At 47.6% G+C, this 121,896-nt stretch overlaps 2 protein-coding genes across 13 annotated transcripts in view; one reads left to right on the top strand and one right to left on the bottom strand.

Moving 5' to 3' along the window:
- The first annotated feature begins 1,104 nt into the window (after positions 1–1,104).
- PRMT8 (protein arginine methyltransferase 8) lies at positions 1,105–93,783 on the top strand. Of its 2 annotated transcripts, none has more exons than XM_059681044.1 (10): positions 1,105–1,387; positions 32,704–32,889; positions 50,689–50,844; positions 52,979–53,042; positions 67,273–67,397; positions 68,013–68,100; positions 75,048–75,163; positions 81,561–81,711; positions 92,080–92,201; positions 92,939–93,783. In XM_059681044.1, exons 1-10 carry the CDS (start codon positions 1,313–1,315, stop codon positions 93,020–93,022), a joined length of 1,167 nt encoding a protein of 388 aa, XP_059537027.1. In that variant the 5' UTR covers positions 1,105–1,312; the 3' UTR covers positions 93,023–93,783. The 2 variants fall into 2 exon arrangements, with proteins under 2 accessions (XP_059537027.1, XP_059537026.1); XM_059681043.1 differs by having other exon boundaries at positions 67,255–67,397.
- Positions 93,784–115,235: 21,452 nt separating this feature from the next.
- Positions 115,236–121,896, bottom strand: part of CRACR2A (calcium release activated channel regulator 2A) — a 140,510-nt gene continuing 133,849 nt past the window's right edge. For all 11 annotated transcript variants that reach the window (XM_059683845.1, XM_059683846.1, XM_059683847.1 and 8 more), the window contains 3 exons: positions 120,246–120,347; positions 117,949–118,025; positions 115,236–116,220 (listed from right to left, as the gene is read on the bottom strand). In XM_059683845.1, coding sequence (XP_059539828.1) covers positions 116,136–116,220; positions 117,949–118,025; positions 120,246–120,347 — 264 coding nt within the window. In that variant the 3' untranslated portion in view covers positions 115,236–116,135. The remainder of the gene's footprint in view (positions 116,221–117,948; positions 118,026–120,245; positions 120,348–121,896) is intronic.

The raw sequence follows: 121,896 nt of genomic DNA, 5'->3' as shown, positions 1-121,896 counted from the left end.
CTTATTCTGTCTCCCACCAGTCGACAGATGGCCAGCAAGACGGGAGGGGGAAAAAAGCTCTCAAAGCGAAGACAGGAATGCATTGTATAAAAATTCACACCCCCTGCTGCCGCCCAAACTCCCTTTTAAAAGGATCAAGAGAATCCTAATGGGTATATGACACCTTCCTTCCCTCTCGCCATAAAAGGGACTTCAAAATCTGGTGACAATGGGGGAGGGGGGAGGAGGGAGAAGAGAAATGGGTTTGTGGGGGTGGGAGTCAGGGAAAATTAGGTTAGGGGGAACAGGACCTCAGGCTCTTCCATTTGACTTTCTCCCGCCCTCGTTCCCCAGCCACCTCTGTCTGAACCTTCGCCCCACCCTCTCAGCCTGAGGGAGGCTTGGAGCCCCAAGTGCCCTGGGTAGGGAGAGTGGGAGAAAAGGCGAGATCGTGATACCGTACTTAGTCTTAGAGTTGAAAGAGTTAAGGACCCTCCTTCATCCAGACACCTTCCCCATTCGCTTCCCAAGCCCTTCCACAAGGAAGAATCCAGGGATTGGCAGAGGAGAGGGAGAGTTGGGGTGGGGGCAAGGTAACTGTGGCCCAATCTTGCCCAGAGCTTGTCCTCGGTGGGAGGATGCACACGCGGGTCTAAGAACCTGCAAGAGTCCTGCTCCGGCGGCGGCTTTCTCCGAGCTTCCCGCGTGGCCCTGCAGCGTTCGCGCAGCCCTTGCCCCCCGTGCAAGCTGTCCGCAACGCCGGGGAGCGGAAGCGGTCAAGAGACCCTCGCAGCCGGTGGAGGGGGCGGCCGGGGGCTCTCAGTCTGCTCCCAGTCTGCTCCGCCGAACCTCCTACCCCGCCCCCACTCACCCAGCTCAGCCCCTAGGAGAGACGCGCAGGAAGCGTGTTGCTTCGCCCAGCGGATCCACAGAAGTTGAGAGGAGTTGGTGGCTGCCTCGGGCCGGCGGACTTTGCGAGCAGCCAGGGAGAGGGACGCCGCCGCCACCGCGGAGCCTTCGGGGCTGCCACCCTCCTGCTCAGCCGCAGCGCGCGGGCGGAGAGGGGCGGGGAGGGGGTCGGGTGCGCACGAAGAACTTGAAACTGTGTGAAGGAATCCGAAGCAGATGAGAAGGGAGGAAATAAAGTGGAGACTGCAGGAAAGACTCCACCGTGCTTGATTGTATCGGCTGACGCTCCGGCAGAGGGGCTGGGTTGGGCTTTTTAAAAATTTTTTTATTCCTCCCATTCTCTCGCTTTCTCTCTCTCGTTTAAAGCTATACCAGCTCTCTCTTTCTCTACTATCTGTGTGTCACCAAACCCTTGCTGGCTCTTATGGGCATGAAACACTCCTCCCGCTGCCTGCTCCTAAGGAGGAAAATGGCGGAGAACGCTGCCGAGAACGCCGAGGTAAGGAGGCGAGCGGCCGGGCGCCCCGCGACCCCGGCTGCCCACCCGGCCGCCAAGCCGCCGCGGTCGCTGCTGCCGCTGCCGCGGCCGCTCAACACCTAGAGCCAAACTTTCCCCAGTTCCATCTGCCGGCTGTGTGTGTGTGTGTGTGTGTGTGTGTGTGTGTGTGTTGGGGTGGGGGAGAGCCAGTGCATGTCTCAGGTCCCTCCTTTTGAAAATGCAAAAGAGTCGCTCTCACCCCATCTTTCTCTGCTACCACCCGCTGCTTGCTTCTCTTTTCCCCAATTCCCAATCCTGGGCAGCTGCGCTCCCCTGCCCTCTCCCCTGCTCCGTTAGGGCTTCCAAGTCCTGGCTTTGTGCAGAGCTGAGAGGGATAATCCTGGGGCCAGGTCTGCTCCCTGCAGTGCCTTGACCATCTCCAGTGCTGCTTCAGATTTACCCTTCAAGCTCGAGTCCCTGAGCTACCGGTCCCCGCAGCACCGCGGAGAGCTCCCAGCCGTAGGGGGCAAAGCTGGGTTGGCAGTGGGACTTGGGCACCGCCAGCAGACCGTCCGGCCCAGTTTGGGGACCTGGAGATGTCTGAAATCCTCTTATCTTAGAGCCATCTCTGGGGCACTAAACCCGGGAGGGAGCGAGGGCGCGACCACCTTCAGGACCAGGGACAGCGCCCGCTCCTGCCGCATCAGAGCCCGGGCCGCGGTGCTGGTGGTGGTTGCGCGCGCCCCCCGGGCTGCAGCGTCAAATGGGTCTGCAGTCACTCATCCCGCATCAGCTTTTGAATGTCGCTCTAGCTCCTCAAATTGCGCTTGTGCCCCCCCCCCCCGCGCCTTTGGCAGCCCAATAGCTGACCTTTCTCTACTCTCGAGTTGGCCCTGAGCCGCAAAGAGCCCTGCTGGGTTTTGCGCCCCAATACCGGCCGTTGTGTTCTCTGCCCTCGCACTGACCCTGCTGTCCTTACAACTGAACTAGTCCGTAGGTTCTGGGCACCTGTAGTCACGAAGGGGATCAGCGTGGGCAGTCCCCTTACCTTCCTGGAGAGCGGTGAGCCGAGGTGGGGGCGGAGTGGGGTAAGTGTGTGATCATTCCTTACTCGGTGGCAGGAGAAAGGCAGGGAGCGAACTCTCCAGGCTCTATTAATAGCCCGCTGTCTGGTGGGGCTGCCGTACAGTTCACATATGGTTACCCATATGCATCGTGGGGCAGGGATGGAGGTGTGGCGCGAGGATTGTCTCTCTGTCGTTCTGGGATGCAAAAAGGTGCAGAGACCCTTCCCCAGTCTTCTTCCCGAGAGGTCTGAACTGCAGCTAACCCCTGCCCCCACCGCGTAGGCAGCAAAGCTTTTAACAATTCCATTCTCTGAGAGACTAGAAGCAGCATGCATCTGGCAACTGTCGATTTGGAAACAAACACGCTCTGGGGCTTGAAAACAGTGGGGTGTTCAGTAGCTAATGCCCTCTCCCTGAGTTAGGGCAAAGCCAATAGAGTTCGATCCCCGGACACTTGCTCTCCCTCTCCCGCACCCTTCCCCACCAGAGAGCAGACATTTAGAATGATGTGGAGTGCAAGGCTCTTAGCCTCACAGTGGAGAGTTAGCCTTACCAATACCCTCGCTGTCCTCTCTCGGATCGCCCACCCGCGGAAGAGCTTTCTAAAAATAGCTCGGAGTCAAGGCTGCGCGCCTGTAAAGTGTTGGACTAGCAGCACGTAGCAGTCCGTGCTGCCAGGTGGCTGGAGCGCTGGAAGCTGGAAACAACCCCCCTCGCTCCCCCACCCTCCACCCCCACCCCCACCCTGTCCCTCTCAGTTCCTGAAAAAAAAAAAAGTTCTTTAGGGCCTGTAGCTCCCACACTGGCTGTTTGCTGGGGTCTGGGCGCAGACCCCCGCTGTGTTCCTCAGTGTGCAGCAGCCTCTGTTGAGCTCCCCACCTCAGCCAGGGTTAAAGGCGTCCATAGCAGGCATAGCAACACGCGCCAGGCTATTTTTACTGCTTCCTCCACGGTTCCGTGCTCCCCCTTCTCAGCAGTTGCACATGCCAGCTCTGCTCAAAGCATCAATGAAAATAGCAGTAGAGGCTCTGAGCTCCTGTTTGGGCAGGCGGGGGGTGGGTAGGGGAGGGGGGGAGGAAACAAACCCCCCAAAAAACGTTGCACACAGTGGCAGTGGGAGGGACAGACCAAAGGGGGCTCCTTAAAGGGGAGTGAGTCTGGGGTTCAGTTCTTAGCAACTTTCCTGAGGAGGGGAGGAATTCAGACCTACTTAATGTTCAAACATGCCCAATGAAGCCATCCAGGCAACGTGACAATCACTTGGGTTTTTTTCCAGGAAATGGCTGTTTGTGGAATAAGCCAGGACTAGAGCAATACTTCTAAAAGTGGGAAATTGTAGGTTTGCCTGCATGTATGGTGGGAGAGAGAGGCAAGGATGCCTCTGTGGTGTTTCTGTGTCTGTGCTGCTCTGACGGTGGTAGTGGTCTTTGTTCTTAACTGGACATGACTTTGTGAGCACTGACTGTATTAGGAACAATTAGGTACCCCAGAACTAAAGATGGAGACCACCGGGACCCTGTTCTCCAGGGAATCACAGTCTGGTGGATAGTGGTGCCAGATCATCAGATGATCCTGTATCACCTTTTCCTGCCCTTTGCTGGTGTTGTTGGCAAGCACTGTATCTCCCTTCATCCTCACAATAATCCTGTGAGATAAGCAAAGGTTAGTATTCACCCCCCCCCCATTCTGCAGTTGAGGAAACTGAGGCTGAGAGGTCCAGCAATTTCTGAAAGTCACCTGGCAGGCTAAGCCAGTCTTGGAATACAGTTTGATCCCACTTCTGATTCTTTGCCCTTTGCCCTACATTCGTGCTCCAAAGAAGATGCCACGCATGTATGAATGGGAGTGGGGAAGTGAGGATTACTTTAGAAGGCAGAGATGAAATATTGGAGGTAGACAAAGATGATGGGAGGTGTTCTTTTTTAAAATTTTTGTTGTGGTTAATCCTCACCTGAGGATATTTTTTCCCATTTATTTTTGGAGAGAGTAGAAAGGAGGGAAGGAGAGAGAGAGAGAGAGAGAGAGAGAGAGAGAGAGAGAGAGAGAGAGAGAGAGAGAGAGAGAAACATTGACTTGAGAGAGACACATCAATTGGTTGCCTCTTGAATGCACCTCCACCAGAACTGGGGATCAAACCTACAACCCAGGTATGTGCCATTGACTGGGAATCAGTGCGGGGACAATGCTCCAACCACGGAGAAACACCAGCCAGGCCAGTAGGTATTCTTTTACAAGGTAAAGATAGGGAAAGATATTCTAATTATTAGGCAAGGAGAAAGTGAAGAATAAGACTACTTATATTGTGAGCTGAACCTCTCTTAACAAAGTCTGGAGCTGTGGCAGTGGGGACTTCAAACTCCACAGTTTTGGAGGGCATGGTTGGCACTGGGTGGCCCTGAGTACACTCTTGAATCACTTTGGCCTCTGTTTCTTTAACTTGAGCTGATTCCCTTTGTGGACATAAGGAAATGCGGGGCCCCTGGCACATGTTAGTTCCATTTCTGCTTCTTCTGGCTCCCTCAAATATGCTTCTCCTCCTCAGCTGGGCTCACACACCGTGCCCACTCTCATCAGCCTCTTCTCCTCCCCTGTTCCCCACACATCACCAGAAACCTTCTGATGTGGTCTTCTGAAATGTCTGCAAAGCCTCCCATCTGCCTCTCCTTTCCAGTCCACTCTCTGTGCCCATGACAGGTCATCCTCACCTCTGCTCTGGCTTAGGCAGTAGCCTCTCAATTATTGCTCCTTTTTCCTAATCCAGCCACATTCTGATGCTCAATGGGCTTCCTGAAGCACAAATGTGCTCGTGATCAGACATCTCTTTTAAAGCTCACCATGTAGCAGCCCCATTGATTATAGGATACAGGATGGAGCCCAGTTTTCTTAGCATATGCCCTTTAATACCTGCCCCATGCAATTCTCTATATAGGCCACTGACATCATGCCTGAATACTTTTGTGCATACTGGTCCTTCTGCCTGGGTTGCTCTCCACCACTTCTCTCTGGGGAAAAAAGTCTTCCTCAACCTGCGAGACCCAAGTCAAAGGTCACTTCCTCTGGGCAGCCTTCTCAGATCTGCCACTTACCCTCCACTCCCACGGAGAGTGAGTGCTCCTTCTCCTTGTTCTTTACACCTGCCTCTCACTTTTCCTATTAAAGATCACTGGCTTCTTATATGTCTGTTTCCCCAGTTAGATAATGAACTTTTAAAAATTACCTTGTTCTTAACACTGTGCCTGACACACAGTAAATGATAAATGTTGATAAATGCCTTCTGAATTGATTCATGGAATTATGAATGAGTTCACGAGCCTCCTGGGTTTTTGGCACTCTGGGTTTCTGAAAACTGGGCTTCTTAGCTCCCACCCCTCTGCTATACTTACATTCCTGTGGATCTTTAACATTCAAAGTGAGTAAATATCCTGGGGATCAAGGTGCTGCAGCAACTGAAAGCATGGGCACCTTTTGGTTATTCATGTTTCTATTCAATACTGACTCTTACTATGTGGTGTTCTTCTGAATGGCAGATAAATGGATTAGTCACAATGCCCAGTTATGAACCAGGGGGACAATGGATCCTTGTGAACAGCTGTCTTGGAGAAAGTCTGATGCGTTGTTGATGGTGATGACACCTTGATTGGGGTTTTAGCACCTAAAGGAGGGCCGTAAAGGGTGAAAGAACAGTTTTTAGCAGAGGTGTCATTTTGGGGATTGTTATTTGAATGTTCTATGCCTTACTGACCAGGGAGAGAGAATAGTTATGGGTAGGGAAAGTCCTACATTAGGACAGAGGGATTAAGGGTCCCAGTAAGTGCTCCTGTGTGAGTTATGGGGAGACCTGAGCTGACCTCTGACATGGCATATGCTGGTGGTTTTAGCTACTGTTTGGCTCTCCCCAGGGAGTTCCTTTCAGCTAAAGGGTCAGGGAGTGAGGAGGAAGAGGGCCGGAGGAGGCAGGACTGAGGGCTACTTCTCTGAGGATGTTCTGCATCCATGTATCTTTCTTGAAAGGGACGGGGTGGGGGGGGGGGGGTGGGGGAGGGAGCTAACTAACTGTGTGTCCTCCAGCACCAGCTGCTTGGTTTAATCCAGCTCTGGGTTTAGATGTGTTATGTTGAACATGACTTAACCTCTTGAGGCCTCATAAGGTTGTTGTGATGATTAAATGAGTTAATTCATGCAAAGTGTTTAGAATATGGTGAGTGCTCAGTAACTGCTTATGATTATTATCCTGCTAGCTTTTGGAAATTTTGCCAAAAGAGTGAAAACTAGATGAACTCTCCCACTTTCTTGTTTCTCCACTGAATGACCCACATCAATTTTTTTCCTCCCCCAGCAAACACATATTTCAGTCCATAAATGCACCCAGGAGAATTAAGAAGATACCCATGTTTTTTTCCTTGGGAAATTTGGCTTTTCATAGAGTCCTAAATTGGTTTTCTGCTGAAACACAGTACTCCTGTCTCCAATTCAGGAGTGGGTTTCATTTCGTCCTCATTGCTAACTGCACTGTGAAGTGATTATCACACGCATACCAGTTGTGGAACATGCAAAAATATGTAAAAACAGTACTTGCACCTTGGAGTCTACTGTGCCAACAGGAAAAAAGTGGGCAACATGACGATATGTGAATTGCCGAGGTAACTGGAAGCGGAATGTTGCCGTGTAAAAAGCAGACATTGTGTTGTGAATGGACTCAGTGAGAGAACAGAGAGAGCACAGGCAAGAAGGGACCTCCAAAAGGGCACCGGCCATGCTTCTGTTGCACACTTACGTAATTAACCCAGATGCGCAGTTGGCAACTTGATAAAAAGCTTCAGAAGAGGTGATTTCCCCAAACTCCTTGTCAGGAAGTTCAATAGTTAGGAAGTTCTTCCTTAGGTCTCAGTTGTATCTTCTATTGCAACCAGAGTCACCTCTGTTCATCTTATTCTAAAATGAGACAAAACCTGGCCAGTAACCTTTGCATTTTCGGCTGTGTTAAGACTGTGCCACCTTTTTTTTTTTTTTTTTTTTTTTTACTAGTTTTTGTTCCAAGTGAGGCCAACCCCTTTCTCTGGGATTTTGGTAGTAGCCCTCTAATCGGAATAGCTGGGAGAGGGGTGTTTGATATTTGCCTCTCCAGTGTTATCCAGCCTATGGAGTATTTCACACATCAATTGGCTTTTCTACTTCACTTGTTATTAGAATTCCCTCAAGCATCACAGCTTTCCCAGACCTGTAATGGGTGACCCACGAGTAAAGATCTTTTTTTAAAATGTAATTTTATAAGAGGAAACAGCTTGATGTGCACATTTTCATAAAGTCATAGAATCTTAGAGCCGGATGAAAAGTCAAATCATTTTTAAACTAAGAGATGGAAAAACTTGCCCAATATCACAAAGCTCTTCAGTCTTGAGTAAACAAGTCAATACCATGCCTACCTCCTTTAAACGTAGCATCTGATTTATTTTTTCATTTTTTGTGTGCTAATTTTCTAACATATCCAGATATGTAATATCTAAAAACAGTGTTTCTCTGTATAAGGTCTAGAAATCATGCATAATCAGAGCTCTCTCCTTTTCATATGACACTTAAAATGCTTTGGCATATATCATAATGTTAATGCATGCCACCATAGTTGCACACAGACACATGTTACATAATGTACACCATGCATCGATACATAATACTATGAGTTACATAGTATCCCCATTGTACAGATGAAGAAACCCAAAACATAGAAAGTTGGTGTTACTTGCCTAAGATCCCATAGCTAGTAATGATGGAGCTGGAACTTAAACTCTGGTTTTCTAGCCACCAAGACTCATGTGTTTTTTTTCCAGTCTACTAGGCTGTGTAGACATTAGAGGGGCCAGAGTAGAAACTTAAAATATGAAGAGAAAGAATGGAGAAATAACTGGAGAAATAAGGAATGGTGGATTTGGAAGAAACAAAGAATAGGCCTTCATCCCCACCTTTCCTTTCCCAATCTTCTTTTCCTGCCTCCACTACTACCTTGCCATACCCACTTTCACTGTCCTCAATGCTAGTCCCTGAGGGTGGCAAGGACCTGCTATAATTTGTGGCTGGGATCATCATTCCACACCATCTACTCACCTAAGCTGTCGCCATGCTTGGGTTCCTAGCTGGTGGGCCAGGGGGAAACTCTTGTGTAACAAAGTGCACCTCTTTGGAAACTAGACCCAAGGGCATCCATATTAAGCCTGGACTCTCATCCAGCTTCTTTCTTGGGGTGAAATGAATCGCAGAAGCTTCAGAATAGGAACTTAAAAAAAATATCTCTGTGGTTTTATCACCTGTATTCTTTATCTAGGACTTCTATAACAAAGTACCACAAACTGGGTGGCTTAAGACAACAGAAATGTATTCTCTCACAGTTCTGGAAGCTAGAAGTCTGAAATAGAGGTGTCAGCAGGGTTGGTTCCTTTTGGAGATTCTTAGGAAGAATTTGTTGCTTGCCTCTTTCCTAGCTTCTAGTGGTTGTCAGCTACACTCAGCATTCTTTGGCCTGTACACACATCACTCTAATCCCTGTCTGTCTTCATAGGACCTTCTCCCCTGTGTGTGTCTGTACCTCTTAACCAGTCGTACTAGAGTAGAGGCCACCCTATCCAGTGTGACCTCATCTTCACTTGATTACACCTGTAAAGACCTTATTTCTAAATGAGGTCATATCTATGGGTAACAGGGGTTAGAACTTCAATACATCTTTATGGGGAAGTCGATTCAATCCCCAACATCATCCAACACAGTGCCCACATGTAGTAGGTCTGAGTAGACAATGGCCGAAAGGCTGAATGGATACATAGCAGGCTTTGGAATAGTTGCAAAGCCAGTGAAGGTAGTCACTCTCTTTTAAGTTCCTTTCCTACTGCTCCCTCAGCTGTCCACCATGCCCACTGGCTTCCCTTTATGAGACCTTCTTTCCTTGAGCAGTAGCAGTGATTACATAAGAGCTGCCATTTTACTGTCCACATTATGTGTGGGGCACAGTGTGCAGTCGCTTTCTAAGCACTGTCTGATTTAATTTACACCACAAGATTGCAAAAACAATTCTTAATATTCCTGTTTTGCAGTTGAAGAAATGGAAATTTGCAGTGGTTGATTAACTTGACCAATATTATAGCACTAATAAGTAGTGAGGCTGGGGTGCTCTCAGAGTTGGAATGTGTTCTGCTGTTGATTTGGGCCTCTTTCCCACTTTTCCCACATCCCCAGCCTCAAGCTGGACCTCACCTTTGCCCCACACCAGCTCCCACTCACTGGAAGATTTGGGAAGGAATTGATTAGCTTCCATGCATGGGAAGGGGCTCATGGCTGATTGGAGCTGTCAGCCTGTGACAGGCTCCGTGTGCTCCATCTCCTGAGCCTCCCAGGGGATTTGCTTTGTTGCTGCCAGAGGAATTATTTTAGAGGCAGAATTGTGAGCACATTACTAGCTTATTTGAAGGGCTATTTTGGAGGGCAGGAGGCATAAGGACTTTCTTGGCACCTTCCAAACAATTAATCCATGTAGACTTCTCGGTCTGAGGTAGTTTTGTGTGGAGGTTAAGGATGCAGCCTCTGGAATGAGTATGCCTGGATTCAGATCTCAGCCTGCTGCTTGCTAGCTTGCACAAGTTACTGCAGTCATCAGTGTCTTGGTTTCCTCATCTGGGATATGGTAACAGCACTTTATCCCCTTGAGTGACTGTCAGGATTACACGAGCTATTTCATGTAAAGCACAGATCTGGCACACAGTAAATGCTCAAGAAAGATTAGCTATTATTTGTAATCTGGGCTTGACAAGTGGTGTTTCTATGTGGGAGCAGATGAATAAAGGGCCTTTACTGATGACATTAACAAGTTAGTGGCAATAGCTGGAGCAGAAGAGCCAAGGGAGACATCTTTAATGCAGGTCATTGAATCACTGAATCATTGGTTCAATCACTCTCAGGTCAGCCAACCAGAGCCACAAAGACCGATGATGGCTCTTTATCATCCCCTGCCCAGGGGCCACTAGTCCCTATGTGAAGTTGCCCCAGGTACAGGAAGAATCGGGTTCTCTGTGAGCTGGCCTATCTGCCTCCCAGCTCACATTCAGCTCTGCGATCTAGAACTTAACATCCAGAGAATGAAACTGAAACCTCATTGAGTCCCTTCCAATGTGAGGGAAATGGGGGGTGGAGAGTAGCTGGATTGCAGCCCTCCTGAGGGAAAGCCAGGGTCCCAGTCTCCTCTGTGCCGCTCACAAGCCTGGCCCCTGGAAAGGGCACAGTTCCTATTTGTTGGTTACTGGATGGATTGGTGACCATTTCCCATGTTCCCACTGAGGGAAAGGGAGAGAGAGGCTCACATGGCCAAATAGATGTTTAATCACCCAGCTAAACACCCTGTCCACTTGGCTTTAAATCCAGTAGAATATATTCACTGTGTGTGAGGCCTGACCCGGGAGGGGGCGGGGGGTTACAGCTAAGACCAAATTGGGCTAGTGCCACTATAAAGAGAATGACTATTCACAAATTCATCAATTAGGGTCCCACTTGTAGCCCTGTTGTGAAAGATACACTCTTATTAGCTGAAGTAAAGAGAAGTGGTGGGCTCTCGAGACTGGGCCTGCCAGGAAATGAAAGACTGCCGTTCCCACAGACAGTTACACTCAAGGCCTTCGATACTCCCTGACGAGCAGTTATGACAGCAGGTCTCTAAGGAGCCCCTCAGAGAATCCCACACAAGCGATCACAGCCCATCATAGGTGTAGATAGGATGCCAATTAAGGAATGTTCTCTGTGAATGTGCATTAGTTCAACTGCTGATGAATATTTATTGAATGAATAAAAGGAAGTAAGCCTGTACATCAGACATATACTATGCCAACCTCCTTTTGTTAGAATCTTTCTAATCCTTAGACCTCTCTTCTGTGCCTGGACCCGCATGTCTGACTGCCTTCGGGACATGGCCACTCAGATGTCTCACAAGTACCTCAAACTCCTCTGCAATGTCATCCTTTCTCCCAATCCGCCCTTCTCTTGCATCCCACCTTGCTTAGTACCAAGTCTCCAAACTCACAAGCCCCCTCTCTCCTTTCTCCACAGTGAGACCTGATGATTCTACGTCTCAAGGGTTTCCCCCTTTGTTCTGAATTGATCTTTTCTTTTCAGTCTGACTTTTTTTTTCAATCCTCACCCAAGGATATTTTTCTTATTGATTTCTAGAGAGAGTGGAAGGGAGGGAGGAGGTGGGGGAGAGAGAGACACATCGATTGGTTGCCTCCCATATGCGCCTTTCCTGGGGCTGGAGAACCTGCAACCGAGGTATGTGCCCTTGACTGGGAATCAAACCCCGCAACCCTTCGGTCTGCAGGCCGACGCTCTAACCACTGAGTAAGCCGGCCAGGGCTGCCGTCCGACTTTTGTTGTCCTAGTTCACATCCTCCCATCTCTTGCTTGGATCTCTGCAGCACCCTCCAGGATGCTCTCCACAACCCTCCCTTTCCTTGCTTCGATTGATTCCCATGGCAGCTTGAAGGTGCATCTGAGGTGGAAATCTGGTTATACTAAGCCCTTCCTTAAAACCCTTCTGTGGCTTTTCCATTAGCACTAGGAGAAAGAGCCCCCTCCTTAGCATGGTGTAAAAGGCTCTGCCCAATCATACCCCCTGATCTGTTCTGCCCTCATTTCTTGTAAGTCCTTCCCATTTGCTCCAGCTATACTCAACTACTTACCTCCCCTCACCACCTGGTATTTTCCACCCTTCCTTCAGGTCTCAGCTTAGATGTCACCTCTTCTAGGAAGCTTTCCCTGATACCACCCCCTTATCCCAGTCTGGCTTAGTTCTTCTTCCTATGTGATCCTATAGTACCTGTGCATCCTCTGCCACAGCATGTATCGCGCTGCACTTTATTTGCTGATTTCCTTGTCTGTAAGTCTACCAGAAACTTTGTGAGAGCAGGGACTCTGTCTGTGTGCTTCATGTTGACTCCCAGAACCGACCACAGGGCCAGGTACTTCTTAGAGGTTTAAAACCACTTGTTCAATGAGTGACACTGCATGTATCTTTCCTGTATGAAAATGCCCTGTGAATGCTAGTGTTTAAATGAATATCTATTTATTGCTTCCTTTCTAATCCACTGCTTCAGACTGTGTCAGTCACATAGGATCCACTGTGAGAGGAAATCCCTGTGGTCATAATCATCATCCCCCTAACCCAGTGGTTGGCAAACCTTGGCTTGCGAGCCACATGCGGCTCTTTGGCCCCTTGAGTGTGGCTCTTCCACAAAATACCACGTGCGGGCGCGCACACACAGTGCGATTGAAACTTTGTGGCCCATGCGCAGAAGTCATTTTCGTCCTGGGCGAGTCTATTTTGAAGAAGTGGTGTTAGAAGAAGTGGGGGTACATTCGCTGAGGTTGACCCCTCAGATTGAGGACGTTTTTAGCAAAGGCCAGCTTAGGAGTACCCTAATTAAGTTAATAACAATGTACCTACCTATATAGTTTAAGTTTAAAAAATTTGGCTCTCAAAAGAAATTTCAATCGTTGTACTGTTGATATCTGGCTCTGTTGACTAATGAGTTTGTTGACCACTGCCCTAACCCAAAGCAAATAGTTAGGCTGTTCCAGTTAGAGGCTTGCTGCTAAGGGACAAAACCAAAACTGCAGAGAGAATGGTTATAGTCCGTGCACACTGGATAAGAGGAGACTTTTGGATAAACAACAGTATAAGTTTAATGCCCTCTTGAGCAGGCACAACATAAGTCTTAGAAAGGGCTGGGAGTCAGGGCTCTGCCTGGGGCAGCGGAGTTCCCTGCACTTTGGCAGTAGCAGGAGGTGGCCATGAGACTGTAGAGTCTCCTATGAAAACCCTGGCTTGAGGCAGGGGAGTTTTGGAGTTTGGATCATATTTTTTCCCACTGGGCCTGACACATCATCATGGACTGATCTGAGCAGGAGACATGGTGGGTGGTGCCCTCAGACAGGCGGCTGAGCAGCCCTGAGGCTCTGGCTCCGAACCACAGGCACTTCGGGCTCCAGGCTCCTGTTGTGGGCCAGGCGCTCTGCCCCTAGCTTCGCCCAGGCCTCCTTTATTCACAGTTGTCTTGGATCAGCGCTGCCATCCACTCTCCTGTTTATAAGGTTAAAAATAAAATGCTCTGTATTTCAGGACGTGAAGAAAACCAAACCAAGGGTTTGGGCTGCCAGTGCTGCAGGGCGCTAGGACTTTGTCTGCAGGCCAGGGCTGGTGGCTTTTCTTGGAGGTTTAACTGAAGCTCTGCCAAGCCTGCGCCCACCTCTCTTCCTTCTTCCAGTTCCGCTTCAGCGTTAGCAACCAGAGTCTCAGAGCTCCTTGGGTTCGTTCTCCCACCGCTGCAGGTGAGGACAGTTGGCCTCTATCCTGAGCCCCAAGGAGGAGCTGCTTCAAGTTGCCTTGATTATTCACTCCAGTTCCTCAGTGTAGAAAGTGCACAGAACCGAGAGGCAGAACCCAAGGCCCTGACTCTGTTGCCAGCTGCGCTCTATGACTCTCTGTTACCCTATGGAAACGGATGATGTGATCCCCAGGTGATGGTGGTGCCCTGAAATAACTGGAGTCAACGGGCATGGGGACGATTGAAAAGGGGGGAGGTACATGCGCGTCTTACATTTTGCTGTCACTCCCTCGCTGTCTCAAGCGCCTCCCAGAGCGACTCTGTGCCCGTTTCCTCTCAATGAGTTGTCAGTGGAGTTGGAAACAAGCTCATAGCCATCCTCCACATGACCTCCCATCCAGACACGCCCACATGTGCTGAATCTGTGCTGTTGAAGATGGGAGATGTTTCCCCCTTGGTGGCGAATGGCACAGAGAATGATGTTTGGGGTGAGCAGGAAGGTGGCACCAGTCTGGACGTCGGCTTCATGGGGAGCTGACCTTTTCTAGGGCCCGGACTTGAACAAAGGATGTAGGGTAGGCAGGTTACAGGCAAGTATTTATCTGGGAAAGACTCTTCCTCAGAAGCCACTTCCCCCTCCCCCTTTTGTTTTTCTCTCCCCCTGCTGGCTCAGGCTCTTCCTTTCATTCCCACTTTCCCAGGCATGGGCTTCTGTGCTACTAAGAGTCGTGGTTCTTTCTTTCTCAGGCAGGAAAGACTGTGAAGAGCTTACTATTCAGCTGCCAGGGGAGGCAGCCCCAGATTCATGGCTCTGGGCTCTGTGGGCCTGGATGTTGCATGTTGGAGAGAATTCAATCCCTGGCAGCCACTCCTTCAATGCCTGTTTGAGCAGGTGCTGACGCATAACCTCACTCAGGTGCTACGGGTCCAGCCTGTTCCAAACGTAGGCAGGGATAAAGGAAAAAGAAAGGGAAGATTTGAGTTTCAAATCTCTTAAAGCCACACTTCTTTGTCTTCCCCAGTGAGCATGCTGGACCATTCTTTCTCAAGTGCTGGGACCTGATGAATCTCCCAGGATACAGGACCATGCCAGGATGCTGTATTCCACTGGGTACTATGCCAGGTGCAGCAGCCTAGCTCCACACTGGTGCCGGGGTGGGGGAGGGGGGCTGGAGGGAGGGTGATTCTATGACTATCCTTGCAATGACCCTCTTCTGACATGCTCTGGCCATCAGCCTTGGAGACCCCTTATTCCCCATTGTGGTGGATTATCATCTCACCTGAGCAGCCAAAGGCATAGGACACTGCTGGGCATTGCGTTTTTCTTGAAACTCTCTCCTCTTTGGGATCCTAAGTCCTACTTTCTCCTGTTTCTCCCACATCTCTGATAACTGTTTCCTCTCAAGCTTTCATGTGGATCCTTCTTCCTGGACCACCTCTGAATGATGCTGCCTCCAGCTTACTCTTCCTGGATGATCTCATCCTCTTCAAGACTTCTGACACCCAGACTTGCACTTCTGGCTTGATTTCTCTTCCTCAGTGTTCTGCAGGCACTTCAAATTCCACAGGACCCACACTTGCTCATCTGTTCCTCTCCTTGTATGCCTGCCTACAATAAGGACATTGCCATTCTCTCCTTCACTCTAGACAGAAATCAGAAATCATACTAGAAGCCTCCCTTACTCTCACCTCTCCTATTCCAATCCCAGATAATTTATATCAAAATTCTGTGAATTCTACTTTCACAGCATCATTTGCTTTCCTTGCCTTCTCCTTATCCCCACAGCCTTAGGTCAGACCCTCATCATCTCTTGTCTGGGCCATGGAAGCTGGCTTCCCAGCTGCTGCTCTTGCGCACTGTCAGTCCATTCTCTACTGCAGCATGATGCTTGGGTTCCAGGAGGATTCAGTAGATGCTGGTTGAATGAATGAATGAATGAATGACTGAGTCGTGGGTAGCAATTACTTGCTCAGAGGAGAAATGCAGGGAGATTGTCTGCAGCTGGTTGTCATTGTGAGTTAACATTGGGATCACTATTCTCCACCTCATCTAGCCTTAGTGGAGATGCTTCAGTAATAAATACATTTAGAATACAGTTCATGGGATTTAGGAGACCTGTGTGATAGTCCAGGCTCTGCAACTTGCTTACTATGAGACAAGTCTTTTCTGAGGCTGAATTTGACCTTGAGAGCACTGCAAAAGCAAGAATGAAGGAGTTTGAGGTTCTCAGTTGCTCTGCACTTACCAAGCTGCATTACCCTTCATGAGAAAAAGGACAAAGATTATGATAGAGAGTCAACCAGGAGAAGTGTCTGAATCCACAAGGAGATGTCCTGGTAGTTCCTTATGGGACATTATTCAATCCCCCAGCATCACCCAGTCCTCCCAGAAATTCTAATGTGGGCTTCCATGCCCTGTTTCTTTGTCTGTCTCTAATGACACAATGGGCTTGGTCTTGGGGGTTCTGGAAGCCTCTTTGCAGATCTCTGACTCCTAAACCAAATATGGTATGTGCTATTGAACAGCTAACTCTTGTTTAATTTCTTTTATATCTTAGCTTTAGCAGGGGTTTTATATTTAAGTTGAGTAGCTGGCTGGGGTCCCCTAGTAAGTCCCGTAGACCTTTTGGGCCTGGTTAATAGCAGCTTACCTGAAGCCAGGGGACAGGACCATGTGACTCATTGAGGTCCCTTTTGGGTTTTCAGGTGTTAATTATACTGTTCCCATTGCAGGATTTAGTGAATATGATTGTACTCTGTAATAGAGTACATGTTATCTTCTTTTTCCATGATAAACTTGCCTCTCCCATGTTACTTTCCCCGTCAGTGTCAGGGAAATGCAGAGTATTGGTCACTTTAAGGGCTCTGGAAACAAGAGCCACTATCTGAGTAAAGAGGGCATCAAAAGTTAGTAGTCTTGGGAAAATGTTTACTAACAATTTTAGTTCCATCTGTTGTCTCAGCAGATCCATTCCTTACAGTATATTATTTTGCAGTACTTCATTCTGTCCAATTTTAGATAATGAATAATCAATTAAGTCAGGTATTGCTACATTGATTTTCTTCAAGTAGCCCTGTGTGACCTAGCACATCTTGGAATCTGTTTCCAGGCCCTAAATCCTTAATGATAAGGAGGTGCTGGATGGAGGAAGGGGGCAGGAACGATCACAACTGCCTTTTGGAGAGGGGAGCTCGGTGGAGAGATACTTTGTCAACATCAAAGAGTTGGCTTCAGGACCAAAGCCAGGCTCTCAGCCCTTATGGTCCTATGAGTCAGGTTGCTGTGTTTATTTTCCAGTCTCTGCTAAAGTCAGCCTGTTTTTTCTGCTCCCTGCAATATTGTCTTTGTCCCCTACAGAAACCCTAAAGTTCACTTTCCTCCAAGCTTGGTGCCTGGTTGGTTCAATGTCAGAATTCTGGCCGGGTCTGAAATCTGTGACCAGATTGGTGTTGGGATTTGACTGGTACATCAGGCTGTAAGATGTGGTTGGGAGAGGAGTTGCTCACCCAGACTCGGGGAGCCTTTCCGAATCCATCAGCTCTTTTATTGGAGATCACCAGTATAAGTTAGATTAGGCAACTCCGACCTCTCATGTTGGGGTGTAGATCAAATGATGTCTGAAGACCCTCTTCGTAGTGTTCTGGTATTCTACATATGATCTTCGAATCAGAAGATAACATGTTGCATGAGACATTGGCCACTGCTTAGAGCAGGTGCCTGTTCGCTACCTGCCACAGTCCCCCTGCTGCCCATGGTGGCTGTCATCACCTGTGGTCATTCACTCTACCAGTTCACGTCACCAGCTTGGTCCCTTTAGATATGACTGTTCAATCCATGGTATTGAATCCAGTCCATTCTCTTTCTGAGATGGGACTCAAAAGCCAAAGAAGGCCTAGGTGACTCAATGATACACAGTGAGGTCGTAGCAAAGTTGGGACCAGAATAAGAGCTCTGGGATCCAAGTATGGGTCTTTCCTCATCACATGGTCCCGGCTCTGAGGCCGAGGATCTGTATAGCCCTGAGCCTTTTCAGACTGCCCAATTAGAAACTTTCCTCTTCAAGGTCTTTTTTTTTTCAAGCCAAATAAAGGAAAGCTCTCGCCAGTTTGTACTGGGTGATTCAGGAGAGAGACAAATATTTGTGCCTAATTGTGAAAATGGTGATGTACTTAAGAGATAGTCCAGAATGCTACACCTTGGGGACTTTGATTGGGAACCATTTAGGGGGTGGTGTCTATCATTATTGGCTACCTACACCTCAGGATCTTGACCTTGGAGCAACATGAATCTGTGTTAAAATATAGTAGGCAGCTTCCTGTAGGCTTGATTTCATGTTCTTCCAATTTTTAATGCTATGACCTTGGACCAGTTACTTACTTTTTTTCTGAGGCTCATTATATATATATATATATATATATATATATATATATATATATATATATATATATATATATATATATATAATGGGAATCATGTATTTTTTCTTCAAAAGATTGGTATGAAGAGCAAATGAAATAATAATGAACTTACCGTAGAGCCTGGCCAACAAATGGTGCTGTTGTTTGGTTTGTGGTTGTGATGCTGACTAGGATTGCTAGATGCTCACCTGTCCTGGATGCATTCAGAAAAGTAGACCTTGTTTGCATATCAAAGTTAAGCCCTAAGGAAGCTGAGATGACACATGGACCCCCATCTTCTGGAAGATGCTTGGGGAGTGGAAGGAAAACTGGATTCTGAAGAGACATTCCAAGTTCTCAGCAATCCTGCCAAGGCCAACCCTGGCAGCATGGAAACCACAAGTTCTGTCATTTGCTGACATCAGGGACCTGTGGGGAAGCCGCTTAAACTCTTTGAGTCTCAGTCTCCTCTGCAGAGCTGTTGTCCATGCATCCATCTGTGCATTCACTCCGTCGTTCCTTCAGGAAGCATGAGAATGTACGATGTGTCACCCCCATGCCACGTATTAGGATAAGCCCTGGGAATGTGTCTGAGTAAGAAACAGTCCTTACTTTTGAGGAACTTATGCTTTGTTAGGGAGTGGAGAGTACACTGGCAGTTACAGGGGCATTGTGAAGACAATAGGAGGGTGCCAGGGAAGCACCTACAGAAGGCAGTTGTTGGGGAAAAAGACAAGACTAATAATTTAAAATAAGACTTCAGCATTTACTAAGAGCTGCAATGCAGGAAGACGAGAGGCAAAGGCCTTCTGAAGGTTGCGTGCTTCAATTCCCTCCATTTCTTAGCACATACAGGCTTTCTTTTATACTGAGATGAAACGTAAGCCCTCTTCTGAGAATTCCCTGGTGTGATGTATAGGAGGGGGAATTTCATGACACTTGGGTGGAAGGGACTGTGACACTCATCATGGAAAGGAAATCCCACGACACCTAGTAAGAGACTTGGGACCCTCTGATTAGCAACTTCAAAAGGCTGCCCTTAGAGAAGGGCCTGGCAAAGCACTGAGGTCCTGTCATTCTGGAGACATCTATCTTTCTGGAACGGGCAGATTACATGTTCTATGACTGATTTCTTCAACAGGGCATTTAACTTGGTGCAGGAAGGTGATCAAAGTGGACTTGCTGTAGGGAATGACATCTGAGCCTCGCTGAAGACTTACTGGAGTTATCCTCGTGTAGGCTTGGGCAGGTCGGTGGCAGGAGAGAGGGAGGAGCTGGTGATTCTAGGCAGAAGAACAGCAGGTACCAGTGCTGGGAGGAACAGGCACAGTGCAATGAGGGGACCCAGAGAAGGGCAGTAGGACTGGAGCAGCCTTTGAGGAGGGAACCTGAGGAGGGAGCAAGAGCCAGATCATGGTGGGGAGCAGACCATGGTAAGCCTTGCAAGTGACTTTGAACCTTATCTGTAAGGAATCTGGTAGCCCCAGCTTACACTTTGGCCAAATGGACAAAGTTAGCCCAGCTTTCCTGGACTCTGGAGTGCTCAGCCTCCCCAGAGAGACAGCAGGGTGGGGCAGGCCACTTGTTGTGCGGGGGGGGGGGGGGGGGGGGCGGCGGGGAGGTGAGCATCTTAGAGCCAGCACAGAGGGGGATCATCAAGTGTGGATAGCTGGGGAAATGCCCTGGGACGGAGCTGCCTGTTGTGGGACTGAGAGTGGGCCTCCAGGACTGACTGCCTGTGCTTCTCAGTCCCATTCTTTGCATGATTGCCCCAGGTACCATGTTAAGGAAGTCATTCATTTATTCATGTGCTCATTTATTCATACCCTCCACTGATTATTAAACTCCCACTCAGTGCCAGGTAGGTTCTAGAAGCTGGGATTATAGTAGAGCCTGATGCTGCCTACATTTATAGAGCTTTCATTTTAAGGGGAAGACAGATATGTAGAAATAAATGAATTAGTGTCAGGTACCGATAATAGTTCTAAAGAAAATTAAAGCAGGTAAGGGAATAGAAAGAGGTACAGGTGGTGGTATTTGCAGATAGAGTAATCTTGCGAGGCCACTCTGCAAAGGTGACATTTGAATAAAGAACTGAATGAGGTGAAAGAGTGAACCAGTCAAATACATAGGGAAACAGCTGTGCACAGTCCCTAGGTGGGAACAAATTTTGGGGGTGTACAAGGAACAGAATGAAGGCCAGAGACTGATTAGCAGGAGGGGGTTGGAGAGGTTGCAGGGCCTCGCAGGCATGTAGAAGATGCAGGAGTCAGGAACAACAGTTTAGAACCCCAGATCACTGAGGGGATGGCAGCTGGACTCTGGCCTTCCTACTTCTCTCTTTGGCACACGGCCTCCCTGGGCTTCCAGATATGACCTTTCTCAGGCTCCAGGACTCACAGGTATTCCCTGGGAATACAGCCTCTGGGTCTTGTCTTCTCCCTCTTTCCCATTATTATTGAAATTTAATTATTAAAATGAGAGGAGTACTTTCTTCCTCCTTTCGGGAGTGAAAGGGAGTGAAGGGCCCGGAGAATGAGTTCACACTAAGGGATTAATTTGACAAACAAATGCTTAGTGTGTTGTATTTACCAACCTTGCCCCAGTCTTTGATTTGGGAGTTCATTCGTGACATAGATCCAGATTTCCATCTGGTGTCATTTTCTTCTGCCCCAAGGATGACCTTTAACATCCCTTATAGTGAGGGCCTGTGGATAAGGAAAACTCTCAGCTTTGTTATCTCAAAAAAAATCTTTCCTTTGCCTTATTTCTTGAAGATATTTATGCTGTATATAGATTTCTAAGTTGACAGTTTCATTTTTTTCCTTTCAGTACTTTAAAGGTGTTGCTGCCCTGTCTTCTGACCTGTGTTGTTTCTTATAAGAAGTTGGCTGTCATTCTTATATTAGTTCCTCTGCATATAGCCTGTATTTATCCCTTCTCTGAATCCTTTTAAGATTTTCTGTTTATCAGAGGTTTGAAGCAATTTGATTGTGACATGAATGGTGTAGTTTTCTCCCCCCCATTTCTTTTCCTCAGAGTTTATTGAACTTTTTTGATCTGTAAGTTTATGGTTTTTATCAAGTTGGAAAATTTCAGCCATCATTCCAATATTTCTTTAGATATTTTTCTGTTTCCCCTACCTTTGGGTACTACAATTACAAGTGTACTAAGCCACTTGAGATTGTTGCTCAGCTCACTGATGTTCCATTTAACTTTTTTCCCCATGTGTTATTTTGGATAGATTTTTATTTTCTTGTGTGAAGTTCACTGATCTTTTCTTCTGTAATGTCTAACCTGCTGTTAATCTAATCCAATGTATCTTTCATCACATACAGTTTTTTTCTCTAGAAGTTCAGTTTGGGTCATTTTTATATCTTCCATATCTCCATTTACCATGATTAATCTTTCCTCTAGTTTCTTGGACATATGAAATCAAATTATAATAACAATTTTAATGACCCTGTCTTGTCTACTAATTTCATGATCTGTGTTTTCTCTGGGTTGATGTAGAGTGACTTTTTTTTCTCCTAAGAGGTGGTATTTTCCCACTTTTTTGGTAAGCCTGATAATTTTTGACTGAATGCCAGACATTGTGGAATCCAAACCTTGTTGGTGCTGGATATTTTTGGATATTTTGTATTTCTAAGCTTTGTTCTTGGATACAGTTAAATGATTTGGAGAGTTTAACTCTTCCAGGTCTTACTTTTAAGCTTCGTTTAGTGGAGTCAGAGAAGTTTTTAATCTAGGACTAATTTCCACAAGTGAAGGAAGAAAACACCTCTTCTGCGTTTTCCACTCTGGCTTGGGGGCACAAGAACCTTGTCAGGCCCTGTGTGGGTAGCACAGGCTAGTCCCTCTATCTTTTCAGGAGTGATCTTCCTGGCCTCGGGTAGTTTCTTCACATGCATGATTTGGTCAGTCTCAGATGGAGACTTGAAGGCCACTCTCTCCACTCTCTACAAAGCCCCTGTCTGTATAGGCTTCTGTACTCTGCCTTGCAAAGTCTAGTTGCCTTGGTGTCCTAATTCCTACCTCTGTCTCTTCCACCAAGAGATTTTCCTAGCTCTCTCTAGGTTCTTGCTCCCTACACCATTGCTCAGTACTCACACCAGGCAATAAACTGGGCCTTCATAGGGTTCACCTTATTTGTTTGTCACCTCTCAGGGACATGGGTTTTTGTTGCCTGATGTCTAATGTCTCAAACACTGTTATTTTGTATGCATTTTTTTTTCTTTTAAACAGATCACCCGAATTGCCTGGGAGAGCTTTTGACAAGCCATTTACCTAGAATATGCTGTTGGCTAATGTGAGGTCACCTTTGGAGTAGACCTGAATATTCCCAGATGGCTGACATTTCTTTCTACCTGGAGTGTCAGTATTTTCAGTGACTACTTACATCAGAATCTCTGATTAAAAGAGTCAGTCACTTCTGCTAAGAATCTGGGGTGGAAATCTATTTATCGGACTAAATAGACTTGCTAGAACTAGAAGGAAAGTGTCTGGAGGAGTCCATGGGAACCAGATGAGAACCTAGATTAAGCTGGTGCGGCTCTGGTCTTAGCCAACAACTTGTGATGTTCTTTCTTACTTGTAACGTAACATTATAGAATGTTTTTCTCCAGCCATTGGCTTAATGGACAGATGATAGGGTCAGAGACTGGGTCAGAGGGGTCAGCTCTTGGGTCCTGACCCGCTTTGCTGTATGGGTTAAGTCAGTCAGTCAGCTTCTCAGAGCCATGGAATCGTGAGCTGCAATTCTGGCCTTGCTTTATTTGGATGTGAAGAAATTGTTGGAAAAATGTCTAACAAATACCTTGAATCTGTACTTAAAGCCACCAGAAGTCTATATGGATGGAATTATGGGTGCTTAGTAAATATATTTGATATTTGCAAGATATTTTCTTCTTGTAGACATTCCAGAAATTTTACATCTGGGTAAAACCATTTGGAGTGCCATTGAACGCTTCATAGTGTTAAGTATTATTAGGATTCTGGTGGTGATTCTTCTCAGTTTTGTCTTTCTGACTGCCACCTCCCCACCCTCTCAGGGGATTGAAAGGTCTCTGAGTGCATGGCCTTCACTTCACTTTCATAGTGTATTTATAATGGGCAACATTGATTCAGCTGAAGAGTAAGGAAACTAATCAACATATCTTTATGAGCCCCAGCTCTGGGCCAAGTGTTGAGGGGGAAACAATGACACCTAAGGTCTAGTTACTGGTCTGAAGAATTTATTACTTCATTGTAGAAATAACACCTACAATTGTGAGTCAATTAGAATGAAAGCGTTTGCCAACAAAACAACACAAATTATAACCAATTGCAGAGGCCATAGGAGCAGGAAAGACCAGGTGTCAGAGAAAATGACTGACTTCCCATGACGGCCACATTCCTGAGATATTAATTGCATGACACTTAAAAGGCTCTGAGGAAGCGGGCCGGGGGGGGGGGGGACAGGGCCTAGAGAGTGGATGATGTGGAGGGTGAGGACCAGAGTCAAACAGTGAACAGAATAGAATGCTAAGGGCAGCCAAGGTCACTGTGTCTAGTGCCAGTAAAGGGCCAGAAAGCATCCAAAAATAGCATCAGGGCCTAGAGTCCCATTTCCAGAAATGAAAGTCTCATACTCCTGTACCACACTTCAAAATTTTCTCCAAATAGTTACACACTCAGTGTCTTTCAGTCATCACAGGAGGCCTGTGAAAGAGGCAGGGCACACATTTGTCATTTGACAAGAGGAAACTGAGGGTAGGAAAGGTTGGTTGGCTTTTGCATAGTGACCTGAATAGAGAAAGAAGGAACCCAGATCAGAATCCACAGGTGCTCTATCTGCCTGGCACCCTCCACTCTACCAATGACCCAGCCTGGGGTGGAGAGTCTTGAGCACAGCTCAGGTCCTCAGATTTAACTCAAATCTGGGACTAAAACTTGTCTGGCTCCAGGAGAAGTGCAGGTGGGTGGGGATTGGCCAGGTCTTTCTGCACACCTGCTGGAAAGGAAGGTGGAGAGGAAGTCAAGTGCTCTGTGACATCCTCCAAGTCAAAGGAGAGAAAGAGGCTCCTGTTGACTTGGGAGGGAAGTGGGAGGACAAGAGAGGAAGTCTGCTTTTAAGCCTATTAAGGAGGAAGAACCATGGGCCAAGTATCCAATTAACCTGACATCTCTTGAAGCCAAAATATCTGAGGATATAAGAGAATATAATATGTAGAGTCTTGGGAGAAAAGTGACGAATAGCTGGGAAATAGCCCCAGTTTATTTAAAAAATAGGTCAGGCCCAACAAATCCGGTAGATTCCTTCCTAACAATTCCTGATCCAGGAGCCAGAGGGAGGGCTGGGAGGATGTAATGCCATTTTGATTTGAGGCAGGCACTGCTGTTGTACCACAAAGAGACAGTCAGGGCTGATGGGAAGCACGGGGCACAATGCCCTTTGTGTTGAGCTGCATGGTGCCCTGGCAGTGACAGCATATTTGGGATTGGCCCAAGGTCACCCAGCCTGAAGGTGGCAGAGACTAAACCCAATCCCAGCTCATTGGTTGTGAGAACTAAGGTGCTTTCTGCAATGGGTGGCTGCCACTCTTCTAGGTGTCCTGGGCCCTGCTTCTCCCTCCAGGTGTCCTGGGCCCTGCCTCTCCCTCCAGGTGTCCTGGGCCCTGCTTCTCCCTCCTGGTGTCCTGGGCCCTGCTTCTCCCTCCTGGTGTCCTGGGCCCTGCCTCTCCCTCCAGGTGTCCTGGGCCCTGCCTCTCCCTCCTGGTGTCCTGGGCCCTGCCTCTCCCTCCTGGTGTCCTGGGCCCTGCCTCTCCCTCCAGGTGTCCTGGGCCCTGCCTCTCCCTCCAGGTGTCCTGGGCCCTGCCTCTCCCTCCTGGTGTCCTGGGCCCTGCTGGGACATTGTCTGGGATTCACAGTAGCACTGAGGCAGTGCCAGGCTTGCCTCTGAGGGCTGCAGCAGGGGTCAGAGAGGAACTGAGAAGGCACGTAGCTGTCCCCAGCTCTGTCTGGACCAGGGTTTCATCGGCAGCCCTGGGGGAGCTGGTTCAACATGCAGCCTGAGGGGTCTCACCCACACAGATTCTGATTTTGTTGGTCTGGTGTGGGGCCTGAGACCCACTTTAGGGAGATTGACACAGATTGTCATAGAGAAACACTGTCCTAAATTACTGTCCTAAATCCCCAGATGGTTCCCTCAGAACATTAATTTCTAGAGATGTTTATAGATCTCTCAGGAGAAAAGGGTGTCATAGCCATAAATTTGGTAAAACTATATACCCCAATTCCCCCTTGGAGATTCACAATTCATTTTAGCAAATTAAAGGCTTAAAATGATTACAATTAAGAAATCCCTTCTCTTTATATTTTGCAATATATACATATATCAAATTTTTACCTTGTACAACTTAAGCTTACACAATATTATATGTCAATTATACCTCAATAAAGCTAAAAAAAGAAAAGATATCTGTTTAGCTATTTGCCCAAACTCACTTCACCATAGAATCCACCACTGAGTACCACTCTGTGGAATACAATGTAGGAAAATGCAGCTCTAGCTTGGAGTTTCTCAAACTTTGTGATGCATCAGAATCACATGGAGAGCTTGCTGGAATACACTGCTGGGCCCCACCCAGAGATGGTGATGTGGGTGGTTTCTGTAAGGCCTGAAAATTTTCATTGTTCTTTTAAAAAAAATTTTTTTAATTGATTTTTACAAAGCGAGGAAGGGAGAGGGAGAGAGAGAGAGAAGCATCAATGAATGTGCCCTGACTGAGAATTGAACTGGTGACTTCTTGGTGTATGGGATGATGCTCAACCAACTGAGCTACAACAGCCAGGGAAAATTTGCATTTCTTACAAATTCCCAAGTGCTGCTGATGCTGGTGGTCTGGGGTTTACACTTTGCTAACCATTGCCCTAGACCCCTCTGTGAGCCCTGGCTCAGCCATGGTCCTGGCAGGTCTCCTGGCAGCATTCCCCAGTGGGAGGATGGGGACTGAGAATGGTGAGTGACAGGACCCAAGGGAAGTTGGATCCCAGGAGCACAACCTTGTTGGGGCTTGAGACTTATGGCAATAAAAAAGCATATGGAGATGGGCTCTGCCAAGTAGCCAGTTACAGTCAGGGACACTGTAAAACAGGAAGGTCTCAATGGGTGACAGTAGCTGACACTCTGTAACATGCATCGTGTCTGGCCTTGCCTGAGGGGAATCTGGTGTGTCTGTGCCTTTAAAAAGCCAATGCTAGTGAGACATGCAAGGATATCTGTTGACAAGTGAACAAGCCAGGGACCCTGGAGGGTGCGTGCATACAGACCACACCACCTTGCAGGACCAACAGCATCTAGACCCTTCTCCCCACACCCAAACTTGCAGACTTCCGACCCCTGATGAGCAGCAGGGAGCTAGGGCCATCTGCTCTAGCATAGCACTTCTTTCTGGGCAGGCTGACTTCAGTATTGCTTTGCTGGGTCCCATCTTTTAGTCCAGATGCTAGGACATGAAAGCAGGAGAGTAGATATGAGGATGGAACTAGAACCGTCTTTGGTCAAAGAAGACAGGAAAGCTATCTATACTAATAAAAGGGTAATATGCTAATTAGACTGGACATCCTTCCAGACAAAGCCACAGTGATGGGGGTCGAGGCAGAGGCGGTTAGGGGCATCAGGCTGGCAGGCAGAGGCGGTTAGGGGTGATCAGTCAGGCAGGCAGGCAGGCGAGCGGTTAGGAGCCAGCTGTCCTGGATTGTGAGAGGGATGTCTGACTGCCAGTCAGACAGACATCCCCTGAGGTGTCCAGGATTGGAGAGGGTTCAGGCCAGGCTGAGGAGCCCCCTCCCATGCACGAATTTCATGCATCGGGCCTCTAGTATATTTATAGGCAATAGGAGAGGTCCCAATGCCCAGCAGAGCCCTTGCTTGTCTCGCTGCTGCCTGACTTTCTGCCCTTGGAATGTCCCCCTTTCAGGTGAAGCTGAGGTCCATATCTAAAGGCAGACAGACAGTGCTTGAAGAGCTAACTCTATGTGATTATCAACGACACGGACCACAGTTTAAATCATATCTGGTAAGCACACGTGGGGAGGAAGAGAGCGATGCATATCTGGCTTCCTCCCCTGTGTGATTCCCAATATTTTGCTGAGTTCTCAGCCAACATATATGAGATTGGTTGATGTTTGAAGGTTGCCTTCACCCAGAGCCTCTGTTGCCCACTGAGGCTTATATAGGAGTCAGGACTTCAGACTTTACAGATGTGCCCACCATCATTCTTCAAGACCCAGCCCTTACATGAGTCTTGAGTCTTTGCAGGGCCATAGGAGGCCAGGCAGATGGGCCAAGACTGAGTTTTCAGAGCCCCTCCCAAGGGTCTTCCACTGTGGGTGAACCATCTTAAATGGCTTCCTGAGACATGTCTGGATTCCTATGGGTTCCTGTATGCCTACACGAGGACCTAGAGGGCCTGTACATCTGCTTCTCCCACAGGACCCGCACGGCGCCTCGCCACAACAGGTGCTCACTAGGTATTTGTGGGATGAAAAGCGCCACCCACGTAGCTGAATGCCCAGGCATCCTGGGCCACTGCTCCTTCCCACCCCACTCCCAGCCTCCTGGGACGGCACAGCTTTGAGCTCATGGGCAGAGCGCAAGTTCCCTCTGCAGGAGGCTGACAGCCTGTGACATCAGGGCCAGGGCCACAGTTACCATTTTGTTCCCATGACCTGTAGTTATTGAGCTGAATCTCCCTCCATATCTATTCATTTCCCCCCTCATGAATATGCACATGGTCGACACTTTATAAATTGGCTGCTGGGGAAAGAGTGTCAGGGAGCCCCATGGAAAAGGGGACCTTGGAATCAGAGTTGAATGGCAGATAAGGGGTGACCTGGAACCACACCTGCTGCCTGGACCAGCTGGAACTTTTTCTCTTCTTAATATATTTAAATAGAGTCAAGATTGGGGTCAGCTTCGTGCACAGAACCTTTTTCAGCTTTAGCTATGATTGCACAGCTTCCGGAGCATAGCATCCACGTGGATGTGCAACGCTAGACGTCAGTTGTCAATGTTTGGTGCCAGTGCCTGGTCACTGGAGTTCACTGTGAGGGTCGCATGTCCTCAGAGGAGGGACAGTCACAGAACTGGAGCAGAACTGGGTCCCTTGATGCTGCCAAGGTCCTCAAAGGATAATGTTTCAGCGTCTCTCCCTGGACCTTCCTCATCCCCCTATGCCTTCTTTTTTGGGGTATCTCCCCGACGTGAACCCCTCATCCCTCCCCTCCCCCGCCATCTAGTGCAGATGGTTTCCAAATCCAGAGTGCCAGCCTCAGCTTCCCTCCAGAGCTCTGGGATCGCACTGCCTTTCCTTTTCCACTATTACCATTTGCTATTTACAAAAGCAGTAGGTGTTAATGGCATAAATTTTAGGAAGTACAAACAAGCACAAGAAAGGAAAGAATGAGCTGCTGACAGTCCAACACCCCACGACAGTCCCCGAATCCCTCTTCATCACACATAAGCATGAATAGGTTTTAATTTTCAAAATGCAATCGCTCTATCTGTTCTACTCCCACGTGCTCTTCTCAACCCACAGCTTATCGTGGTAATATTCCTGTGTTGTTAAACACTCTTCCACAACATTTAAAAGGCTGTGTAGCCTGCACTCTGTCACTGTTCATGTAGTCACTTGTGCTTTGTGGAACCTCTAAGTCGAATCCTATTTTTTGCCATTAAATACTGCTTTCACAAAATTCTTATAGCTACACGCTTGTGATTATCCATGAATCTTTCCTTAGGATATCCTTAAAAAAAGGAATTATTGGGCTAACAGATTTCTGCTTTTCTTCACTTTTACTGAATTTTATCAAACTACCCTCCAAAAAGTTCTCACTAGAATTGTACGAAAGTACTTATTTTTTTTCCTGCAGCCATTAAAAATAGAGTTTTTAGCAGTTTTGGGGGGAGCTGAGCTTATTTGGTATTTAAGAATTACAACTTTTTTACTTTAATTTAAAGTTACCTGATTTCTAAACAGGTTAAATATTTTTGCCAGATGTCAACTTGCCATTTGTGCTTATTCTCATGTGAATTCGCTGTAAGCTCCTTGTCCAGTGTTAAATCGGGGATGTTCTTCTTTCTCTCGTTGGTTTGTAAGAGCGCTCTCCATATTAAGGATATTAACCTTGCCTGTCGGGGGTGGTAGAAAGGTACTCTCAGTTTACCACTTGCCTTTTAATTTGGTTTGTAATCTTTATTGACTGGGACTGCACTGCTGTCTGCTTGCTAGACATCTTCTCTTACATGATGCAATGGCATCGCACACTTCACATATTGAAATTGAAACTCATCATTTCCCTGGCCACCCTGCCCTTCCTGCCGGCTGGCTTGTTTCTGTTGATGCACCACCGTTTTCCCGGTCCCCCAGGCTGGAACTGTTGGAGGCACCTCTGGTTCCTGACATGCCATCAGTGGCCAGCTCCCAGAGCTTTTCTTTCTGTGGCTTCTCCGGCAGGCAGCCCTACTTACACAACAGTGCTTCAGATCCCCATTAGTTTTTGACTGAACTTTGCAAATAGTCTCGTAAGTTCATGCCTTGCTTCCCCAATGCCAGGGCTGCCACTCCCCCTTTCTCCTCCTTGCCCCTGTGGGACGCTGCCTCACATTCATCTTCCTAAAGTAGAGCTCGGACATAGAACTCCCTGCTTAAAGTGGCCAACAGCTCCCCACCGTCCTGTTTGTTTAATTACATCACAGCCTGGCCGTGATTTCCCTTCAGCCGAATCTCCCACTATCTCCGCCAAGTTGCTCCCCAAACAAGCTCACTGCTTTCCTTCCCCTTTACCTCTTTGCTCAAGCCATCCCCTCCTCCCAGAGTCTTCCCCACCACCTCCACCTACCAAAATTCATTCAGAAAGTTCCCCACCCACCTCACTGCTGCCATCCCAGGCTTTTCTGGCTCTTTAAATGGAAATGAATCTCTCTTCTTTGAGGCCCCAGAACAATTTACTTGAGCTTCTCTTGTAAAACAAACCTTATTCCATCGTCCAGTGGAGCCTCAAAGGTCTTATACTCCTGCTAGAAAGCAGAGTGCTTTGAGGGCACTGTCCTGTACATCTGCTTCTCCCACAGGACCCGCACGGCGCCTCGCCGCAACAGGTGCTCACTAGGTATCTGTGGGATGAAAAGCGCCACCCACGTAGCTGAATGCCCCGGCATCCTGGGCCACTGCTCCTTCCCACCCCACTCCCAGCCTCCTGGGATGGCACAGCTTTGAGCTCATGGGCAGAGCGCAAGACCCCTCTGCAGGAGGCTGACAGCCTGTAACACCAGTGACAGGGCCACAGTTACCATTTTGTTCCCATGACCTGTAGTTATTGAGCTGAATGACCCTCCATATTTACTCATTTCTTTCCCTCATGAATGTGATGGGTGCACGTGGTTGATGCTTTGTAAATTGGCTGCTGGGGAGTCTCAGGGACCCCACGGAAAAGGAGACCTTGGAATGAGTTGAATGGCAATTAATGGGTGCAAGAGGCAGGCCCCTTTGACCTTGACCACACGTGCTGCCTGGACCAACTAGGACTTTTTCTCTTAATATATTTAAATAGAGTCAAGATTGGGGTCAGCTTCGTGCACAGAGCATTTTTCAGCTTTAGAGGTGACTCTGCAGCCAGCACGGGAGTGTGCAATTGACAGTCTATTTTTAGCCTCCCTGAGACCGTGACCAACATCCCAAGCTGAGGGTGGGCACACCTGCTGCATTCTAATGAGGCAGCCTGACTGCCTGTGCCAGCCCGGGATCTCGCCGACCTGAAATCCGATGTTGCTAAACTGGGAAGCCTGCTTATTTCCCAGAGGCTGTAGCCTAGATACACCAGGAAAATGGGACCATCACATCCCCCTGCTGACTCCCCTCCAGCCCCTGGCGGTCTTGGGGTTGTGCCCACAGCATGATAAAGGGAAGAAGCCACTAGTTTTTTCTTTATCTTGCTCTGTCCTAGGAAAGGAGGTAGGAAGTCTGAGGTGACCCAGCTCACAGATGAGAAAAATGAGGCAGAGAACAGGGACATGTTTATGAAAACTGAATATTAATAATAATAACAATTAAACACTTATTATATGCTAGGCGGTGTTTTAATATCTTTACTCATATCAACTCATCCAAATTTCTGGACAGCTCCATCGGGTAGTTTTTATTTTGATCTCTGCTTACAGAGGAGGAAACTGAGGCACAGTGATGACAAAATGACTTCCCAAGGTCATTTGTCAGCCAAGTAGCAGGGCAGGGTTTGAAAGCCAGGCAGTGTGGCCCCAGGGTTTGCATTCTTGCACTGTGCTGTCTGCCTCTCAATGCCTTCTTTCATTTTACTAGAGTCCGGGTAGGATCTAGGAGCCCTGATTCTCAGCCCCGGACAACCAACCACTGCACACGACTCCCTCTGTTTTTAAAGATGCTTCCGCTCTGAGGCCTGTGCTGTGCTGTGCTGTGCACACCTGCATTTCCTCCCCTCCAGGGAGAGGAGGATCTTCCCCTGGCAGACTGTGCCTCTGTAGTGAGGCTTAAACTTCTGGGCCCAGAAGTTCTCCAAGCTTCTATCTCCTTCTCCCTCCTCCCCGTGGCCTGTGGGAGTGGCGGCAGTCAGTGCTGGGCAGCAGCAGTGGATGTGCAGCTGGGCCGGGTGTCAGGACTGGGAACCCAGAAAGAGCGGTGCTGGTGGTGCCCGGGCAGGTCACCGAGGTGTGGTCTTCACAGTTCAGACCAATTGCTGAAGTCCAGAGCAACCACGAACCAGAAGCCAGAGTGGGAGGCAGCAGGTGTGAGGCCCAGAACCCAGGAGACCTGCATTTTGGGGGCCAAGTGCTGCCTGTTGGGTGGAGAAAGGCCCGTGGGTGTGATCTTCCTAAGGGGGCAGGTGGGACTCATTTTAACTTAATAAGCACTCAGTGCGCCGGCCTTTTCTAAGCACTTTACAGACACCAACGTGTCGAATCCTCAGGACAACTCTAGGTGATGAGACCATTTTATTCCCTCTTTAGATGTGGGGAAACTGAGGCACCAAGAGGCTAATCACTTTGCTCAAGGTAATACGGCTAGTACGTGGCAGAGCAGGATTCATGTTCGGGGAGACTGGCCCTGGAATCTCCTCTCCAGCCACCATGCTGGACATCTTCCCCTTTATTGAATGTTTACTATTTGCCTCTGAAGAAAGGTATTGTCCTCATTTAATGGAGATGGGAACTGGGGCCTGGATGGGCTCAAGTCACCTGACTAGCAAGAGATGGAGCTGGATTAAACCAGATCTGTTTGGCTCCTGAGTAGCATGGCACCTCAGCCATCAGCGTGACTGCCAGAAAGCTGGAAGGCACCACATGCCTCAGGAGTGGCCGTGTGGATGACTGGCACCCACCCCTCAGCGGTGGCCGTGTGGATCACTGGAGTGGGCCTCAGGGACCAGGAAGGGAGGAAGGGAAAAATCTCAGAGGGCAGGGCCTCGCTGCCACTGTTCACACCAGGCTCCCTTTTTTCGCCCTCAGGTGAGCAGTACCCCCTCTCAGCCCCCTCAGCCTGTGGTCCCATCCAAGCCTGTGCAATGTGTCCATCATGTGTCCACTCAACCCAGCTGTCCAGGACGGGGCAAGATGTCCAAGCTGCTGAACCCAGAGGAGATGACCTCGAGAGATTATTACTTCGACTCCTATGCCCACTTTGGGATCCACGAGGTAAACCATCCTGAGCTGGTGGCCGAATGGGGCAAGCTTGGCCCTGCTGTTCCATCACTGTTCTCTGAGGCAGCATGTGCTCAACTCTCCACTGTCATGAAGTGAGTTCTCCCAGTGGTCCGAGGCCCCCGATTCTCTCTCCATCCACGAGTCTCCCTGGGAGGGGGTCAGGGCCAGGCCTGGAGCAGGTGAGTAGGTGAAAGTGTGTGTCTGTGTTGCTTGGCTGGTGAGCAAGGAGAGCTCAGGGCCTCCGTTTTACAGCCCGACACCTGTGTCTCTTCCCGGTCCTCAGTTCAGGTGGTCCAGGTGGACTGAACATCCTTGGTCCTCACTCCAGGTGCTCAGATGCTTTGCAGCTAGGGTCCTATAGCCAAAGGCCTTCTGGAGGTCATGGTGTTGGTCTTCAGGAAGGATGGACATGAGTCCTTAGGTTTGTCCTGGACCAATGAGTGCCTCCAGGGAAGAAATGCAGCAAGTGTCCATGGAAACCTGGCCCAGGTCTGGCACCCTGATTGATTCTCAGGAAATTCCTTTGTGTAAATGCTTGTCTTCATCCATAGCAGGGAAGACTTCTCTGAGCTGCAGCATAGAACAGAGCTTCCTGACAAAGGGCTTTCTGATACCTGTAACCCTGGCCCTGCCTTCATCGCCTTTTAACACTTTCAAGCCACTCCAAATAAACGACTATATTAACTGCGTGCTTACTCTTCTAAGCACAGTATATGTATCATTTCATTTATCCTTCCTAAGAACCTTAGGAAGAAAATATTTCTATTATCTCCTCATGGTCTGTATGTCTCAAAGCTCCGCCTTCCAATTAGATGCTTCTGTAAACCCTTCCTGTATCGAAAAGGCTGCACTGCCATTGCCAGGCACGTATTTAGTAATAATAACCAGCATTTTTCTTGAGTGCTTACAACAACCTGGCTGTTGTTCTGGGCATTTTATATTATTAGCTCATTTATTCCTCAGGCCAATCTTATAAGGTTGGTATTATTATCTGTCTCATTTTATAGATGAGGATAAAAGACCTTAAGCATCAGATCGACCTTCGTTCATCCTTGCTGGTTCCTTCGCACACAAGGTTATAGGCTAATACATGGCAAAGCTAGAAATTAAACCTTCACATTTGGGGCTCAGGGGTTTCATTCCTAACTACATAGCCATACAGCTTCTAAAACAGTTCACTCTTACCAGAAATGTTGACGTTGTTCCTGCTGGCTCCTTTGCAATTCCACGTGGTGGTAGAGAGTGGATGTGGGGTCCCTCAGTTACTATTAGACTTGCGCTCAGCCTGGGGAGGCACAAGGCTTGGCCCCCTGAGAACTCCTTTCCACATAAAAGCTCCGGCCTGGGGTGCGGGCCTGGCCCAGGGAGGCCTGGGCAGTCAAGCTTGCCTCTCTTGGTGGATCGAATGCCCTCTCAGGGCAGATGGGTGAGTTGTGCCTATTGTGATCCTCTTTCAGGGGGACCCAGGACTGGGATGGTGCATGTGCGGAGCCCTGTCCTGGGCCTGTGAGAGGCTCTGAGAGGCAGAAAGGACTCCTTCAAGAGCTCCGCTCCTCAAGGTCCCTCGGCGCTAATTAAAGGATGTGCCCTCCATGTGGTCAATTCTGACAGGCCCACGGCTCTGAGCACCTATATCAGGGCAGAAACTGCAGTCCCAGGGGCCCTGATGTGCTCCCCTTGGGGCTTTCCGAAATCCCTCCTGACGGAAACCAACCCTCCACGATGGGCATTCAACTCCCCACCCATCTTTAGGCTGCGACCCCCACGGAGCCTCCTCTGATTGACTTCTCCGACACCTCCCTCTGAATTGCTAAGTTCTTGCTGGGCAACACTTAGGCACCCAGGATGTGCTCTCCTGGGCTACTGTTAATCTCTGTAATTCTTCAGGTCTTGGTTCCTCAGCCTCTAACCAGTGTTTGGCACATCATCTGATTGGCAAAGGTTTATTGACGTGCCTGCTAGCTTCATCACTCAGGTAATGCCTGGCCAGCACCACGGTCAGGCATCCAGCAGGGTACGTTCTCCATTGAGAGGGGACACCAAAGGTCATCAAATAAATATTATAGCATGTCTCCTCAATTTCATCTATTGATAGAAAAATCAAATTTGTAAATGAACATATATAAACAATGTAGACTGAGCTAATTAAGTTGGAGTAAGGGATCTGCAGGTCATAGATAACATGTCTTTCCTTAATAACCTACCCTAGAATAGTTAGCAATCCTTCACATGAGAAAGTACTTCTGATCATCTAGCTTAAGTCCTTCATGCTGCTGCTGCTGTCCATCTCTAGATCCTGGCCTCAGGGAAACACAAAGGTCTATAATGCAGGGGTGGCTAGTTGGCCTTTCTTCCTAGTTGAAGCTTTCCCTCCACCCTGTTTTTGGTCTCTGGTAGGAAATGAGTGGATGGACTCTTTACATTGTTCTTCGCAGAAAGAGGGCCTGCTCATTTTTTGTTATCAAATGCCAGAGATCTCAGTTCTGTGGCAGACGGCTCACAGCGATGCCTTTGCCTCCTCAGTCTGGGCAAGACCCATATCTCACCATCCGGAGCAGAGCTGGCCGTTTGGCAGTCTTCTCCCATCATTAACAAGATGCTCACAGGGCAGGCAGCAGCACTGCCAGCTTGCTGATTAATAGTGATCAGTGAGTGTTTAGGAAACATGGTGCTTGGGTTTGATGAGTCGGCAAATACAAAGGAGAAGCGCTGGGTTTGGGGAAGGACACTGTTGGGGTCTAGAGAGCACAGTAGGAGGTGGTCTGGACACTTCTGTTCTTCCATCTCATGACTCCATCCAGAAAGGACTCTGTACTCAACCTTTAGAGGGTGGGAAGAGGGAGAGGGCCCTGTGGCCTTCCGTCACAGGGCCTCTCTGAGAAGAATGGAATCTTGAACAGGAACAGAAGTGACAGATGTCTGCCTACTGAGGCCTCTGCTCAGAGTGGAGAGGGCCAGCTCTGTGACCTCCCGCAGCCCTGCTCTGAATTCTCAGCATCTTTGACAGGCGCTGGGCGTGGTGCCTCAGCTGCCTGCCAGTGGGGCTGTGTTGCCAGCCTCTGCACCCTGGGCGCCCATCCCACTCCTGGCCAGCTCAGTTCTTTTGACAAGCTTGCTGCAGTTTCTTTTGAAACATTCTTCAAGACCTCATTTCTCAGCAATTAGTCAATGTGCTGTCACGTGTTTAACAGGCAAGAAAGCTGGGAGACAAAGTCATCCACAGCTGGAGCTGGGAATTGTTCTCACCAGAGTGGCATGCTCTGTCTGAAACGTTTGAGGCCTCTTTGGGTCGTTCTCTCCCAGGGATGACTAAAGCAGGGGTGGAGAAGGAAGAGCCCTTACTTTGGGCAGGCTGAGTGGAGGAAGATTTGCTAAGTCACAACTTTCCTTTTGTAAGAACTTGTATCTTCGAACCTAACTCCGGTGATCTGGAGCCTAAAGAAGGGAAGAAGGGACCAAAGAAGTGACAAAAGGCAATGAATTAAAGGGGAGGAGGCACTTGGGCAGCTCTGCTTCAGCAACAATAGGATCTGCAAAGGTATTGGGCCAATCTAATTCCATCAGGAAAGGCTGTGAGGATTTTTAATCATAACTGTGAGTGAGAGATTTCTGAAATATTTGCCTTTATTTTTGCTCCATTCTCTGCTCACCTCTAACAATTTTCTTTACAGGGATGAAAGGGGTTATCATCACACAAGGCCAGAGCTAACACTTATATAATACTTGCTATATTTGTTAAACTATCACAACAACCCTATGAAGTAGGCACTCTTATCTAATCTAATAAAAAACAAACATGCAAATTGACCATACCTTCACTACACCTTAAGCCACGCCCACCAGCCAATCAGAGCAACTATATGCAAATTAATCCAACCAAGATGGCAGCCGGCAGCCACGGAGCTGGAGCAAGCAGGAGGCTTGCTTGCCCCAGTAATGGAGGAAGCCAAGCTTCCCGCCTGCCGCGGCCTGCTCTGAGCTCCATTGAAGGCAACAAAGTTTCAATTAGAGAAGGTAAATAAATCTCAGAATAAAAAAGAAAAAAAGGAGAGGCTGGGAGCTTCTGTCGCTGGGGGCTTGGCCTGCCTAAAAATGGCCCTCAGCCCCTCACCCAGACTGGCCAGGCAACCCAGCAGGGACCTCCACCCTGATCCAGGACACCCTTCAGGGCAAACCAGCCAGCCCCCACCCATGCACCAGGCCTCTATCCTATCTAATAATAGACAAACATGGTAATTGACCATACCTTCGCTATGACTCCCATTGGCTAATCAGCACAATATGCAAATTAACCTCCAACAAAGATGGCAGCTAATTGCATACTGCAGGCAGGGTGGGACAGTGTGAGTGCGAGCTGCCATCCAGGCCCCCATGTGCGACCCCAGAAGCTGCCTGCCTGCCACCCGTGATGGATCTGATCCCGGGTCGCAGGCCGGCCCCAGAAGCCCCAGAAGCCACCTGATATGGCAGTAACTCTATCAGTAAGCACTCTGAAAGTCAGTGGCATAAATGCACCAATTAAAAGACAGATTATGAGGATGAATCAAAAACAAAACCCACTTTAGATATAAAGACACATATAGATTAAAAGTAAATGAATATATGCCTGTTTTTCTCAGTGGATAGAGCATTAGCCTGTGGACTGAAGGGTCCCAGGTTCGATTTCAGTCAAGGGCATGTACCTCAGTTGCTGGCTTGATCCCCAGTCCCTATCAGAGCATGTGCAGGAGGCAACCAATCAATGTGTCTCTCCCTTTCCCTTCACTCTCTCTAAAATTCAATGGAAAAATATCCTTGGGTGAAGATTAACAAAAACAAAGTAAATGGATTAGGTAACATTAAAGAGATTATAAGAAAAATATATTTCAAATTTTGTTAGTTGTATAATGGTTATGTTTAAATTATTAACACCTAAGAAATTGCATGAAGGGTACATATAATATGCTGTAGTATTTTATAGTTTTTTTACATGTATGAGATTATTTCAAATTAAAATATTAAAAATTAATAAAATATTAATTAAAATGTATCTGCATTACATGAAAAATCTCCTAATTGCTTCTAGCATAATTTATTAAATTGTGCTAAAATTTACAAGGGTTCAATTAAAAGATATCTTAATTCTAAATCAGGGTCCTCAAACTATGGCCCACGGGCCACATGCAGCCTGCCAAAAACATTTATCCGGCCCGCCGGGTGTTTTTGCTGCCGCTGCCTGTCCTGCTTAGCAGCCGACTCGTCCCGGGCCCACAGTGCACATGTGTGGAATGTTTGAGGGACAGTGAACTGGCCCCCTGTTTAAAAAGTTTGAGGACCTCTGTGCTAAATGATATAATAGCAAATATATAATAGTGCAATTATAAGCACTTATCTGAAAATAAAAATTTAAAGAAGTGAATTTAAAGAAGGAATTAGCCAAAGAAAATATATGCACAACCCATGGACACAGACAACAGTATGGTGATGGCCAGAGAGAAGTGGGGAACAAGAGCTGGGTAGAGGGGGCAAAAGGGGGGAAATAGGGACATCCTGTATAAAAATAATAAAAAGCTAATATGCAAATTGACTGAACAGCAGAATGACCAGTTGCTATGATGCGCACTGGCCACCAGTGGGCAGACGCTCAATGCAGGAGCTGCCCCCTGATGGTCAGTGCACTTCCATATGGGGAGTGCCACTCAGCCAGAAGCTGGCTCATGGCTGGCCAGCTCAGAGGTGGTGGCAGGAGCCCCTCCCACCTCCGTGGCAGCACTAAGAATGTCCAACTAACGGTTTAGACCCGATCCCTTAGGGGCCTAAGCCTTTAGTCAGAAATCCCCTGAGGGCTCCCTGGCTGCCAGAAGGATGTCTGACTGCAAGCTTAGGCCTGATTCCCCAGGGAGTGGGCCTAAGTCAACAGGTGGACATCCCCCAAGGGGTCCTGGACTGCAAATGGGCACAGGCCGGGCTGAGGGACCCCCGACACTCCTGAGTGCACAAATTTTTGTGCACCGGGCCTCTAGTCCTATATAATAAAAGGGTAATATGCAAACTGACCCTAACAGCAGAAGGACTGGGAATGACTGGTCACTATGACACACATTGACCACCAAGGGGCAGACGCTCAATGCAGGAGCTGCTCCCTGGTGGTCAGTGCGCTCCCACAGGGGGAGCTCTGCTCAGCCACAAGCCAGGCTGATGGCTGCCAGTACAGCGGTGGTGGTGGGAGCCTCTCCCGCCTCCTCAGCAGCACTAAGGATGTTAGACTACAGCTTAGGCCTGCTCCCCACTGGCAAGTGGACATCCCCCAAGGGCTCCCGGGCTTTCAGAGGGATGTCTGATTGCCAGCTTAGACCCAATCCCCCAGGGAGCGGGCCTAATCCAGCAGGTGGTCATCCCCAGAGGGTTCCCAGGCTGCAAGAGGGCACAGGTTGGGCTGAGGGATCCCCCCCCCCCCCAGTGCACAAATTTTTGTGCACCAGGCCTCTAGTTACCCCATATTCCAGATGGAGAAATTGAGATACAGAGGCTGAATGATGATCTGGATCAGAAAGCTCAAAAGCATTAGAGCTATGATTTGATTGTAGGAATTCTGGCTCCATTATACTCTACTGTATTCCTATTTATAGAGCATGGGCTATGCACCATGCCCTGTGCCTGGTTCTGGGGAAACCATCTGCAGTCTGTAGTCTCACTGTGAGGTCTTGCAGTTTTGATGTCTAGAAGTCTTGGAGTGTTTGGTCCCAGACATCTCTGGGAGGGAAGGGCTTGAGCTCACTTTCAAATAAGTTAAAGCCAAAAGTAAACTCAATCTAAGTAAACCCTTCCATACTCAAATTCTAGTATGATCAAATATATGAGCTCTGAGGCAACACAGGAAGTAGTGGCTCTGCTGAAAAGCAAATAGTACAAGATCTTTTAGTCCCTGTGATTAAATTCCCTAACAGAAGGATTAAAGCCACAAACCCATCCCAAACTTGCTCAACTCCTGATTGGATTGAACTGACTAGCCCATCACTCTAGCTGCCTAGTGAACAAAGGAAAAAACAGTACTTTTTGGAAAAGACAACAATAATAAAAACTAACAGCTGGTAGTGTTCCTTACACATTATCTACAGTATAAAATAATTATTATAAGATGTGCAGAAACAGGAGAATTTGGTTCATAGTCAAGAGGAAAATTAATCAATAGAAACAGACCTATAGACAGCCAAGGCCTTGGAATTACCAGAAAAAACACTTTAAAATAACTATAATACATATGATTTTTAAAAAATCTCCAAGAGAAGATGTATATAATAGATGAAATTCTACAATAAAAGTATAAGATCTAAACCAGATATTTATTGGATAAGATTAATAGCAAATAGGATACATAGAAAGAAAAGATCTATGAACTTGAGGACAGATCAGTAGAAATCATCCATAAAGAGAGAAAAAAATTGACAACAAGCTCAGTGATTTGTGGGACAGAAACAAGTGGTAAAACATGTGAGTTCCAGAGGAGAAGAAAAAGAATAGGAAAGAAAAATATTGGAAAAAGTATAGGCAGATAAATTTCAAAAAGTGATAAAAAAAACTTAGTTTGCTCAAGCAATGAAGCCACATCTGAAACAACTGGAATTACCACCTGATTATGTTTATGATAATCCCTGGTCATTCTCTAAGATCCATCTCTGTCTTCTGCATCGACCACATAGGCACACTGAATGGGGATGTGGGTCTCCGGGAATTCATCTCCTGGACTGATGGGCCTCATGGAAATAGTGTCAGTTCAGAGCCAGTGTCCAGTAATCCTCAAAACTCTGTCTTTTTCTTCTCCAATGTTATCACCCTAATAAATGGCTGCAAGCCTTCGTAGGGAAGGCTGGAGAATGATTAACAGCATCAGTTCTTGGCAGTGCAACAGGATTTCCCCCCAGGGGACATGGATTTTCTTTCATTCAAGGGGTTCTGTAAACTAACTCAAGTTTGGGAATCATGGAGGGACTCTGACTCTGGTGATTCAAACTAGACTTCTGCTCACCAGATCTACTAGTATAACTTTTCTGCTTAAACATATTAAGCAAGAATTTAGTATGATTCCCTTCTGAAATACTATAATCAAGAATTTAGTATGATTCTCTTCTGAAATACTATAATCAAGCAGTGAACATCAGAGATCTTTGCAATTCAAACTATTTTGAAAATCTTTGGCTCCCATATCCTTCATGGTAACCATGCCCACCTCATCTTTGGTGATTACGTGCTGCAATTTAACCCCCACTACCTCAGGATCTCAGTTTGATGTTATCCCCATAGTATTCAGGGATCTCAGTTCAGTGGTAGAATTCCTCCTGTAATTTCTGACTTATAGAGAAGAGCCACCACAGAGCTCTTCAAGGATGCTGGCCTCCTCTCACAAGTTTATTTCACACAGCTGTGGTGAAAGGTGTGCTCTCTGGTGTTGGTGAGTAGGTCTCACACGATAATTGCACACTAACCTTCTGATTTCCCTGAACCTCTGGGTACCCCCCTCTTTGGCATACTGAGAAAGTTCTGACATTTAAATTTCATTTAATGTAGGCTAATGTTGGGTCCATATTTCAGTCAACAAACCAAACGAATAGTTAGGAGCATTTCGAGCCCCTGAAGCTAAAATGGTGAACCCAGAATCTCTGGCTAGTGGTCCTATATCAATAAACTTGGCCCGTCCAGCTTTATTTTCCATTCATGTTGATCTCACACTCTTAATATACATTTCCAGCCCTGGTCAGTTTGTTCAGTGGTTAGAGTCTTAGCCCATGCACTGAAGGGTCACAGGTTCAATTCCAGGTCAAGGGCACAAACCTGGTTTGCAGGTTTGATCCCTGATCCCAGTCAGGCACGTGCAGGAGGTCACCAATCGATGTTTCTCTCACATCACTGTTTTTCTCTCTCTCTCTCCATCTCCCTCCCGGGCTTCCACTCTCTCTAAAAATCAATGGAAAAAATATCCTTGGTTGAAGATTAACAAAAAATAAAATACATTTCCATATATATTCCCTAGTTTTCAGTCTATATAAATAAAAATTATCATGCATTTCTTTTCGTGTGTATCACATCTCCCAATGAGTCACTCTTTATACCCTTTGGGGACTGCTTGGAGTTTAATATAATTGTAGGGGTAGCAGCCAATAAGGTTGGTGGGGGTAGGTCCTGGAAATCAGCAGTACCTTGCTAGCAAGTTCCTCAAGGGAGGCCAATGTGATTCTTCAGAAAAACAAAAAACAAACAAACAAAAAACCTCCCTCAGGCAGGGATAGAAGATGCTTCTACTGGCAAAGAAAACTCTGTCATTTAGGGACTTGAGGTTCAACTTCATTAGAATTTGACCATATGCTCCAATTCCAAAATTCAAGATCCCATTTCTTCCCAATAGAGGCCTCAACTTTAACAAAAGAGACTCTGCAGGGATGGGAATTCAATTTGTGTTATAATTTAGGCACTTGCAGGATTAGACTTCGGATTTGGTTTGCAGAAATCTTAGCCCTGCACCTACAGGAAATGCCACCGCTGCCCACTCACCCCCCGCCTCACCCCTCCACCCCCGCCCTGAGAACTTATAGAAGCTTCTAGGTGCTATATTCAGACCCTGAACTGGAAAATTTAAATCCTGTGCTCATGATTTGTTTTCTCCAAGATTTCTAGCAAAGTTAGTAGTAATCATCCAACTAACCCACTCCATTATATATATTTTTTAAAATATATTTTATTGATTTTTGACAGAGAGGAAGGGAGAGAGACAGAGAGTTAGAAACATCAATGAGAGAGAAACTTCGATCAGCTGCCTCTTGCACACCTCCTACTGGGGATGTGCCCGCAACCAAGGTACATGCCCTTGACCGGAATCGAACCTGGGACCTTTCAGTCCGCAGGCCGACGCTCTATCCACTGAGCCAAACCGGTTACGGCCACTCCATTATATTATTCCTCGTTTTGACCAAAATGTGCTAAGGTAGCAAATGCTCGGCCACCCAGTCTTGTCTTCTATAGATACTTTATTACAGGTATCTCAAGCTAAACTTGAGTAACTTCTTTGCCATTTCATGCCAGTGACTACCAGTACCCCCTTTACCAATGGCAATAGAGCTATTAGTGCCTTTAAAACTCAGAACTTATTCAGAGAACACAACTTCAGGTTCTGTTCCTTAGGAACTATTCTTGGTACCAATCTCTATATCAGTCAGGGTTCAACAATGGAAGCAGATCCAGTAGGATTTTTTATATATATCCATGTCTGGTGTTGGAGCTTTAAGTCTACAGAACAGGTAGCTAGAAAAGAAATTTGGATATAAAATAAGGGGAGATCAGGAGCAGCTAGAACCCATAAGCACAAGATTGAACCTTACAACAGGTTGAAACAAGTATTCATTCTATTGCCTTTGACCTTGGTGACAAGCATATCCTATAGAGCCTGGGGTGTTTCACCACGGAAATGCGCACCTGGCCCAGGAGTTAGAGAAGCTGATTTTGAAGGCAGAACAATTGTACATCTGCCAATGACATATGTGCATTATAAAATGGTTCCTGCCTCCTTTTTGCCTTCTAAATCTCACAAGAGTATTTCTTGTAACCTCTCCTAACTAGAAATATAATGGAAAGAGAATTCTGTAAAATGTAGTTCAGGTGGCCAAGGTGACATGTTACAAAGCCACTGAACATGTGTGCACAGAGCTTAAAAACATAAAGCAAAATCTACAGAACTAGGTGGAGAAAAATACAAATCCCCAACCAGAAGTAAAGATTTGTTTTAATGCTAGTTTATTGGTAATTGATAGAACAAATGTACCAAAAAAAAAAAAAATCAGTAAGGCTGGAGAAAATTTGAACAATCTTCTGATATTATCAAATAATCTGACCTAATTGGCATTTCTAGAACATTGCACCACCAATCTATAGAATACACATTTTTTTAAAGGGCAGATTGAAATATTCAGTAAGATAGATATGCTGGGCTACAAACAAATCTCAATGAATTTCAAAAGGTTGAAATTATGCACAGTATATATCTCTCTATATAAAACCCTAATATGCAAATAGACTGAACGGTGGAACAACCGAACAACTGGTTGCTATTATGTGCACTGACCACCAGGGGGCGTGCATGGAACATGGCGGGATGGTGGAGCAGGTGAGCAGGGGTGCCAGATCAAGGTGGGGTGCTGGTCGCTGTCATCGGGGTGAGCCTCTAGTGGTTACTGAAATTTCTTTGCTCCAATGTGCCACGGTCCTGCCCAGTGCTCATACCTGCTGCCAGCGCCAGCCCCACTCCCACCTGCAGCTGGCGCTGGAGCCACTGCTTGCACCTGCTGCCGGTGGCTGGTGCTGACCCTGATGGCTCGGTGCCGTCAGTGGGTGCGAGTGGTGGCTGCAAGCCACAATTGCCCCTGAAGGCTTCTTCACCTTCACCTGCTCCTGAGGGGTGATCAGGGCAGCAGCTGCCACTTGCACCTGCTGATGCCACCGGCTCTGCTCGCACCCACTGCTGGCGCCGGCCCCAATCACTCTGCGCTGTCAGTGGGTGTGAGTGGGGCCAGTGCTATCAGCATATGGGAGTGGTGGCAGCAGGAACAGGGCTGCAGGCAGACAGGGGACCAGGGCCACAGTGGGAGGGGCCAGGCATGGGCACAGAGGATGGGGCCGAGACCTGCCCCTGTGCCTACTACAACCTCACGGCCCACAGTTCCTTTCAAGGTGCACGAATTTGTGCACTGGGCCCCTAGTTTTTTCATAATAGAATTAAATTAGAAACCAGAAGCAATACATTTTCTAGAAAATCTCCAAATATTTGGAAATTAAGCAGCACTGAGAACAGGGTCAGGAAGAAATCACAGGAAGTTAGAAAATATTCCAAATGGAATGATAATGAAAACAATGCTGTGAAATGAATGTCCCCTCAGATTTCATATGTTAAAATCCTAACCCCCAGTATGATGATATTAGGAGGTGTGGCCTCTGGGAGGTAACTAGGGCATGAGGGCCAGCCCTCATGAATGGGATTAGTACCCTTCTTAGAAGACACATGTCTCGCTCTTCTGTCTGCCATGTGAGGACACAAGGAGCAGGCAACCACCTGCAAACCAGGTACCGGATCTGCAGCACCTTAATCTTGGATTTCCAAACCTCCAGAATGTGAGAAGTAAATGTTTGTTTTTTTAAGCCGCCCAGTCTAAGACATTCTGTTATAGCAGCCTGATCTAAGACAAACAACATATGAAAACTTGGAGGATGCAGTTAAAGAAATCTTTAGAGGAAAATGTATAGCTTAAATGCTTTTATTAGAAAGCAAAAGTATAAAATCCATAATCAAAGCTTCCACCTTATGAAGTAGAGAAAGAAGAGCAAATAAAATCCACATAAGTCAAAGGAAAGAAATAATAAAGATGAGAACAGAAATCAATGAAGTAGAAATAAAACATTAAAGAAAATCAACAGAGCCAAAAGTTGGTTTTTGAAAATACTAATTAAATCAATAACACCTAACTAGACTGATCAAGAAAAAAATCTTAGAAAACACAGATTATAAATAAATGAAGGCAAGGACATTACTACAGATCATAAAGACACCCAACAGTCATTACAGACTATTATAACAATACTAGTGGCCTGGTGCACGGATTTTTATACATTGAAAGGAAAATAATTAGAAGAAATATTTTAATATTGCTATTTGCCCCTTCTCTGTAATGAAAGTGTTAGAGCTGCTGCTGGTTGCCACCTGTGGGTGATCGGCAGGGCAATCAGGCCCCACTCCCACCCGCCTTGGCCTGGTGCTGCCCACTCATCTGCTCCACCATCCCGCCAGGCTTTCGTCGGGGTCCATTGGGGCAAGCAGTGCCTCCACTGTTGCCTGATGCCAGCACCATGTCACCAACGCCGGTCATGGTCCGTGCTGCCCTCTGGTGGTCAGCACACATCATAATGAACAGTCGAAGGGGACAATTTGCATATTAGGCTTTTATTACATAGGATTATGTCCATAAATTTGACATCTTAGCAGAAATGGATAAATTCTTTGGAAAAAAAACACCCTGCCAAAACTGATGTAAGAATGCATAGAAAATGAAAATAGCCTTCTATCTATTAAATAAATTGAATTCATAATTTAAAATCTCCCCACAAAAAAGACTCCAGGCCCAGATGTTTTTACTGGTGAATTATACAGACATTTAAAAAAGGAAAACATTGATCTCACTCAAACCTTTTCAGAAAATGTATAAAGAGATAACATTTCCTGACTTGAATGATTAGCTCAGCATACTAATCAGAGGAGATAAGAGAAAGTTATAATTCTATATCTCTCATAAATACAGATACAAAAATCTGCAACCAAATATTAGTAAATAAAGCCCAGCAATATTTAAGAAGGTAATACATCATGACAAAGAGTTGATGCAACATTTGAAACCAATCTTTAGAGTTCAATACATTAACACAATAAAGGAGAGAAGTGGTAATCATATCAAAAAATGTAGAAAAAGTATGTGACAAAATTCAACACCAATTTATGATAACAATTCTCAGAAAATTAGAAATAGAAGATAACTTGTCATTCCTTCTTGGCCTTTTGGCTAAGATCAAGTGTAGACGATAATCTTTCAGTCTGGTAGAAGACATTTATGGAGAGGCCACAGCTAAAATTATACTTAATGGTGACATTTGTATGTCACTAGAACAAAGGAAGGATGCCTAGCATATTACCGAATGGCCATCCTTGCCAGTGCAATATAGCAAGGGGAAAGAACAAGAAATAAAAGGCAAGATGGAACGGGGATGCAGGGATACACGCAGGGTCCAGGGCATAGCTGCTGTGGTCTCCGCTGTCCCTGTGGCTGCCAATGAGGGATGTGCATGTGGCAGGATTCCTTTTATTTGAAGTTCTTCAGTATCTATTGAACAATAATAGATACAGAGGCAGAGCTGCCTCAAACAGATTGTCAAACTGCAGCGGGAAGGCCGGGAAGGGTTGGGGGGCAGGAGGTAGGGGGGTAAGAGATCAACTAAAGGACTTGTATGCATGCATATAAGCATAACCAATGGACATAAAACACTGGGGGATAGGGGAGGCTAGGGGACTGTCTAGGGCGGGGGGGGGGGATAAAATGGACACATATGTAATACCCTTTGTAATACTTTAAGCAATAAATTAAAAAAAAAAAAAAAGAAACAAACAAAAAAAGTGATTTACTTTGCTTTCTGGCCTCTCATCACACCCCCCTCTGTTCAAGGCCTGACCCCCACACGTGGGCATTTGAAACCTTGTGTGGTTGGAGGACCAAGACAGACTCTCTGGTCAGGGTGTTTGAATGTCTTCAGGAAAAGAACTCTCATTGGGGGGTCTTGTTCATTTGGGAAATGGTATGATATTTATTGATTGTGTCTATTGCCAATGTTTATATCCAATTCTAAGGTTTCTGGAAACGATTCTTGTCTTTGCTGCTCAGAAAAAGTTTACTGAAGACACCAATTCACTGAAAGCACTGAAATGTGCAGTGTCTGTGCTGCGTGACAGTGCAGAGCCACTCCCTACTTTGGACTGCTAGGCCAGCTGGGAGCTGGAGTTGGCCTGGTTGAAGGCGGGCAAGGGGAGCAGATTCAGCATCGCTCACTAAGTTTGGGTAGGACTCTGATGATTTGTTCACTTTAATAAAGACAGATTTTGATTAAAAAAAAAAAGAAGGAAGAAATAAAAGGCATACTGATAGGATAAAAGAAGTGAAATTGTCTCTGTTCACAAATGACAAGATTTTTTTACGTAAAAAAACTAATGAATCTACCAAAATATCCTATTGGAATTAATATGTAAAGGAGCAAAGCTGCAAAGTACAAGGCCAATATATAAACTAACAATTGGAAAGTAAAAATTATAATATGTTGTATATAGTGCCATAAAATAGTTAAGAATAAATTTATTAGTAGTTTAAAAATATGAGACCTTTATACTGAAATCTATAAAATATTGCCAAGAGAAATTAAACAAGACCTAAATAAATGGAGAGCTGTATTTGTGTTCTTGGATTTTAAGACTCAATATTCCTAAGATATCAATTCTCCCCAAATTGCTCTACAGGAGTCAGTGCAGTCCCAACCAACTCCAGCAAGCTATTCTGTATGAATTAACAAACTGCTTCTAAAATCTATATGAAAATGCTGAAGTTCTAGAAAAAACAAAATAATCATGTTAAACAATACCTAAGCTGGAGAACTAACATTTATATTTCAAAGTTAATATAAATCTACGGTGATCAAGTGAGTGTTGAACTGGTATATTAATGGAACAAATCAGAGAAGACACACATATATAGTCAATTGACTTTTACAAAGGTGGCAGCATAATTGAAACAAAGAAAGGATTGTTCCAAAGGATCTCCTCCATGTAATTCAGTGGGGAAAATGAAGCCTGGTGCTCAAGCCATCTACTTGTATGAAGCAAATGAACTCACATCTCTAACTTACACTATGTGTAAAAATTAGTTTGACATAAATTTTAGCCTAAAAGTAAAAGCCATAACTATGAAACTTCTGGAAGAAAGCATAAGAGAATATCTTTGTGACCTTGGGGTAGACAAAGAATAGGCAGGGCACAAAAAATTCTAATCATAAAAGAAAAAACTAATGCTCTCCAGTTCCATACATGCTGAAGTAAAATACCACATGATCTCACTCATTTATGGATAATAAAGACCTTTATAAACTGATGAACAAAAATAGATACAGAGGCAGAGCAGCATGGAACAGACTGTCAAACTACAGTGGGAAGGCCAGGGAGGATTGCGGGGAGGGGGGGTGGTAAGAGATCAACTTAAGGACTTGTATGCATGCATATAAGCATAAGCAGTGGACATAAGACACTGGGGGGTAGGGGAAGCCAGAGGAAGGTCAAGGGGAAAAAAACAAAAGGAGACATATGTAATACTCTATGTAATACTTTAAGCAATAAAACAAAATTAAAGAAAGAAAAAACTAAAAAAAAAAAGGTCTTTATCAAAATTAAAAACTGCTTTTCAAATGACAACATTAAAATCAAAGATTTGGAGAAGACATTCACAATATGTACATCTGATAAAGGATTCATTTCCAGGATATATAAACTCCTATAATTCAATAAGGAAAAGCAAATAGCTCAAAAAAAAATGAAGACACTTCACAAAAGAAGGTATATATGAAGAGTCCATAAACACATGAAAAAAATTATCTACATCAATAGCCATCATGGAAATGCAATTAAAACTACAATGAGATACTAGTTTATATCCACTATAACAGCAATTTTCAACTGGTGTGCTGCCACAAGAATTTTTAAGCATGCAGTATCTGACCTCTGTTCCCTTAGATTGTCAAATAAAAAAAATGACAAGAGCCAACACAGCAATAGCTGTCCAGTGTCAATGAATCAAAATTACCTATTTTTTGTAAAATCAACAAAAAAATATTTTTGGGTGTTCCACGGAATTTTAGTAATTACTCTATGTGCACCATGAGATGAAAAAGGTTGAAAGTCACTGCACTATAATAACTAACATTAAAAAGACTGATAAGTCTAATTGGTCAGCATGTAAAGCAACTTGAGTTCTCATGTATTGCTGGTGGGATCATGAAATGGCACCACTATTTTGAAAAACTGTTAGGCAATTTTAACTATAATTAAACACCTACCCTAAGACCCAAAACCCCACTTCTAGGTATTTACTCAAAGGAAATAGAAACATGCATCTTCAAAAATGCTTATGTGAAAATGTAACACCTTTATTCATAACAATCCAAATACCCATCAACAAGTGAATGGATATGGTCATACAATGGAATACTAGACAACAACAAGAACAAGAATAAGAATGACAACCGTAGCAACAAGAAAAAAGGAACAAACCTTGGATACATGCAAGAAAATGAGTGAATCTCAAAATCTTTGAGCAAAAGAAACAGATACAAAAATGTACATATTGTATGATTCAATTTATATGAAGTTTTAAATTGGCAGAAGGAAGCTTTGGTGATGGAAATTAGATCATTGGTTGTCTGGAGTGGGAGTGAGGATTAATTGCAAACAGCCATGAAAGACTTTTTGGGGTGATGGAAATGTTCTGTATCTTAATTATGGTGTGCATTTGTAAAAACTCTTGCACTTAGTTATTCTTTTGAAATCCAGGCTTTTTATTGTACGCAGGTTATACTAAAAGCTATACTAAAATTATACCAAAAAATTACAGTTCTATTGGTGATGACTTAGAGTGTTTGCTGGTACCTAGAATACATGAAGACCCCTACCTCATCACCATACACAAATTAACCATGTTCTCCTTGGGCTGGAGGCAGCTGTAATGGGTAATCTAGTTTCTTCCTTACCACAAAGCAGTTAAATAAAGGAATATGTTTTCTTTTCCTAAAAACAAACAAAAATAATATACACACCAAAAGCCTCCTTTAACAACTTGTTCAATGACACAATTCTTACCATGGCAGAAAGTTCTGCTTCAGGCATAACTTGAGTCTTTCATGCTGCATCCTACTAGTGCTTTCTTTTGTTTCTTGGTAAATTGGAGTTTCCCCAGGTTTTGACATGAGTTTCTTCTTTGATAGTACAAAGCTATCTTGAGCAGAGTTTTAGGGCTGGAGTTGTTTGTAATGATGCAGGTAGCCATTGGTCTAGCTGTGCCACAGTACTCTTCTGTGGCATGCCTAGTGAAGATCCTTGAAGAATTTGGTGGGACAGTCCTGGGGCCCGTGACCCTGGCATACTCCCAAGTACCTTGAAAACATTGACACCAACTTTCCTTTCCTTCCATACAGGAAATGCTGAAGGACGAGGTGCGGACGCTCACTTACCGGAACTCCATGTACCACAACAAGCACGTGTTCAAGGACAAAGTGGTGCTGGACGTCGGGAGTGGTACCGGGATCCTTTCCATGTTTGCTGCCAAAGCAGGGGCCAAGAAGGTGTTTGGGGTGAGTATGCCACCCCTCATCCCCCTCGCGGTGGCCTCGGCCCTTCCTAGTAGTACAAACCCTACTCTACCTCTCTGCTGAGGTCACACACTCAAGGGAAAAATCAAGTGTGCCCCTCAGGAGGCAGGACAGTCTTCATGGCTCCCCGTCACCCGGGCATTGCTCCTTGCCCTGGCGACTACTGACAGTTGCAGAGGATTTTTGACTTTTCAGAAACCATTCAGTGTCATCAGTGCCTCACAATGCTTGAGATGCAGTGCAGCATGATTACACGTGTGAGCTCTGGCCTGAATCTCTGCTCTTCTACTCATGAGATGTGTGACCGTGGGCAATTCACTTCTCTGTACCTCAGTTTCCCCAATGTATAAAATGGAAATGAAAAGAGTGTCTTGCCCATGGGGTCATTGTGAGGCGTGAAAAGTTTAATACACAGGTAAGGAGCTTAGAACAGAACCGGCATAGGACAGACGCTCAGTGTTTATTAGGATAGTCGGGATAGGGCCCTAGGAGATAACAACAAGAAAACCTCCTGCTTTGTCCTTTAAAGGGCAACTTGGTAGATCTAAAGTCTGCTGCTCCGGCTGCTGCAGCCTCTCTGGCTAGAGGTGGAGGCTGACCCTCCGGGAGCCTCCTAGCATTCCTCTGTGAAAAAAAGGGATCCATGCTGCTGGCTGACATTGAAAAAATGCAGTGGGTCTAGAAGTGGAAAATCAGAATTAATCTTAATCGAAATTCAAGTTATAATAAAAAACTCACAGCCTATGCACAGGCGGCCCCTTTGCAGAGGCTCCCGGGCAGCTGGGCAGGTTTCAGTGGGGCCTGATTCTCTGTGCATTTCGCTGGGTCATGAAAGCCTGTCCGGAGAACCCCAGGCTCCTGGGTTGAGTAGGACCCTCCAAATCCCCTTGGCCAACCCCGTTCAGCAGGAACAGAATTCCTCCTTCATGCTTGGCCCAGAACGCACTTGGTCCTTAGCTGTAGAGGGTCTTTTGGAAACCTGGACCAGAAAAGCTATAATGCACTCAGCTGAGGCATGTGGTTAGGGTACGGGGCCAATCTGATGCCCAAGGTCAAGGCCTGTCGTCATCACAGGTACTGCCCTCCCCACCTTTCGGCTTCCCTTGACAAGGCCCCGCTCACCAGGTGGAGGCCTCCTGTCCGTGGCAGACTCCACTGCCAAGGAGCTCACACAGCCACAGAGTGGTGAGACTGCATGCTGACCCCGGAGCGCCTTCCTCACAGTGCTGAGTTAGGCCCTGATTCAGCCCCAGTCTCTGCTAGACACGGGGGAGCGGAGGGCTGCACAGGGAGAGGCAGGGCCACCTGTCACTGCCTTCCAAGTCGGCTGGGGCTTCCAAGTTGGCAGGGGCTCCGGCCAAGGAGCTGTCAGGAAGTTCCTACCAGGCGCCTTCCAGCTGTGGTGACTGGTCCCAACCTGGCTGCCTCCCGCACTTCTGCTATAACAGCTCTTTTATAAACAGCTCCGCCACAGTTAGCCGGGCTTCTTTTAGGCTGGCTCATTTCACAGTTCAGTTTCTCCTGTGCCAGGCTCCCCCTTCCACCCACAGCTCTTCTCCAGTAGGGAAGCTGGGATGGCAGGAGAGAGGGAAGAGAGAGAGGGAGAGAGATAGGGAGGGAGAGAGGAAATTGACAGAGACAGCAGATGTAGACAGTGAAACTGGGAGACAGATGTGAGAGAAATGGAGAGAGATACTGGCCCCAAGGCCCTGACTTGGCATTTTCCAGATATTCCCTATCCTGGAATTTTCCAAGTTTAACCAGTGAGGGCTGGGGGTTGGGGGTGGTGGGAAGATAACATCAAGGGAGGCTCACAGCACCTCTGGTTGGCCCTACATGCTCTCCCAGGAGGACAGTGGCTGTGCCACCTCATCCAACGCTTTCCTGGTCAGGAGAGTGAGGTCTGCCAGCGCCTCCCGAATCTCCCAACTTAGACACGGGCTTCATTGTCCCAATGAAGTTGGGAGGGCTGCATTATAGTTTTTAATCTGCCACAGGTTAGCAGTGACAGCTGCGGGCATGTTATTGCACCCCTGTAGGTCTCAGCTTCTCCGTTCCTTAACTTGGTGCTGGTTGTATTTTTGATGCATTGCTCCTTTGTTCTGTGCCTTTCTAGATTGAATGCTCCAGTATTTCTGACTACTCAGAGAAGATCATTAAGGCCAACCACTTGGACAACAGTAAGACATACCTCCATGTGTTTTCCCATGGATAGAGGGGGCTTTTATTTCCTCACTTGGGTGGCATAAGAGAAGAGTACAGAGCACTTGGCTTTGGGGAGAAGGAGCCCAGCTGTGGTCTCGGGGTTCTGAGGTTCCCAATCTCTGCCATGTCAGCCAAGGCACATTTGTCCCAGATCAACTTCTTATGAGCTCAGCTTGTGACTAAATTCTTGGTTGCCATGCCCTCTCTTGGCCCCAGCTATAGGCAGTCGATTGAATTTTGCAAAATGGCAGCTATTCCTCCTTCTCCTCTTCTCTCTCTACAACACCCAGCCCCCATCTCTCTCCATCACCCATCCAGTGGAGTGGATGTGGTCTTCTACTGCCACAGACCCTGCTGCTGATGGGGCTGCCTTAGCAATTTGTTGTCCATGGAAGCAGGACCTTCTCCAAGCTGGCGTCTGATTATAGAAGTGTATTCCTTTCCTTCCTTTCCCTACTCCTTTCCCATGCATCACAGCATTCTCCAGTCCCTTCCCTCTGGAGCACATCTTCTACACACTCATGCCCCAAAATGCCCCTGATTAGAAGGTGTCCTGTATCCTTTATCAGTTATCTGTCAGCAGAAGGAGATCTAGTTGCCAGGCCCCATGTTGAGTGGGGCAGATCATGTAGGGTTCACAAACTAGGAAAACAAGTTTCTAAGGATGATGGAGGCCTTTTGAGAATTTTAAACAAAGGAAAAGCATTTTCTATAGAAAATGGATTGGGAGTCCTCAGCATACAGATTTTATTTAAAGCTACACAATGAGGTCACTTAGGGATAGAGAAGGAAAGAAATGGGCCCAAGATAAGGCTCTTGGGCATTTCAACATTTGGAGATCAAGCAGAGAAGAAGAGAAGATACATTAGGTGAGGTTGGTGGACATTTAGGAAAGAGGAGTACCATGAAACCAAGGGAAAGAGGAAGTGGTCAACTGTCTCTTAGGGGATGCTAAGAGATCCAGTAAGATAGAACAGAGAAGTGGCCACTGAATTAGGCTACATGGAGGTTACTGGTGCTCTTGCAAGAGCAGACTAAGTGTAGGGATAAGGACCGAAGTCCACTTAGAGTAGGTTAGGGAGAGACTGTGAAGTGAGGACTACAAATAAGTCTTCTTGCTGTAATGGGGAACAGACAAATGGAACAGGAGCTACAAGGAAATGTGAGATCAAGGAAGTGAGTTGTTTTTTTAAGGACAGGAGATATGAAAACATGTGTATGATTAAATGGTCCAGTAGAAAGGGAGAACAAAATTGCAGACACAGGAAAAAGTAAATTCAGGAGCAAGGTCCTTGAGAAGGTAAGAGGGCCTGGGATGCAAAGCACGGATGGAGGGTTGACCTTTCTCTTGGAGTAGAGACAGTTTAACCACAGTAACAGAGGGAAAGGGGGGAGTGTGGGTCCAAATGGAAGTGGGCCAATGGTGGGAAACCTTTGCTTTGTTGCTTCTATTTTCTCAATGAAGAATGAGACAGTCATTGGTGGAAAAGAACAGAAGGGGAGAGGTGTTAAGTGTTTTGGGGAGATGAGAAGGAATAGAATGGTCTTTTAGAAGGAGGGAGGGAAAAGCAAACACCATGGGTAGTGGGGATGGCTGGGGGCCGGCAGCCTTGTTAGAGGTGTGTGGACATAGCTATGCAGTGAGCTCAGTGTTCCTGCTGTGCTCAGCAGCCTGGGTGCAGTGGAGGGGACAGCTGCTTGAGTGGGGCCCTGCTGGGAGGACACAGCAGAGGGAGGGAGGAGACAGAGTTACAACAATAATGAGCCTTGAAATCTGCGCTGGGTAAACAAGGAGGTGAGAAAGTGAATGGGGTACAGGTGGGTGACTGCTAGTGAAAAGGCTAGGGTTGGTGTGTGAGCAACACTTATGGGGCCATGAGCAGAGCCAACATCCAGAGGCCTCTTTCCAGCCTGAGTAGAGGAAGTGTTGCTCAGATAAACCGACCTAGGGCTTGCCATTCAATACCCCTGTCCTAGGGCTGGTCATTCAACCTGTCTTGGTTCAGTTAGGGGCCAGATCTCTTCTGTACACGCCTCAGGGAAGTACTTGAGCTGGGTAGCAAGGACAGAGGTGACCTCCCTACTGGCCTACTAAAGATGGCAAAAGGAAATGGTGAATTTTCTCTGCAAAGGTGACGCAACCTGCCATCCGCGTATTTTCACCTGACCTCCCTCTCCCCAGCTCTGTGAGTAGGACAGGTGGTTTCCCATTTGACAGATGTGGAGACTGAGGACAGGAAACGTGGGGCAGAGCCTTTGGTTTCAGCTCTCATTCTTGTACTCTTTCCTAAAGTCAATGTGGAAGCTCAATGAGTGCCTGCCAATTCTGAATATTAAAATTAAAATAGATGTAGAGGCGGATTTCCTGTCAGGGTTATTGAGTCTCAGCTCTGGGCTCTGAGGAACTTTCAAAGAACATTTAACAATTCCCCTACTCTGCCCAGGTTTCACTTGCACAGGGATTCTTGCCCTTTGAGGGCCTGCCCAGCCTCTTACTCTTCACCTGTCTCTATTGCCGCCACCTCTTGGAGTCTGAACTGCAGCCTCTGGGCTCACCTCCTTGCACTGGCTGGCAGAGGGCCACTGCCCTGCACCGTTGGTAGCAGAATGTGGGGTGGGAGCGACTAGAAGAAGCAGAGAGATCCCTCAACTTTGGGAGGAGAGCGGTCTGGCTCTGAAACTTGCCAGGAAAGGAACTGCTCATCTCCTAACCACCCCTTCTGATTCACACTTCATGGTCCCCACCTCCCTTCCCTGCCTCAGACTCCTATAACTTTTAAAATTCCCCTCCCCTTCCTTTTTCTCTTCTTTCTTGTAGCCTGCAAAACATTCCAATTGACAAAAGAGGTGCAAATACAACTGTGGGTTCTTTAGCCATTTGAGAGTAAGTTGTGACATGGTGCCCCATCACCCCTGAGCATATGAATGCACATGGCTACAAACAAGGACATCTACACTAATAAAAGAGAAAAATGGTAATTGGCGTACGACGATACCCTTTTCATTGGCTAATCAGGGCTATATGCAAATTAACTGCCAACTAAGATTGGGAGTTAACTGCCAACAAGATGGCGGTTAATTTGCATATGTAGGCACAATGCAGGGAGGCGAAAGGGAAAGCAGGAAGAAGCCCCCTGCCACTGACAGTGATCGGAAACCCAGGGCCGCCTTTGCCCTGCCCCCCAGCCATGATCGGAGAATCAGGTGCCTTTTCCGCCCTGGCCAGTGATAGCAGGAAGTAGGGGTGGAGCCAGCGATGGGAGCTGGGCACGGTCGAAGCTGGCAGTCCCGGGAGCTAGGGGTCCCTTGCCTGGGCCTAAAGCGGAGCCCACGATCGCGGGGCCGCTGCAGCTGCGGGTCCCCGCTGCCCTAGCCGGACGACTCAGCCAGAGGCGTTAGGCCTGGGCAGGGGCGGAGCCTGCAACCGCGGGGAGCTGGGGGTCCCCTGCCCAGGCCTGACACCTCTGCCGGAGGCTTCAGGCCTGGTCAAGGGGCCGATCTGGTGATTGGTGATCGGAGGGTGATGAGGGTCAACTCCTCTGGCCGAGGCATCAGGCCTGGGCGGGGGGCGGAGCCGGGGATTGGGGGGATATGATGGTCCCCTTGCCCAGGCCTGAAGCCTGGGTCAGAGGCATCAGGCTTGGGCGGGGGGTGGAGCAAGCGATCAGAGGGAGATGGGGGTCCCTTGCCCAGGCATGATTCCTGGGCCAGAGGCCTCAGGCCTGGGCGGGGGCCAGAGCCAGTGATCGGGGGGAGATGGGAGTCCCCTGTCCAAGCCTGACACCTCTGGCGGAGGCGTCAGGCCTGGGCAAGGGGCCGATCCCGCGATTGGAGGGTGATGGGGGTCAATGCCTGAGGGCTCCCAGTATGTGAGAGAGGGCAGGCTGGGCTGAGGGACACTCCCCCCCACACACACACCCAATGCACGAATTTCGTGCACCGGGCCCCTAGTTTTCTTATGTAAGCACAGGGCAATCATTGAAGTCAGAAGGGTAACGTGAATACCTTGTCATTATCCAGTGCTCAGATCCTCGTCACATCCTGCCGGTTGTTACCATCACACCCACAGCAAAAGGACTCAGTTCTGGGCACACGCTGCATTTGTCAGCGAGTCTCTCTTTACTCCAGGCTGGGACAGACTCTACTCCATCTAGTGGCCTTCGACCACAGGCCGTGTTCTGTGCATGCCCCTCGGTTGGGCTGTGTGTGTGGCTCTTCCTCGGCGACTCACCTGCGGGAGCAGCAGCCCACGCCGGTTCTCCTTGTGCACTGGCAGGAGCATGTGGTTTGGGGTTCCTGGTTCCTGACAGCATTGACTTTGACCATGTGGTTCAGGCGAAGTCTGCCACGCTTCTTCATGGTCAAGCTGCTCTTTCCCCCTTTGTAGTCAGTAAGATTTTCTGGGACAGGTACTTCGAAAACATGTAAATATTTCATTCCTCATCATTCATTTCCCATTTTATTCAATAGGCTGTATCTATTATTGTCAGTACTTACTTTGATTCTCAAATTGTCCCTGATTTGGTCACTGGAGCATCTTCAAGCTGGTTTCTAAATCCCTTTGACATGCCTCCTTCACTTCCTGTGAGCGTTCTCGTTTTCTGGCACCGATGTTTCAGGCTCACCTCGTACTTTCCACGCCTCTGTTCCAGAACCAGCCTTCTCTCCAAGCCTTGATTCCACTTAGTGGACAGTGGCATTTAGAAATGAGGACTCGGGGCGAGGTGTGCTTCCTGACTTCAGGGTGCGGATGCTCCCAGGCTGTCTCAGAAGAAAGAACTAGTGTGTGTGTGTGTGTGTGTGTGTGTGTGTGTGTGTGTGTGTGTACATACACCCTTACCGAACATGCATTTCTACATCTATCTGCACATATTGTCAAGCATGAGTCCACCTATCACTTCCACTTCTAATCCAGCACCACAGTGTCCAGCTTGTATTGCCCTTCCCGTTCCCATGCTTGTGCCTCATTTCTCTGAGGGTGAAAACTCTGGCTCCTGTTATTCTGCATGTGTTTATGTCCTGGATCAAACCCTTTTGTGTAAACAACCTCCCATTGTTAGCACCTCCTGCCCCTGCAGATCCTTCTGTCACCCAGTGCTGGACTCTGACACCCTGTGCCAGGCAGCTGCCCACGGGGCACCCTCCCTTCCCTGCTCAGGCTCCAGTTGGGGCCCTGCAGTCCCCCTCCCACACCAGAGTTCCCTGCTCACCCCACTCTGGCTCTGATATACTGTGCTGGCTGCCCTTTCTGCTCAAGCCTCAACACCTCACGCTGGACTGTTGTGGCATCTATACCCAACTCCTCCCGGGGCAGCACAGAGGTCTGATTCGCTCAGCCCCACGTGATGGCTTTAGGGTGGACTTGTTCCAGACTTCCTATGTTGATGGCTCACACTTGATTCTGTCATTGAGGCAAAGGCTAAGAAGGACAAACCATTGTCCTCAAGTGAATAGCTAGCCCTGTGCCCGGTGCCCCGTCCGTGTTCCTGCCCCTCACACACAGGGTCCTGTCAGCTGCACAGCTCGTCCAGCCGTGGCATGTGAACTAGAGAGAGGACAGCTTAACTGCACAAATGCTTCCATGGAAATGCTTTTGAAATGCTGTGTCAGCCAGCATTTGTGTGTGTCTCTGGAGTGTAGGTGTAAAGACATAAATAACAACACAGGACATAAAATACCTGCCACCCAGCATCAATCAATCTCGCTCCCTCTCCACCTCCGCACAGCTCCTCAGGATGGATTCTAAGCATGCAGCCACGCACCTCCACAAAGCTGTGCAGTGGCCATGCAGCCCTCACATGGCTGCTTCCACATGCGTGGCCCCCACACAAGCCCACAGCCTCCTCTCTGACTTGGGCTCTGACAACTATTATTTCCTCTCTTTCTCTGTCCAGGAAACCAGTGGGCTGCTGCCATGCTTAAAAAGGTAGAATCATTTGTGAATGTTGACTTGGGAGCTCAGGGATTGATACAATTTTTACAGTTCTAGAAACAAAATAAATAGACCCTTTTTATTTCTCAGAAAACTAAGGAAAGAAAGCGTATCTCTTCTTCCTCTTCTTCTACTGGTGCACGTCCTAAAACACACCTGTCATGGATGGAAGGGGCCTGAGTGTAGCATGACCAGAATGGCAATGGACAGAGAGGCCCTTGCTACATAATGTCAGGGGGGCGTTGGCACATTGCTTCACCTTTCTCCGCTTGCTCCATGTAGAGGAGATATGTCCATGAACAGCTTGCAGGGGTGTTGAGGGATTAGAGATATGGGGCTTTATGAGGAGTAGGGGATTAACAAAAATGAACTATAGGTGCTTTCAGGCTTAATGTTCTACACTTTGGTCTTGGTTGACCACATAGCTCCACGGCTTTTATAGATGCTGCCTGAATTTTCTGCTCTGCAGCGGGCCTCTGTGCTCTGCAGTCATCCAGTTGGGGATGATCCCTCAGACGGGGTCCTCACCCCGTCTTCTGAGAGCTGTGATTGTTAGAAAGCACTGCCTTCCACAGAGAGGCACTCTGCTCCCTGGGGGCTTCCCGGTGCTCCTTTGGAGCTAGATGGAGTGAGGAGGCTCCTTCACATGGTTGCTTTCCTCCCATATCTCTGAGTAACCCCCCTCCCCCAGTTCCTTTACCCTTGGTGCTGGTTTGAGTCACCTTTTCTTCTGCCCATGTCTCCGGTATTTCTCTCACACTTGGACAGTCAGGCTAAGAAGCACAGCCAGGCGCCTGGCCCAGATGCTGCACTTGGAACAATGTGGCTCCAGTTCCATTAGCAGTTACGGGAGAGGCCATGTCACACTGGTACAGAGTCGGAATCAACTACACTTGCCTACTGGCAAGCTGTAGCTCCCAACCTGTATCTGCTCCGTGGATGTTTTGAACCCAGACTGAGTCCCACTCTTATGTCTATTAAACATCACATTGTTAGATCTGGTCCTTCCTTACAGAGCATCACTCTCCTAAGGTCATTGTTCCCTGCTTGGTGTTACTCGTATATTGGATAGTGCCCAGGGGTGATGTGGATGCTTCTTCAGGCTGGTTCTCACTCAGCTCTTAATCTGAACCTTGGAATTCAGTCAGGTAGCCAGTTATGAACGCACACAATAATTTGTCACCTTTCTCATAAAGATATCATGGAGGTGGGAGCTGGTCAAACTCACTTTCTGTGTCTCTGTTTCTTCAACTGTGAAATGGGAATTATAGTGGCACATACCTGATAGGGTCATTGTGAGGGGCACAACGTCCCTGCATGTAAAACCGTGGTGTACTGGAGTGGGCTCTACAGGCTCCTAAGGACTGGTTGTTAAATTTTCAGTATTGTTAAATTTGTGGGATGAATGAAGTCACTTTGGTGTTTTGAAGTTGGCCACAGTGGGAGTATTTACACTAAGAAATCAGCAAATGCGAAAATCAGGGCTTCTTTCCTGGAGAGCCCGTTGTTAATTGTCTATGAGCATACCACTGTGTACAGTACAGCAGTATCCAGAGGGCAGTAAGCAGCCAATAAATGTGGAGTATTTTTATTATTACTTCATTTATTAACTTGACCAGTAACCCTGTCAACAGAAGATGAGATGAGTCAGCTGTGATGGTTTTTAATGAACTTGTACTAGTGCTCCTGGCAGTTGTGACTTCTTTTCCAAACTGCTCCAGAGGCCAGTTCACAGTCTTAGGACTGGGTTTCCTGCGCCCATCCCTTCCGGCATTAGTGTGCAAGTCTCCAGGTCCTGTGCCAGGCGAGGGGTGGGGGTAGGAGGGGTCAACACAAACAGGAGACACAAGATCTTTGCCCTCATGAAACTTAGAGTCTCACAGAGAAGGCAAACATCAAAGCAAGGGAACAAATTATATCACAACTAGGGGCCCGGTGCACGAAATTCGTGCACTGGGTGGGGGGGGGAGTGTCCCTCAGCCCAGCCTGCCCCCTCTCACATACTGGGAGCCCTCAGGCGTTGACCCCCGTCACCCTCCAATCGCAGGATCGGCCCCTTGCCCAGGCCTGACGCCTCTGACAGAGGTGTCAGGCCTGGGCAGGGGACCCTCATTTCCCCCCATCACTGGTTCTGCCCCCAGCCCAGGCCTGATGCCTCTGGCCCAGGCATCAGGCCTGGGCAGGGGACCCCCAGACCCCTCTGATTGCTGGCTCTGCCCCTTGCCCAGGCCTAACGCCTCTGGCTGAGGCGTCCGGCTCGGGCAGCGGGGACCCGCAGCTGCAGCGGCCCTGCGATCGTGGGCTCCGCTTTAGGCCCAGGCAAGGGACCCCTAGCTCCTGGGACTGCCAGCTTCGACCGTGCCCAGCTCCCATCGCTGGCTCCACCCCTACTTCCTGCTATCACTGGCCAGGGCGGCAAAGGCGCCTGATTCTCCGATCATGGCTGGGGGGCAGGGCAAAGGCGGCCCAGGGCCGCCTTTGCCCTGACCCCAGCTCTTAGCTCCCCCCTGGGTTTCCGATCACTGTCAGTGGCAGGGGGCTTCTTCCTGCTTTCCCTTTCGCCTCCCTGCATTGTGCCTACATATGCAAATTAACCGCCATCTTGTTGGTAGTTAACTGCCAATCTTAGTTGGCAGTTAACTGCCAATCATAGTTGGCAGTTAATTTGCATATAGCCCTGATTAGCCAATGAAAAGGGTATCGTCGTACGCCAATTACCATTTTTCTCTTTTATTAGTGTAGATAGAATTAAAATAGTGAAAGCACTTAGAAAGAAGCATGTTAGAGTTGTTGAGAAAAATGGGGCATCCACTTTCATTGGATGGTGGCAGTGGCTTACTGGAACCGCTCACCCCACCTTGTGAGCGATTCTGTGCCTCTCTTCCCAACCTGCCGTGAGGGACATTGTGGTGAGAGCTGAAATCAGCCATGGTGGAAGTATTTGCACCACAGACATCAGCAAACACTAAAAATCAGGGCTTTTCCCCTCTCACAGAGCCTGTTGTTAAACATGGAAAAGCACAGCACTGGAAAGAGGACCTTTTTCTGAGTAAGGAATTGAAGCTGAGACCCAAGAGATTAAGAGAGGTCAGCATGCTAAGAGTAGAGGGAAGAGTATTTACACAGAAGGATTGATGGTACAAATTCCCTGGGGTGGGAGACACGTTCTACCCGTCCCATGTATAATTAGTGAGTGAAAGCTGGCATGCTTTGCTGCCTTCTACATTCCCATTGATTTCAACCACTCCGTCTAGTTCCATTCCCTTCTTAATTTCCTCCACGTTGGCCCAGCCCACAAAATCATCTGCATGTGGCCAGTGTGTTAGGGATCTGCCCCAGCTGTATCATGCTAGGGGTTCTAAGTGGTCGATGATAACTTGGGGTCGATGAGTCCTGGCATGGGTTTGGTTACCCGAGTGTTAGTACAGCCAGTGCCTAGGGGAGCAGATGTGCCAAGCAGGAGCTCTGGCCAAAGCTGAGAGCTCCGGCTGAGCCGACTGGGCTCTCAGCCCTCAAGGGAGCCAGAGCAGGCTAGGACATGAAGCAGACAGATTATGTACCCGACAAGGCAGAAGCTCAAGCCCTATGTTCTTGTGTGAATAGAGGACTTGGGAAGGGAGAGGGGAACCATATTTAAGTTTCTACTATACTGAGTATACCTAGCACCTAGGCCTCATTGATGCCACTCCATTACGGGGTCTGTTTCCTGCAGGATATATCCCAAGTGCCATCAGATATTGAGGGTAATGATGTTGGTATTCTATTTCTTCCATCATCACTGGCTTACGAATATGGGTGGGTTTGACCTTGTAATGGGTTTATCCATGTAGCTGGACCCTGGAGAAGGTGAGGGTGGGAAGCCAAGGCGAGCTGATGGGTTCTATCTCTATGATGATTCCCCCTCTCCTCACCCTAGGAACCAGCCCCACCAGCCTTTAGGGGGAAAATGGGTTGTCCTTGGCCTTCTCTGATTTCTTGTGGCATGCACAGCAATCCCATGGTGAGTTGGATAGTCTGATCATTTGCAGATGAAGGAAGGGAATCTCAGGGAGGCTGGTGACTTGTACCTTTTGATTTCTGTAAACTCCAGTTCTCATTAGACAAATGGAACAATGAAATCAATCTCACAGGTTCCTGTGAGGATTATTGAGACAATGCATGTAAAATCACTGTGTAAGGTTCTATTCAAATACTGATAATTTTTTTGCTATCATAATTAGGACTAGTTTAAAGATCTTTTGTCTCTGAATTCAATACCCTTTTTTTCCCAAAGTTGCTTATTCATTCATTCATTTATTCATTCACTCACAAGCTTTGAATGTTTGTGAGAAGTCAAGTGCACTGCTAGATCCTGGAAATAGGAAGCTGAAATACTACTAAGAGGAGACCATAGGCTAGAGGTGAGTCAGGCCCTCAGAAGGAGCGAGGTAGGCAGTATGGTTGTTGCCAACATAGGTGTGTAAGGAGCATGGCAAGGGCATGGAGGGCAGCGGGTGGCTGTGCTGAGATGGGAGTGGCATTAGGGAGGCTCCACTGCCTCATCAGGTGCTCCCTGTCCTCCCGCTCAAGACCCTCATGCTCACTCTTCTGTGGGACAAGATCTGTTTTGGGAAACAGTAAGGAGTCTACAGTGGGGAGACCACTCAGATGGACCTTGGGGGGTCCACTGACTCTCATGAACATGCTGGAGGCCCAGATGAGATCAGGCTAGCCTGGCTTATAAAACAACAACAACAAAAGCATCACAAAACAATAACAACAACAAAATAAACCTAAACGGTTAAACCAATGACCGTGAATTAGAATGACTACATTTATGCAATAACCACTAAAGACAAAAGGAAAACATAATCTCACTAAAAACAACAACAACAAAAAAATTTGGATGCCTAATTTGTAAACTCGGAGTTGCAGGGGGGAAACCTCCCTATTGGAGTTTATTGCCTCCTGTTGTGCATCTAATTATGATTAATCATTCTAAACTTTACAAGCCAGGGTTCTGTCACAGCTAGTGGAACAAACTTTCCATCATCCTTACGGAATAAAGACACAGCTCTAGAGAGTGACCTCAAAGCAACCTTGAGTTGACACAGTGTTTGTGATGTGGGATCCAGATTAGGAGTGGGGCTCTGCAGCCCATTGCTGCTCCGAACCCTAATATCAGCGGCTAAGATCCCCTTTGAAAGGCTTGCCATGAAGCAGGACACCTGTAGCTGTGTGTACATGTACAGTTCTTTGAGTCAACCCCATACCATACACTGGCCAGTAACTCCTAATTAATTGCCATAGAGGGGTAGCATTTTGCAGATTGGGAAACTGAATCTAGTAGTTTAAGTAATTGTTGGGTGAGACTACCCCTGATGACACCAGTGGGCAATTGTATTTGGGTCCGTAGAAACAATGTGGCCTCTTTTTTAAAAAATCAGGCTTGAAATTGATGCAAATTGAAGTCAAACTGGACATTGCAGCCACTGGTTCTTTATTGATGTCAGTTATTCCCCAAACTCTCCGAATACCTTACACATACTCAACACATATTTGAAAAATCAAAGCATTTTGTAGCTGCAAAATATCAGGGATTTTTAGATTCAACCTTCCTCCTTCATTCATTAAGTCCATTCCATGGAGTCTAGTCCATGAAATAGTCCTGGGGAACCTTGCACTAGGCACCCAATGAGGAAATCAAGGCCCCCCCAAAGAGAAACTTTAATCAAGGTTGTCAGCTGGAACAAGAGCATAAATTGTCTGCCTCCAGGACTCAGTATAAGGTTGTGCAGGTTGGGCGCTGCACAAAAGCAACTGGGTGAGGGGATAACTGGGGTGTGAAATCTAGTCCACAGCTGGACTGAAGGGAGGTGTGTCTTTTTCCTTTCACAAAGGGACCATCCCCTCACTGCACCAAGTGGAGGCCGCGTCTGCTCTGAGAAATGTTTGGATGCAGAAGGGCAATGTTTAATGAACAGAGGCCCAGATTGCTGAGTGTTTTATGGGTTAATTGATTCCTTCTGCCTTTTTGTAAGCAGAAACAGAGTGCTTTTTGCTGTTCTGTGATCTACTGTCTCTTCGTATTTCTGCATCTTTGTATCTATTGGAGCAAATGGTTAAGAGGGCTAGTGCTGAGAACAGGGGCAGCATTCACTCACTCTGGGGGCACCCAAGGAATGTCCCATACATACCTATCTGTCGGAGTAAACTATAAGTCCTTGTCTATTTCTGCTGCTTGCAGTCCTGCTGGAGTCTAGTCCATGGAATAGTCCTGGAGAACCTTGCACTAGGTGGAGGTCATCGGACACCTCAGTCAGAAATCTTCCTGGGCCACTGGAAGACTATGATCTAACGCATTCACTTGTTCACTCACTCACTTATTCATTCATTCATTCATTCATTCATTCACAATCTTTGAATGTTTGTGCCCATGGACATGTGCAGACATAGTGAAGAATCTTCAAGAAATGTGCACAGAGAAAAGAAAGGGAGGCCATTGAAACACCTTAAAAATGTTTTAAAAAATAAGACCAGAGAGGCTTTGCACACAAATAACTAAGCAGGTGGATCAGGCATATTTGTTATTTTTTTTGTTTTTTAGAATAAGGAATAAATTAGGCACTCTATTTGCATTTTTCAAAAGCCCTTTACTTTGTCTTCTTGTGAATTCTCTTGGTGCTTCCTGGGCCCTTCCCTGGGCGGAGTTCCTGCTCATAGCTCCCAGAGCCCCCAGAGAAGCAGAATATTAATGCCTACTCCTTCCACCCCTTCTAACCTTTTGGAGAAGTCCTGCCCTTCCTGCTCTTACTTCTTAGGGGTAGGGCTTCTGAGCAGTAACCAGGAGGATCACATGAGCCTGAGCCCCACTTGAGAATGACCTGGGCCAGTGTACATCTGCCAGGTGTCTGATTCTTTATGGAGGAGGCCTTATCTGATTAGGCCTTAATTAAATACCAGATATTGGAAAGTAGAACATCATTAGACGTTGCTAATGGGCACTCCATCACCCACCTGCATTATCCACTGTCAAGACAGGAAATAAAACCAGTGACCTGTGTGCCCTTTGCCAGCTAGAAGCCTCCAAGCCAAATTAATTTTTGTGAAACTCAGATTCAGAACAGATGTGAGTCTGGATTTTGTTTTTATAACTCCCGAATACAGGTCATTGTTCAATGTTCACAGCAAAGCTCAGGCACTGTGTAATTTTTCAGAAGATGGTGCAGAAAGAGGGTTTCAGAGCATGAATATGGGTAACCTTCCAGAGGAAATGTTCAGATGGAACCAACCAACCGATACATCACCCTGTCAACTTCTCAGCGACATCTAAGAGAGCTTTTGCTTTGATCTTTATAACAATGAATGCAAAGAGACCCCAAAATTAGATGTATGTGTATGTCAAATGATCAAAAACCCAACTAAGAAGTTTCTCCTGCCACAAGTCTTGGAAAGTCTTGGAAGTGACTCATTAGCAAAAGCCTCTTAGAGCAGGGGCTTTGTCACGGCCCATCCCCTCCGCCTCTCTACGGACTGGTCAGCAAGGGGGAAATGTCAGAAAATGTCTACCTTCTGCTGGGGCCTGGCTCTGAGCCTGGCCTTCACACGTGTTATTTCATTTCATCAGTACAACCACTAAGTAGATGTTCTTTTGGGCTGTTCTTTGGGGAATTGGAGTTTGGTTTGGTCAAGTAACTTGTGGAAAGTAAAACAGCTAATAATGAGAATATCCAGGACTTACCAGTAAACCCAGGTTTTTCTGACTGCAGAGCTCATGTTCTTGTCAAAACACTATGTTGCCTCCCTCATGAACTGGTGAGGGGGTGAATCTGGTTGTGAACAGATGCAAGAGCAATAGAGGAGTCCCCCCAACCTTCTCTGGGTTTGAATCATCATGGAGTCTAACACAGGGTGGGGGTCATGAGAAGAGTGTTAGAGTCATGGCATATCAGACCTGGGCCCTATTTCCATGGCCACATGTAACTTCTCTAAGCCTCAATTTTCTTAGTTCTAAATAAGAATAAAGTGTTTACTTCATGGAGTTGTTGGGAGGATTACTAGTACATAATATGGTGCATGTCCTGGGCTTAGTCTACCACATAGTAACTGCTCAATACACTTTAGGGAGAAAATCTGCAAGTAGCTTTCAATTCACTTAGTATAAACTAGCATGGTGAAGGGTGAGGTATGTCCCACCCTAAACGTAGAATCAGAACCAGGCTAAAACCCATAGATTGAGCCCTGCAAAGTGTGGCCTTGGGGTTCATATTTTCCAGTCATCACCATATTTAAAGGTAAAGTGGAAGAGGTGGAGCTGCCTGTGGAGAAGGTAGACATCATCATCAGCGAGTGGATGGGCTACTGTCTCTTCTATGAGTCAATGCTCAACACGGTCATCTTTGCCAGGGACAAGTGGCTGGTAAGTGTCCTGCATGCTCTCCCCTTATTGGTCTCTGGCTATCTTGCCGTTCTAGCCCTGACCTACAGCCTAGAAGAATATGAGGACTTGGCCTTGAAGATAAGCTCTTCCAGTCACCCCTCTTTAAACCAGGTCTGCTTCAGGGGACAGAATGATGGTTCCTGGGCCCAATATGTCTAACTGTCACAATGTTCTTCTGTAGGTCTAACCTTGGCTTCTTTCACCACAATTGAAACCCATTTAGTGTTGTCAAGACAAAAGTCTATTCTAGTCAACAAATACTTAGGGTTGCAAGGCTGCCAGAGAGCCCAGACTGCTTCTGACCTTGGCTTCTCCAGGCTGAAAGGTCATACCATCTTCCACTGCTTCCCAGTGGACTTACCTTCTCCCACTTTATTTGCTCTATTGATTCCATCTGGGTCCCTCAGTTCTCCTTACTCCAAAATAAAAAGTGAGCATTGCCAGCTGAGCCCTAAATGGCCAAGGTGACAGTCTGCTGACTGAGAAGTGTTGGCAAGAGGCTGCCTGTCTGGTAACTCTATGTGCAGTTCAAAATGTGATGTCTTTGTCAGGTGAATAGATTACGACACCCATTTCCCCACAATTCATCAACAGAAACCTGGAGGGCTTATGTTTCCAGACCGGGCAGCTTTGTACGTGGTAGCAATTGAAGACAGACAGTACAAGGACTTCAAAATCCACTGTAAGTCTCCTTTCGTTCTCTGCTGGGCTTCCCCCCACCCCACCCCTCTACGTTTAGGGTGGGAGGCATATCAGGGGGCCTGAGATGAGCAGCTAGTTTATAAGCATACTGCTATTTGTGTGGAGTTCACCTGAGTCTTTCTGGATTCTTCTCTCTGTAATGTTTTCCTCTAGTCCCAAAGGTGGCAGGTCTGCAGAGAGAAAATAAACTATATGGCTGGTGTAAGATAAATGTCCTGGGGGAGAGAACAAATGCAATGTTACTGAAAAATAAGTTAAAACCATAGAAGCTGAGCTTTTGCAAAGAACAGAGGCCAAGTGGCTGGAAGTCAGTAGGTTAGTTATCCCCAAAGTCCACCACAGGGCTCAGAAATGCCAGATCTCTAGCCAGGCCAATCATCCTGACTCCTGCCGTCATACTACTCAAACTTACCAAAATGATATCCACTCTCTTTCATTAAGTACAATATGTATTCTCCTCTGAGGTTCTTTTGGGGAAGCAGTGGGGGTGGGAACAGATGGAGATTGCACGTGTGCACATGCATGCATGTGTGCCTGTGCGCATGTGTGTGTGTGTGTGTGTGTGTGTGTGTGGTGGGAGAGTCTCATATCCAAATCTGTGTTCATAATACTTTATCAGCTGAAAACTTGTTTTCTTAGATTTTAAAATAAAGCCAAAAAATACCTTCATTGTTTTATCTGGTCCAAAAAGGACTGTTTTGTTCTATTTAATTTAAAGGATAAAATTTCTCAGTGACACAATCCTGGTCCTCAATGAGGTTATACCAAACCTCCTAACCTTTCATAAGGTTAGAAATGGCCACATCTCCCCAACCAGAACTAAACACAACACCAGCAGCAAAGCACCCCTCATACAAGTAACACGCACATAATTCAGCCCAAAGCACGTGGCAGAAACTCCAGAAGTCCGACGAAGCCAGCAGTTCCTGCCCCTCCAGTGGTCCAGCCCTCTTTGGCAAGATGACTGTGGAGGGTCACAAACTGAGCAGAGGAGTAAATGCTTCCTGCCCTGAGAGGCTGAGACTCAATCGCTCGGCTAATTGATTCACAAAATGCCTTTAATAGCTGTTAGTGCTAAGACCACAGCTGGACTGTGCTATGGAATGTGTGTGTTCACACCCTTCTGGAAATATAACATCAAAGCGTGATGTTGAGATTCAGGAGAAGATAGAAATGGACGGTTGTTTGAGGCTCTGTGCCCTCTCTCTTCAGCCAGTCTGGCATCATTTCTAACATTTGACAGGATTCAGAGGTAGGGTGGCCTAGGTTAGATGGTTATGCTTTGAGGTCAGCCAGCCTTGGGTTCAAATCCTCCCTGGGTCACTTTGAACAAATTACCTAACATCCTTGAGCCCAAGTTGGAGAGAATATCACCAATCCCGTAGACCTGTCATGAGGATAAAGTGAGATGATGCATATTGAAGGACACAGCAGTTCTTGGTGCTCTGTGGCACCAGACTGGTCTAGTCTCTGAACTGTCGCTCACTAAGCCCCTTTCTGCTCCTGGCTCTGGCTGACTGCTAAGCTTTCTGGCCTCCAGTGGCTCAGAATCTGGGACAAATGTGCTCTCATGGTAGGTTGCAGAAGCAACTCAACAGTGAGTACTGATCAAATGTATGTCTAAATAGGGCACATTTTGCCCTGGAGCTGCATTATGACACTGCTCTTGGAGTTCTTGCTGTGTGACTGCACCGAACAGTGTTCTGAGGAGGACCCCCAGGGCAGTCTTCATTCTCACGTGCACTTAAGTATTTATTGACCTCCGACCCTGGGCACAGCTCTTTAAGGAACTTTCACGTGGTTTAAAAGCAAACATATCTTTTCCTCCTCCTTCGGTGGTGTTTGGGGACCTCTGGCATGTGCACCTTTTAATGAGCAAGTGGGGCCAAAAGAGGACCAGGCTGGCCCTGCGAGGTACTAGGGGCACTATGGCTACCCAGGTGCCAGCCCAGAACTGGAGATCATGTGATTGAGTTTTGCACTGTCTGTTGCAATTTTCATAGCTTCTGGGAAAGAAAAAAAAAAAACTCAGCCCCATTTTCTCTTGTGGAATGCTTGCTCTGGAGTATGAAGAAAAAAAACACAATACACACACACACACACACACACACACACAAAGCAGAAACAAAGATTAAACACACATTTAAAATCTATTTAAAATACAGTTAAGTTTTCTATTTAAATGTGCTTTTAAATGATATGCTTTTGTTTTTAGTAAAGCAGGCAAACCCATTTAGAAATCAGTTTCAAATAAATGAAGATTTTGGTTACTCTGAGTTCTAAATAAAAAGTAAAGCACAAAGGTTGCTGGTTGCTAAGGGAACAATTGTAAGCAAATTTCATTTGGCTTAAGAACCAGCTAAAAAAGAAAGATCTGAAGTGGGGCAGGAAAGTGAAACATGCCCAGTCCTTTCAGAAAATAAATTGTTAGGAAAACAGCTTCCTTTCCTCTCCCCTTCTCTCCCCACCTTGCCTTTCTTCCCCTCCCCTCCCCTCCCCTCCCCTCCCCTCCCCTCCCCTCCCCTCCCTTCCCTTCCCCTCCCCTCCTCTCTTCATCTTTCTCCTCTCGCCTTCTCCCCCCTCCTCCCCTCCCCTCCCCTCCTCCCCTCCCCTCCCCCCTCCCCTCCCCTCCCCCCTCCCCCCTCCCCTCCCCCTCCTCATCTTTCTCCTCTCGCCTTCTCCCCCCTCCTCCCCCCCTCCCCTCCTCCCCCTCCTTCCCTCCCCTCCCCTCCTCCCCTCCCCTCCCCCCTCCCCTCCCCTCCCCTCCCCTCCCCTCCCCTCCCCTCCCCTCCCCTCCCCTCCCCTCCCCTCCCCTCCCCTCCCCTCCTCTCCTCTCCTCTCCTCTCCTCTCCTCTCTTCTTCTTTCTCAACCACATGCAACATGGGAACACAAGAATGAGTAAAATATAGAACCTGCTCTCAGTTTGCTTACCAACTACTAGAGAAGATAGAAAGTGAGACAAATGACTGGCTTACAGCTTATACTAGGCTCACAATACATATTTTGTTGAGTGAATGAATGAGTAAACAAATGAAGGCATAAAAGTAAACCACAGAGGAATATGGAAGGCATACTGTTTAAACTTGAGAAAGGAGTGATTATTTTTTAAAAAATTCTACTATAATTTGGCAAAAGTAGAGTTATAGACTCTCAAATTTTGAAGGAACCGTGGTAAGTATTCTGTTTGAATTCTTACCCAGTACATGAATCCCAACCAATACATGAATCTACAAACTGCTGAGAGTCAGCGGGATGGATACTCGCTTCCTGGCTTATGAGAAAAGGATGAAAAGGAAGGCCTCCTGTTGAGCCAGTGGGGCCTGCAGCTGCAGGGGTGGAGGGCAGGACCTCTGGGAGGGCTCGGTTGCTGTGCATGGTTTCTCCTCCACTCTTACCTCCAAAATCCAGAGCTCTAGCCTCTGGCTCTGGCCTAATTTAAACAAGGAGTTGACTTTGTTCCTAAGAGCCTAAAATATATAAAACTATTGTAAACACCTTTTCTTCTGTCTAGAGAAGAAAGCTGTCAGTGCCACCTGGTGACATTTGCTTTGTTCTCTGAGGCGGTCCCATTAGCCCCAGCAGAGAAACTCAGATTGCTGGGCCAGAGTTGGGAGGGAGGATGGAGCTACAGCTCTTGCCAATGAAATGTGAAATTTGTTCTCCAGCACTTCACATTTCTTCTCCTCCAGCTGCTTTTGAGATTTTCCCTTTATTTTGATATTCATCAATTTGACTCTGATGTGCCTAGGTGTGCTTTTAGTTGTTTCTATTCGGGTTGGGGTTCCATGGAATTCTGGGATCTGTGGGCTGACGATTTCATTAGTTTAGGGAAAATTTCAGCTATTATCTCTACAAATATTTTTTTTTCTGACTGATTCTCTCTTTTCTTCAGGGACTCCAATTACACATATGTTAGAAGTTGTTAGGTATTGTTTCATTGATCTTGGGTGATCTATTTTTTGTTCATTTTCCAAAAGAATAGCAGAGATAGATGAATAATATGTATTCCCAGGAAAGAATAGATCTTTTTCTCCACTGAGTTACTAAAGTGGTGATTTGAGTCAACTTAGTATGTAGTTTTGGTAGGCCTGGGCTTCACTGCTGCTTCAGTTATACTCATGGCACCCTGGTGCAGCTCTTTTAAAGAGTTTGTTTCAATCCTTAAACAAAAGTTCACAGATCCTTCTGATGTTATTTTTTAAATCGCCAGAAAATTAATAGCAATATTTTCTGGTAGTAAATGGACCTTACTCCACATTCACTCATTTGGTAGATAAGATAGACTTGCAATAAAAATTAATCTGTTTGATTTGCATTATCTCCCATCCCTGCTCCACTTTGTTCAAGGAGGTTTTGGGAAATGAATGATCGGCAGAAAGGAGAGGGAAAAATCTAATGTCCTGGCTGATCTGCCTCCTGAATAACTGAAGGTAGTATAGTCTAGCTGTGGACATAAGACATGAACTAACCCCTGGGGGAAAACAAAACAAAACACCTAAAACATAGGATATTGTGAAGCAGTATGGACACTAAATATTTGGGAATGAAAGAGCATTATATGTGGGTCTGTATTGAGCCAGAAGCTACACAGTAAGTACTGAGGATACAGGAGGGTCCCATGGTGGGGAATGGCTGGAAAGGGTTTATTAAAGGCCGTGAGACTTCAAGCTCACCTTTGAAGGACTGGGAGAAATTTTAAAGGTTATCTAACACAAAGTTTCCACACTGTGGTTGGAATTGCCTGTATAGATTTGTAAAGTTACAGCTTTTGAGTCTGGAGGTTCTGAGTCAGTAGGTCTGGTTTGGGCCCAGGTATCTGTATTTTTAAAAGTGTCCCAGATGATTCTGGAACACAGAACTAGTGAACCAAACTCTTCATATTACAAACAAGCTCAAGGAAAAGCTTGATCTGCCCATGGTCACACAACTCTGATGGTGGCAAAGCCAACGCTCCAACCATATAGTGACAACCACCATCTGTCAACCTCTCTCTACAGGCACTACCTTACACTCTGTATGTTTATTATCATGTTTAATCCTCATAACAACTGAAGTCATCATCTTCATTTTAAAGAAGAAGAAAGCAGCTCTTTGAGAGGTTAAATTCTTGTGAAGGTTACACAGCAAATAAATGGCAGAGCCCAGATTTGAACTCCAAAGCCCAAGCCTTTTAACTATTGCATGCACAGACTCTCTCAGGCATTTGCCCAGCACTTGCACTAAATTCAACTTATGCCACAGCCGCGAGGGAGTAAGAGCAGGAGTGTGGCGCAGGCTCTTAAGGAAGGATTCTAGACAAAGGCAGTGTGTCTTGGTGAGAAAGTTTCATCTGGGGAGAGGATGGGTAGGTATTTCCAGATTCTAGAGGGGAGTCTGGCGCATGTCCTGTTGCCGACCGAGCAGCTTCCTTCCCAAATGCAGGTTTCAATTGGGAATTTGGCACCAGCCTCGGGTGATTTAATGGGGTTTGACCGGCATCTTATCCTCAAGCCAGACTTTCACAAGTGCTCACCCTCTGGGAGACGGTGATGTTCTCTGCCTCTTCTCCCTGTGGAAGGTCTTCATGTGCCTTAGAAAAGCATGAGTCAAAGGAACACAGCTCTCACTGGCTGTTCTTTGTTCCCTCCCCACACACCCCCTCCTCCAAACATATCTTAGGGACATAGTTCCCTAAGATACTATGTATTTAATGAACATTTTAAAAAATTTAATCCTGAAAGATTTTAGGAAAAAGCATCTCTCCTTCAATGCATTTCTAAGCCCGTCTGTAAACGGAGAGTTCAGCTGCCTAGTAACTGAGGCCTCTGCAGGCCACCCTCTGCACTGTGCGGAGGGGAAATTGTATTCCCAGTGCTGTCACATTGGCTCAGTGCAGCTGAACAGTCAGGGGACAAGCTGGGTTTGTCCCCTAGTGCCACTATCTCCCTGATGAGTGACACTGGGCCTGATACTGCATGTCAGCCAGATGCCAACTTCTTCCAGTCCTAATTCCTCATCTGACATATAGAAGTATCCATCCTCATGGGGTTTCCGGGGAGCTGAAGTGAAGAATCTGGCCTGGGCTTGGTGGTAATTCAATGATCACAATGATTATCATCATTTAAGGGTGGTCTTAGGCCATCAAACTTGCATTCATTTACTCACCAATCCTGAACCCTAAAACTTTCTTTCAAAGCATCTTATGAGCTGCCCAAGGGGCCACCGAGCACCACTGGGATGGTGTGTGCCCCACCTGGGGGGTATTTCTTATAGGAGAGCTCCTTAGTGAGAGCATAATGGCATGTGAGAGAGGTAGAGACTCTCATGGACAACCCCTCATTTTGCAGTTAAGAAAGCTGAGATTCAGGGACGTTAGGGAGTTTGCACAAGGCTTAACCAATAAGTGGTGGTGCTGAGATTCAAACTGTAGCCTCTTTCACTTTATACACCCATGTTTCTCTCTGCTGCATTGAAGGTTCAGTGAGTGGGGACTGGAGAAGGGAGAGAGATGGCCATCCTAGGTGTGTAGAGTGGCTGGAGCAAAGGCACTGACATAGAAATGTGGGTGCCAGTAAGAGAGTTCAAAGGAGACTCTGCTAGCTCAGAGATGGGGACAGGAAAGTAGGTGTAGGAAGACAGGTAATTTGGATTCTATTCTTAGGCCTGTAGCATTCTAGCTGTATGACCCTAGAGAACTTTCCCAGCCTCTCTGAGCTTTAGTTTTCCTAACCATAAAGCAGGACCTGTACATATACGATAGTGTGAATGAGCATTTGGCACATTGCAAAGCTCTCCACCCAGAGGAGCCATTCTGCTGCTATTCTGATGCAGGGGAGCACGGGCTGGCCCTCACCCTCTTGGGCATGCCGTGCTCTGGTACTCGGGAGGGTCTGGGAGACTTCTGGGGGTCCTGCTGCTGGCCCTCATGTGTTGCTCTGTTCCCTCAGGGTGGGAGAATGTCTATGGCTTTGACATGAGCTGCATCCGGGACGTTGCCATGAAGGAGCCCCTGGTGGACATCGTGGACCCAAAGCAAGTGGTGACCAATGCCTGTTTAATAAAGGTCTGCAGACTCATCTTTCATGGGCCTGGATATGCTGGAAACCCAGCTGTGCCACCCTGTGGGAATGCTGGGAACCCAGCTGTGCCACCCTGGAGAGTGGTGGGCCTGGAGTAAGGCATTGCCAGCTCCTGCTCGGCCCCGGCCTGGTGTCAAAAACACCTTAGTCAGAGCCTTTGGCATCACAAGATGACCAGTCAAAAAATCATATGGAGAGAAACTGGAGTCCACAGTGGCACAGCTGATTGGAAGGAGACAGTACTTGTCCCTTGGTGGTGTTGGGGGCAGGGGGTAATAGAGGAGAGGACATCCTGCAGGCAGGAGGGTCTGTTCAGGGTTGAATAAACTACTCTATTCAGAGGTGAATGGCCCTCTTACAAAAGAAATCTGGTACCGAAATCTGCTGCATAATTGTCATTACACTCCCACGTCCTAGCACACGTGGGACGTCCAGACAGCAATGCCCACCTGAGTGTTCTTGTTCATACATGATCTAACATTTCCCCCCCCAAAGCTTTCTTCAGTGCAGATGCAGTGGTCCCACCTCTGTAGTCCCACCTCTTCCTGAATGGGTCAGCATCCCCATTATATCAACCCCTAGTGTGTTCTCATTATCATTGAATATCCAAACAAGCCAAATTTGATAGAGTAAACCACAAAGCTCCCCTTGACCTCCCCTCCCTTCAAGCGCATGCTCCTCCTAGAGGGACCTCTATTCACACATTGGATTGAGCTTTCCAGTCCTTTTGCTAAGTCTTTGCATGCATATATGTTAATATATTATGTTGAGTCATATAAACTATTGATATGTGATTTTTTAAAAGCTAGGAAGACATTAATTTCATATGGTTCAAGCTGACTTTTTTATTTAAAAATCCGGATTCATTTATGTAAGTATTCATTAGCCCACTCAGCCCTAATCTTGCTAAAACATACTTGCCTGCTCTGTCCTGTACATATCACCTCTTTTCTGGAAATATTGGTGTGGAGGACTGGGACATTTACAGCGCATGAGGGGAAGGGGCCCAGGGCCTCTGGGGAAGAGAGGAAGTTTCTGAAGGACTAATGCTGATTTGGCAGATGAGAAATGTGCTTTGTCCCCAGACTCGGACTTCCTAATACCACAACCCTTGGTTCATAGCATCACTGTGGCATTTAGAACAACCTCTGGGAGCAAATAAAACGACATGAGCCTCACACAGGTCTCAACAGGCTCTGTCTCCCTCTCATAACATTCCATCTAAGAAGTCTGGCTTTGGGTCTAAGTCTCAGACTCTCCACTGATACAGTTCTCACTACTTTATGCGGCCAGTTCCAAGTCCAGGCAGGATTGATGTGGTCAAACGTGTCCTTTAACTTCTTCCTACCAGCCCCTCTGGCCCTGAAACCTCTCCCTTCGGGTGTCCCAAACAAGAACCAGGAAAGTATACTGTGAAACATGCTCACCATAGTGCAAAACATTTCTGAAACTACTGTGGAATAGATAGAAATCACTGTACAGCTACATTTGTCAAAATGACATGGGGCAGCTCTATTTGACCATTAGGCAGCTGTTTGGCATGTCTTGAGCTTGGTGATAAAATTCCTCAGTATGCTTGGGCCCCAGGTGGCTTTCTGTCCCTGACCTGCTGGTGTGACACTGTACATCTGCTGGTCACACTGTGGACTGGCCTGCTTCCATCTGTCCGGGTACCCAGGTTCCTTCCTCTGCCTCATTCCAATCAGGACCCAGCAAGGGACTTCCCTTTGATAGCAACTGAGTGCAGCCAGGGGACAGCAGCTAGGCTCAGTGAAGGAGGCATTACAGGCACCAGAAACACCAGAAAAGGTGCTATTGAACAGCCCCCTGAATTGAAGGAGGACTGTCCCCTCCTCGCTTCTTGTCAGTCTCATAGGAAAGAATTCAAATGAGCGACCCTGGACAGTTGTGTAGTAGTAAAGCGGGTAAATTAAAGAAACAAAGCAAGTAACTTTATTAAAGATTCAAGGCAAGCAAGTCTATCAAAATACCACTGGCTTACGAAGCACAGATGGCCCTCAGCTAATCTGAGGAGCCCCGCCTAGTAGAGGTTCGGCTTTTTGTGCTTTTCTGTCTACCGGTTTTTAAATTCCTCTGCTGGATATCTTGGTACAGACTAGTTTCAAGGGCTCCCTTTTTCTTTGTTTCCTAGAATTTATAAGAAACATTTGACAGTTTTATCTTGACAAGCCCGAGACTGCTGGCTTTGCAGGGGTAGGGAACATCCGGCCTGAGGGCCATATAAGGCCCCCAAAATCATTGGGTCTGGCCCTGCCAAGGCATTGGGGCTGAATTAATTAAATGTTTGACCCAATAGAGCAGGCTAATTTTTAAGTTGATAATTTTGAATGGCCCCTGAATGATGTTATAAATATCCAAATGACCCTTCACAGAAAAAAGGTTCCTTACCCCTGGTTTAAGGAGTGAGATAAAACTCCCCCTACGTTCCCCCTTCCCTGAGATGGCTGACTTCTTTGTTTGGTGGGTGAGATAAACTCTCCCTTCTTTCCTTTCCTTTTCCCCCTCCTGCCTTAGCACTTCCAGGTTGATTTAAGCTATGTATTCTCTGGTTAGAGAGGAGAGACATTAGTCATTTGTTCTCAAGCTCCTTGACTGGGAAAGATAAGATCTTGCTGCAAATTGTCTGTAAAGCTGTCCAAACTTATTTAATTTTCTTGTCTCAGTTTCCCTATTTCTCCGGCTCTGGAATTTTTCCTAGCTCCTTACCACCTTGTTACAGAGAGGCTGTGAGGAGGTGTCAGGACTGGAGCTCTGAGCTGCAGTCCTGTCCCTCCCCGCCCTGCTCCCTGACCTCTGGGAAGGCTGGGACTGGCTGTTGTTGCTTCCTCCACCAGGAGCACCCCTCCAGCAGCTATCTTGCTAATGTGCTAAGCAATGTCTTGCTGAGCCTGTTGGGAAAACACTTGCCCTTATTCACACACTTAATTGCTATTTTCATGCTATTAACGTTGCAGAGTGTGACACTTTATTATAATTAAGACTCTGTTTTGACCAGACTTCTGCTCTGAGACAACCATTTGTAACATTATTTAGTGGTGGGGATAGCAGCAACCAGGGGCTCTTCTGAGTAATTGATGCCTGCGGAGCCCTCCACTTAATGGGGTCACCTGAGGCCAAGCCATGGGATTTCCCAGGGGTCTCAGAGATGCTGTTGCTGCTGTGAAAAGAAAGCAACCTTCCAGCAAAGGGGTCTGAGTTTTGGGGGAGCCAGGATAACTGCGTTTGATTCTGTAGACTTGAGGTCTGAGAGAGTGGAGCTGAGCTCAGTGGGTGTCCGTGGCTCAGAAGCCCAGCCACAGCTGATCCCACTCTCACAGATGGCCCAACCCCCACTCCTAGAGACCCACTGCCTCCACTGGCATCATTTTAATGTATAGCTCCATTATTTCTGTTTCGGAGGCTTTTATTCCTTCGTAGGTCCCCATTAAGATGCAAATGTCTGCAGGACCTAGTGAACACTGTCAGCTAATACTGTTGATAGTTGACATTTGGTTGATGGACAGTTGAGAGCAAGACCCTATAGTGGTAGAATTCCTGATAGATGGGTGGTGTGTGTGTGAAGTGAGGGGAGTGACAAGGAAAAAGAGCCAAGTCTAGATGTGTCACAGAGCCCACTTTCCAGTTCTCCCCTCTTATGTTCAAGCCAATAGGTTTGGGTATTTTTAGCTAAGCCATGAGGACTCATGGGAGATTTTGGATGCAGGGAGCAGCACGGTCTGAATGGATCTGAGAGATTAGTCAGTTGGTATAAAGGAGAGAGACCTGGGAAAGGGAGGACAGTTGTCACATAGAAGGCCTGTCAGGTGCTATGTCACACAGCGAGGGTACACAGACCAGTAAGGTGTAGCCTCTGTCAGTACAGAGCTCCAGTCCAATGGCAGGGGCAAGACAAAGGTGGTGAGGCTGCTGGATGAGCCAGAAGTAGGGTAAAAAGACCAGGCTAGGCTCATGGCAGAGGGGACAGAGAAAAAATGCCACAGACCTTGGAAAGAGCCTGGAGCCTGGCTAGCTGGCCCTGATTAAGAAGGAGATGGAAAAGTCAGTGAGTGCAGGCACTGGGAACCTGGTGGACTGTGCTGATGCCATTAATACAAATACAGTCAGCACAGCTTGCTCTAAGAGTTGTTGAGCTGGTGGGAACCTGCGGACAACATGTGGCCAGGAAGGATAATGATCAACATGAAGGCTGACAGGCACTGGGTCTAAACAGACTTCCTGAATGGGGGTGATGGCCCGAACTAACAGAATGACATGTAATGGAGGGCCCCTGCACCTGGGCCCCAGGAAGAAAGGACAAAGGATTGTGAGAGGGATGAAGTTGGGGGAGGGGATTGGCCGACTAAATGTAGGAGGAGCCAGCAGTGTGCTCTTTGAGGTCAGAGGCTGGTGAAGTTGTCAGAAAGCATGACTTTGGAGAAGCAAATGGAAAAACAGAGGCAGTTGGGGAAGAAAAGGTTTTGGTGTGAGCTGGAACAAGCATCCAGCTTATTCTGTGGGTGGAGATTACAGACTGGTACCGATTGGAGGTGTTAGGAAATGGAATCGGTTGCCTGGTAGGTAGTGAATGCATCATCCCTGAGGTGTTCAAGCAAGCACCAGGTGCCACTTCCTGGGAATGCTTCCGAGGGGCTCTTGCATTGGATTCAGGGGACTGGCTTTCTACTTCTGCATGCCCGACCCAGGGCTCATCATTCCCTTAGTTCTGAGCCTTACTGGGGCTCCCACATTCCCTTAAACCTGTAGCACCTCTTCCCAACTAATAAGTCAGAGCTCAGCTCTCCTGGGGATGTTAGAGCTGCTCACCACAGACACCACAAGGCTCTGATGGCTGGCTCCCTTGACCACACCTCCTCCTCCTTGTCCCCTGGAGGCAGGACTTCTCTTTAAAGGTGCATAAATTCTGCTTTTCACTTATTTACCCTGGAAATATGTAGAGATAAGGGCATTTCTGCTACCATTACTTTGTCTCTTGCCTGCACTTGTTCCCCACCCTCAGACCCCTGTCCTAATGATTCCCAACAGGATTTGTCATTCCCAACACGTATTCCCAATGGCTCCTCTAGGAATCATCCCAGACACACGTGTCTGGCTCTTGCAGTCCTCAGGACAGAGATCCTTGCTACACACTCCGACCATGGGAAGTCCTCCCTTAGACCTCACTGAAAGCTGCCTGGATACCTTTTGGGCTTTTGAACAGTCTGCCTTGTCTCACTGGAGCCAGGAAACAACAGCCAGCATTCTTCACATAGAAAAGAACTGCACAGTACAAACTTTTATTACACTTGCTCCCCACACAAGATTGATTTTCAGCCACTTCCCAGCTGAAATTGTTAGAATTATTAGTTCTTCATTCTCCAGCCAGCACTGAAAATCTCTCACTTCTTATTTACCCTTTTCCCTTTATCTCTCTCTTTCTCTTTTTCCTTCCTTCCTTCCTTCCTTCCTTCCTTCCTTCCTTCCTTCCTTCCTTCCTTCCTTCCTTCCTTCCTTCCCTATCCAGACTTGTTATAAATGCTCAGCAGGACTTCCTTTAGCTCAGTCAGTGACTGTGGGGAGGCTCCGGTCCTCATTCTTGGATAATACTTGATGCCTCCTACTGCCAGGCACTTAAATATCAAACATCTGGGAAATGAGAGTCTGGTTCCCCCAGATTACTGGGAGGACGTGATAAAGCACAGATTGCTGTTCCAGTTAAGTAGGGCTAGGATGCCCTCCCCTCAAAATTTGTTCCCAGGTGATGCCCACACTTGTCATTCTGGGACCTCACTGTGAGAACCACTAGATCAGTGATGACGAACCTTTTGAGCTCGGCGTGTCAGCATTTTGAAAAACCCTAACTTAACTCTGGTGCCGTGTCACATATAGAAATTTTTTGATATTTGCAACCATAGTAAAACAAAGACTTATATTTATTTTATATATTTAAATGCCATTTAACAAAGAAAAATCAACCAAAAAATGAGTTTGCTTGTCACCTCTGACACGCGTGTCATAGGTTCGCCATCACTGCACTAGATGAACATACGATGCTGAGGTGGACCACTCTGAGGACATTCGGGTTGGGTTTAGGATTGCTCTGTCGATTGAAGCTTCTTTTCTCTCCCTCCCCCCCTCCACAGCCCACACCCCCAGCAGATTTACTCTTTTAATGTTGTTCCCCCTGGGTGCTGACTCATATCTGTTTGTATCATTGTTCCACCCTAGAAAGGATGGAGGGGGTCATAGGGAGGGTGGTGGGGTGGGCCTGGGGAGTCACTCTTAAGTAATGACGCCCTGGAGTGTGTATGGTAGGTAGTCCCCTGCAGAATGCAGCTGCCTTGGTGGTAGTGCTAAGTGTCTGGCCTTCTCTCTTCTCTGCAGGAGGTGGACATTTACACGGTCAAGACAGAAGAGCTGTCCTTCACGTCTGCCTTCTGCCTGCAGATCCAGCGCAATGACTACATCCACGCCCTGGTCACCTATTTTAATATTGAATTTACCAAGTGCCACAAGAAAATGGGGTTTTCCACAGGTGAGCCTTTTGTTGGCATTCCAGATCCTCCCTTCCCCCATACTGAGGCATTGTGGGGAGTGACACAGGGCTGGCCCCAACTTGGGGGAAGGACCTGGGCATTAGCCAGGGGCCCTTAGTTGGCATCTTTAAGCCTTCTGCAGCTGCGGAGTAATCTGAGAAAAATGCATGTCACCAAAATTTTGGCTGCCCAAGGAGAAGGTAAATAAAATTGTGGCTGCCATGGCCAGAGCTCTGAGAGAGCATTAAGTGAAGAGAGCAGGGGTTTGGGCCCCTTTTCAAGCGCACATTTGCTCATTCAGCATTTCTAGAGCATATTTTATGAGGGGGTAAGGAAACAGAGTGGAATTAGGTTTCTCGCCCCCTTCCATGCCTCACTACAGATTCAGTAGACTACAAGTGGCGTCTCTATGTGTCCTGCTTTCTTCACTATGTCCACCCAGTCCATCCTCAATAATTCCCTGGCAGTGGTCCCCAAAGACCACCACGTTCTCCCTCCCAGCCCTCCTGCAGAGGTGCCTCACTGCCTGTAGCAGATAAGCCCAAATGTCTTAGCCCGGTAAGTGGGGGTTCAGGGACTTGGCCCTAGCCCACTCCTCCAACCTCATATCTTGCCCTTCCTTAGCTTTGCCTTCTACCCCTATTCCATTCACACAAAGCACTTTGCAGTTCCCTGAACTCAGTGAGGCTTCTTAAGTCTCTGGGAATTGCCTCGCATACCCCAACTCAGTGTCCACCGCAGTGTGCCATGGGAGCAAGAGGGTCTTTACATTATGTCAGAAGCTCTTGTGATGTCCTTTCCTCCAGGTAGCTGCCTTCTCCCTGTGTCCTCACGTGGCCTGTCCTTTGTGTGCACACATCCTTGGTGTCTGTGTATGTTCTAATCTCCTTCTAAAAGGACATCAGCCAGGTTGGATTAGGGCCCACCATAAGGGCCTCATTTTAACTTAATTACCTCTTTATAGGCCCAGCTCCAAATATAGTCACATTATGAAGTATTGGGGTTAGGTATGTGAATTTGCGGGGGACACAATTTAGCCCATAACACCTCCCCTGTCCCCACCTTCTCACCTGGCCCACCCCATCAGAGGTCTCATCTCTCAGCTCGGTATTACTTGATCCCCTCCTTCCCTCTTGGGTCAAGCTTAGGTGTCCTCCTCAGGCTCCCTAACACCCTGGGCTTAGATCTGTCATGGCCATGTTTAAAGTGATGCTTATACACAATAGCAAAGAGGAACCAAAAGGTATAAAAAGTCCTTTCCCCATTCATCCCAATTTCACACCTCAGAGGCATATATTGTTAAGGATTTCTTTTGTATCCTTCCAAAAAATTTCAATGGTGCACAATGTTAGAAATAAGATGAGCCCCCCAAGTCAGGGGTCCTGGTAGAACACAAAACATACTCAGGAGCCAGGCAGCAAGGCAAACATCTTTACTTCTACGAAAAGGGTGTGCACACATGGTCTGGAAGCACGCACACCCTGAGCAGGCAGTCTGCTTGGCTTTATAATCCCTGACACACATGACCCGTCCCTCACTCTTGATTGGAGCTCAGGCGCACAGTCTTTCGCAATTGGCTAATTCAAAGGGAGGGGTTGGCCTTTGCTGTTTCAAGGTGGTGGCCCCCAGGGAGCTGCAAGGCATGCGGCCAACATGGTAGCTGCCAAGTCACGCAGTCCAAAATGGAGGCTGTCTACACTGTTCTTTGACAGAAAAGATGATTTGTTTATTCTCACAACAAACACATCCACATCTATATACACCTTTTTTTATTCTTTTTATTTGAAATAATTATAGACTCACAGGAAGTTGCAAACATAGCACATAGAGTTCTGTGGACCCTATGCCCAGCTCCCCACATTGGTGGCATCTTACATAACTAGAGTACAATATCAAACTACAGCATTTAAAAAAACACAGGTTGGCTCAGACCGTACACTACCTTCTGCTACCTTTTCTTTATTTAACAGTATGTGTTGGAGGTTCTTCCATAGCCTCACAGAGATACCTACTTTCTTTTTTTAAACAATGACACAGAAATTCAATGTAAGGCGTGTCATCATTTACTCAACATTTCCACTCATTCTTTTCAATCTTTGGTCTCCCAATGAGTCGGTATCACATCTCATTAGTCTCTGCTCTCCTGGCTTCTATGGCAGTGCTTGGATCATAGCAGATCCTAAACAAATCTCTATGAAAAAACAAATATCTATGGGGATGTATTCAGAGTCACCACTCACGTGGGGTCACCCTGGGACCTGGGAGCACGCAGTTGGGGTTAGTGTGCATGTGGCAGGAATTGGTGGGTTCTACCAGAATTCAAGGATGTGATTTATTCACTTCAGAAGACCTGGTGACAATGCTCCTCTCTTACTTGTTGTCAGAGAGAGCAAGCGACTTATCTAATCCCTCACAGAAGGGCTTTTCCCAGAGCCAGTGTCTCCCAACTGCCAATGCCAGGGTTTTCTCATCTCCATCAGCCAGGCCAGTGCTGGCACTCCCGCTCTGGTGAAACCAGAGGTCCAGTCTGGGATACAGCGGTTACCCTTCTAGGGGCAACCTGCAAGCTCATCTTCTTGGTGGGTAGGGACAGCCAGGATGGAGCAGGGAGGTTTTACCTAGACCCTGGCAAATTGAGAAAACTCAGTGAGGAGTGGGGGCAGTGAGAGGGATAAGGAGCCTGTGTGGGGACCAGGGCTGTGACTGGAGGCCAGGAGTGGAGTCACAGAGGGTGGCTCTGCCTCCTCCAAGACCAGGATGATGGCCTGCCCTGCTGCAGGTGCTGAGGAAGGGGCAGTCTGGGAAAATTCTGGCTTTTGAAAGCCTGGGCTCCAGCTGTGTAGGTCTTATCTGGGGTCCTTGAGGTCAAGCAGACAGCCTGGAGAAATGGCTCTCTGGCTCTGTGGTGTCAGGGACAACATTCCTGATGCCCCCCACAAGCAGGAGTCTTGGTTAAATTCAAGTTCAGAATCAAAGAAGTCAGCCCTGGGCTGCCTAGGAATTGGTGAGAATTTCAAGTGCTAAGTCTCCAACCACAGCTTCTTTCCTTCCTGTTCTTGGACACACCCACCATAGTCCCACACAAGCCCCTAGGAGAAAGAGGATAACGAGTATGTTTTATAAGCTCAAAGACCTTGGGTCCAGTTCAAGGTCTGAGCAGGCCTCTTTGTCTTTCACAGTCCTGGCATTATGTCCCCTCCCCTGTGCACAGAATCCCAGGAACTTAGGTTCTGAAAGGACATTTGGATTTCTTGTAGTCCTCCTTTCCTGTGTCTTGTAGTAGAAGCTCTCAAACTGTGGCCCATGGACCAGCAGCATCAGCATCACCTAGGAATGTTAGAAATGCAAATTCTCTGCCTCCCCCCCCCCCCCCGCCCAAACCTACTGAGTCAGTAATTCTGGGGTGGGGCCCTGGAATCTGTGCCTTAAGTTCTGCGGGTGATTGTGATGCATGATCAAAGTTGAAAACCACTGCCCTTGTGCAAGCCTGCCTCACCAGTGCTGACGTCCTCTGGAAAGGCAGTTCCATCTCCTGACTGTGGTATGCCTGCTGACTGCATGCCTGCTGGCTGACAGATCCCTCCTGCTGCAGCCTTTCCCCATGCATAGTGATCTGGGGAAATTAAATTGTTTAGCTGCTTTCTCAGACACCCTGAGATGTCAGCATGGGGTTTTGCTTCCCGTACATAGCAGATGTCCTTACCAGTTAGCAAGGGCTTGGCAGTGGGCTTTACACAGACCCTCTGCACTTTGACACCAAGGGGGATTTCCTTTCTGTTTCTAAGGATCCCAGATGCACAGAACTGGATCAAAATTAATTCTTGGTTTATGACATACTGTCATAGGTGGGTCATGCACAGTTCACTTTTTGCTTATTTATTTATTAACTAGAGGCCCAGTGCACAAAATTCGTGCAGAGAGGAAGGGGGGGGGGCGGTCCCTCAGCCCTGCCTGCACCCTCTGCAATTTGGGACCCCTACACCTTTTTCTTATCAAGCTAACCTCTTCACATTTAAAAAAATTAACTGAAATACCACCTACTCTAGGAAATCCTCTTTGAACAAATCTCTTTACAATCTGGTGAGTTAGCTCACCACCTAGCTTAGTATTAAGTATTTTCATAGTATATCATTCTTCTTCTTTAACAGCAACTTAGAGTGGATGCAATGTGCTTCTCATTCTTGCATCTGAATTTTTTCTTCTTGCTCTTGTAATAGCAAAGCTTATCCAATTTACATTTGCCTTTCAAGGGCTTATATTTGGTTCAGTTTCTAGTTGGCTCCATGCTTATTTTAAGCAATAAATTTGGGTTGTGATAGTAAGCCTCACTTGTAATCAAGCCTGTAGGTCTCCCTATCTGAATATTTCTATAATACCTATCATTTTAGCATACCAGAGATTGTGTTCTTTTATAGAAAATAACGATGTCACCTTATCATTTAATCTTCTAGTAATATTTTATAGCAAGATGTATTATTCTAGTAATTTAACTATTACAAAACTGAGGCATGCAGAAATGAATCACATTGAACAATAAAGAATGACTCAAATATCAAAGCATAGTATACTTAGGGCCTCCCTTGTCCTGTGCCTCAAATATCATAGCATAGTACACAGTTCACATGGAACTCAGCTTCCTTTAAAATAGGAAGGAATCCCATGCTCATGAAGCAGCTACTTCCACACATATTTTTTTTATTTAATTCACAGCACATAATCTTTGTACTAATTGTTGGAAAATCATTCTAGCAATTGCCTCTGTACCTCTCTGTATTGTTGCCTTACATTGTGATGTCATTACTGTGCTTTTATCATCCACTCACTCTAATAAGATTGTGAATTATTTAAGGGCAGAGATCATGACTTGAGTTTGTGTGTTCCCTGTCATGGTGCCTAGATAAATACTCAAATGCCATCCAGTCCAAATGACTGTGATGAGAGAGGCCCACCGTTGCTGGAGACCTCTGATTTTTATTTAAGGGGCCCCACTTGTTCTGTGCCTTTACAGAGGGGTGAGCAGCGGCTGAGGGAATTTGAGGAAACCCAGACAGAATTCTCCTCCTAAAATATTTTGCTAAGCAGGCGCCCAGGACCACCGGGCATTTGTCCAATTAAAACCCGGACACACAGCAATAACAAAGGCACTGGTCTCCTACTGCTAATGCCTAGGGTTCAAACCCCAACCTGCAGGAACTCACCCCCGCAGTCAGGACCAGGCAGCTGGGTGGACCTGGGCTGGTGCTCCTAACTCTGGGGAGAGGGAGACTTCCCGAGGCTGTAGGCTAGAGGCCCCAGACTCCGTGCCACCCACCGAACAGGTCCATAGCGCAGGCTGGTCAGCAGAGCAGCTTCTTCGCCTGGGATCACAGGGAGGCCTGGCCTGTTTGCCCTACGATGGGCGCCAGGCTGGGGGGCGTGGACCCGGGCCTCTGCTTGGCACGCGCGCACAAGCAAGCTGCCATGGGGCAGGAACATCCGCTTGATGCCTGCACCTGTAGGCCCAGAGTGGCCAGGGGCATTCTGGGACCCCAGCTGCTCAGGGCCTATGTGTGGGCCTACAGGCTAAGAGTGGCCTGTGTCCCAAGGATGTTCCTGGGACCCAGGCTGCTTGGTGCCTGCATATGCAAATTAACCTGCCATCTTTGTCGGGTTGAGTTGCATACTCTCCGTTTGGCTGGTGAGTGTAGCAGAGGGACAGTCAATTTACATGTTTCTCTTTTATTATATGGGAAATATCATGAATACCTGTGAGTTCACCACCTAACTCAGGAATGAGAATAAAATAAATAGTAACTAGAAATAAGACTATTATTGTTATTAGAATGTAATACATCAGCTAAGAAATAAATTATTAGAATATGAAATATTAACCAGAAACCCATTATTAATAAATATGGTTATAATCATAAGTGTAAGTAAATTAACTTATAGTCACATAATAAATCCATGTGAGCTCACTACCTAACTCATTCACGTAAATGCTACCAGTACCTTTCCATCCACTTGGATGCTCTACTATCCCTGCCCCACCCATATCGCCTCTAGGTGAACACTATCCTAAATTTTGTGCTCCTTATTGCTTTTCTCTTTTAGAAAAGTTTTATCACATGTGTGTGCAGGCCTCAACAACGTATTGTTTGGTCTCAGCTATTTTTGAACTTCTTGCAAAGTGCAGCCTGCTTATGTGGTCCCTCTTCACCAACCTCCAACCGTGCTTCCATCAGCAGCAGCTGACACTGGGGAGCCCACTCCAGAACACATTGAGTCTTGTGCAGCTTGAAAACAATCCCTGTTAATGGCCTGCCACCTCCTCTCTGCAGCTCCAGGCAGGAGCCCTAATGGGCACAGGCGCCCAGGTTTCCAGGCTGTGCTAGCCAACAGGCCTAGCTGCCCCATTCACCGCTTTGGCACATCCTGGGCAGGTACAGGGAGGAAAATGGACCTGGGGCCCCAGGGCTGCTGTGTAGTAGATATAAGAGCAGTAGGCTGAGTATGAGCAAGCCTGGATTTGAGTCCTGGTATTCCCAGGTTTCAGCAAAGTAGGATGATCAGGTGCTGATAGTGACCTTGGGCAAGTTAGTCTCTGGGTCTTGGGTTTGTTATGTGTGAAATCACACCATTGGACTTCAGTGGCCTGGCAGCCCTTTTTAGTTTTGCTGTCCTTTGACACTGAGTCATTTTCTCAGGTCAAAGGAGCTTCTTGGTGCATAGTCTTTAATTCTTCAGAGAGCTTGTGAACCCCCTAGGGCAGTGGTTCTCAACCTGTGGGTCGCGACCCCTTTGGGGGCCTAATGACCCTTTCACAGGGGTCGCCTAAAACCATCGGATATATAATTACATATTTTTTTTGTGATTAATCACTATGCTTTAATTATGTTCAATTTGTAACAATGAAATTGGGGGTCCACAACATGAGGAACTGTATTAAAGGGCCACGGCATTAGGAAGGTTGAGAACCACTGCCCTAGAGCATATCATTACAAATTTACAGATGGAAAGAGCTTTAGGTTCCACTTAACCATTGGGAAGTGAAACAGAAAGCAGGATTCCACTAGTTTTCCAAAAGCACCAGGAATAATCTTGTGAACCCCCTGCTGTTTGTTCCCATGGCCCCTGTGGTCACAACTCATGCCAGACTTGTCTTCTCACTTAGGGGATAGGATATAAAGGGGGTAAGGCTGTAGTGGTTGCTGATCCCCAAATTTAGGACCATAACTGGCACATCAGAGGCATCTTGAATAGATGTGTGTTGAATGAATCAATGGATGGATGGATGGATGGATGGATGGATGCATGCATGCATATACACTTGGAATCCTGCAGGCACTATTGGTCACAATCACTTCAAAATACAAAACACAAGCTGCAAAACCCTGTGGTGAGTGCTCGCCCTCGTGCACTGCAACTTCCTGGATGCTTCCCCAGGACACTCTAGAATCGAGAATCGAGAAGCCCACATTTGCAGCCCAGAGCCATAGTTTATGGATAAGTAAAATGATATATCACTTTCCATAATTATGAAATAGCCACCTAATGCTTAGTAACACCCTAACATAGGCTGACTATGTTATAGGTTGGGTGATCATATAATTTATCTTTCAATTAAGGAAATCTTTGAGAGTGAGAGAGAGAGAGCTAGTAATAATTATACCAGGAAAACAGAAGTAAACTGTGCACAACAGGTTTGGTCATCCTTAGTGTATCTTTTCCCTGTTCTCATCCCATCTAATCCTCACAGAGCCCCATGGTCTGGAGGTGTAGAAAATGAGCCCCAGGGTCATGTGCAAATACATAGCAAAGTGGAAGCTGGAAACTGGGTCTGCTGTGCCCACTTCACAGTCCTTCCCACTGACACCCATCCGAAAGGTGTTATCAGATGTGAACCATTAGGTTTGCTCAGCGATTTCAGCCATGGCTGTTCATCTGCATCACCTGGGGGAGATTTTTAAGTCTTGGCAAACCTGCTCCCTTCTCATCGCCAGAAATACTGAATTCAAATCCCTAGTAGAGTAAAAACAGTTGACTTTTAATAAGTTTCTTCTGGACATATTGTTGGAGGATCAGGACTGAGAAGACTGGTTTAATTAGTCTGTAGCTAATGAACCCATCATGGAAATGAGACCTTGGGGAAGTTCTTAACCTTTTGATGTTGATGTCAGGGGGAGAGATCACTTTCCTCCAACCCAATGTGGGCATATTTTGGGGCTACCATCAGAGTCAGACTCCTAGGCTTGGTGACTGGCAAATTTGAGGCAGTGAAGTCTCTGGGATTCTCATGAAGCATCTGACGAGGTAAAAGAAAGAAGGTGCCTGAATCCTCTTGCCTGAAGGTCTATAAGAACTGGAGAGACACCTGTCTGAGCTGCTGTAGGTGGCAGTGGGGGGCGAGAGTGCTGTCAGTCACATACTGCTCTTCGCCACACACACACTGAAGACTGTCTTTTGACAATTTATTTAGATGTAGTTGGCAGGGAAGATGCTGGGAGCAGGCACACTTCGTCTGTAGACAGCAGTACTAGTATAGTACTGCCTTAGACCAGAGGACAGGAAGGCTGGATGTGTTTGAGGATCGAGGATCGGAGAGTCACAGATTGCATGCCCATGATCCTCCTTCAAGCCATTCCAAATATTCAGGCTGCTCTTCCCCTCTAGGACCTTGAGTTTGCATCGATTTCCCACATGCACACACTGAAAGCTACTCAAGTCTGAATCCAAACCACTGACATTTGATCAAGCCAGTTCATTGCAAAGGGCAAAGAAAGACAAAGTCTTCATCACCATTCAAATAGTGCTTGAAAGATGTTAGAGGCCACCTGATCTGACTTGGTTCATGATAAATACCAAGTCAGTGGACCCCAGGTAGCTTGTAAGCTTGTGATACAGTTCTAATTCTTTATGGTGAATTGAAGGCTGCCTTCTAGTAATTTCCACCGACTAACCTTTGCTCTGCCTCAAAGGTCACACATGAGTTTTTCCATGTGACAGCTTTTTGTAGTGTTTAAAAAGCACTTACGTTCTCCCCAAGTCTTCTTATCTTTAACTTTGGTCCTAAGCAAAGAGGAAATCAGCATTAATGAGTCCTGTATCCTGGTGGGGAATATAAGTGCCTGAAGGGCCAAGAGAAACTGACTAAAAGATGGGATCTTCTATTGTTCTTAGGTTCAAAGCCCTCAGTGTAACTGAGCATCTATGGGTACATTGAAACTTCATGGGATGTCTATCTAGTCTGGTTTTATATCAAATAAATCATTTGTTCAGTGCTTAAAGGCCTACTAAGTGAGGTGGTAAGCACTGAAGATATAACAGTGAGCAGGCCTGGCATGGTCCCTGCCCTCATGGATTGCAGTCTTGGGGAGGACACATACAAGTGGGCAGAAAAGACATTTGTGCTGCAGCATGACAGGCTCAGGGTGTCCTAGTCCAAGTGGGCGGTCAAGCAGGGCTTCACAGAGGAAGTGACCTTGAAGGATGAGGGAGAGAGAGCATGGTGAGCAGGGAGCAGGGGAAGAGTGTTCCAGGGATGGCTGTTGCTGAGGAAGATGGCCCATTAGCTGTGCCTCCTGTGGGGGCTGTGGAATCTGTACTGTGCTGAGAGGGATGTGTGCAATTTAATGGCAAATACAGAGGAGGTGCAAGCATCAGCGTGGCTTTGGTTCATGCAGGAGGTGTGGGCTCTGGCCCAGTGTTGGGGCTGTGGAAATAGAATCATCCCTCATTTCTATTTGAGCCAGTTGGTCAGCACAGCTGAGACCCCTGGTGAGCCTGGGCCAAGGGTACTAATTTTGGTTCTAGGGCAGAGAGGCAGGAAGGGAAAGCTATTTGTAGGACTGGGCTGGCAATGGAAGTGGGGAAACTGGGTTAGCTGTGGAGTTTGCATAAATGATGTCATTTAAGGGGAAACAGGATGTCCTACTCTATGAATCTCTCCCCTACACTGTTGGAAAGTCTTCACTCTGTTGAACTAATGAAAACAAATATACAAACACACACACACACACACACACACACACACACACACACACACACACTGGCATTCTGAGATTCATTTGTGTTAGGAAGTTTAGTTGGTGAGAGGGTATTCATCCTCCACTGCTTAGTATGAAATTGTAATATCAGCTTGTTCTCTTATGATCCACAGCTAAGACCCGCAGCCCTGAGGGGTGGGGATCTGATGGAAGGAGGGGTCCCTGAGACTGAGGAGTTCTGGTGTGGGCTTGGAGCTGGCATGTGACCCAACAAGAGTGTTGTGTGGGCATCAGAGTCCCAGAGGAAAGCCAGTGACTTGTAGGCAGGGTCCCAGCCTCAGCCCTTCTGGAAGACGCCTTCTCTGACTGTTCCGTCCTACCTCCCCGTCCTTTGCCCCTCAGCCCCTGATGCCCCCTACACCCACTGGAAGCAGACTGTCTTCTACCTGGAAGATTGCCTCACCGTCCGGAGGGGGGAAGAGCTCTATGGGTCCATCTCCATGAAGCCAAATGCCAAAAATGTGGTGAGTGCTAAAATGGCCTCTGTGTGGGCAAGGGTCAGAGAGAAGGGACCACAGTGCTGGTCCCACTGTCCACTCACCCAGGCAACTCAGTGCCTTGTGCACAATCAGGAAAGTTACCAGATGAGGCAGTCAGAAGTTGGGCTTGGATGTAACTAGGCATTACTGAAGGACTCCAGGGTAATGCTCGTAATGCTCGGGAATTTGAGGCTTTTTCTAGCCCCTCCTTCCCCACCTGGACTCTCAGCCTGGAGCACAGTGTCTAGCTCTTCATAGAGGGGTTTTGAGAACAGAGGCTATTGCCATGGGTTTCACCTCAGTTAGGACGAGCTGAGCCAGGAAATAAGTTTCTGGTGGCCCAGAAGAAGTTTTTGCATTTCTTTAGTGGGCCAAGTGGGTTGGAGATGGCGTGATTCTCTCTGTTTGAGCCACCCTGGCTGCAGGCAATGCCTTGTGGGATATGCCACAGGAGACTCACCCATCCCACTCTCTATTCTCCCAGGATGAAATCAGAGGAAACAGTTTATATTATTACAGGAAGAATTTAGGTTAGGAATCAAAGAACTTCCTGTGAAGATAATGAGGCACCAGAATAGATTCCCGAGGGCTGTTGGTGGGAACTCCTTAGCTAGCAAACCTTAGGAGCAGAGTAGCTACCCATCCATCTGCCTGTAGGGAGGGGCATGGGGCCGGCACTTCCCTCCACACTGACGCTGCGACCCTTTGCTCCTTCTCTGCAGCGAGACCTCGATTTCACAGTAGACTTGGATTTCAAGGGACAGCTGTGTGAAACATCTGTATCTAATGACTACAAAATGCGTTAGCACACGTGGGAAGCTGCAGAGAGCGAGCGAGAAAAACCCTCACCTCGATCTGCGGCACTGTGATGAGAATACTGTTTGCAGGACTACACACTCGAAAACCAGAGTTTTAAATTCTGCCTTGAAGATTGGGGGACTCGCCAGGGCTCAGGTGGCCCTGACACTGGACAGATGACCTCCAGCTGCTCAGCTCTGCTCTGTGAGCCCTTCACAATGTCTTTGCTGTCGCTGACCATGAGCGACCTCCAGTGCTGCGGCTGGGCCCGGGGACAGAAGTGCTCATGTATACCTATTGTCCTTTACTGTGACTCTCCGATCTCCAGGTTTTGCATGCTGCAGGCATCTAGGGCAGAGGCTTCACTAGAACCTGGAGGCTAGTGTCTTTGATAGAATAAGCTGGATTCTGTCTGTGCGGTGGTGTGTGCGTGCCTGCGCGCGGACAGCATATACAGTCGCTTATTTACCCACAACACTGTATATGCATGCATATACAACCACTGGGTGCACCCAAGTGTCCATCCAGGGCGTGTGTGCAAGTGCGCGTGCGTAGAATATCTATTACTCCCAGAGGAGATTTTGTTGCTTTGGAATAGGACTTTGTTTTGTGATTAGCTCTCCACTCCCCCACCCCTTACCAGATGTAAGCAGCTATGAAACATTCTCTGTACTAGCTTTGGTCTTCTTTTGACTAGACCGTGGCTCCGAACCCTGGAGCATAGTACCACACACTCTGTGGGAGCTCAATAAAGGCACATGAGAGTGAAGCAATGGGACGGCTGTGTTCCTGGTGCTCTAAGGGAGGAGGGTGTGAGGTGGGGAAGCGTAAGGCAAAGGCCGCGTTGGAGCAGAAATGAAAGGGCAGCACCTGGCTCGCTTCCTGCTTCAGGAAGGGAGGCTGCTGGGTAGAAGCAGCTGTGAAGTCAGGACTGGCTGAAAGGCACCTCCCGCAGACTCTCAGGGTGGGAGGAGGGTCCTGGAGCTGGAGTGGGGGACATGAGCTGACTGAGAATGCTCTAGAATGGGAGGCCACATGTGTCCTGGAGTTAAGCCAAGGTCGGGAGCAGGAAGCTGGGATGTGCTTGCTGCCGGGAGGGCTGGGGGAAAGCAGGAGATGGTGACTGAGCTTGTGGTTCTGAGTCACTGGAGAGAGACAGGGCAAGGTTTGAGGGGAAGGCCAGTAGACAGCAAGGGACACTCCCTGTCTAGGGTGCTGAGAGTCTGCTGGGTGTGCTGGTGGGTCATCTCGTCCCTGCCCCTCACTCCTGGGCCAGTATCTGGCCTGGCCTGGTAGCCTCCGCATCAGCAGGAGCCCACCCATCTTGAACGGGGCCTTCTCACTGAGCTCAAGCAAGACACGTGGTCCTCGAGGTGGCACGCAGTTTCCCACAACAGCTCCCTTCCACAGTGTGGCGGATAAATTTCCAGTCCTCCCAACTTCTTCATCCTGCCACCTCTGTGACTCCAGTCCCATCACAGAGAGGCAGAACCAGGTGAAAGACTCCTGGGGCTGTGACTGTTACTTGAGGAAAAGGTGGGAGCGTCACCTGTGGACAGGGACCAGGCCTAGCTGCCCTGAATATTCAATTGCCAGGTAGGGGAGGGCCCGCCTCTGGTTTAGGGGCCAGGCACCTGGGGCTGTAGCACCACTGAAAGAAGGGGGGCTGAGCCAAGTGAGTGTTTTCCACACTGTGTCCTGGGGGCTCTAGGACTTGTGGGAGGTGCCAGGGGCAACCCCCCAACTTCAGAAAGAACAATTTTTCCTTTCTCTGTTTTTATTTATTTATTTTTTTGAGGCGGGCAGGGGGGGAGGGGGACAGAATTCTACTAAAAATGAAAATAAAACAAAGAAATGTAAAGAAACCAAGACCAAAACCAAACCCCTTTGAAAATGACTTATGTAGGTGACTCACAGTCCTAATACTCCAAAGTCAGGGCTATCTGGGACTCTCTCTTCCCTTCCCTCCTGCCCAGCAGACCTGGGCAGCCTCACCTAAAGCACTTCCTACAGCCCCAAAGAGCCTTTGGGTCTTTAGTGGCACCTACTACCTGGCCTAGAACCACATTTTCCCTCACCTGCACCTTTGTTATCTCCTGCCCCATCCGCTCCACAATATCTTCTCCATCCTCACTCAGAAGGGGGACAGGCTCTGTCGGCAGAGCGGGGCGGGGGAGGGGGCTCTTGCGGAGCAGGTAGCTCTGAGGCTGCTCTGCTTGGTGGGTTTCACTTGCCCCTTGGCCCGGCTTCTGTGCAGGGTCCCAGCAGGCCGGGCCCCTTGGAGCCTGTGTTTTCCATCAGACACCTCGTGGGGATGAAGTATCATGTCCTTTGCCAGAACTGGTGAAGTGTTTTCATTTGGTTTGTCTGGGTTATTCTCTAGCTTTGGGGCAGGGCAGTCTCATCTGTGTCAGCATTTTTCCTTGGGGAGACATTCCAGGTCTGGGAAGGCAAAGGGGCCATTTAGAGGAAGTGGTCCAGCTGACAGGGCCCAGGATGGGAGGGTGTGGAGGAGGCCTCGGCTTGCCTGAGGGTGGGTGTCCGGGGGTTGGTGTGGCCTTAAACATGATAACGAACTTCAGCGGCAATGGTTCTCAGGCATCTGCTTGCTTGTTGGCTTCCCCAAAGCCGTGGGACTTAGGCATGAGTGCTCCCCACCCGTGCTGCAGCCGAGGCACTGAGACTGGGGAGGAGGAGTGGAGCTGGGCAGTGGGCCCAATCCTGCTCCTCATGCCTCTGCTGATAGTGCTCGTCCTCTGAACCTCGGCCAGCAGGGCCTCTCTTTGTACCTAGAGACACATACAGTGAAAACCGCGAAATGCTTTTTGTCCACACGTATTAAACAAGAAAAGTCTAGAAACTTCAAGGAGACAACAGTGACTGTGTTAGAAGAAGGAGGGGTTGAGGAAGGACTTGGGCTGGGGCCCCCGAGGGGAACTCATCGGGGAATTTTCACTGTGGTGGGAGTTAGGAGCCCTGGATGCTGCCTAGCCTCAAACAGCAAGGCTCTCCTACTTTGTGGAGAATTTCACCCATGGTCAGTGGGCAAAATCCTACTACGCGAAGAGCAACCAGGATGACGATCTCCCAGGAGCTCAGGTGTTGGGACTTGTAGGCATCCCTGACATTCCTGGGGGACAGGAGGTCGGTGAAGACAAGGCCTGGCAGTCTTTTGGGCATCTTCTGCCTTCAGAGGAGAAGAGGGTCACCCCGCAGCCTGCCCTGGCCCTGGGTCTGTGGCCCCCACCACACCACCCCCTCTCTCTGCTCCTGGGGTACAGAGTGAAGCCTGGGAGGCATGAAGAAGCATCCACAACCCCCTTCCCCCCGCCTCCCGCCTTGTCCTGCCCTGGGAAAGAAAGCTCCAGTGGGAATTGTCATTTCTCTCTGATTCGGTGGGAAATAAGCAATATCTGCTGGAGCATGTTCTAAAGAGAAGTCAGTGTGTCAGATGAGGTTTCAGCATGATGATAGAGATGCTATAAAAATGACTTCACTTAGGGAACCTGTTTGTTCCCCCAATCTGACTTTTTTTTAGACTATACTAGGCCCTGTCACTCTTCTCCCTCCCTGGGGAACATCTCCCTTTAGTTCCCTACTTCCCCCAGACCTGCAATGGTGGTGTGTCTGCGGTGGTCTTAATTGGGCTTGTTGGTACCTGTGCTTGCTCAGAGCTTCATTGCATGCATGGTCTCTTCCCCACTAGACCATAGGTTCCAAGGGCAGGAACCTGCCTCCTTCTGCCTGTGTTTTTCCCTGAACAGAGTTGGGGGTGCAGGAGGGAGATCACAGGTGAGAGCTGACCAGCTTGATTCCTGGGGAACATGTCCCAGACCACCTGGCTCCTGTCCTTCCTGTCTGTGCCCTGGGGACATGCCAACATTTTCTTTTCTCGTAAAAGCCACTCCTTTGCCAGGTGCTGCCTAGTTTCCCGTCTCTGAAACCTTCTCTCTTGGCACCACACCTGACATACCATCTCCAGGCCCAGCTTGGCTCCAGACCTCAGTAACAGGATAAAGTTAAGCAAATGCCTCAGCCCATCCCGGTGCCTTGGGGTGGTCACCTGGCCAGGTGTCTGGCCAGTTCTGATTATTGGGTACCTGCCCTACCTTGATCTCCGATCTTTAAGTCCCAGGTCCTATGTGATGCAACGCCCCCCCCCCCCAACTCCCTTACATGGAAGATCCCCAGCCTGGTTTTCTGGAGCCCTCTTCCTAATGACAGATTTTTCTGGATCCTTGCTACCTGCCTGGAGTCTTGAATGGCACCTCCCTGCACACCTGGTTTCTGTGATGCACCCTAACTTGCCTTAGACCCCCAGGCTGTCCCATGTTGTGTCTGAGCCCTGGGCTTGTGGTCTTATGACTGCCAGGAAAGGCCTGATTTCCTGAGGATGGGTCATCTCCTCACTCCTGTCTGACCACTTTTGATGCACTTGGCTCCACATCTGGGAGACTCCCAGGCTGCCTGTCTTGGTCCGTTGGAAGCAACTGGTCCATATTTAACCAAGGCTCAGACACAACATGCTCAGTGATCAGAAGTTCAGCCAACATGCATTTATTGGATACTTAATGGGCTGCAGGTCCTGCGCAGGAGATAGCAATACAGCAACATCAGCAAGCACCGTCCCTGCCCTCACAGCACACACTGCCTGGGTGTCAGTTTCTGGGCAGGCCTGGCCTGCTCTTACTTAAATATTGAGAAGTGCGGACCCTCAGCCATCATCCCTAGCCAACCCAACCCTACCTGTCCCACCCAGTGAGCCATCCATCTTCTTAGCCCAGCTCAGCGACATAAGCTGTGTCAGGGTTGGAGGTGAGGTGTGCAGCTTCTTTGGCGTCTCTCAGTCATTAAACCTATGAAACAGAAGCCCACTGTCTACAAATTCCACAGGAGGGCCAAGCTGGCCATTTTCAAAGGAGGTCTGAGACCCCTTTTTATCCTGGTCATTTCTCTCAGAGCAGAAGTGAAAAGTGCTTTTTCCAACCACTAGGCTGTAGCTAACACCTCAGTCCCAAGGGCAGCCATAGCAAACTGGGCAGAGAAAACACCCAGGACACTGGCTCATTAGACCCAGCCCCTTGTTGTCCCTACCTCAGAAGGCAAGTGACATTCACTGGACAACTCATGACATGAGATTTGGAGCCAAAGGACCAAATCAAACCCCATCTCTGCTGCTTACTCTGTGACTTTGGGCAAGTCCTCCACATCCATGAAACTCAAAAGGAGGTAACTCAGATAAAATGAAAAAAATACAAAACACATTTGGAATCTATAAAGTACAATGGAAATCACAGTTATAAAGCTATTTCAATAATATTTCCACCCTGTACTCTAGCTCCCATCATTGAGAAGCACACTGGATGCCAGTGCCTGAGGCCTGCACCTCTGACGGTCCTGGGGTGAAGCAGGAGTGGCCATCACAGCCTCAGTCAGCAGCTGGTCAGCCCCCAGGGCCACCAACTTTGGCTCAGAGTTTGGGGACAGCCCTGGGCAAAGGTAGCCCATATCATGGCTCTGGTTCACAAGTGGCTTGCAGAGCTCTTAAAGCCTATCTCCAGCCTTAACCAGTTTGGCTCAGTGGATAGAGCGTCAGCCTATGGACTCAAGGGTCCCAAGTTCGATTCCGGAAAAGGGCATGTACCTTGGTTGTGGGCACATCCCCAGTGGGGAGTGTGCAGGAGGCAGCTTATCAATGTTTCCCTCTCATCGATGTTTCTAACTCTCTATCCCTCTCCCTTCCTTTCTGTAAAAAATCAATAAAATATATATTTTTAAAAAGCCTATCTCCAAGCCCTCGGGAAGGCAACAGCTGGCTGGCATCCTGGCACATGACTTTTCATTGGAACTAAAAGAGCCTCAGTTATTGAGATGCCATACCCCCACATGGGGTTCTCTGGGCAGGGTCTCCCCTTCTGGCTCTGTTGACCTGCATTGCTAATCACAAGAACTTCCTAGTGACCTTGAGACGGAGCCTAGTGTCTATGTCTAGTGCCTGTTTGCATCCTGTGGAGATGAGCAGTAGTAACCCAAAGTTGACTTTATTTTGAAATCCCAAACATGCCGTCTTTCCCAGGAGAATTTCCCCCTTGTCATATTTGGTTTTGATCAATAACATGTTGGGTTTGTATACTCTCAGCACCTAATCTCTTTGATGGCCAGAGTTAATGGCTTGGAAGCACATTCTGGGGATCAGCAAGAGGGATGAGTTAGGGACCAAGCTGAGAACCTCATCTTGACTGCAATGGCAGCCACATAGATGTTTGAGAGATGTCTGGCTACATTTAATAAGAAATAGCCAGCCAAATGTCCCCTATCATTAAAAATTGTCATCAATGTGATGGAGGCACATGTCACTGTGGCATTGTGAGTCAGAAGGCATTAGAAGAACAGAACAGTAGGGATCCTTTTCTGTGTGCAGGGCAAGGACTGAGCTTCCCAAGAGAACATCTGTGCAGGAAGGAAGAAGCAAAACCTAGAGATGTGGAAATCCTGTGCTGCACCACAGTGCTGTGGTCTAGGAGAGCATGTGACCGTGAAACACGGAATATCTAGGATGAGGATATACTCACCACCTGTTATCTGGAGGCTGGGCATGGCTTTCAGATTAAGCATGGGGTGGGATTTGTCTTCAGCACAATGGCTCCAGTTCTGGTCTCAGGTGGAACCAGAGAGGTAAGTGAGTTGTCTCTCCCAACTTCCTCCAATCCATTCATATTTCTCAGGGCGCTTCTGTGTGGCAGACACTGTGGTAGGCACTGGGACAAAACAGACACCAGTCTGCCCTTCTGGAATTACAGGGTGCTGGAGGAGCAGACCCTAAACAAGAGTGATAAATATTATGAAAGAGGAGGTACAGAGGCTGAGGAAATAAGAGACTGGTAGGAGATGGAGACACTCTGTGAAGATATGAGTTTAAACATAAACTTGAGAAAGCAGAAGAGGGGGGGAGGTACCTCAGAGGGAGAGATGGCATGTGCTGAGGCCCAGCCCAAAGGAGTCTAGAGAGTGTGGCCGATCTGAAATTTCGAGAAGAACAGAGAACAGGAAAAGGTGAGGGCCTGGGGAGAGCAGCGAGGAGGGAGGCTTGAGATGTAGCCAGGGACCACGGTCAAAAGCCTTGTGAATTGCATCAAGGAGACTTTTTCCTTGGGCAGTGAGAAGACTGCCGGCTTTTAGTGAGGGAAGTGACAGGACAGGAATAGCATGCCACACGTGCTCGCAATCTAATGAGCTCAAGTTGGCAGTCATTTCCCCAGGAAAATGACAGTAGACTTAACCCATTTCCTACTTCAGAAAATCAGCTACAGGAAAGATAAATGTAAAACCGCAGAACTTTTAAGAGTCACTGCGGAGGATGGAGATGGAGGCTTCCTTGGGTGGCTGTTGTGGAAAATGGCTTGAATACAGACTGCTTCATTGTAGGATTGCCTCATTCACCATTTGGGAATCTGCAAATGGGCAATCTGTACAACTCAGAGATAATTTGGATTACCCTTTCCGTGTCACCTCAACCTGTTCTTCCCACAGGCGGCTTCCTCTGGGCTCTGAGCATGTTATTGTCTGGGAGGCGGGAGGTGGTTGGGAGGGTCTGGGCGAGGCTGGGTCTGCATTTCAGGACTGTTCTGCTGTCTTCGGGCCCCAGGCAGCTGTTTCCAGAGCGCATAGTGCTTGGCATCATTTTCAGCTCACAGATGTCTTCTTGAAGAGTCTTTCCGAAGCTTCACGGAGCCTAATGGGTTTCTGATATTATGGCAATTGCTTTCTGGCCATGGTTGGTTAGCCCAATTGGATAGCACATCACGGCTGAAGCCAAAGACACAGACTGCACAGGCTCACTGCTCAGTTTCACGGTCACAGATGATGCCTGGAAACTCCAGCCAGCCTTGGGGATAAACAGACCTGGGATTGAAGCCTGGTGCTTCCTGCCAAAGGCTCTGAGACCTGCACGAAGTTCCTGGAGCTCCCTGCTCCTGTGTGACTTCTTCCCCGTCCAGCGAGGATGACAACACCTTTCTCCCAGGTTGCTGTGAGTGTTAGGTGAGAAAGCAGTGCACAGTCCCACCGCTGCATGTAAACGGAGCTTCCAGTTCTGCCACAGAGGCCCCAACAAGACTGTTCAGGTGCCTCTGGGCTCAACCAAGGAGGGAGAGAGAGGCAACTCTAGGAGTGTGTCTGCCCACAGTGAGTCGGAAAGCTTGCCTCGTGGAGTCAAAGTGAAGAGACATGATCCTCTATTGCTTAGAAATGGTTCTGAAGATGGTCTTGGATACCGGCATTCGAGGCTGCGGGAGCTCAGAGCAGGGGCGACCTGAGGTCATTAAACATGACTCGGGGCCTGAGGCCACCCTCTGGTGTGTGGTGCAGAGCTCAGGCGGCAGGAGGCTTCCCGTGGTGTCCTAATGAGGACTCGCAGTCACTCTGGAGCAGAGGAGCCAGGGCTTGGTGGAGTGTGCTCTCTGGAGCTGAAGGAGTGAGTTCAAAGCGCAATTCTCCCACGCTTGGCTGTGTAACCTTGAGCAAGTTGTTAGCCTCTCTCTGCCTCAGTTTCCTTTACCTGTAAATAGAAGGTAATCCTATATGATCTTCCTCAGAGGAAGGTGGTAAGGGTCAAATACCAGCCATGCCTGGGACCAGGGCAGCATTCTGTGTTAGCTGTTACTACTACGACAGGCTGAGGCTCTGACTCATACCAGGCTGTGAGTTCCTCTGGACCTGACCCACGTTAGCCCCTGTGAGCCTCACGGGTGTCTCCCTGTGCCCCTGAGCGGATATCTGTGCCCACACTTACCAAGCATGGTATCAGCATCTGTTTTTGTGTCTATCTTCCCCCCGACTGTGATGTCTAGGAGGGAAGGTTCTGTGTCTCACTTGGGTTTGTATTTCAGGTTCCAGCACAGTCCCGGTCCATTGTAGGTGTTCAGGGAACACTGGCCCGGTGAGCAGATGATGGCTTGCTGCCATGATGCTCCTGTCAGTTGTCGGTCTGCCTGCTACTCCTACTTGGGGACCTACTGTGTGGCCTTGAGGGGCCTGTTTCCTACTAGACCTCAGCGCTCTCATTTACGAAATGACGGTGCTTAGCTTACGGTGGTCGCAGGTCCTCGCCAGCATGAAGAATCTGTGATTTTCTAACTCTGTAGCTCCACAGCTCTTATTTGATGAACCTGAACTCAGAACTTTCCAAGAAGATCCTGGCTTTTCAGTGGAAGAGAGTAGAATGGCTGCTGGGCTTTTGGAGGGGCAGGGATCAGGCTGAGAAAGAAAGGCTTGAGGAGGAAATGAAGTTCCTGCCTGGACAACAGAGAATTCTGGAGGCTTTGCCAATGAGGAGCCAGAAGAAAGGGGGAGCTTGACTGTACTTTGTCAGTCTGTGACTCTGCTGAAATGGGACTATCTCTTGGAAAATCATTTTAATAGCTGTCAGGAAATGGAGTTAAGGGTGCTGGCTGCGGGCTGGCTGCGGGCTGGGTGACTTGTCCATGCAGGGAGTTAATTTGGCTCTGCTAATATTGCATATTGATTATCTCTGATTAGATTTCCTTTCATGTGTCACTCCCAAATGTTTCTCATGAGTGGGTCTTGGAGATGTGGGCTTCTGAGGAAGGTGAGGGAAGAGCAAGGGGAATAGGGCTGAGTGGGTGTCCAGGCTCAGGGGCCCTGGGAGAGATGGAAGCTGTGGGCAAACTGTGTGATTGTGTCTAACCACAGTGGCTCCAGCCTCAGACTTAAGGGTCCTGGGCCAGAGAAGTCCTGGCTCCCCAGCCCTGCTCTAGAGGAGGTCCTCATGCTCACAGAGCCTCAGTTTCCACACAGAGAAAATGATTCACAGAGGGTGTCGAGGAAAAGACTCTAAAACTCTAACGTGCCTACACTTGTGGGTTTTCTGTTGCTCCCTCCCAGTGCACAAGCACAGCGAGCTTTGATTATTCATGGAGGAAACTATGGCCTGGAGAATTCAAAGTAGTGGATTATACAGAATGTAATTTTATTTGGTGTGAGATTTGCAACGCATAATCCCTAAGTCCCCACCTTATTCTTAGAAATCCCCTTTCCTAAGGCTCTGGATTTAATTGGAAAAAACTCAGTGTTTGAGATGTAATGACTTAAAGTATGGGGTGGAGAGGCATCAGGTAGTCTGAAAACTCACTGGACTGTGGGAAGGCAGAGAGGGAAGGCCAAGAATACAATATGGCCTGGCTCATAGACAAACCTAGGACACACTGAGAGTTGAGATTGGTTGGTATGAGTTCTTCCTTCTTCCTTCTCTTCCCCACACCCTGGGCCACTCTCACTTGCACTCCAGTCTTGCCTCCTACTTCCACTCCACTCTCTTTGGCACAATTGTAAAGCAGACCTGTCGCCCTGTTAACATCCCTCTAAAGCCGCGGTTCTCAACTTGTGGGTTGCGACTCCTTTTGGGGTCGAACGACCCTTTCACAGGGGTCGCCTAAGACCATCGGAAAACATATATAATTACATATTGTTTTTGTGATTAATCACTATGCTTTCATTATGTTCAATTTGTAACAATGAAATTGGGGGTCACCATAACATGAGGAACTGTATTAAAGGGTCGCAGCATTAAGAAGGTTGAGAACCACTGCCTAAAGGCTCCTTGTCATCTACAGGGTGACATTTAAACTCTTCTGATGCAGGAGAGCAGCTCTCAAGTTTTGGGCTTCTCTGTTTCCATCCCCAACTTACTCTCAAAGCCCAGCTTCAGCCAACCCCAGACTCCTCACCCTGCACTCTGCTACAGCCATAAACCCAGCACCAGTGGGTCCCCAAGCCAGCTCACTCTCCTGGGGCCCTTCTCTCCCCTTGGTATTCCTGACTGTTGAGCTACTCCCTTTCTTTCCATCTTTGCCTGAGGGCTTCCCTTTGATTTCACTTCTCAGACCATCACTGAATCCTTTGTTAAGACATGGCTGCCTCTACCCATCTTCCCTGTCCTTCCCCCTCCAACTCCAGGGGCAACTTAATCCTGCTAAAGTCTCACTTCCCATACTACACTGCAGTCTCTCATAGTCTCTCCATCTGCTAGTATAGCTCCATCACTGACTTTGAGCTTCTTCATTTTTTTTAGTTCTTTTTTATGTTCCAAGGGCATAGTGTAATGGCATATATTGCAACTTTTGTGGAATGTATTTCAAGTCATAAATGGTAGGACAACTGGGGAGGGAGTCAAGGATAAAATTAAAATGGGTAGAATGTGTGGCTTCATCAGTGTGTGTGTGTGTGTTGTGTGGCACCTGAGCCCCAACATTTCCTCCTGAGTACAGGGAATCAGGTGACTGCTATCTACGGCCTGATAATTGAGAGGGTCCACAGTACCAGGGAGGCCTCAATCCTGTTGGCCATCTGCTTAACTAAAGACCTGTTGCAGGACCATAGACAAGTCATTGAAATTCCCTTAAAGAATCCAGACAGAGGGAAGAGCATGGGCAAAGACAGAGGCACACAAGGGCAGATCCAAGGTCAAGAAAATGTTCACACACAAGCAGATTTTTTACTTTCTATTATTCCATTCCATTATTATTGATAATAATGGTAATATTAAACAATTGTTTAAACTCTTTTAACTTATAATTAAATCAGAATTTATGGTAGGAGGGGAGCGCAAGATTTTTAAAAAATAATAAAGTAGATAAAACAATTAAAAGTGGAATAAATATGAAGAAATAAACTAGTTAAAATAAAGAAAAATCCTTCCCCTATTCTCCCCTCTCCCCCCAGTGATTCCAATGAGCAGCGAAGGTTGAGTGCAGGAGCTAAAATCACTCCGTGGTGTGGGGCAGGCGGTGCTGCTGTTTCAGGTGAAGCAGTTCTGATTTCAACCACTGCAACCCAGCAGCTGGCCACCACCCACAAGATAGGAAGCATGCGGCAGGGCCTACTTATCAAGTCTCCAAGAGATGATGCTCAGGGACTAGAGGGAACATGACTTGAATCACAGCAGGAGAAAATTGGGTTAGATCAGTGGTCGGCAAACTGCGGCTCACGAGCCACATGCGGATCTTTGGCCCCTTGAGTGTGGCCACGAAGTTTCAATCACACTGTAGGTGTGCGCCCGCACGTGGTATTTTGTGGAAGAGACACACTCAAGGGGCCGCAGTTTGCCAACCACTGGGTTAGATCAACCAAAGTGGGCCAAGGCCCCAGAACCAGTTCCCAGTAAATATCAGGGGACAGACTGGGAACCCTGCTGTGACAGGAGCCTGTGAAACCCTCACAGGTGGACTATTGATCGTCAGAGGAACTAGGGGTAGCAAATGACCTTCCCAGCAAGCAGAGCATATAGAATTGGAAAGGCAACTGTGACGCCAAGACAGCCAGGAGCCAGCATGGCTGCTCACTGACCTGAGACCCTGGCAAGTCCCTCCTCCTGCATGAGCACAGGGGAGCTTGGTGAGCCTGCTCTGGGATCAGTCTAGCTCTGCATTTTCACACAATAGTCAATGCAGAAGACCAGTGGTTAGGCAGGCAGTGAGCTAGGAGTAAGGGTGCACAGCACTCATGAGGGTGGTCATACTTGTCTCTCACCAAGTTAAGGAGGGAACCCGGATAGACCCCAGGGCCTCCCAGCCATTGCTCAGGCTGCAAACTTCATGCCACTGAGAGAAGAGAAGGGGTGGGGAGAGGGAGGAGATGGCCCTCATGAATAAAAACTACTCTGGGAGGGGGCAGGAAAGGGAAGGGGGAGGAAGAGAAAGAGAGAGGGATGAACATAGAGGAAGGAAAATGCAGCCTCATCTGCTTGTTTGTGTTTCTTGTATTTAAGATGCTACCTTCTAGCATATTTTTAAATCCATCAGACATGAGAGGCTGATTTAAATAGACCCACACTGGGAAGCTGGTAATTTCACTTGGCACAGTAGAGAGCTGGCTGGACACTGGTGAGGCCTCAGCACCCCTCCCCATGCCAGACGAGCTGTGAAGCCCAAACCTCTTCGGTTGACTTTTAGGCCAGGTGCTTTCCAATCCCTGATGTGAGAGCACAGGCTGGAGGTTGGGAGGTGAAGAGGATGATAGAGAGTTAGAAAGATAAAGAAAAAGAAGAAAGGGAGGGAAAGTAGGGTGTAGGGAGCGGCTATAGGGTTAAGCCTGGGGCTGACCTGTTGGCAAAGCCACAAACAAGTCCCAGCTTAGAGGGCACAGCCCTCTTAGCATAATTAGGCTTGACCTTATGATGCTCCCTAGATCTTATCTGGGTAGCTAATGGGCTGGGGGAGGTACAGCAAGTGCTGCTAAACCAAGTGAAACTCACAAGAACATTGTAACTATGGTGACCACTACCTTGTTTACCTCTGGCTATAAAATAAAGCATCAGCTTGCTGTCTGGGTCCCTCTCTGTGGCCTTAGCCAGGCACGGGAGATCCACCTAGACCCAGCTTATTCTCTTTGTCTGTCTTTTCTACATCCTTCGCTGCCCCCCCTCCCCCCACCCAGGCTCACCGAACCCTTGGCTGTGCTGGCCCGGCACAGTAGGGGGAGACCAGGAGAGAAAGTGGAGGTGGGTTCCTTGTAATTCACTGTATCTAGTTTCTCACTGACATTCCGAAAAGAAGAGTTCATCTGCTTGAACACCTCCAGTGTCAGAGAGCTCACTACCGAGTGAGGCAGCCCATTCCATTGCTGGACCATGTTCACTGGGATAAGCTTCCTTGCGATAAATCAAGTCCCCACTGTCTGCATTCCCAGCTCTCTTGAGTCACTCAGAACAAGTGTAACACCAAAGTCAGCCCTCCCTGAACGCAATATGCCCGTCCCTCTTCCACACTGATCCGTCTATGCTGGTTCCCAGTCTCCTTACTATACATTATTACAACATAAATCTTGTAAAACCAAAATATTTCTGGGTGCTAATGAATGTATTTGCAGCTGTAGTCAATGCAACAAAATTCCAGGAACAACAAAAGACATTTGTCATTTATTTTTTATTGTCATTCAACACACTCTCATTGAGCCCCTACTCTGGGGTCCGACTAGGTGCTCCTGTTGGCATGTGGAATATGAAGGTCCTGCCCAGTACCTTATATACAGGGGGAGCCAAGCTCCCAAAGAGAAGCCAGGAGGACCGAGAGTCCCTCCCCCATTGAGTGGGTGTGGGGTGAGGTTGGCTCGAGGGCCTTCAGCGAAGGAGAGCCATGGCATTGTTGTGGCATGTTAATGTACACTGTAGGTTTCTAGGTGTTTCCTCAAGTACTCAGAGGACCCTTTCCTGCTCCCTCACCTCTGGATATAACTTGAGACAAACATTGAGCATCTTAGAGCCCAGTTGTTGGGCATTGAAGAGAATCCATCCTTCATTCATTCAAGGAATATAAACGTTTCAGAAGGTAGTTTTTTTTTTTTAAATGTATTGAGGTATAATCTACATAACAAAATTTATAATTTTAACCATTTTTAAATGTACAGCTTAGTGGCATTAGTACATTCACAAGATTGTGTGCAACCATCAGTACTCTCCAACTCCAGAACTTTTGCATCATCCCAAAGTGTTTTATAAATCTAATATAAAGGTGGTTTAATTAGGAATGTGCTATATAAAGTCTTGATGGGCAACAAACCCACCCATCCACTGCCTCATATCTATTACATACCAGGCCCCAGTAAGTACAATACTGAGTCCAGAGCCCTGCCAGTGAGAACCTTATCATCTGCGATGCTGGCCTTGTCCAATGTCAAAGCGGAGTGAGGGTACAAAGCTTTCTTAGATAAAAGTCTCTAGCTTGAAAGGATGCAAGTTCTCCTTATTCTATTGGCCCAGGGAAATGGGAGCTGCTCTTACCTGAGGCCTCAGCTTATCCCAGTTACCAAATGTGGGCTTTTCTTTCTTTTTCCTATTTTGTTTTGTTTGGTCTCTTGCACAAATTTAATAACTCACATTTGTCTACAGACTTTCAGTTGACTAAGCCCTTTCCTCAGAGTTCTCATTTGACCTTCACTACCCCGTGAGGGCAGTTGGGCAGAGAGCACTATTGTACAGACTTGGAAGCTGGGGCTCACAGTATCATGCAGTTCCAGGTTTTGCTCAAGGTCATATAATTTGTGGGGAGCACAGCCTGGGTAAAGATGGCTGGTTCCACACCAGGAAGAAGGAGAACTGGGCAGACAAGTGTCTTTTTATGCGCAGAAGCATGGAGCTCAAGTCAAATTAAGTTGTTGAGCTGCCTGTGGGTAATGGATTGCTGCTGCTCGTGGCAGCTGGGGTGGCTGCAGGGTGATGAGCTGGAATGCTCTGATGGGCATCACACTGTCTGAAAGGCAATTAAATTGCAGCAGCTAGACTGCTCCTCAACACTTTGTTTTAAAAACCAGAAGCATTTTAAAACATTTGACTCATTTGAAGCACTGACGCAAACCCCATGGGTCTACCAGGTCACAGGCCCAGAGGTCCAGCCTTTGGGACCTGGGGCTCCAGGGGAGTGAATTCACCAAGTGGTGAGCCTTGTTCTTGAGAAATGAAGCTCTGCTCTGAGTGCTCCTTTAGGCAAGCATTGTTTGCCAGTCACTGTGCTAAACATGAGGTGACAGAGATGAATGCTTCTGCCTCAGGAGCTCAATCCAGTGCATTTTGCTCATTAGAGCCCTTGGGGCAGTGTGTATAAATAATCACTGCACACTATCATTACAGAATAGCCTGGGGAGTTCATGGGCCAGATATTGAATTGCCCCTGACACTCTGCCCTTGACCTAGTGCTACACATGCTTAATGAATTCTAGTTCTATAGTCACATTACTCAAACATTCTAAGGCCCCTTGAAGTCCACATGTTTCAATTTCTGTTTCCAAGTTTTTTTTAAAAAAAGTTCATTCTTTCCGTATTTTTGCTTGGTAGTGTGGTGTTTTTATGGGTAGCATTTATTTTTATAGGTCAGATGGATCAAGCAATTAACTCATTATGATAGCACAGGCCTCACTGGCTCTATGAGTTCTCATTTGTTGGGAGAAGAATCTCCTGGTGTTATGACAAGAGCCTGTAAGTCCCACTTCTGAATCAGAGCCAAAGCCCTGATCAAGTCCCAGGCCTGAGATAGGTCAGTTCTTGGGCTTGACTCAGTCCTGCCGCAGGGTGATGAATGACCCACCTCGCCAATGCTCCTCAGTTTCCACATTGATTCCAGGTCCTCTGCCAAGTGTTATGTGGTTTCCCAACCTCCAGCATTTCCAGCAAGATCTTTTTCCTAAGTAGGACACTTCAATGAACTTGGCTCCACTGACCTTTGTTCAAGGTTAGAGTTATGATGTTCTTTGTTACTTCTACTGCTGATAATTAACATGTTTATTAATGGACACATTAATAGATTTAGGAAGTGGGGGAGGTTTAGAAACCTCCTATATCCTGTTAACCATTATCAATATCCCCCACCACAACCTATATACCCCAGGATAAGAATGTAAAATCCTATGAATTTTGACTGAACCTGATTAGAATTTGTATAAACCAATTTCCATTCCTCAGATGACAGGAGGAGAGATGGCAGTACTCACAGGGCCACTCAGCAACAGGGCATTTAAGTCTTAGGTTTTGTATGTTTGTGTACTGTGATTTCATTATTTTGAAGTCATTAATCTGCTTTTTTAAAAAAGCTTCTGATTTGCAGTCTTCTATCATTTATACCTTTTGACCAAAGCTTTGTGGAATGTCTGAATTCTTGGCAGGAGGAGAAGCTGCCTGAGGATGTCTGGCCTTCTTCACTTCCAAGGAACTGGATACCTCCTTGGGCTGCTCATCTCTAGCACAGAACCCAGAAGCTCAAAATGGAGAGGAGGATCCTCAGATCTGAAGGACTTCTGAGTTTCATGAGAGGAGGGTTCTCAGATCTGAAGGACTTCTGAGTTTCATGTTCTCCCTCCAATTCAGAAGAGATAAAATATGATGGGGAGGAGCTTAGAGGTAGGGCTAACAAATGAACTCAGAGTTCTGGCTATGTGGTATGGAATATAAAGAAGAAAGCAGGGATAGAAAGCAGAGCTTGATTTGTACATCAGTTCTTTGAACTTTAAATCAGCTTTTAAAAATATTTTCAAAGACCTAAAGGAAACAATGTCTAAAGAACTATAGGAAAGTATGAAAACAATGTCTCTCCAAATACAGAATATCAACAAAGAAGTAACAATTATAAAAAGGAAACAAAGAGACATTTTGAAATTGAAAAGTACAATAATGAAAATGAAAAATTCACTAGGGGATCCCAATAGCATATTTGAGCAGGCAGAAGAAAGGCTCAGTGAACTTGAAGATAAGGCAATTGAGATAATCTGGTATGAGGAACACAAAGTAAAAAGAATGAAGAAAATTGGACAGAGCCTCAAAACCTATGAGACATCATAGAGCATGCCACCATGGGCATAATAGGAGTCCTAGAAAGAAAAGAGAAGGAGAAAGGGGCAGAAAAAAATATTTAACAAAGTAATGACCAAACACTTCCCAAATTTGATGAAACACATTAATATACACATCCAAGAAGCTCAACCAACTCCAAGCAGGATAAACTTAAAGAGATCCATAACTAGACACATCAAAGCAGCAAGAAGCAATTCATCATATACAAAAGAACCTCAATTAGATTCGCAGCTGATTTCTCATCAGAAACCATGGAGGCCAAAAAACAATGGAATAGTATATTCAAAGTACTGACATTCTGACTGAACAGGGAAGGACGTGCAAGGAGGGTGGGGGGAGGAGGGAAAGTTGGCAAGTGGTAGGGGGCGTTATAAACCAAAAGTTCTATATCTTACAGTTACCATTCAGTCATTTCTAGATAAACAAAACTAAGAAAGTTTGTCTTTGGCAGACCTGCTCTATAATAAATATGACTGAAATGAAAGAACACTAGATAGTAACTTGAATCAATATGAAGAAATAAGGGGCACTGGTAAAAGCAATTATATAATTAAATATAGAAAATGGTACAAATGTATTTTTGCTTTAATTCCTTTTTTTCCTGTTTGATTTAGAAGACAACTCCATAAAATAACTGTAAATCTATGTTGATGGAAACAAAATGTATAAATATGCAATTTGTGACAATAACAACATAAGGAAGGGGGAATAAAGCTATACAAAAGCAGTTTTGTGTACTGTTGAAATTAAGTAGGTATTAATCTAAACTAGTTTGTTATAAATGAGATATTAATAGAAACATCAGGTAACCACCAAGAAAAATAAGTTTAAAAAAGTATAGTAAATGAAAAAAAGGGGAAATAAAACAGCACACTAGAAAATAACTAAGACAAAAGAAGGCAGTAATGGAGGGATAGAGGAAAAAAAGACATTCTATATAATAAAGAGGTAATATGCAAATTAACCCTTACACCCTCACAAGATGGCTGCCTACAACCAGAGTTAGTGAGGGAGGACAGAACAACTGAACAAGCAGGCTGTGTGGGGTGACCAGGCCAGCAGGGGGATTAGTGAGGGATGACCAAATGACTGAACAGCAGGCTGCATGGGGAGACCAGGCCGGTGGGGGGTGGGCAGTTAGGGGTGACCAGGCCAGCAGAGGGGGGACAGTTGGCAACCAGGCAGGCAGGCAGGTGAGCAATTAGGAGCCAGCTGTCCAGGATTATGAGAGGGATGTCCAACTGCCAGTTTAGGCCCAATTCCCAAGATTGGGCCTAAACCGGCAGTTGGACATCCCCCAAGGGGTCCTGGATTGGAAAGGGTGCAGGCTGGGCTGAGGGAACCCCCCCCCCCCCGTGCATGAATTTCATGCACCGAGCCTCTAGTTGAAATATAAAAACGAAATAGCAAAATGGCAGGCATAAATCTTAATTTACTAATTACATTAAATATAAACAGTTTAAACTTGCCAATTAAAAGGCAGAGATGTGAGGAATAGATTTAAAACACTATCCAACTATATGCTGTCTATAAGAGGATCATTTTAGACTCAAAGGCACAAATAGGTTGAAAGTTAAAAAATGGAAAAATACACCATGCAAACAGCAACTGACAGAGAACTGTTGTGACTATACTAATATCATAAATAATAGATTTTAGATACAAATTGCTATAAAGACAAAGAAGGATACTTTATAATGATAAAGTGCTATTTCATAAAGAAAAAATAAACAACTACAAACATATATGAACCTAGAAATAGAGCTCCAAAATACATAGAGAAAACTGAGGTCTTTAAGAGCAGTCTAGGAGAAGGCAGCTCTGTCGTAAATATTTGATGCCCATGACCCATTATGGTGCTTAATAGTCTACCACTAAGAGTTCATTCCTTGGGTTAAAGTTTTGGTCTCCCTTAGAGTTCTTTGTTAAAATGTAAATATAGCCCTGAAGCCACCATTTGTATTAACACCTTAGTAGAAATTGGTTTAAGATCTTTTGGAGCAGTGATCTCTTGTGACAGAAACAAAGGCTGAGACATTTTAGATAGAGCGAACAGGAGTGGCCTGGAGTAGGCCAGGGGTGAGTAGAAAGGAGGAGAGTCCAAGACTGGGTGGAGGTATTAAGAATAGAGAAAGACCCCAGAGTGGCTCAGTGTTTGAGCATCGACCTATGAACCAGGAGGTCATGATTTGATTCCCAGTTAGGGCACATGCCCGGGTTGCTGGCTCATCCCCAGAAGGGGGCAAGAAAGAAGCAGCCGATCAATGAATCTCTCTCATCATTGATGTTTCTAGCTCTCTTTTCTTCTCCCTTCCTTTCTGAAATCAATATAAATATATATATTTTTTAAAAAGAATAGAGAAAGAGTATAGGATGGGAAGACGTGGAAGAAAGCTAGGGTATCACAGAGAAACAGAAAGGACCCCAAAGAGTCTGTGAAAGGAAAGTGAATGGGGCATTGCTTTGGTGCCAGAGCTCATGGTTTGGCAATTCAAGGCTGAGGGCAGCAGCAGACCCCAGAAGAAGCACAAGGAAGCAGAATACAGCAACAAGTGAGGATCCAGGAATGACAACGAGCACAGGTCATTCCCAGGTAAACACCAAGGAGTTGGCACCGGGTCTGAGCTGCTATCTGAGTCCTGGAGAACCACAGACAGGGAGGGAGAGTGGGCTATGGGCTGAAATCAGACCACAGACACTGGTAGACTACAGACATTGACTGGAAAGCCAAAGGCCATGAGGCAAAGCCAGATACAAGCTCATCAGCCAGGTAACTGGACTGGGGTATGGGGATTTATCCAGTTTGGGGGTAAACACTTGGTGTTAGTTGGTTCTTATCTGAAACTGAAGCAAGGAAAAGGGTCTGGGCAGCAGCTCAACAGTAATAGCCCCTATTTGTTAGCGCCTCCTGTGCTGGGCACTGTGCTAAGTACTTCACATACATTGCTTTATTTACTAGTTTAAATGTCCCTGAGAGGTTGATGTTGAAACCTCTAATCTACAGATTAACACGAAGCCTGGTGAAGTGACTTGCTCAAGATCATAACAGCAATGTAAATGGGATGGAGAAGAGGTTTTTCTGATAGCACTGCTGGCTCGGGGCCAGGCTGACCATCCCTGGGTGACTTTGATCACCGTGGTGGTTTAAAAGGAATGGGAGAGTGCCCTAACTGGTTTGGCTCAGTGGATAGAGTGTCGGCCTGCGGACTCAAGGGTCCCAGGTTCGATTCCGGTCGAGGACATGTACCTTGGTTGCGGGCACATCCCCAGTAGGGAGTGTGCAGGAGGAAGCTGATCAATGTTTCTCTCTCATTGATGTTTCTAACTCTCTATCCCTCTCCCTTCCTCTCTGTAAAAAATCAATAAAATATATTTTAAAAAATTCCTTAAAAGGAATGGGAGAGAAGAGGGGGAGAGAAGGGAAGGCTGAGACGTGGGGACACAGAACTTCTCAGAGTCTCTCTGAAGTCCTCATGCTCCACACTTCTTCAAGTGAGGTTGGAAAAGGGAACAGCAGAGGCCTGAAGACACTTTCTGCCCTTCTGTCTCTTGGGACCTTTGAGGGTTCCTGGGGATTTACCCCACACACTGGAAGGCCAGGCACTAGGGTCATCCCCCCCTGCTCTAAGTCCTGAATCCACTTCTCCTAAATGGAAAAAATGCAGCCCGAGCCAGGGGTCAGGTGTTCAGGGACTGATGCATCTGTGGCTGAGGGAACCCCATGGAGAGCCTGCTTGCCCCATAAATCCCAATTGCCATCCTGTTTCCATCAGAAGCAGGACAGCTGCTTCCCTTTCTCCCTGGCGATCCCTACCTTCCACCTGCACTCCATACACATAAAACATACATTCACACAGCAACACACCAGATAAGAGGGCCACCGCCGGGTGACCGTCCCCCACGCATCCCACGAATGAGACCACCACCATTGTCCTCTCCTAGGAAATGGAGTCTCCTTTGAGTTCCCCTCAAACTCTGAGTGGGGCCAGAGCAGCCTAAGTGGAAAAATGAGCAGGTCATCAAAAGCATTCTGAGGGCGAAGAGCCTGGAGCATCAAATAGCCCACTGCTCACTTTACTGCTGAGACGGGGGCTCAGGGAGGGAGCCGGCTTGCCCAAGATCAAGGGGCACCTTGCAGTGCTCATTGCTGGTTTTTGTTCTACACCCTTCACAGGCTCCCTGGTGCCTCTGAAGGCTGGATGACAGAGAAGAGAGGAGTCTGCAAAAAGAACTGGGCATTTACTTGGAGATTCCTGGGGCTCTGACCCCTTTGGGGGTTTGTGGAGAGGATGTAGGAGGAGCATTGGGAACTGTGGCCTCTCCCCAGCCTGGCTGACTGTGTGCATTTGTCTTGAGTCATCTTCTCAGAGGCGTGTGGGCACTTTCTGCCTCTCTCCCTTCACCACCTCCTCTCCTGCGGGCCTGGGCCCACAGCCCGAGAATGGTCATCGGCAGTGATCTTTATGGTCATTTCATCCAACTTCCCTTCCAGGGCAAGAGTGCCCTCGCCAGCTCCGCTGCCAGCCAGCCAGGGCTGGGCACTCATCAGCACCCAGGCCAGAGGCCACCACAGGCCCAGACCCAGACCTTCCCTTCATTCCAATGCCCTGAGCTGTTGCAGTCACGGTGCCCAGGCCAGCAGCTACACTCTCTTGACAAACACCAGCAAAATGTCACCATCACAACCACACTTAAAACACACACACACACACACACACACACACGGTCTTCTGGAAAATCTCAAATCAAATAAAATGAAGTCAGTAATGATGGACCTGGTGTTGGGCCTCACAGCCTGCATGTCAAGCTACCCTGTCAATCATCACGTACAATTTCTCAGAGAGCTATTTTGAGAAACGTTTAGAAAATGTCTTTACATAGCTGTAGTTTATTTATACCCTCCAGAAATGGTCGCTCTGTTTAGCAGCAGATGGTTTTTTCCCCCTGGTTTTCTTTTCATCTCTGAAAGTGAAGCAGGAAGTAAGCCCACTCCCTAACCCCAGGCACCCATTTATCACCCCAGCCCACCTGGGAGTCCTGGCTGTGGGTGGGCGGTGAGGAGAAAAGGCTGGGGTTCTTATAAGGCACTGTTTCTGAGAACCCGTGGGGCAAATACCATGGGCCAGTGGCTGCTGAGAGAGGCTGGGCCCTGAAGCCTGGGGAGGAGCAGGACCCCTGGGGGTGGAGGATGTGGGGTGAGGAATAGGATGCGGGTGCCCAGGTTTGCTCCCCTGAACACCACACAGGCACCTTGAGGTCCATGAAGATATGCCAAGAGTGTCCCATTGGCATCCAGAGAACAGGAGCCAAAGCCTGACCAGCCACCCTGGCATTCATTGCCCAGGTGCTGTATCTGTGGCCTGCAGGAAGCAGCAAGTCGGCCCTGCACAGTTACCATGGCAACTGCATTGCTGAGGCTCTTAAAGGCAAGGGGGTTGGGGGGAGGAGGGGGGGTGGAGAAGGCACGTGGTGGCTTCTCTGGGAAAGCCCATCTGTTTCTTTCCCCAGGAAGCCAAGCTGGAGGTGGGGGGAGGGAGGGAAAGGAATGGGCATCTGGGATCTAGAGAAAGAAGGAAGAGGAAAGACTCTAAGGTGCTCCAAGAGCAGCTCTCCTGAATGGAGGTGCTCCCCTTTCTTTGGGGAAGGCAAGTCCCTGTCAAGGACAGAGGTCTGGGCCGGCCTCGGCGGGGGCACCTGTGCCGAGCCACGTGCAGCGTTCAGGTGGGCCCCGTGAGCCAGGCCTGGGGGAGAGGCGGAGGCGGTGCCTTTCAGCCACAGCAGGATTTTTTCTTGGCAGGGCGGGCAACCTGGATGGTGTCCTCCCTCACTGTGTCTTCTTGCTCCTTGAGGATCCTGGAGGAGGGAAGGAATAGCATCACTAGTGGGTAGCTGCTAGGCCCTTGGGTTACAGACCCTCTGGGTAATACTGAGGGGCCGCAACCTCACCAGAGCATCAGAGAGAGTATTCCAAGTCTCCCCCTGTGGACTACAGGCACATGAGTATAATGTGTAAAGCCAGAGTTCAATCAATAGTGAGCCTTCCCACCGCCTCCAGGAAGCCTCCCCTGACCGTCCAGGTGGTGTAGTGCGAGGATAGCACTCTGACCCTTCTGTTCAAACCCCATCGCTCCCTCAGCACTGAAGGAGCTGCTGAGAGCAGAGACTACGGTTTGTCTCTTCATTTCTGCAGCCCATCACAGTACCCGTTACACATAGAGGCTCAGAAAATATGTTTCTTAGTTATTAACTCTATGGAAGGGCTGTCCCATGTGGCCACAACTCCAGATTAAATGTGGGAAAGGAAGGATTAAAAACAGTGTTAAGAATCTTATCCCTCTTCATACTGTCAAAGTGCTTTCACCTTCAGCACCTGTTTTGATTCTCACAACAACCTGGGGGTGGGCAGGGAAGGTATGATTGATGTGCCTACGTTAGGGGCAGAGCTCAGAGGCAGAGTGACTTGCTCTGAGAATCAGTGCGGAGAAAAGCCTAAAACTTTCCCCAGGGTCTTCCATCGCTCTACAACCTCGCCAGTGCATAGAACTTGTTCTGGGCTCTTAATTACTCACCTAAAATGTTTTTAGATGCCCCAGAATGAATGCTGAGCACAAATGAGTTCTATTAGATATTTGTTAGCTGGTGCATGGATGGAATGAAATAAATGCCTGAATAGATGAAGGAGTGCATGTTCAAGTATGGAAAATAGGGCCCTGTGTGTTGTGGCGTTTTCTTAATTGTGATATAGGCAGAGGTTTATGGAAGTGTCTTTCTATGGGACCAGCCCTTGGAATGCCATCACCTTGGTTGCCTCTGGTCTCCCATCACAGCCCTTCTCTCCTGGGCTCCCCCTCCCTCTCCCCCTCCCTAGGAGTCCTAACCCCTCCTTGATCCCAGCTGGCTGGCAACTAATCCCTGCTAAGACTTGAGCCAGGATTGTGGGACCTAAGATATGACCTTTCCCATGATCATTTGCATTTAAAAAGAGGACACAGACAACAGTGTGGTGATGGGGGTGGGAGGGGGGGAATTAGGGGGTGGCTAAAGGGGGTATGCAAATGGGGGACAGCTATAATAGTGTTAGCAATAAAAATAAAGAATTCCTGGGGAAAGGCAGCCTTTAAGAGAGAAGATTGCAGACCCAGTGACAGGCAGGGAGGCTTCCTTCTTGGCTTTTTTTTGTGTGTGTTTCAGAGGCTGCCCTTGACCCCTGGAATCACACACAAAGGCCCAGGCCACCAGCCCATTTACCCAGAGGCTCAGGCACATAGAAAACAGACCAGAGGTCTGTGGGAGGTGGGGGATGACGGTGAATTCAGTGAGCTTGGGGGTGGGAGGTGGGGGATGATGGTGAATGCAGTGAGGTTGAGAGTAGGGGTATGTGGGAGTGGTGGTGAGTGAGCAGGTGGGGAGTGGGGTGGTGGGGAGTGCAGTGAGTTCTGGGATAGGAGGTGGGGTTGGTGAATGCAGTGAGGTCGCAGGTGGGGGTGTGGGTGGTGGTGGTGAATGCAGTGGTCCCTGTCAGACCCGCAAAGCAGCCACATCATCCCACCCATCCATCCCATCCGCGGAGCTGTCCTCTACCTGGCCAAATGGAGCAGAGACTCTTTGGTGTTGTGACCAGAATAGGCACTGCATTCATAGAAGATCAGATTGTTCTCCTAGAATCATGAAACAGAGGGGATAAAAGGAGGGGAGCTGGAGGGAACTGTGGGGTAGGGGAGAGCACCCTGTCTGCATCTACCAACACCCCTGCTTCTTCTCCAAGTCCCCTTCAATTCCTCCACCCCTCGCCATTCTCTAAGAGGTTGATTTCTGTCATCTCAGGCAAGTTCTGTAACCATTTCCCAGGTGAGCTGTAACAACTGTGAAGCAACAAAACCATAAGCTGCCTTAGTGCTTCACACTCCCTCTAATTACTCTCTGGTAAAGCGTGTACTCATTTCCTTTTCACACCAGCCTGTGATGCAGACAGGCAGAGACTCAGAGGCCAGGATGGGCAACATTCTTCCCACTTCATGGGCAGGAAGACCGAGGCTAGAGAAGGTATAAGTGGCCTGCCTGCTCCAGCCCTGTCTTTAGTTAATGGTAGAGCTCCCAGCAGCACACCTTTCCCAGGACACAGGCATGCCATGGCCTAGGGGCAGATGTCACTGAGGGCTCCCATAGGAATTCTCCTTCACACAGTTAATTAGCACTCCGGTGTGGCTATCAGCCCTGGTGCATGGACAGCTGTCCATCCCTTCACCAGGCAGAGGCTGGGCTGCACACACAGCACAGTGGGCCCTTGGCCAAGGCTCATCATTTTCTATTTATCACTCCCATTTATAGTTGTCCTGCTTCCTCATGACAGTGCTAATGGCACTGAGCCCTGGAGGCTGATGTCCTGTGGGGATGCAGGCAGTTGAGTGAGGACACTTCTTTTGTGGCTGCAGATCAAGAGGCTCTGCAAATGCTTGTTTCCAATTCAGCTTTCCTGCTGCACACCCCACGGACCCAGCTCTGTCCTCCAGCCTCTTCACCCCTTCCCCTCCCGCCTCAGTCAGACCCTGACTCCTGGCCAGTCTGTGAAGAACGAAGGTTTCATGGGGAGGTGGGGGATGTGCACAGGGCGTGAAATTGGAAGACACCGTTTGTCTTCCAGCCTCAACTACAGACCCCACCACTGAGAACCTGTGTGATACTTTGAATAAATCACTTAATTTCTCTGAGCCTGTTTTTGTTTCACTGACAAAAAAAAAAAAAAAGAAAAAAGAAAAGAAAAGAAAGAAAAAGAAAATGGGATGATAAAAATATAGGTCTTGCAGTTCCTTAATCAAAATCCTTGAATCCAGTTGTATTTTAGAATCCAGAAATTTTGAGTTTCAGAAAGATAATGCATGTATACACGATATCAAATAGTACCCGCAGTGGGTCTGGGACAGCATCCTGTAACCAAGCATATTAATATTTCTTCAGTGAAACATTTGAATATTCATTCAGAGTGTGGCACACAGAGACCATAAATAGCTGCATGTCAGTTCTGGTCAGATTCTTCTGCCAGATGAAGTCAAAACCGCTCTTTGTTTTCAAAGCCTTTTGGATTTTGGAATTGAGGATGAGGGCTTGTGGATGTAGCTGCTTGGTCACCCTCCATAGGAACACCTACTGGGCCCTTCTTCCTTCTTTTTCCTTGGATCTTACCACCTGTGCCCGTTTTCCCAGCCTCTGAGCCACGAGCCTCTGTTTAGATTGAGCACACTAAAATGAATCCTTGGCTGAACAGCTCCCCCATCTTTCCGGACACACGATGCCCTGAAAACTACGCTGAGGGCTGGAGCAGCCCAGGGAGAGCACGGCATGTTTTGCTGCCTGATTTCCGTCCAACCTTGTTGGTTCTGGGCCTGGGCAAGCGGGTCGCTGCTTGTTTGATGGCAGGCCATCCAGTGTGTGCCCTGCATTTGTCTCAAGTTCACAGCTTTGAGGCTCAATCTGACAGACAGGATGCACTCTCCACAGAGCTGTCCAAAGAAGGACCAGTCTTGCCGTGAGTGAGTGTTCCATCCCGGGAGGCGGTCAAGTGGAAACACAGATGATGGGGTTCGAGCATCAGATAGGGACTAAAATAACCAACTTCTCACTATCTAAGAATTTCTAATTCTGACTTCTGAGGGAAAGAATTTGGGAAAATTCCCCACACCTTAGTCATCCCTGGCCAACTCCCACTTACAATCTGAGGCTCCCATGGAAAGTTCCACATGCACAGGAGCTGGACGCTTATCTTGCTCACTAGCTTCCTTCCCAGCGGGCTTCCAGGGAAGGTTCCCCCCAAGGCTCTGGGGCACATGCCCAACTGCGTTGGGTGCCACCCGGTCCATAGAGATGGGGATGCCTGCTCTTACCTTGGCCAGCTGTTCTCCAAGGCCCCGGGGAACTTCCCGCTCTTTCTCGTTGTCAATTTTATTGCCCAGCAGAAGTACAGGAACACGGTCCCCCACAGCTTCCTGCGGAACAGACATCCCCACTCAGAGAAGCATCCACAGGGAGAACCAGGGGGCAGGCTTGGAATGCTGGATGGAAAGACACATCCGGCTGCGAATGCCCTGCTGCTGCAATAGGCCAGGTGACAGCAGAGGCATCCTGACAATTGAGACCCACCTTCTGTGGAAGCCTCTGTTTACAAGACTTCTGCCAGGTGCCCGAGGCCCACCTCTGGGTGCCTCTGGGTGCCCCCAGTCCCTGTCAGTGCAGTGACCTCCCCCTTGCCACTCTCCTTGGCTGCTGGACAGAACACGCGGACCCCCTGGATGTGCTGAGAGTGGGTATCAGGATGAGGGCACATTTGAACTATGTGTCCTTCTCCAGGGCTCACAGCCCCCTGAGGCCATTCCTACATGACCAGACTTAGTCTTAACAAGAACGAACCAAAAGAATTAATGCAATGTGGTTTGGGGTTGTTCTAGGGGTTTCTGGGTTAGAAATGGCATCTCCAGGCATTTCATATTGGGCAGGTAAGCTCTCTGAGGGTTGGGTCCAAATCTGATTCATGCTATTGGGTCCACGGTGCCTGGAAAATGACTGTTGTGTGCCTCATGGAGGTCACCACGTGGGTCTGCAGAGGCTTGTCATTGGGTACTCTGGGTCTGAAGGAAGCCCTGCGTGGGAAGAACTGTGTGGCCATAGCAACTGCACCTCTTGGGCCAGAAGTGACAGGATTATTCAAGGGGTCAACCCTATTTACTCCTCTTGCGGCTGCAGCAGACCAGCAGGGGCCTGTGCACCCAGAGTCCCTGTGCCTGTGGGTCCTCCCTGTGCCTCGGCATCCTCCCTGTGAAGTGGGTGCACCGTCCATCCCTCTCCTGAGGGCAAACGGCCCAGGCCACACAGCTATTTAGTAAGGACATAGGGTAATGTTCACATTTAAGCAGGTTGCTATTTTTACTTGTGAGATATTTAATTAGGGGCTTTTGATCATAATTTGGTAGAGAATAGTTATTCATTGTAGCTAAATGTACTAAAGAGAAGGGGCTGTGGGAGAAGAAGCTAACAGTTATAGTTTCGCCAATAATTCAGCTATTTTACATTGTCATTCCAAATAAATGTCCAAAGCTCATCCAATAGGTACACCTCTTTTAAGTTTAAATGCAATTACATTTGAAACTAGGGGCCCGGTGCACGAAATTCGTGCACGGGGTGTGTGTGTGGGGGGGAGTGTCCCTCAGCCCAGTCTGCCCCCTCTCACATACTGGGAGCCCTCAGGCGTTGACCCCCATCACCCTCCAATCGCAGGATCGGCCCCTTGCCCAGGCCTGACGCCTCAGTCAGGCCTGGGCAGGGGACCCTCATTTCCCCCCATCACTGGTTCTGCCCCCAGCCCAGGCCTGATGCCTCTGGCCCAGGCGTCAGGCCTGGTCAGGGGACCCCCAGACCCCTCCAATTGCTGGCTCTGCCCCTTGCCCAGGCCTGATGCCTCGGCCAGAGGCATAGACCCCCATCACCCTCCGATTGCCTGATCGGCCCCTTGCCCAGGCCTGACGCCTCCGCCAGAGGTGT

This window comes from Myotis daubentonii, chromosome 2, assembly GCF_963259705.1.
Source record: "Myotis daubentonii chromosome 2, mMyoDau2.1, whole genome shotgun sequence".
NCBI classification, from domain to species: Eukaryota; Metazoa; Chordata; class Mammalia; order Chiroptera; family Vespertilionidae; genus Myotis; species Myotis daubentonii.
Note: the sequence above shows the minus strand (reverse complement) of the source record. Positions and strands in the feature narration are given on the sequence as shown.

Coding starts and splice junctions, on each gene's coding strand:
- PRMT8 (XM_059681043.1), top strand. CDS start 1,313: ATGGGCATGAAACACTCCTCCCGCTGCCTGCTCCTAAGGAGGAAAATG. Junction 32,890..50,688: donor CCCACTTTGGGATCCACGAG/GTAAACCATCCT, acceptor CCTTCCATACAG/GAAATGCTGAAGGACGAGGT. Junction 50,845..52,978: donor GGGCCAAGAAGGTGTTTGGG/GTGAGTATGCCA, acceptor GTGCCTTTCTAG/ATTGAATGCTCCAGTATTTC.